A 109,901-nucleotide genomic window follows, 5' to 3' on the forward strand; every position below is an offset into this window, starting at 1 on the left:
AGATAAGAGCTCTTAGGAATTTCCCTGAAGATATTGTGCATGTAAACGACAACAGGATATTGACAACCATTGTTTTGAGTATGCATAACCGCTGCAGTTGAGTATGAGCGTGTGGGGTCCAAAAGGTAAGGCAGTGTTTGAAGGATTGCAAACCCATTTTTTGGTGTAGTGGTTTTCCTCCATTTTTTCCCTGTTTCATAGTTCTACTTGTTCTCTGATGATGATATCGATCACGTACGTGTACGTACCGAACACGGAAAGTACAGTCGAAGCTAAACTACAAAGAAGTTTTATAGCAGATAACCCGAGCGGGGATTAGCGCGCGCGTGTCAGACACACGGCGTGTAGCCGATGTCGTAAATAATCACATAAAACACACTACTTTCATCACTCAATGTGAAGATAGACTCCACCGTGCTGTGTTCCGTTCTGATACAAATTAACTTTACATTAGGCCCACTTGCGCCAAGATTTACGTTAACTTTGATTTAAATTAATGTAAATATCATTTAATTTATCGCAATTTTTTAAATCATGCGACCAATATCAGCTACATCTTCGAGAGAAGATAACACTTTATAAACTAAGACAGCCAAGTCAAATCTCTACAGAGTATAGTTCTGGGATGGTTCTGCTGTGTACAGAATATCTAAACCCCTGTGAAGGTAGATGAGGTGGAATGTATCGGTGATCTGTGGCGAGCGTGGCGGAAAAAATGCCGACTGTGGGTCATCCATCCACATAAAGAGCGTTCTGTAAATATTATATATCCTCCATATTCAACGTATTATCCTTATCCATACTAATATTACAAATGCGAAAGTGTGTCTGTCTGTCTGTCTTTTGCCTCTTCACGCCGCTGAACCGATTTTTCTGAAAGGTATGGTTATTGAAGTCACTTTGAGTCATGAGAAAGGGCATAGGTTAGTTTTTGTTGCGGAAAAATGTACGGTTCCCGCGCAATAAACGAATTTCTGTTACATATTTTTCGGTATGGAATTTCTTGATTCGATCGCCGCGCTCAACTCCTGTGATAAAAGCGGTGAAATAGCTTAAAAAATTACCTCTAAAGTAATGAAAATCTACAAGTATTCAGACCCAATTTAATCTAGGCGTAAGAAAATAGAATAAAAGATTAAGGTGGGATTTCACCAAGCACACTCAAAACTTCGTTTTATAAAACTTAGTTCTCATTGAACGCGTTCACACGGCGACGTAAATTCGCGATTAATAAATCTAAGTTTACGTGACGTCACGCGATTATTTTTAATGTTTTCATCACTTTGGAGCCTTGTCACATTAATTTAACAACAAAATATCAAGAAACGATACATAAACTAACCAAACGCATGTGTCAAAACGGTCATTTTGACATTTCTTTTGTCTATGTTTTTCGTTCCGCCGTGACACTACACTGACAGGCCATGAATGGGTTTTATGACGTTATACTTCGGACATTGGGCGTTCAGAAGATAACACTCAGATTTGCTGACGAACGCGTTCAGTTTATGTTGGTGAAATGCAATTCGATGTTATAATCACGTTTATACATTTTGAACAGGTGTGTATTGAACGCGTTCCATTTTTTCTCCTCTCTTCTTCTTGTTTTTATTTAGATTAGATTTAAGGTTACCTATAATGTATGCCTATTGTGTCTATTTCTTCACATGCCGTAAACAGCCTTTTTTGCGCCCTGTGCGAGCTTCTACAACTGGGTTCTTGTTTATTTTAGATATTATTATAGGTACTCAGAGTAATGTATAGACAGACCTATTTTATTGTTGGAATCGAGCACTATAGGGACGCAGCGAGAACTTATCGGGAGCAAACCGAAAAAATAATAGTCCTAAATCCTGCCTGGTCAGGCCATTCTTGCGCCCCCCCAGAGTCTACGCCCTGTGCCTGGGCACCGGTGGCACCGCCCTATTTACGGCACTGTTTCTTCACTCTATAAAGGGTGAAACATAAATGTAAAATGAGTGATAACTAATAATACTTTAGAGTGTGTGCCCCATATAATATAGAGTCAATTGTAAAACTAGCAGCGCTTAGATAGTGACTTTTGGAGTTGTGAGTTTGTCCATAATTTCTTGCTATGATAGCCAGTCCACTATATTGCCTTTATGTGCCATAGCTAACGGCATGGAGCACAGGTGATGCATAATATAATATTTTTTACCTTTAATTAAACCGATAATAATATTATAATATACTAACATAATTTATTTAAGCTTTTACTAAGAAGTGAGTCTGTGCTACTTATTTAATTATAATAGGTTTGAAACTAAGTAATTTCAGATTTTTTTAGAAAATCAAAGACAATTTTTTGAGGGAACTTATTAACTTTTATTCTGTAATGTATTGACTATTTGGCGTTGTTCGTGGCGGCCGAAAAGGAAGATCTTCCGACCGAGCGAGATAGCATGCTCGGTCAGGCCGAAGCCCACTGACGTCATTTCAGACGTTGTATATAATATCTTGCCGTTCTACGAAACTTTGATAGCGCGATGCAGGAATGTTAGGCGAATTGTGGGTACCGCCACATCACTCCCCCCGAAGACTCGTGGTATTCTTCGATGCGCTTGTGTTGTCAGGTGTGGGCCGAAGCTACGCGTGCAATGACCAGGAGAGGGACCCCGTGCTCTGCTTGTTGACCGGTCGTTGTAGCCTATGGCTGCCCCGTTCAAGCCAGACACGGGTTCGACCGGCGCGGAAGCCTAACGCGGCTTATGGTCGAGGCGACCCGGTTATGCTTGATGTCTGCTGACGTGGTGCGGATGGACGGGGAGTGTTGATGATGATTGATGTCCAGAAGGATGCGTGTTCTTGTCAGTGGTCACCAATTTGGCGTTGTTCGTGGCGGCCGAAAAGGAAGATCTTCCGACCGAGCGAGATAGCATGCTCGGTCAGGCCGAAGCCCACTGACGTCATTTCAGACGTTTTGATCAACGACTTTTTGCCATCTTCCGGGCAGCATGATTATTGATTATCTCACGTTCATAGAACTTCTGGTTTTAATTAGCAAAAACTGAATCAGGTTCGATTTGATATTGACATCAATATCATAATTGAAATATGAGGAAAATGTTCCTTTCGGTATTCCATTTTTTAAAGAAAATTACGCAAGCGATCAAAAAACTTTTTTTACTGAATTACCAACTGTCAAACAACAAAATGTGTACCGAATACATAATTATACGTCTGCAAAACTAAAAATTCCATTTGAAGTCATCTATGAGTGAAATCCGCAATTACTTAGTTGCCAACCCATAAATATATTTTTTATTTCATTTTTAATTTCATAAAAAAAATTTCAGCACTGCTCCTCTAACTTTGAACATACCCTAAAGTGTTATAATTCATGTTACACCCTGTGTAATGTGTATTATCTGAAGCGAGAGTGTAAAGCTAGTAGTTAGTAGTTAGTGGGACGGGCAAGTTGCGAGGCTCGGGGCGACAGTATAGATACAGGCGGTGAATTTATTTATAAACTTCTTGAGTTATGATCCCAATATTAACATTTGACATATACGGTGTTATTGTTAGCAACATTCATAAACTATTTGACATGTTCTTAACGCCTTATTAATCTATACATCTAGACGTATACTTGAAATATTATTCTTTTGTGGAATTGGATGGGATAGAGTGTAGGCACCTACTGGTGTAGTAGTATGTAGACATCTTCTAGTATTGACAGAGTCTAGTAAGGAAATGCAATCCCGTCCTCGCGAGATCTCGGCCTTTTTAGCAAGCGCGATCCAAAAAAGTTAATTATCAGGGCGAGCGAAGCGAGCCCTAGTATAATATCCCACAACCTTTATATTTTGTGGTACACTTTACGGAAAAACTATCACGCCTATTGATTTATGCTCATAGTAATTTTTATATTTTACATGTAGATAATATGTTATCATCAGTCAGTTAAGGTTTTTATGTAGATGTGACTACCAATGTCAGTCAGTCAGGGTGAGACGAAGCGAGCCCTCGCAAAGCTCAGATTTTAGCTAGTTATTATTAACGAGCTTTTGCCCGCGGCTTCGCTCGCGTTAAGAAGTATTATTATATACAAACTTTCATCCCCTATTTGAATTTATCAAAATCCTTTCTTAGCGGATGCCTACGTTACAACATCTACCTGCATGCCAAATTTTAGCCCGATCCGTCCAGTGGTTTGGGCTGTGCGTTGATAGATCACTATGTCAATCAGTCAGTCACCTTTGAGTTTTATATATATAGAAGATAGAAGAAGAAGATAGAAGATTTGTTATTTTTAATGATCTACTATGCTCAGAAGATGTAGTCAAAATATAGTCAACAGTCAACACAAGTTAGATAATAAAAATTTTTCACTTTTTGTCGTTTTGTTTGACATAAATAGAAAACACTGCTTATTTCTTTCATTTATTATTTGGCTGACATTATAATAAGAAACATTTACTTTTTTTACTAATTTAATACTAATTATACTTAATAATATATTATACTTTTAACACTAATTTATGCAAATATTGTTATATTGTTAATAGTGGATAAAAAAACACACAAAATTGTTAAACTTGCCAGATCTCGAAATTGGCGAGATTGATTTTCATAAACTCATGAGATCTCGCTTGAGCCCATCAATCTCGCGAGATTTGCATTCCCTATGAGTCCTATGATAGACAACCACTTTTAGTCTTTTGAATAAGAACCACGACCGAAACTGGCCACAGAAAACGAACAAGTGTTACGGTAGTCGGTATGAGACGCATTCCTAAAACAAGACCGACAGCAATTATATTATTGAGTAAGAGCCTGAGATGGCCAGACCTTCCTTTTCGTAAAGCTGAAAGTTTACCTGTTTGTGGCCTTTACAGAGGCAAGAACGACCAGCAGCTATGGAGTTTCGATCGCGATTACTTAAGAGGTATCCAGTTCATAAGGTCTACCTGACCTTCCAGAGAGAGTAAAACTCAATTTCATAGCTTATATTCTTCGCGTTAAGTGGAGGGATCTCGTCTTCCACTGCCGTAATTTTTTGCAGCTGCCAGACACTGCACCCTTGAACTTGTTGGTGTCTAGCAGTGTGAAGCAACTGTCAAAAATGTCCGGTACTGAAATACGAGATTCCTCCACTTACCGCAATCAATAGAAGTAATGAAATGGAAGGTAGACCTAGAGAACTAGATACCTCCTATTGTAACCGCGACCGAAACTCTATAGTTGCTGGTCGTTCTTACATCTGTAAAGGCCACAAACAGGTAAACTTTCAGCTTTCCAAAATGGAGGAAGGCTGGCCATAACAGGACTCTTGGTCCATTATCTTTGTATTTTTTTTTTTACTCTTGATATTAATAATTGTTCGCTCTCAAAGGGTACAGTAAAATAATTGGTGGGTAGTGTATGAAGTTTGGGCGATCGTTAACAATTGTCGCGGGCGAGTGGACGCACAGAGAGTAACAAGTGTGTATGTGGCTGCGGGCGCATTTCTCCGAACCGCCGGCGCCAGCGGGCTGGAATGGCCTGGCTGTATCGAATGTAATTACTTTTTCACGTGAAACCAAAATATTGGCGTTCGCGAAAATTCGTTAACGAAATATTCCGAAGCTAAAATTCTGCCCCCATATACCTATTGCCTAGGCAGCTTTGTGCAAAAGTTGATTTCGTTCAGTTTACACTGACAATATTTTGTGTCTAAAAGTTTTATGGGTGCGATAGATATTTTAAATTTTAAGAGTTAAATAAATAAAAATTTGTAAAGTTTTATAAGAATTATAAAATTTTAAAAGTCTGTGCTATATTTTAATTTCCTTTTTATTTTCTTCTGCTCATTTACTTTTGACAAATTTCTGTTAAACTTAAGTTTAAAACCGGCAAAAATCTATAATTATTGCGGTGCAAAATTAGGTACCGCAATTACAAAACGAGTTTATATTATTAATTAATTGAATGAACATCCACAATAAGAATCCGATTATTGTACAAAGTGAGAGGGTTCGCAGATACAGCTATAATAGTCGAAAGTAGCGGCGACGACCGACGGAGCCTTCACTTTCTGAACGATATTCTCTCAAATGCGATTCAAATGTATTCCCGTTTGAGAGAGACTCATTTCAAATACATTTCTAACAGTAAATAACATTTCTACATGACTCTATTACATTTATGATTATTGTTTATATGTACAGAGTGAAGACGATAATAAATGGAAATGTTGGCATTCGATTAGTTGTTGTAGTAGACATAAATATAGCAGTAGCCGCATAGCTGAAGATATTCGAAGGCGGGTAAAGGTATAGAAAGAATTACATAATTATTTACAATTTAAAATATTATAACCGGACATTGTAATAGGGTGATTTAAAATTAAACGGACATTGTTATAGGGTGATTTAAAATTAAATCTGGTATTTAAAGAAATTATTTTCCGTTGTAACGTACGAATAAACGCAAACGCGTTCCGCAAAACTGTTCTCGCAAGCACAATTTTAAAATAAGTTTGAACCGTTCAAACTGACATCGAACGACTTAACTTAGCACCATTTATAAAATAGCAAATCGTAAAATAAAATCAAACTGAAAAAATACACAAAAATTCTTATAAAAGTTTTAAATATTTAATAAAAAATATTCAGCAAATTCACGTAAAAATACAAAAACTAAAAAAAAGTATCGAAAAGAATAAATACAAAAGTGCGTAACAAAAGTATGAGACGCGGGAGAGAGTACTCACCATGCGCCTAGGGCGGGCGGATGGAGCTAGAGCGGCGAGTGACTGACGGCCGCGCGCTGCGGGTGTCGCGAGCAAATCGCACCACATCTCGCGCCCGCCGCCCACTGGGACCGAGTGTTGCTATTGTTAGGGAAAATCTCCCAATGTTGGGTAAATATTTCGCCTTGTCTATGTATATTTCATACGAAAAACCGAGGCCAGTTAAAGTAAGTGAAAGGAAGGTATGGTTACAAGTTGAAAGGAATGGATACACACAAAACTCATAATTCCAACTAAAGCCTAGCGAATTACTACTATTTTATTACTAATAACTATTTTAATGAATCTGTTTTAGTATTTACCTTTTACTTCTTTACGCGGTTCACTTCAGCAGACATAATTTTTTATTACATTCAGACAGATCAATACTATTTACCATATCAATAGTATTTAGCGTAGTACCTGCGAATCTCCCCCAGCCCGGGGTGACGTTCACCGCTGGCATCCCCGCCGCCCTGCTCGTAGTGACAAGATGTGCGTTGTTTTGTGGAACTCAATTACCGTCGGCCCTCTCACGGCGGGTCGTCGCCGAATTTTTACCTCCACCGGCCTCCGCGGCTCACTCTCATATTGTATATCGCCAACTTCGCTCATTAAAAACTTCAACAATCCGTTATCAACTTTAATTCGTGTTCCACGTGTCCCGCTGACTCAATGTAAAGGGTTTTCACTTACGAGTATCATGATAATATTATTATTATTGTAAAATTACTCGTATGTAAAACCAGCCGATTGCGAGTATTTTTTTTCAAGATTTTTTATAGCGTCCAAAAGGCGTCTCGATATCATGGCTACGATACGTTTTTTAGAGACTGATGACATAATATGGATGTACGAATTAACACACAGAAAGATAAAGGGTACCCTACACAACTTGAGCACTTTTGTCGTACACTTTACGGAAAACTATCATGCCTCATAGGCGTAGTACGGAACCCTAAAATTGCTATGTTAAATCAATATTTAACATAGTAATTTGTAGGAATCGGTACCTAAAGGGAAAAAATGGGACCCTATTACTAAGACTTCGTTGTCTGTCCGTTTGTCTGTCACTAGGCTGTAACACAAGAACGGTAATAGCTAGAGAGTTGAAATTTTCACAGATTGTGTATTTCTGTTGTCGCTATAACAACGAATACTAAAAACAAAATAAAATTAATATTTAAGGGGGGGCTCCCATACAATAAACGTGATTTTTTTGGCATTTTTGGTCTTTATCAATAATGGCAACAGGTATGTTCTTGAATTTTTCACAAAATCCTTAGTTATATTATGTGTTATTTAATATTTTATAATAATATTAAAATAATATTAATAATTAAAAATTATTGATGTCGAGCATAAAATAGCAAAAAAATTACGTTTGTTATATGGGAGCCCCCCTTAAATATTTAATTTATTTTGTTTTTAGTAGTGACCGACCGAACTTTCGGTTTCGATTTCGGTTTCGGCCTTAGTTTCGGTTTCGGCCAAAATATAGCCGAAACTTTCGGTCCCGCCGAAACTCATACGTCGTTCGGTAAACTTCACAGCTAACTCGACGTGCTTGCTTGCCAGCGAGGCTCCGGCTCAGTTCGCCACCATCTATTTATTTAGTTTTGAGATTATATTGTGTTCCAGATTAGTCCCAAATCAGGAATTAGCACTTCGTTTTATTTTCATTAAATTGTCTAAACTTATTTTATCGAAATTATATTATTGAATTTTATTTCTACGACAAACGCAGGCTTATTTAATATACAAAACTATTGGCAAATTACGTGCTATTACATATAACAATAAACCAATGTTTCCCAAACAAGCGATTTAGTAAATGCTATGATAAATTATTGATTACATTGTGTGTGAACTTTATTTACTTAAGAATTTTGTTTGACTGTCAGGTTATAGGATATATCTTGTGAGATTTATTAGTAAATCAACTCGCCTCACTCTTTTCCTTTTACCACGCGTTTTATTTAAATATTTAAAATTAGCTTTTAACTATGGACAAGCAATCTCTTAGACCGTTCCTACCCTGTTAGAATCTTATCTAGCCCACTTGCCCCTAAGCCCTCAGTATATTTTTCAGGTTTAGTGGCAAAACGCCTTCTGAAGCAAAAAAAAAAAAATCTACTGCTAGTTTGCTCAGTAATTTCGTTTTGAACTTCGACCGTAGTCGTGTCAATGTTTCCCATAAAAATAATATACTGCAATAAGACTGCAATTGATTGTGTTTTCAGTAGTACGTCGTTAATGTCTAAGGGAGGATTTCACTTTATAAAACTTAGTTCTCATTACATGCGCTTCTACGGGGATGTAATTCTCGTTTTTTTTTCAAATGGATTTTATAATCTTCTCATATCTGTTGTAAACGTGTTTAAATACGTTTATAACCGGTTTAGTGTGCGCTAAGTGCGTTCAATTTCTTTGGTGAAATCGCACCTACTTGGAATCGTATAAAAAAACTAATTTTAGTAGATAAAGGAACGGATTATGGTCCAAAAAATTTCTAGGGAACATATTCGAGTCTAAGATTAATAATATTTATTTTAAGAAATGTCGCAAAAAGTAAAAAATTAAATGTGGTACATTTTCTTTAATATAAAAAGTCGTAATTTCGTAATTTCAGTAAATAATCGTAATTTTGAACGTTTTACCCAGTTTCGGTTTCGATTTCGGTTTTGGCCGAAACTGAGAGTAAGGCCGAAAGTTCGGTTTCGGTTTCGGTTTCGGCTGAAAAATCAGTTTCGGTCGGACACTAGTTTTTAGTATTTGTTGTTATTTCGGCAACAGATATACTTAATCTGTGAAAATTTCAGAAATCTAGCTATCGCGGTTCTTGAGATACAGCCTGCTGACAGACAGACGGACAGACAGACAGACGGACAGATAGATGGACAGACAAACATCGAAGTCTTAGTAATAGGGTCCCGTTTTTACCCTTTGGGTACGGAACCCTAAAAATTAACACAAGAAACACAATTTTTGGCCTAATTTTGCTCTGTAATGGTACGGAACCCTTCATGCGCGAGTCTGACCCGCACTTGGCCGATTATTTTTAATTATTTATTATTAAATATTATTATTATTTACTCTAATAATAAATAATTAATAAAAAAATTAAAATAAAGTAAACTTTCGCTCTATAACTTAACGGTTCTGTACGGAACCCTTCGTGCGTGAGTTAGACTCGCACTTGGCCGATTTTTATTTATTATATTATATAGGTGTGTTATTATCATCGGTCAGTCAAGGTTTAATTACTATTAAAATATAAAAAAAAAAAATCTTTAAAGATTATTACCACGCAGAAAAACGACGCGAGCCCTCACAAAGCTCGGCTTTTAACTCATTATTAGAGATACTGAAAACTGCGACATGAGATATTCTTCTACTTTTGTTGTAAAATATGCGTTGACGATTTACAAAAAAATATTATTATTATTAGCAAGTTCTTTAGAATACGCAGAACGGAGACAAGGGAAGCGTCGTTGTGTAATACCATGTACACGTGTACGGCGTAGCGCCCCCGTAGCGGCTGCGTAGCGCCCCGTAGCGCCCCGTAGCAGCTGCGTAGCGCCCCGTAGCGGCGGCGTAGCGGCGGCGTAGCGGCAGCGTAGCGGCGGCGTAGCGCCACGGTATTGTTCCGCTTGTCAGGTGTTTTGGTTTTCTTGATCCACATCATTATGTAATTTCGTATTTCTACTTATAATAAATAATTATTTCGCACAAGTTTTCGCCCGCGACTATGCACGCGTGAAATATTCTCCGTTTTTGTATATAATTGATTTTTATAAATTACTATTATCTAAGTAATAGTAATAAATAAAATAATCATATTATGTGGTAATACTCGTAATGGTCCTTATTTTAGGATTTGTCTTAATATTTTGGTATCTTACGTTTTGTTTTTAAAGCAACTTTTTAGTTCATATAAAATGTACGTACTTAAATTATTATTATATTTTATTGATTCATGATATTGGACTACAAATATAATTTAAAGCATTATTTTTGAACATGTCAATTTATCTTCTAACAGACAATTTTATTGTGTTTTTCGGTTATGATACTTTTGTTACAAAGAGTAATATAATCATTGTGTTTATGATATTAGTTACAAACCTTGGTGGTCAGAGGTGGGGTAGAGTGGTGGTTGGGGGGTTGTTTTGATGTTGTTGTACATACGGTAGGTTGTCTGATGGAGGGGGCTCTGTCTCTTGGTGTTGTTGAAGCGTTGTCACTATGCCACTTTGCCTCCTGTCAGTTATATCTGGCTCTGAGTACTCATCCTCCTAATATTATTATAAATGCGAAAGTATGTGAGATTGTATGTTTGTTACTTCTTCACGCTTAAACGGTTGGAGCGATTTCGACAAAATTTTACAAGGAGTTAGCTGATACCCTGGATTAACACGTAGGCTACATTTTTTAACCGATTTCCTAAATCGAGGAGGTGCTATGTTCGTTTTTTTAAATTTTTTATGTTCAACGATTACTCCGCCGTTTGTGAACTGATTTCGATTAAATCTTACAAAGAGTTAGCTGATATCCAGGATTAATACTTAGGCTATATTGTTAACCGATTTCAGAAATGGAGGAGGAGTTATGTTTGATTTCCGATTGTGAACCGATTTTCAAAATTTTGTGTATACGTTACGGTCAAAGACCGAAAACCCTCAATGAGCGGAAAAATAGCTCACAACGCGTTGTGGTCACAGTCAAACAGCCACGACGCGAAATTCGCGTCACAGCTCTAATGAAAACGGCCACGACGCGTTCTGGCCATCACAAAAAGACCTATATGCTATTTGTTTTTCTTGATTGATTAATCGTCCATAGGTATGGAAGATTATATTATAATTGTTTTGAATTACCACGCATACTACAAAATATTTTTTCTTTTACTAAATCACTGCATAACGTGTCTATCATTATTATTTATAATATAAAATATCCATATTTCCTTTGTTTCAATCTATTCGTACGAATATTATTATTGTCTGTCTGTCTATCTGGCGCAAGGTATACCTGGTATAGATACGAATTTGAAGGTTATTATTATTATAACGAAAATTATATGCATCTATGTAAACCACATTCATCATTATCATCATCTCAGTATAATCCTATTATTGGTACTTTTCATCGTCTATTATTAAATTTCACTTAGAAGCGTGTGACACCGCAGGCACAGCTAGTTTAAAATCTAAACAAGACAATGAATTTAACTGGTTTTACCGTTGTTCCAGAATTATTTGTGTTTGCTTTTGTGTTAAGTATTTATGAAAACGAGGAAAAGCTAAGTGAATTGTTCCATGAATTTACAAGTGTATTAAATTATGTTTTATTTACTGGTTTTTATGGTTTTTATGATATTTTACAGGTACATTACTCCTATTTCGCATGCGTAAATATAATACCTAAGTAGTTAATGTCTATCCCATCGGAATACTGGGATAGCAAGAATCATGTTTATAATCTAAAGCTAATATAACATAATGCAGTTATTGCAAGGGATGACTAATGAGTACTTATATTGATTAAAAATCATATATAGTAATCGTAAAGTTTAAGATTCGATAATGTACTATTTTATAACTTTATAAGTACTCATGGTCACCAAACTATATATTTTTTCATAGTCTGGAAAGGAAATGTAAATAGTAGATGAGATTAGAGGCTCGATATTAGCAATATCCCGTCGTGGTTGTTTTGCTGCGGCCGGAGCCCGGAAACCGCCAAAATAAAACGTCGGCAGCAATCGAGTTACCCTCTGCGGCGCTCCACCGGTAATTCCCTTATTTATTTATGTAAAATTTTTCTTTAAAAAATATTGTAGGAGATAATTTCTGTCTGGTTAAATAAGCACATAATATAATAATGCTAGGAGAGCCCGAGACAGTGTAAAGACGTATGTATTGTTTTCTGTAACGTAATCCGTCGAATGTTCGACGACGCGATGTGACGTTTTTAAAGTGCAAAATGTTCTGAAGAATAGAGTATAGAGTATAAATTACATGGGATGTGTGGGCTTATGCGTGAGGGCCACAAAGGAAGATCTACCGACCGAGCGAGGTGTTATGCTCGGTCAGGCCGAAGCCCACGTGATACATTTCAGATGTCGTATATTATATACCGACGCGCTTAGAAAACTTCGATAGCGCGATGCAGGAATGTTAGGCTAATTGTGGGTACTACCACATCACTCCCCCCCAAAGACCGGAGGTCGAATCTTGAAGTCTCGTCGCTTAGTGCCAGAGAGTTCTAGTGAGTCGGAACTGTTGCAGTGAGTCCCAGTGAGTCGGAATCCAGTTGCTGCAAGGGATCCAGTGAGTCGGACAGCTGCCGTACGGGCCCGATGCTACGTGCTAACCAGAAGAGATGTGGTCTGCTTGCTGACCGGTCGGTGTAGTGAGAAAACCCGTTGATGCCAATGCGGAGAGATGTGCTCTGCTTGCTGACCGGTCGGTGTAGTGAGAAAACCCGTTGATGCCAATGCGGACAGATGTGCTCTGCTTGCTGACCGGTCGGTGTAGTGAGAAAACCCGTTGATGCCAATGCGGACAGATGTGCTCTGCTTGCTGACCGGTCGGTGTAGTGAGAAAACCCGTTGATGCCGTTGCGGAGAGATGTGCTCTGCTTGCTGACCGGTCGGTGTAGTGAGAAAACTCGTTGATGCCAACGCGGAGTTGCCCAGGCCGCGGTAAGTTGCGGCTAGTGGACGAGGTACCCGATGAGGCGATGCTGGCTCGCGTGGTGCGGAGGGGCGGGGAGTGATGATGATGAAGGGAGACGTATTCTCTCGAGGGGGTCACCAATGGTGGAATATGCGTGGCGGCCACAAAGGAAGATCTTCAAATGACAATAGTAAGGAAAGGAAGTGATTGAGAAGATTGTGATGAAATCCTCGTTTGGTTTTAATCTTTTATTACACATTATGTCTCTTTGATAATTTTTAAAGTGAACAATTTCGCGCGTCCTTACTTCAAATTGATAACATAATGGCCACGGAGTGTCAAGTGAGAGGGTCAGGAAGTCGGAGAATTGCAACGAGATCTATTTTAACTGTGGTATACATGGGCGTACTGAGGGGGGGGGGGGGGGGGGAGGGGGGCAGCTGCCCCCACTCTGGATCATATTGACGTCCCTACTAAGTATATTATCTAGTACTTTCATCTATAAAAATAACGAATTTTTGCAATTTGGTTGCAATATAACTAAAAATTATTAATTTTTTATTCTTTATAAACACCTAGCTTATAAAAAATTTGATTTGCCCCCCCTGACCCAGAATCTGCGTAATTTGCCCCTACCCCCCTGGCCCAGAACCTAGGTAATTTGCCCCCCCCTGGCCCAGAACCTGGGTACGCCCATGGTGGTATATACGTATGGCGGCAGCAAAGGAAGATCTTCCGACTGAGCGAGATGTTATGCTTGGTCAGGCCGAAGCCCAGGTGATACATTTCAGTTGTCGTATATATACCGACGCGCTCAGAAAACTTCGATAGCGCCACATAACAAACGTCGACTCCAGCATCCGTCCAGCATCCTTTTGAAACACAAAATGTCACTAAACACAAACTTGTTCACACAACAAACAACAAAATCTGTTCTAGCACTAGCCCATGTATCACGTGGGCTTCGGCCTGACCGAGCGGCCACAATTAAGGAAGATCTTCCGACCGAACTAGGTATAACACCTACCTCGTATATTATTATATAATACCGACGCGCTTAGAAAATTTCGATAGCGCGATGCAGGAATGTTAGGCTAATTGTGGGTACCGCCACAGATGTACCAAAAATTATTCCCGAAAGTTCATGCCATAACTGTATAATCGTTTGTCACAACATGCTGACTACTTGCGACCAGCCCGATAATTAATTAAAGCCGCCGACTCGCTGAGCCGACACAATCATTTAATTAATCAAAACCTCAAATCAATCATTTAAATTAATAGCTCATTACAAATATTACACGACTCGGAGTATTTGTATATTAAGAGTAGGTTGCACCATAGGCGTAGTTAAAGTTAAAGTTATGGTCAAAGTTATGGTTATAGTTAAGGCTAACTTTAACTATAACCTTAACTTTGACCACAGAATTTGACAGATGACAGCTGGTCTGACAAGGCTTGAAATGAACGTGGGTGGGGGAGCGCTGCTGGTAAAGGAGAACTGTCAATAATTGCGTTTTTGTATGATGACAGTGTTAGTTCCTTTTTTCGCCACGTTCATTCAAAGCCTTGTCGAGATCAGGATTATGGTTAAATATGGCGTCCATTTTTGACTTTAACCAGAGCTTGGTGCAACCCGCAGGCTTTTAACCGGCCGATAGTTATTTTGGCTCTTAATCAGTATGAAGCTATATGGAAGTGCGTATAATATTATAACGATACCGAGTCAATTATCGTATAGCCTATCGATTTGATAGGCTACACGATTGCCTTCAAATTTAACCATCGGTAAACTGTCAAGTGTCGGCCATAAAATTAATATAGGTACCTAGGTAATAGGAATATTAACTTTATGGTGTCGGCCGATGCTAAATCAGTACGACGTTCTTCCACGCGCGCACACGTGACACGACGCCAATTGTTTGGTCGGCCGAATTGGCAGAAATCCGTATCGTGTAAGATTTGTCATTCGAAACTCTATCGCTGTGTGCAAGAGTAATCGGCCGACTGTTGTCTAGTCTGCGTTGCGTGTTGAGGTGTATTGTACGCGCTAGCAGCCCAACCCGACCAAACGGGTAGAAAGATAGAAAGTCTGCAGTCTGCGGGGGATCTAAATACGCATTAATTATATTATATTGTTCTAGCAACATTTCGTGTTTAGTGACATTTTGTGTTTCAAAAGGATGCTGGATGAGTCGACGTTTGTTATGTGGCGCTATCGAAGTTTTCTGAGCGCGTCGGTATATATACGACAGCTGAAATGTATCACCTGGGCTTCGGCCTGACCGAGCATAACATCTCGCTCAGTCGGAAGATCTTCCTTTGCGGCCGCCATACGTAGATACCACAGTTAAAATAGATCTCGTTGCAATTCTCCGACTTCCTGACCCTCTCACTTGCCACTCCGTGGCCACTATGTTATCAATTTGAAGTAAGGACGCGCGAAATTGTTCACTTTAAAAATTATCAAAGAGACATAATCCTACTATCCTACTTCCTACTAGTCCTACTTATATAATATTATAAAGGCGAAAGTTTGTTTGGATGTATCATGAATGTATGGATGTAAGGATGTTTGTTACTCTTTCACGCAAAAACTACTAAATGGATTTTATTGAAACTTTACAATAATATAGCTTATACATCAGAATAACACATAGACTACAATTTTAACCGACTTTCAAAATGGGGGAGGTGTTATGTTCGTTTTCTTATATTCAACGATTATTGAAACGATCCTCCGTTTGTTAACCGATTTTCAAAATTTTTCTTTTGGTATATAGGGTATCATCCCAATTTGGTATTATATTCACAAAAGTGGTGATCTGATGAAGGATCCATAAATAATCGAGGGAACTCCTCAAAATTTATAGGGAAATATGTGGTGACTTCGGTTTCGTGAGAAGTATTCTAAGCATATGCTACCAACAAGTAAGATTTTGCACCGAGGTATACCTGGTATACCGTGGTTCGGAAGGTGCTGAGAGAACTCCTGATTCTTTATAGATACAAGTTTGTTAGTTTCGGCGTCGTTTTAAGAACGGAAAGCATATGCTTCTATGCAAATTACATTCATCATCATCATCATCACTACCATATTATACCATTTCATAGTCTTTTAGATCGAGACTCGAGTTTGTCGAGCGATAATTTAAAAAATCTATACCTACCTAATATTATAAACCTGAAGAGTATGTTTGCTTGAACGCGTCAATCTCAGAGGAACTACAGATCCGATTTAAAAACTTATCTCAGAGTTAGATAGATCATTTATCGAGTAAGACTATAGGCTATATTATATTATCACGCTAAGACTAATACGACCGAAGAAACTCAGGAAAATGTGGGGAAAACGGGGGAAATATTAGAAATTACGAATTACTGGAACTAAAATTCCTAAACCGCGCGGGACATCTAGTATTTAATAAAAGATTAAAAACAAACGAGGATTTTATCACAGTAATCTTCGCAATCACTTCCTTTCCTTGCTATTGACATATTTTGATATAATATATTATATCAAATGTCAATAGCAAGGAAAGGTAAGTACCTAAAGTTTTGTGGCTCGTACTTAAATAAGTAAATAAATTAAACCACATTATAGTCACATTATAGTTATATTATGTACCTTTTTTACCTATGTCTGAAAGATAATATTATTATTAAGGACTCTAGGAATAATATTATTACCTGTCTTCCTTCTTTATCCACAAAATTTCTCAATACTTATATATCAATTTCGTCAAAAACGTCAATTTAGTCAAAATGTTTATTATATCATTAAGCTAGCTGGCACGTGTACAGAAAAAACTTTTAACAAGCTACATAATAGTATATTTATTTATTTATTTATTATACTAATATTATAAAGGCGAAAGTTTATGAGTTCGTGAGTTTGTATACTGTGTGTATGTTTGTAAGTAGATACATAACTTCAGCTGGAGCGACGACGACAAAACTTAAAAAAGATTTAACTGACATAATAATAATAATAATATAATTATGTGGTCGCTTCACACCACGTCAGTCTGGCCCCGTGCTAAGTACCTAAAGCACTTGTGTTATAGGTACCAGACAAAGGAAATATATTTAATACTTTTATACTATACATATATTTAAGATTTTTATTATATCATACACATATTTAATACACATCCAGACCCGGTAACATTGAAAACTTTTTGTTGCGTCGGCGGGATTCGAACCCGCGGCCCCCGGCTTGCGCTACCAACGCGCTCACCACTGAGCCACAGAGGTCGTCATCCTGTGGGCTACATATTTTTTTACCGTGTTCCAAATAGGAGAAGGTGATATGTTCGGCTGTGGATATATTTTTTTTTGTTCAACAGTTACTACGCCGTGTGTGAACGATTTAAAAAAAATAGTTGGTACCTATACTTACACCAAAAGAAAAATTTAATAGAAATATATTATGGTGACTGATTGTGTATTCATGACAAGTATTTTAAGCATAATATTCAACCAAAAAATAAGATTCTGCAAGATAGTAATTATGGTTCGGAAGGTGCTGTGACTGTGGCTCACAGAAAACCGGCGTGAAACAGCACTTACGCTGTGTTTCGCCGAGTGAGTGAGTTCACCGGAGGCCCAATCCCCTACCCCTTTTCCCAGCCCTACCCTCTCCTATTTCCTTCCCTACCCTCCCCTATTCCCTTCCCTACCCTCCCCTATAACCCTATTCCCTCTTAGAAGGCCGGCAACGCACCTGCAGCTCTTCTGATGCTGCGAGGGTCCATAGGCGACGGAAGTTGCTTTCCTTCACGTTTTTTGCTCGTTTGTTTATTTAATTAAAAAAAAAATACTTACATTGTAGTTCCGAATTGCAAATAATACAAACTGTATAGTCATTAGCTTGTGGGGCGCGTGTGTTGTCGGATCTTCGTCTTAACAGCCTCCCCTGTACCTTTAGTTTCGTTATGAAATAGACCGTCTTATTTGTTCAATTTAAACAATATTAGTAGAAATTGTGCACAACATAAATATTAAATTACGAGCTTTTGCCCGCGGTTTCGCTCGCGTTAAGAAGTTTTATTATATACAAACTTTCATCCCCTATTTTAACCCCTTGAGGTTAGAATTTATCAAAATCCTTTCTTAGCGGATGCCTACGTCATAACATCTACCTGCATGCAAAATTTCAGCCCGATCCGTCCAGTGGTTCGGGCTGTACGTTGATAGATCACCATGTCAGTCAGTCACCTTTGAGTTTTATATATATAGAAGAAGTACTTATAATAATTTACATTATACAAGGTGTAACAACACTAAGTGATAATACTTTAGGGTTTGTACGTGTTCCTCGTATAGAGCTCACTGTGAAAGAAGCAGCGCTGAAAGAGAATTTTTTTCACTTTTGTATGGGGAAGCTCGTGGCGCTGGGGCGCTTGCCCATACAAAAGTGAAAAAAAATAGGTCTTTCAGCGCTGCTACTTTCACAGTGAACTTTATACAAGGAACACCTACACACCCTAAAGTATTAACGCGTAACTAGTTCCGCGCGGACTATAGTTTGGTTACACCCTGTATAAGTAGTCATTCGGATCTCCGAAGCACTGACGCTCTGAGCTATATCCACTTGAGCCACATAATATTAAGTATAGCAAGATTATAGTTAGTTTGGGTTTGTATTTTAAGTCTAGGTTTACCTGTGCTGCCTACAGATCCATACCCATACTGACTAACATTATAAATGCGTGTCTGTCTGACGTGTCTGTCTGTTATCTATTCACGCCCAAACCGCTAAACCGATTTTACTGAAATTTGGTATGTATGTTTGGTATGTATGTTAAACTTTTTTTAATTATATACTTACTTGGAGTCCCAGGATTAAGGACATAGGATACTTTTTGTCCCAGAAAAATGTACGGTTCCCACGCTATAAACGAGTTTTGGCGCAACGGAGTTTCAGAATTCAGGCGTCATCTAGTTCAGTTATAAATGAGTGGTAGGGATATCGTCCTATCAATATTACCTATAAAGGCCAAAGTTTGGATGTATGGATGCTTGTTACTCTTTCACGCAAAAACTACTGAACGGATTTTAATGAAACTTTACAATAATAATATTATAACGTATACATCTGTACCTCGAAAAATTTTAGTATGGCAAATTTTACAGTGCCTAGCGGTTACTTGCGGAACTAAAATCGCCATAGGTACTAAATATTTACGTAGTCGGTATCGAGTATCGATAAATAGGTACTATAGATTTAAACTCATGGTAGAGCAACAGAACAACACAATATAGGCTTCAATTTTAATCGACCTTCAAAATGGAGATGTTATGTTCGTTTTTTTATCTTAACTCCGCCGTTTGTGAACCGATTTTCAAATTTTTTCTTTTGGTGTATAGGTAATAGGTGTTATCATCCCAATTTGGTACCATATTATTCATAAAAGTGGTGACCTGATAAAGGGATCCATAATAAATCGAGGGAACTTCTCAAAATGTATATGGAAACATAATATTGTGGTGACTTCACTATCGTGAGCAGTATTCTGAGCGTAATAAATGCTACCAACAAATAAGATTTCATACCATGGTTCGGAAGGTGCTGAGAGAACTCCTGACTCTTTATAGATACAAGTTTGGGAGATTCGACGTTGTTTTAGAAACGGAAAGCATAATATGCTACCATGCTAATTACATTCATCATCATCATCACCCCATAAACCATAATAGAACCACGTATTGTCCAGTTTTGACCCAATTTATGGTACTTTTCAGTATTTTATTATATATCACTTAAGCCGCGGGTAACACCACGGAGCACAGCTAGTTCTCTATTAGAAATAGACTTGAATACATCTTATTACTTGAGCAGTGTAATATCATAATACAATTTATCTTCCGAGAGACTCCACTCCGATTGTAATTAATACTCGTACTTACGTCTGACCCCAGGATAGCCGCAGACTCCTCAGAAGGCGTATGTTATTATCTAAGATAATAATATCGTCTATGTATATTTATTATAAGGTTTAACCGGCGTTTAAATATTATGCCCTCTCTGTTAAGTTGAAACGTCGTCGAGGAACATAACTATTAAAGACGTGAGTGGAAAGCCAGATAAGTAACATTTTATAACATAAGGACAGTTATTATTTATTATTACTAATTTTTTCCTTTAAAATTATACCTACATAAACTAACGTACTTTATTATCTAGCTTATATTATATCTATACATAGACCCTACATTTCTTTTTATTTCAAACTAGCTGTTGCCCGCGACTTCGTCCGCGTGGACTTTAGTTTATATTTGTTCCCGTACATTGATTGAGTCGTTTGCGCGCAAATCCAGGACAAATAACATTCCTTGTCCCAGATTGACATTAGTATCTCCAATCTTCATGCCAAATTTCATCAAAATAGATTAAATAATGGGGATTGTCCATTTTTTTTTTAATTTTGCTCATTACAAAAACATTTCGAGGAATAAGGTCAGTGATCGTTTTTCTGTATATAAACGAAAAAAATACCCATTGTTACTTATATTTTTGAACAAATACGTTTAACCTTTGTTTGACCTTCAATTGCGTTAAATTAGTAATAAATTCGACTAACGTTACGTTTCGAACTTTTGGTAAGCTTATCGTATCAGCTTTCACATAATGAGAACCTGCATTTGACGAACCAGCCATTATAAATAAGATTGAAAGGAAATTTAAAACATATGCAGAGGTCAATTGGCGGCCGATGATGACGTCAGAGCGAAACTTTAAAAATTTATTGAGAAAAAACTAGTCAGCAAAATTATTTAATTTATATTCTTAAAATACCCTATTTTAACGAAAAAAAATATAAAAAGTACATGTGATTTTTTTTGGACAATGCCCATTTAGGCGTTAATCATAAAAGTTTATTGTGCGGGAACCGTACATATTCCGGGACAAAATTAGTATTCCTTGTCCTTTCCCGAGACTCAAAGTATCTCCATACCAAATTCCATCAAGATTGAATAATTACGCGCAAATTATAAAAGTATATTGTGTAGTAACCGTACATTTTTCCGGGACAAAATATATCCTATATTCTTTTTCAGGACTCAAAGTATCTTTATTCCAAATTTCACCAAAATGGGTCCAGCCTATTACGCGTGATGTCGTGGCCACGCGAAACATAACGTTCCGCGCAGCTTCGCCCGCGTAAATTAGATATTTCACAGACAAATTAGACTACAAAATTCTATAGCCTATATCCTATGCCTATGATCCTTCACGTGGTCTACTTCTTATCTGTGCCAAATAACATTAAAATTGCTCCAGTAGTTCGTGAGATAAGCCCTTTCAAATAATTTCCTCCGTTTTTTCCACGTTTTCCTCTATTTCTTCACTCCTATTAGTTTTAGCGTAATAAAATATTGCCTATAGCCTTCCTCGATAAATGGACTATCTAACACTGAAAGAGTTTTTCAAATAGGACCAGTAGTTCCTGAGATTAGCGCGTTCAAATAAGCCATTTCAAATAATTTCTCCCGTTTTTTCCACACTCTCCTCTATTTCTTCGCTCCTATTAGTCTTAGCGCAATAAAATATATCCTATAACCTTTCTCGATAAATAGGCTATCTAACACTGAAAGAATTGTTCAAATCGGACCAGTAGTTCCTGAGATTAGCGCGTTCAAATAAGCCCTTTCAAATAATTTCCCCCCGTTTTTTCCACACTTTCCTCTATTTCTTCGTTTCTATTAGTCTAAGCGTGATAAAATATAGCCTATAGCCTTCCTCGATAAATGGGCTATCTAACACTGAAAGAATTTTTCAAATCGGACCGGTAGTTCCTGAGATTAGCGCGTTCAAACAAACAAACAAACTAACAAACTCTGCAAAATTATACTATTAGTATAGACGATTTTCCCGGTCCGACTGTCTCAAAATTGTAAGTTACGTGGTTCATCTACTCATGACTTCAATTATTATTGTGTCTAACCGCCTAAAGCGACGAATAGCTCAACCAGAAGTTCTTTTTTTAATTCCTAGGTTTAAGTAAGCAGATACTCGACAAACTTTGATTTGATCTTTGTTTTTCTAATATAAACTTCGCTCGCATTCCTTTACCTCGATGAAGTAGTTCTAATTTAAAATATGTACCTAAACGTTAATACTGGTGAACTGCATAACTGGTGAAACATGTTCAATACTCGAGGACGTGATATTTGGCTATTATTAGATAAAAAATACTTACGACATAAAAAATAATATTAATTTTAATTTATTTAAAGGGAAATTCGGGTAAAAATTAAATACCTACTTACCTGACTTTATTACATAATTATAATGAGAATTGAGTACCTACAGAGTACTCTCCTTAAGTATTGAACTAGCTATTTGACCGAGCTTTGCTCGGTATTCGATAAAACACGAATAAAATGACATTTTCCAAAAATGATTCCTAGCTAGATCGATTTATCGCCCCCGAAACCCCCTATATACTAAATTTCATGGAAATCGTTGGAGCCGATTCCGAGATTCCCATTTATATATAATATAATTGGAATCTCGGAATTACTCGTTACAAGAATCAAGATTATCAAAATCGAATACAAGAATTGCTCGTTTAAAGATATAAAAGATATGTCTCAGTACCAGTCATGTTGTATATTTCATTGTACCAAGTGTCTATCAACTGTTAATGTGTCAATGTATATTGGGAGTTGGGACCGGTAAAAGCTATCCACGTGTGGATACACGTGGGTGTGTTTTCTAGTCCTTGTAATATGCTATTTTACATCTCGGTCCCGCGACCGATATGTCAAATAGCACGGAAATAAATATGGAAATTCGACTCATGGAAAATTACATAGGATAATTAATTCATCCTGCCGGATACCTGTGCGATTAACGAACAACGCAATTTGCCGGCTACATTTTGTCAATAATAATCTAATATATTCATGCTAGAGGGGCATACGCCAACGAGAAAATTTTGTCTACACGTATTCTCAATGTTTGATGGCTTTTCTCTTCATATCTATTGATCCTAACATGACATACATTTTTCTCGTGTAGATCTGTCGTCAAAATCTAGCGACATAATGTCAAAAAATGATTTTGACATTAAGTCATTATCGACAATATAACTACACACGAGAGTGAGATATCTCGAGATTTTCTCGTTTGCGCATCTTAGTAATATATACTATAAGTTCTCCATCCGGCGATGGAGAACTTATAGTATAATAATGAGAATATTGTATTTACGAGTATATCACTTATTTTATACTTAAGTAACTTCGAAACATACTTTGTGCAGTCCCAAAGGCAATAATATACCTTCTGCTGTATGCGTTCTGTGAACAAGAGCACTCGTTATGACTAATCAAGCGGGCGCGGATTCTACTCGAGCGCGTGCGGTCAAATAATGAAGCTCGGCTTAGTCGGATTGTGGTGGGTGGTGATTCAAAGTACCTACATGGAAATAGACAATAGTACCAACATAATCGTTGTCTATATCGTGGGAGAGCCATGCTTCGGCACGAATGGGCCGGCTCAACCGGATAAATACCACGTTCTCACAGAAAACCGGCGTGAAACAGCGCTAGCGCTGTGTTTCGCCGAGTGAGTGAGTTTACCGGAGGCCCAATCCCCTATCCTATTCCCTTCCCTACCCTCCCCTATTCCCTTCCCATCCCTACCCTCCCCTATTACCCTACTCCCTCTTAAAAGGCCGGCAACGCACCTGCAGCTCTTCTGATGCTGCGAGTGTCCATGGGCGACGGGCGTTGCTTTCCATCAGGCGACCCCAAAATATTGTATTTAGTACTAGACTTACGACTATATTATTATTTATGAGTTTATGGCAATAGATGCATAGTGTATTTTATTTTTTATGTTTAAAATCTATAATCATAAACTCGAGATTTTAGTCAAACTTCACCAAAATCGGTTTAAGCGTGAAGTTTGGATTAATTATAATGTCTAAAATAATTTAATAAGGCAAATAAAAAAACCCGAACATAGATATTCTTTACTTTTATTGGTATGAATTATTCTTTACTTAGATCATATTTCATTTCACAATATAAATAAATAAAACGTGTTGTCGGTGCACTGGCGCCAGTTTGGGTCCTCGTAATTTTCGATTCCTAATTTTTTATAAGTATACCTAAGTACTACATTTTCATGTTTTATCATATTATTTACCGTTTGGTTAACACAACCTATGTAATTGGTTTTCACAAACATTGAACTCATTGAACAATAGTACAATTAATTAACAGAATTCCATTTATAAAAATATAACGAAACATTATTTGATTCAACCTACTTAATATGGTTTTTTCTATCTTTCACTGATAATATTAGGTATATACTTAGATGATTATAATATTGTGAGACGAATGACGACACTTATAAACACTTTAAAATCTAAGCAAGGTTTGCTTTTAATTGATATTACGCTTCTAAGTTATATTTAATACTGAAACAATTTGTGATATAAAAATTATACAAGGTGTAATAATAATAGCTCCCACACCGGTTTCGGTGACGGTGGCCGGTTTCATTGAAACCAGGCCAGCTACGCAGGAGTCATTTTATAGTGCCCAGGTGTGTGCGCAGTACACAAGAGCACTCTCTATTCCTTTACTCTCATAACCCAGTGGGACGGCCGACCGACACGACTGGCGAGAGATCAGGCGCAGGACCGACTTTTTACATGCCCATCCGACGCATGGATCATCTTACTTGTCAGACAATCAGGTGATCAGCCTGCATTATCCTAACCAAACTTGGAAATAACATGTTTCCAACGCGGGAATCGAACCTACGACCTCCGAGTCAAGAGCCGAGCTCTGAACCACTGGACCACGGAGACGTTAATACAAGGTGTAACATAGTAATAACTAGAGATGTGCCGACTAGTCGGTAAAGCCGACTATCCGGCCACTTTTGTAGTCGGCGACTAGTCGGCAAAAAGCGCTGACTATCCGGCTTTTTAGGGTGGGTTGCACCAACTTACTTTAACTATAACTTTAACACCATTACAAAATGTAGAATGAACTGTCAAATCCCTAGTAAAAGTCCATAATGGACGCCATATTTGACGATAACCTTAACTATAACAACGCCACTGGTGCAACCCACCCTTATTATTTTACTATTATGAAATTACATTTAAGAAAATCTTGATTATTTTGAAATTAAATGAAAGTTGTGTCTGAAAATACTTGCTGGTAAAGAAATATTTATGAAATATTTTATTTACATTTTACACCTCCATCGTGGGTATGAGGTATCGCCGACACAATAGATTTTCAATTGTTATGTGTAGCCGGCTTCCGCTTGGGGATTGATGGGTTAAATAAAAAATTGTACGGAAACATTCGGATGGTTTCGGAACCATGATCGGTTTGGCCTAACTAGTCGGCTTCTTTGCAACCGACTAATCTTATATCATAATAATAATAATATATATAAAATATAGTATCATAATAATATATATGGCCGTTCCAAATATTCAATCTATCTCTGGTTTGACATACGACCGATCGCAGCTAACATTGAATTGACATAAACTATATGTCTCTAATGTCTAATGTGAGCTATTCCTATCTCTAGTAGGGCAAAACCAGAGATAGACCAAATATTGGGAACGGCCGTTAGTAGCTTGTTCGACGACGGATAATAAAAACACATTTTGTACCAACAAGCGGCATCTATCGGTATCATATTGAAAAAGATTGAGCGCCATCTATTATTAATCAAATAAAACAATGTTAAGCTGCATTGTAATGTTCTAAAACAACGTGAAGCTCCATCTATCGGTGAACAGCTGCATCAATAGTCGTAAACTCCCAACAGGCGGTTAGCTGCGGTGAATTATGAATGTGACTGTCGCCATGCCGCGTGGAAGCCGGCCGCCGTGTCCGAGTCCGAGTCGCCTTCTACGCCGCCGCCGATCTGTGCCCGAGGCTGAAATGTAGATGGCGTTATTTTTATATCCTTAGGGCGCGAGCCGACGTGCGCGTGTTCTGCGCGGGTTTTACTATATCGTATGAGAAAACACAGCGCGGCACGCGCGCGGGATCTGCGCGGGTTCAGCGCGTGCTGCGCGCGTATTTTCCGATACGCTATAGTAGAACACGCACACACGTCTGATCGCGCCCTTACTCGTACTGAGGGAATATGCGTGCCGGCCGCAAAGGAAGATCTTCCGACCGAGCGAGGTGGTATCGGTCGGGCCGAAACCCACGTGATTGATTTCAGCTGTTATATACAATGTGTCCCGACACCGATGTCCGATCCTTTAATGTCATGATCTATGGCATATTTTACCGACAAATTGGCCCTCAAATTTAATCTCTCTCTCACGGTTGTAAAATGGCAGCCATTTTAATTTTTCTCGGGCTTTCACACTAATCTGTCCAGTACTTCTCATGTAAATATCCTATGAAGATAAAAAAGGTCTCATTTGATAGCTAAACTTGTGGACTACGCTTACACAGGCAATATGTTATAAATTTAATAATAATAATAATAATTTTATTCAAACATAAATACAATACACTGCACACACTAAAGCAAAAAAAAAGCAAACAATAAAACAAAAGAAAAAATAAAACAAACAACAAACTACAAAAAAATATACAGGCTGTAACAAAAACAAGTGATAATACTTTAGGGTGTGTACGTGTTCCCTGTAGAGATTTCACTGTGAAAGTAGCAGCGCTGAAAGACCTAGATTGATTATTAATAGCTTAAGATCTGGACTACTTGACAGCTGTCAAAATAAGCGTAAACAAAGGCTCTGTGAAAATAATGTATTTAAAATATTAAACCTAAATTATAACAAGAAACTGTGCTTTAAATTAACTAAATGTGATCTCAGTGACTCAGTGAATAAATAATCAGTTAAAAAACTCTTTGGTGTAAAGTGTAATCAATGAAACAAAATCAGCTGTTAAAGGATTTTCGAAATTTAAAATAAAAACTGGTATGTGTGCCATTTGGGATTAATGAAATAAAAAACAAAGCAAAACTAATAAGACTTTATTAAATATTCAAAAATCATAACAATACAGTGTAAAACAGAAAATTTTTGAAAAAAGACAATTAGAAGAATTTTAAAATATAAACGAATTTTAATGTGAAGTGCAGTTCACCTAGTGGAATTCATACGAACTAAAAAGTGACATTTGTTTGATTCTTCAAAATACTACCCAAATTATATTTTATTAAACCACATTTTTTTATTAAATCACAAACTTACAATGAATCCCACCGAAAATGAATTTGTTACCGTGAGGAGAAATTTAAGAACAACTTCGATGACCAACATCTGCAATTCATTTATATTAGATACCTCCATGAATAGCCTACCAAACACTTCACTCAATGATTCCAATACCGAATGCATCGAACACACGAATGTAATTCAAAAATTAACAAATGAACTAGACGTGGCCAATAATGAAGTAGAAAATTTAACATTGGAGATTCTGTCCCTAAAAAATGAATTAGAAAAACGTAACAAAATTATAGAAATGTACAAAAAACTTGAAAATACGGACTATATTACACCGAACTCAAGAAGGAAAAGTAGGAATAAAATTTATGACCTAAACCGGTGCCACAGTATGGAAACAAAACCACAAAAAAGGGAAAAAAACTTATTACATAATACACTGTATACCGACAATAACAAACACGATAAAAATCTAGAACACAAAATGACGATGACAGATAAGTCAACACAGACAAACAATAATGAAATAGACAACACAAAAATGGACAGGACAACAAGTATACCACAGACAACGCTATGTGACCCTATCAAGAAAACGTCAGATGCATTAAACAAAAAGAAGGAGAAGATCTGTCAACAACAAAAGAAGATGAATAAATTATGTGTATTAAGTACAAAACCAAATAATAACATGCTAAAAAATACTCTAAATACATTTGGAAATAATTTTAAAGTATGTCACTATAGCTCACCTCATTCCAATACGACACAAATAATTGACACCTTAAATAATAAGCTTGACAAATATACTATGAGTGATTTCTGTATAATTTTTATAAGCGAAAATGATTTTGTTATTACCAAAAATTATTTTAATTTAGTGATCGAAATTAGGAATATGTTAGTCAATATAAAAAATACAAATATAATTTTGTGTCTCCCTACATTTAGACTTGGTTATGATATGTATAATTGGAGAATAGAGCACTTTAACAACTTACTTTACTTGGATGCAATAACACACGAACATGTTTACATATTAGATTCAAATAAGAATATTAAATATCACTTCTCAATGTTCAATAAACGAAATGGGAAACTTAATAATCTAGGATATAATGTAATATTTCAAGACCTACACAATTGTATTAACGACATCTCCAAATACTTTAAAACACACAATGTTATTTCTAATAATAATTATGACAGCGAAATACAAGATAATAATATTGAGCTTTTTAATATAAATGATATAGAACAATCCAAAGACCTTTTTCTTGACTAGCAAGGTACTCATTCTCCACCAAAATATTGCTGGTCTTTTGAACAAAAGCGATACCCTGGTTTCCAGCTTGTTTGAACTATATGATAATAATAGATTAATAGATGTTATTTGCATTACAGAACACTTTATAAAGGCTGGTTACCAAAAATACATAACAGTTCCTAACTATTTATTAGGAGCATGCTACTGTAGGGAAAACCTAAGCAGAGGTGGATCATGTATCCTTATTAGAAAGGGAATATTGTGGAGTGAGCTAAAAAAGATATCAAACATGGCTATTGAGAATACCTTTGAGTGCTGTGCTGTGGAGTTAACAGACCACAAATTAATTATAGTATGTCTGTACAGAGTACCTAGACCTAGCAATCTCAACATATTCTTTGAGAAGCTTGAGCATCTTCTTAACTGCTTGATAAAAAAGAAACAAAGGCAAATAGTAATTGCCGGTGATTTTAACATTGACATTATAAAAAAGAATAATATTACTTTAGATCTACAATGCTTAGTAACAAAATATGGCTTTAAATTAGCACTCAATGAACCTACTAGACTTAGCAGTCAAAGTTGTATTGACAATTTTGCACATAATGTCGATACAAAGGTGAAAACTGAAATCGTGGAATTAGCTCTATCGGACCACACTGCTCAAATCATGCACTGCCCGACTAAGCGCACACCTAGCATAAGATACTGGCGTAAAAAACAAAGGGACTACAGCCAAGAGAATATGATAAAATTTAAAAATTGTTTAAATAGTTTAAGTTTCTCTGATGTATATAGTAATAAAGACACTAATTGTGTATATAATTGTTTTCTGGAAACTTTTCAATTGTTTTATAAGTTATGTTTTCCACACAAAATAATTACCATACGCACATATAGCAAGCCACAGTGGCTGTCTCGTGGAATAAGAATTGGATGCAAAAAAAAAAGAAAACTACTATGGACATTAAGAAAAATTCCGAATGCTGAAAATAAATTAAAATATTTGAAATATTCAAAATTACTAAAAAAAATTATAATAAAAACTAAAAGGGCACAAAATAGTTACAAAATTAAAATGTCAACAAATAAAACTAAGTCAATATGGAACATAATTAAACAGTCTAGAATCAATGTTCCAAGAGAGAACATTTCGGAAATTAAAATTAATGACCGCATCATAACAGACTCTAAAGAAATTGCCAATGAATTTAATGATTATTTTGTAGATAAAATTAATCCTATCCCAGGGTACGGTAAACATGTCACAAAAAATATTATAACCTCACCAAATTCAATGTTTATACCAGCAAGCTCACCTCAAGACGTACACAAAATCATTCAAAATCTGAAAAACTCAAAAAGCGTTGGATTTGATGAAATATCAACCAAAGTTATAAAATCGGTGAGTAATATTATCTCAGGGCCCATTAGCCATATTTTAAACCTAGGTATCATGGATGGAGTATTTCCTGATAAACTAAAAATTTCAATTATAAAGCCTTTATATAAAAAAAAACGATAAAAGATTATTACATAATTATAGACCCATTGCTCTTACATCTGTCATATCTAAAATCTTTGAAAAATATATATATAATTACCTGTACACTTTTTTTGAAAAATTTGACATTTTATGTAAGGAACAAAAAGGTTTTCGCCGAAATGTAGGTATTAATAGAGCTATTTTTGACTTTTTACAAAATGTAATGAAAAATATGGACAATGGAAACCCAGTTTGCTCTATATTCTGTGATATGACTCAAGCTTTTGACTATATTGATCACAGAATCTTACTTAAAAAACTTGAAGCATATGGTGTACGCGGAATTACATTAAAACTTATTGAATCGTATCTCACAAACAGAATACAATACACTGAAATAATACGACTAAATTTTAAAACACTTTATGAAGAGCGTTTTCTATCAAAAATTAGACATTTACTTTATGGAGTTCCACAAGGCAGTGTGTTGGGTCCTCTTTTATTTTTAATCTACATAAATGACTTTCCTAAATGTATTAACAAGCCCTTTACACTGTTTGCCGATGACAGTACCATAACTATTGATTGTGACAATTTAGAAAACTATGAAAATGACATTATTCAAACATTAAAATCAATTATAACTTGGCTTGACAATAACAATTTAAAAATTAACTTAACTAAAACAACTATCATCCAGTTTTTTCAAAGAAAGTTGCCACCTACGATTTGTGTGCATTATAATAACACTCAAATTGACCAAGTTGACAGTGCTAAATTTCTGGGACTAATTATTGATAATAAACTAAACTGGAAACCTCACATTGAACAACTGAGTAAAAAGATTAGCAGTAGTTCTTTTGCGCTTCTCAAGTTAGCATCCATAATGAATATCGATGGACTCTTATCTGCCTACCATGGTATGGTCGCATCGCTTCTACGTTATGGCATAATCTTTTGGGGGAACTCAACAGACAATGACATAATCTTCAAGATGCAAAAACGCTGTATTCGGGCAATGTTTGGCTTGAGAGTAACCGATAGCTGTAAGCCAAGTTTTGTTACATATAAAATTCTCACGCTTCCATCACTATACATACTAGAAATGGCATTGTTTGTACATAAAAATCATGATCTATTCCCTAAAAAGACTAATATTGTAGATAGGAATAGACGTGATAAAACCAAGATTATTACTGCAACATATAAAACTACACTCATGTCTAAAAGCGTAATTGGAATGTCTTCTAAAATATACAACAAACTACCTAAATCATGTAGAGAAAATAAAGTTAGTGTTAATTCCTTCAAAAAAGCTGTTTCCGAATTTCTAATACCAAAATGTTACTATAGTGTCTCAGAATACCTAAATGATAAAATTGGACTGACATAATACTGATTGATGAAAATTTATTTTTATTCTTTAGCTATAGGTTGACATACTTTAATTTTAACTTTTTATTCAGAATGAGATTATTGTGACATATTAGATATATTATAATTATTCTTTGACATGACTCCAATAACACAATCATATTTAATTCTCTTTGACATCTAATCATATTATTTAATTTATACATTTTTGACTAATTAATTGACATTCTAATTTGATCTTACTTAATACTATTATATCTTTATCACAATACTCTCATTATGAACATAATATTATCATGTATCACTAATTATTTATTACTTGAAGCCATGTAATGTAATTTATATCAAAGTCGAACCATATCCTTGTATAATCGCCCTCTAACTTCCAATGTAATATGTGGGGCATGTTTTTTGGGTGCTGAAAATTGAATTATAAACATTTAAATATAAATATTGTGATAGTTATAAGTATATAGGTTACCTGCAAGAAACTTAGATTACCTGTATTGTCTGCACCACATGGAAGGTCATATTAAAGCTTCTTTTGTCAGAAAGATATGAAGAATAACTTATAACATTTATTGGGTGCTGAAAATAAAAAATTAATGCATTAAAATAAAAAATAAGTAAATTATAAAATTGTAATAAGCAATTAGGTACCTATATTTAAGTTACCTGTAATGTCTACACCACGTGTAATGTTACACGAGGAATTTCTTCGATGAAGGTGGCATAGTTCACCTATGGTTTAGACATAGATGCTGAAAATTTATTGTATCACTGTTAAACAAAACAACAGGTAGCAAATAGTATATTTAAAAACAATGTGAATAAATACCTTAACTGTGCGATCTCCATTGAGCAATAAGCTATATAAATTGTTTGTAAAATAGAAATATACGATAATATATAGTCATAGTCAATAATCATAGTAGGAATCTCGTTCTCGTGCACATATTGCTAGTATATATTTGTAGATTTGTTCTCGTGTTTGTTTACACTTTACACCGCGCACCGCAAAAATAAGCTGACATTGACATTCTTTTTCTTTTATTATCTTCTCCTTCGTCTTTTTGTTAGACTTGCATATTTTTAATCAGTGCATATTTAAAAATGTTTATTGCATTGACAAAGACACAGGTTTATTGTAATAATTTGTATGTATTTATTGATTATTGATTTTTTTAATGATTATAATAACCATTTTATTATGTTATGACTAATGACTACTTTCTAATAATGTCTTAAATTTAATTTTACTTATCATTATTTGCATGCCTAAATACTATAGGTAGAAAGAGTGAACCATGTTTAATAATTCGACAACTTCTTGTACTTCTTTCTGCAAATAAATTATTATTATTATTATTACCTAAATTTTTTTTCACTTTTGTATGGGCAAGGGCCCGAGCGTCACGAGTTTCCCCATACAAAAGTGAAAAAAATTTTTGGTCTTTCAGCGCTGCTACTTTCACAGTGAACTCTCTACAGGGAACACGTACGCTCCCTAAATTATTATCACTTGTTTTTGTTACACCCTGTATATGGCATCATTAGGCAGTGCATTGTATAATGCCGAAAAGGATACCCACTCAGGTGTATTACCACGGCGCAGAACACTGCACCGCGGTACCTGATCTTCCGTGGTTCCTATACATATTACGCCTGACGCACGACAGATTCAACATAAATTATAATAATAATATATAATAATACTATACATAATATAATAACTAGCTGTTTGACCGAACTTTGCTCGGTATCCGATGAAAATGACATTTTCTAGAAATGATTCCTAGCTAGATCGATTTATCGCCCCCGAAACCCCCTATATACTAAATTTCATGAAAATCGTTGGAGCCGATTCCGAGATTCTAATTATATATATAGATATATACAAGAATTGCTCGTTTAAAGATATAAGATACAATAAAATAATAAAACATCATTTAGAATACTTAAATAAGAGTACGGTAGCTGCTATTTACGATACGGCACGGCATAACACCCGCATCTGTGACGCAACGACATTCCAGCTTCAGGAGATAAGTGCCTATTTCCCGCGCTTCAGTGCCTGAAACGAAGTTGTACGGGGAGCACGCGCAGGTGTGCGCTCGCGCCGACCTCCTGTGACCTAAATAATTATGTAGGTCAAGTTCATAGCAACTACCGAGTATAGTGCTATCAATAAATAATTAAATATATACATATAAGACGAAGGGACCATTATGAAATTTAATACTTATAGTGCGGATTATACTGTAAAAAGAGTATGGTAAGTGTATTTTACATCAATATATTATATATTATTAGTGACATGAAATATATACTACTTTATTTATTCTGTTTACTGTTTATATAAATAATAGAACTTTAACGTTGTTAGTGGCGGCCGAAAAGGAAGATCTTCTGACCGAGCGAGATAGCATGCTCGGTCAGACCGAAGCCCACTGACGTCATTTCAGACGTTGTATATATCTTGCCGTTCTCCGAAACTTCGAAAGCGCGATGCAGGAATGTTAGGCGAATTGTGAGTACCGCCACAGAACTATTAGTGTACATTCAGTCAACAATTTCGTGGAATTAAACATAGAAAAACCAAAGTTTAAGAAAAAAAATTGTGTATTTTTAATTAAAGGCTTTTTGTGAAAAATCTAGCACATTAAACTGTTTTTTTTTTTTTTAAAGATAGAGGAGGTTTTTATCTTAAATAAATTCTTTACTTCAATGCTCTAAGTCATATAGTTTAGAAGTTATAACGATTTTCTTATGAAGTATAGGTCAGATTAGTATGAAGCCCGAGAATTTTTTTTTTCAAAAGTTAGAAAAAATATATATTTGAAAGCCAATTTGTCACTAAAATATGCCATAAATCATGAGTTACATTTTTTTTTCTCCAACTTTTGAAAAAAAAAACTTTAAAAATACTAGGTAAACTAAATAAAACTCTGACAACATAATAGTGGTTCAGAAGCAATGGACTTCCATCATCATATCATGCCACAAGTCTGCTTATTCATCCTTCTTACTTAAAAAAAAAAGAGGTCGTCACTGACTGACCTGATCAGGTGTAGAGGGTGTGCTGCGGCTGGCTCCGCCGCGCCGCGCGCCACCGCCGCGCCGCCGCACCTTACTACTGGGAGGCGGCATTAGCTTGTCCTCCTTCTGTAATTACAAACTTTACTTCAAATATACTGCTAATGACAATTACACTGATCACAATTACAAATGATGATAATAATATATTGCGAGCAGCTCTGAATTTATGTATAGGCAGTATAGGCCACGGTCTATGGGCGGCAGCGTCCTATAGCGTCCTAGGGGGAGCGGCAGCGTCCTAGGATTGTGGCAGAGTACGTAAATGTAGGAGCGGCAAAAGTAAAGTGACTCATAATAAATATTAATCCAGCCCCGATTGTGAGATCCGTCTTGAGCCCTTACCCAACTCCCTATCGTCGCTGCATGGGTATTATACATTTTTCTGTAAGTCAACCTTTTGCATGTCTTCCTAGGACTAAAAGTAACTCCATACAAAAAGTAAAAAGGAAACAGATCCCCTTTTTGTTGCTTTCATTCCCTTTTCACGCGTGACGTGCATGACTCGCAGCGGAGATGTATAATCAGAGAATATGATTTCTTGGCAGATGTGGGATTTACATAAACTGGTTGCGTTACGTCAAACCTAGCCGTCAGATCACGACAAATATTGAATTGACATAACTCGACCAAATGACGTAGGTCCGTCAACTGAATAGGAATCAATTTCTTCTATAGTACTAACGGTTTTGAATTGAAATGTTCATGTCATGAATCATACCGGTATGTTGTCAGCGGAGCCCCAACTCTTGTGTAGCTGGTCCTCGTCCCTCTGATCCCTGGTCTTGGGCACGTAGGCGGAGGACCGCGTGGCCCCCACTCCGAGGAAGTTGCTGAAAGCCTCGGTAGTCCTCTTAACTCGCACGTTGAGGGAACCGATGCGGAGGAAACCCTCCTTCTCTGAAATTATCGCATAATACATTAAGACCTGCTTGCACAGATCTGGGTTAAAGTTAACCATGAGTTAAATGTGTTATCTCTTTTATGAATACCAAGAACGACAGAGATAATAATATCTTTACATCACGCCGGTCTGATCCCGTTCTAAGTACCCGAAGGACTTGCGTTACGGGCACCAGATAACATATTTAAGTTAGGGTTATCTTTAACCTGATCTGCGCAAGTAGACCGAAGTGTCTTTCACAATAACCACAGTGATAGCTTATCCGGAAGTTTTGTCACTGATATTTATATCGGCAACAGAGACAATACTTGCGAATATAAAGAGTAAGTATACCAAAACCAATATCAATATCATGCAAGTTAATTTCATTATTTTGAATGTATTTTTTTTTATCGTGGCAATGATTATAATTATAGATTACATTAAGTTAAGAAAATATTGAAAATAATAAACAGCGCTTGGTATTTACAATAATTATGTATTTAGGGATTGAGTGGCAAGAAAATCAACTGTGTGAGAGAAAATTGTGTGATAGTTTTTTTTTTTATATCAAAGTTAATAGTTAGGTACAAAACTCAACAACACGAAATTAAGATAAACATAAGACGATTACCTTTTTAAGTAAAACACACAAACAGCATCGACAAAATAAAACACAATCTCTACAAACTGAATACAAAATAATATAATTTCCTTCAAAACACCAGAAAGTAGAAGATGTGACGTCACAATACATTTTGAACCTACAAGATATGATTAGTTACTATTGTCTACAGAACATACATTATAATAATACTGTTCTATATCATAATATATAAAGATAAAAGCTAACTACTGTTTAGTATAAAATAATCACTAATTTTAAAATCCACACTGCGTATAGTGAATAGAGATGTTATATATAAGAAAAGTGTTTGTCTTGCTTGTCAAGCATCTTTTCTATTCAATTAGACACGACAATCTTATCTCTATCTTCTATATACACAGAGTAGGTTATTAAAGGATTTTGTCTACTAATAAACACTATTATTAGTAAAACAAAAAATATTACTTAAGTACAACTGAATACCCAATCGTTATTATAACCGTAAGCACCCAATAAAATATAAATACTAATTTAATATAAATAACAATAATTAAAATATTTTGTAGGTAGTATAAACTAAGTAATAACATTATAGTGTACAAGCAGTAGTAACATAAAATAATCATTGATTGTGATTTGTGAAATATAATTTGCAAGCTAACTAAAATCTACATAAGCTATGATAAAATACATTGTGTTAATACCCATCTATCTACAAAAAAATTATAAGTATTAATATATTATAGTACCTTTACACCTACCTACCTTAATATAATATTATAGTACCTTTACATAATATAATAATTATTATAATGTTTTCGATTCAATTCAATCACTCTAGCAAGAACTAGTACACTCTCAGTTTTTTATAATCAGAGCAAAAAACTTAGAGTTACCTTTACATGTTAAACTAATCACTTCTTTAATTCCTTCAGTTATTTTAACAACTTAACCGCCCTATAACCCAATATTATTGCACATTACTTTTACAAAATAATATTACTTATTTAGTTTCTGATGACATAAAACATAGTGCACGATAGAGACAAAATTATAGTAATACAGTAGTTGACAGTAGGGGACAGTAGGGGGAGACAACGAACACATATTATTACTACCACCATTGTACCATCCTTGTGATACCGGTCTTAGACATGTATTAATAAACCGCTTTTACCGCTAAGATTATTCTCGAGATTTAGTGTGTGCCTCACCTCCCTCCTATATAAGGTAGGTTAAGTAGTTATTAAGTAAGTGAATAAACTTATTTCGCGATGGCAACTCTCTTTTAATATACTCCCGAAGCCTGCACTTTGCAAGATCATTCTTGGGATGCTGTTTTAATTGTTACAACGTTTATACTTCTTACAATACTTGTGTTTAAGGTTTCAACTGAAATTATAAGTAACAATAAACGAAAGTTGGCAGCTGTTAGTTATTATAATTTAGACACTGTTTCCTCAGTGTGGCCAAACCTCTATTTAAGTTCTACACACTCTTGAGGTCAAACTAATATAACTAATGAGTAATGACCATATTGAGAGCGTATCAGCCAAGATTGGTATTGAGTAGGAGTATAAAAGCGGTTTATTAACACGCGCCTTGGAGTGTACAAACACATATAGTGCACACCAGCAGAGACACGGTACAAATCATACCACCGTCTTACTTGAGAACGAGTGAGCCAGTCTAGTGGGGGAGACTGGGGTCTGAACGACCGGGGGAGCGGTTACCGTACGACGGAGGGTTAGGGTCTCTGTTTCTGAAAATTATGTCTTCTGTTATGTTTCGATGGCATCAACTCATAGTTTGGATCATGGGCCATTACATCAATGTAAATGTAAGTGAAATAAATTTTCGTGTAGAAATCTTAAATCTACCTTTACACGAACTGATTTCGAACTCAATATTTTATAAAAATAGCTTAATAAGTTCGGATATAGGGTAAGTCTGGATAATACAAGTAAACGCTTTCAACGAGTACTTTGTGCGTCACATACACCTGCCTGGCTAAAATGGTCGCTTTGGAGAATCATATTATGAATCATAATATGATTCTTTTTTTTTTTAAATCGCAAAATGCAAGTTTGCTTGCAATTCATGTCTAATAATTCGTACTAATTTGACATTTGTCCGTTTTGACAATTCATTTGCTGAATTGACCCCCGGTCACAATAGACATAACTACCAGTAGTTCGACTGCAAAGAGACGGACAGGTTTCAATATCTGTCAAATTCGTCGGGTTTGACTAGGATTATGAACGGAATGTGCCTCGCGCTGGCTGATATAATTTATTTTTAAATATTTAAAACAAAGATTTCAAAATTAGATTCTAACAATTTTAATCGCATGTGCCAAAACACAAACAACAATACGATCAAAGAGGAACACGTCCAGCGAATATGTCATAGTTTTAAATTCGTAGGTAAAAAGTTAACAACCCTAGCGACGATTTTCGTCATAATACGTCAAATTGAAAAATTTCAACATCAGTTCTAAGTCGACATACTCTATAATTCTGTCTACTCTTTGAGAGGAATTCCTAAATGTGACCATTTTAGCCCCGCTGACACCAAGTGCAACAATTATCCGAACTCACACCGTATCATTAGCCTGATAAATCTTACTATACATTTTATAATAATTTTTCACTACTTATTGCATTCCTCTAGACAACTCCATACATGATGTCGGCCATCTTGTGCAGCAGGCTTCGGTACTTACTTCTGTATGAGCCGGGCGAGAGCGAGGTGTCGAGGTGGACGAGGTATTGGCGCGGCTTGCGACCCGACCAGTCGCGGACGTTCTGATCCGCGTCTGAAAATCATACACGAGATTTAAAGGTCATAAACTGTGGAGTAATTGTCACTCGTCCATCGTCGAAAGTCCTACACCAAGTACGCAGAATAACAAGCTCCTTAATTTGGGTTAATATCGAACACTCATCAATTCACGATCATCATATGGTCAAAGTTATAGTTATAGTTAAGGCTAACTTTAACTTTAACCTTAAGTCTTAACTTTGACCACAGAATTTGACAGATGACAGCTGGTCCGACAAGGCTTTAAATGAACGTGGGCGGGGGCGCTGCTGGTAAAGAACTGTCAAAAATGGCGTTTTTGTATGATTACAGCGTCAGTTCCTTTTTTCGCCACGTTCATATAAAGCCTTGTCGAGCTCAAGGTTATAGTTAAATATATTAACTTTAACCAAAGATTTGACATTTTGCATTGTAGTTAAAGTTATAATTAAAATTACAGTTATGGTTAAAGTAAGTTGGTGCAACCCACCCTAAGTAAAATAAATTGTACAGCCCTTCTGTACCCAATACTTTACTTGAGCTAGGCTGAAGTTCGCTTAACAGAGGGCGGATTTAAATTTTTGTTTTGTGCTGCTTACACACCAAGGAATACATGACAGCCGCAAAATGCAAAATGGGCCTGTCAGATCTAAAAGCAAGAATGATAAAGAGTGAAGTTCATTATAGTGTACTATCGAGGAAATTTATTTCTAGGCAGTTGACGGACCTACGTCATTCGGTCGTGTTATGTCTATAAAAATATATATTTCGTCGCGACTAGGTTTGACGTAACGAGACCAGATTACGTAGATCCGCCATCTGCCTATGAATCAACTTCACTAATAGTAAATAAGCACGTACCATACACATCTACTAGTAGCTTGAAGACGTTCTCGTGACGAAATTGCATTGCGATGTGCAGGGGAGTGTAGCCCTGGAAAATATCACAATAGTAGCTTAGTAAAGTACTGGCATCGAGGAAGTTGATTCCTAAGCAGTTGACAGACCAGCGTCATTTGGATCATGTCAATTCAATGTTAATTGTGATCTGTCAGCTGGGTACGTCAAGTAACGCAACCAAACTACTTAGGTCCCCGATTTGCATAGGAATCAACTTCTCAAGTACATAACAATTAAATGTGGACGTTGTATAATAAGACGTAATGTGGTCCAACAAATTAAAAAATATATATTTACTTAATCACTATAGTTATATTCATCTGAGCCACAAAAAATATTTTATTTTTTGATTTTAATTAATATTATTTATCACAAATTCATGAAAAACGCCATCTACATTCCATTCAAAGAAGCAGGGCAGTACAAAGTCCGGCATTAGTTCAACGTTTCGCAGTTAGATGGCATTTGGTATGTCAGTTTCGGTAGTCCAAGACCTCGATTCTACTTAGAGTTACCATATGTCCGGATTAATCCGGACATGTCCGGACTTTTAGGCTCTTGTCCGGACTTCGTCAGGCCTTCTCATTTGTCCGGATTTTTAATTACTTGATGAAATATGAGAAATAAAACTAGTAAAGTTACATCGACGTATGTACATTGTACGTGCGTTAGTTTATCGTTGTATTATACTGGTGGCGGTGGACTGGCTGGCGCCATCAGTGCTGCCAACATGAAGACAGTGTTGCCACCTTGAAAACAGTGTTGCAAATTTTAAAAATATCGTGTCGTGCGTGGGTAAGGTGAAAAATGTTTTTTTTGTTCTTTTAACTAAGTACGACAAAAAGTCAAAAGTCCGGACTTTTATTGAAATGTCCGGCTTTTTGTCAGGACTTTTGTAATACCTAGATAGTAACCCTAATTCTACTAATATAATCGAACATTAATACAGCTTAGATTCAGACCTAATTCTAGCAAACAGCAGAACAGTAATTTAAAAACGTCGTCATCCGAAACCGAACTCTTGCCATTTGTTTGCAATACAATATTTTTACAAATAAAATTATTTATTTTTTATTCTTTATAAACTCCTAGCTTATAAAAAATCTGATTTGCCCTCCTCTGGCCTAGAACATGGGTTATTTGCCCTCCTAGCCCAGAATTTGGGTAATTTGCCACTCCCTGGCCCAGAACCTGGGTACGCCCATGGACTACATTGTGCTACTAGAATTTTATTATGCACTGCTCCAGGAGCTGTCACTGGATTTGGAGACAAAGCAGGCCTTATTAATGGAATAGCTTGTTTAATTCTCGGTGAAGGTAAGCCTGGGGAGCTTTTCATTCTTGGAGACGAAGGGATAGAAGAAATTTTTTATCTTGGTGACGCTGGACCCGGTGATAAAGGATATCCAGAACCGTCCGCTTTCGGGACGTAGATTACTGGAGCGAAAATAATATCTTCAGAATCAACACTGATATAACGTTGTCAGTCCGTTTAGAATTAATTTAACTAGATGATTCTAAGAGAGTCTTTATTGCGTCGGCGTAGAGGTGGCGTCAGAGGCGAAATAACACAACAGCCTGATTATTTTATTATTATAAAAAATAAGTAATTTTAACGTACTTAATATTTGGATCATTTTAAAATTAATTTAAAAAGTTAGCATCAAAATTTAGACATACTTTTTTAATGTTTAAAAAGTCCAAACATCAAAACTTTAATGATGAACCACGAAGTTCCTGTTGACGAAAGTGATCAGCCCTTTGAACGTTAGATCTCGTCTCGTCAGCCGTGACAGTCGGCAGCACACGTCACCCCTTCCTCCCCCATACGTGCACATTCAATACCATCGATATTAAATCCGATATTATCTCGCGACAGCTGTATACAGGAGATAGATTACACATTTTCCCATTTAGTTTTATTTCGAGGAAATCATTTTGCATGTTTCTGAATATCCTGTTTGGTATTCTCGATATAATAGTCAAAAGGCAGGCACTTTGGCCTGTAATGTGAGCTGACCCTTATTCCGTCGATGATTCGTCACTATTGACAAACTTGGGTTCGAAAGCGGCATGTTTTAGAGTTGAACGGAAATTGTTAATTCGCCTATTGTGATTGCGTTGAACGCAGAATGTATTTGTGAGGATTCATACACTCACCCCATTCTGCAAGCCGCACATGAAACAAGAAAAAATAGAGCTATAATTACTATAAATAAAATGTAAATTAAATATTTTAGCTAGCTATAAATTACCACGTATTTTAAAAATATAATACTTATTTAAAATTTAATGGTTTTACTAAAAATGTAAACACCTGTTGAACAGTTGATTAGAGAAAAATTCAGTACAAAATGGTCTCAAAACAATTGTTCAATAGATGTTTAGTTTTTTTGTGGTAAGACCGTAAGTTATTAAATTTGATGTTTTGTCATGGGCAGTGGTAACCGCTCACCATAATTAGTTAGTAATTAACTGCCAGGGCACTGTCAACTAAATTTACTCAGAAGTCAGATATAACAGAGAGTATTTTGTTATTTTGGTTACTATAACTTGGCTCTCCACATACCCTTCTGCTAATAAAGATTTACGCAGCATATAATTTTTTCAAGGTCCTCTGGTTATGGTGTCACAAGTCGCCAGATGCCAGATTCGCTTTGCAATGCTTTTCAATACGCCACACAAAGACAATGCAGACACAGTACTTGTTACTTGTTATTGTAACTTCGATAGCGCGATGCAGGAATGTTAGGCGAATTGTGGGTACCGCCACAACTTGTTACTTGCTGTGTAAATATTTTATTAGCAAGGAGAATTATTTTATTAGTAAGGAGAATATAGTTTACTTTAAATTTAGACTGTAAAAGCAATATATGATTATGTTATTTAATAATCAGGAAAAACAATTTAGTCCCCCGTGCGAGCTTCACATAATAAACCTAGCCTGATATTAATATCTTTTTACATTTCCAAAGTTGTAACCTAGGCTTGACTCTAGAGCTTTCGCTATTGACGCTAGATCTAGCCTTAGAGCCTAGGTCCTAGAGGTAGCTACAATGAATTGTAAATCACTTATAATCAGGTGGCTCACCGATCGTTCGTTGACGACGTGTCTGTGTACTCCAGCTAGCAGCTTCACCAGGTTCTCATCACCGCGCTTGCACGCCCAGTGCATTGCCGTCTGAAAGTGTTACAGACAGATCGTTACATACATTCATCCAACATAATTTCACATTCACGCAACATAAAAAGTTACATCTACAAGGTGTAACAAAACTAAGCGATAATACTTTAAGGTGTGAATGTATTGTCCCTTATATAGAGTTCACTGTGAAATTAGCAGCGCTGAAAAAGCATTTTTTGTGATTTGTATTGGCAAACACTCCAGCGTCATGAATTTTTCCATGCAAAAGTGAAAAAAAAAACTCTTTCAGCGCTGCCACTTTCACATCGAAGTCTATACAGGGGACCAATACGCACCCTAAAGTATTATAATTTAGTTTTGTTACAACCTGTAGGTACATTGTAGTGTTGTAATGATATCTTATTTTTGCAACAAATAGTCATTTGGATGCTAGTCGCTTTTTGCAATAACGCAAGAAAGTATAAAGACCAAATTAATATACCGTCCCGAAAATTAAATCAGTTAACTCTATTTTCATACGAATTGTGTCACAACAGCCCAATTACAAGTGGCATACTTATATTATATCTTATCGATGAGTATGAAATAACGACAAAACATTCTAAGGTTTATTTCTACGAAATGACAACTTCGTTCAAACAGTCAAACGCTGGCTTCGTCTATTGACAATGACTCGAGGAACTCTGTAATGTTGTCCTTGCAAAACCTGTCGAGTGCTGGTGGTAGATTGTATTTGTTTTGTATTGTCGGATCTTCGTTTATCTGTGTCTGCCTACCCCCGAACGCGCGGCGATTACGCGTGCGCTCGCGTTCTCCCAGCCTATAGCCGGGAGATGTTTTCGTCCTTGCGAGCCGGGCCGCACCAGCACGCAACGAATAATTCGCCACTAGGAACACTAATCGTCTAACGTGCTCCGGACCCACGCCGCCGCGTAAACACGGCCCGACAGATTAGAGAACCTTTTATTTTCATATATGTAAAACAGATTGACGGACAATATAATTTCCGAAATAGCTCCGTAATCGGAGCATTAGCATCGACATCCATATTAAGCATTATATTTTGGGTAGGCTATTATTATAATGCTAGCTTAGTACGAGTCGGGCCGACCGCGCATTTACGAAACGCTCTCGGACCTACAATTTCTGCCGGCCGTTCCCGCAACTTATTATATTTAATGCCTTTTTATAATCTTATTATGAATTTACATATTAGCTACCGACTCTTATTACTGCCTATCGTATTAAATCTATTAAAACATAATCGAGGACGAACCCAAAAAAAGTTTATAATAACTTTTTTATGACGATCTTGTGTCATAATAGCGAGTCCCAAACTTCATCATAAATGTTTATAATAACGTTCGCCCAGCTGGAGATGTGGGCTCGCCCGAGCTGTACTTGCATCCTGATCAGGCACACCGGCTCTTCAAAAGTAATTTAGCACTGCTTTGAAACAATCGGTCGCGAATCGCAATGAAATAAGTGTCCCCCGTGCGGGGCGGGCGTCGCGTCGCGTTTCGTGGCGTCGAGCGGGACGTTATTCGAGGCAATCGTGTGTACAAGGTGTAGGCGGGCTCGTGGCTGATTCAGTGTGCTAGCCCGCCCCCGCCCCCGCCCCGCGCCTCCTCCCCGCGCCCCGACGAGAAAATATATTAGCCGATGGAGAAAAGCTGATCATTCGGATGCGCCGCGATTTTCCACGTACGATTGGTAGCAAAATAACTGGTATTTTTAAGAAACTGACTTCCAAAAAGCTGGAGATTACGAACTTGTTACATTCAGCCAAGGATATTCGTTATATTATATTATTTTTGAACGAGTGTGTCCCTTGTGTGCTATTCTAATTGGAAATATTATAGAACATGATTTTCGACTGTAAAATAAAATATTACATTACTATAGCTTTAGTGAGATATAAAAGGTAAAAAATATATTTTCTGCGGCTAACACCCATCTCGCATGTAACGAGTCAGGTCGAAGCTCAATACAGAATTTAAAAGTTTATTATTCCCATAAATGATATTTTCTACATACAGAGTAATTCTCGCTTTTATCTATACTAATATTATAATTGGGAAGAGTTTGTTTGTTTGTTTGAACGCGCTAATCTCAGGAACTACTGGTCCGATTTGAAAAATTCTTTTACTGTTGGATAGCCCATTTATCGAGGAAGGCTATAGGCTATATTTTATCACGCTAAGTATAATAGGAGCGAAGAAATAGAGAAAAATGTGGACAAAACGGGGGGAAATTATTTGAAAGAGCTTATTTGAACGCGCTAATTTCAGGAACTACTGGTCCGATTTGAAAAATTATTTCAGTATTAGATAACCCATTGATTGAGAAAGGTTATAAGCTATATTTGATCACGCTAAAATTAATAGAAGTGAAGAAATAGAGGATAATGTGGAAAAAACGGGGGAAATTATATGAAAGGGCCTATTTGAACGCGCTAATCTCAGGACCTACTTATTCAATGTGAAAAATTCTTTCAATGTTAGATAGCCCATTCATCGAGGTAGGCTATAGGCTATATTTTATCACGCTAAGACTAATAGGAGCGAAGAAGTAGAGGAAAATGTGGTAAAAACGGGGGAAATTATTTGGAATTGCTTATTATCTTATGAACTACTGGAGCAATTTTTATGTTATTTGGCAAACATGAAGAATAGACCACATGAAGGGACATAGGCTATTTTTTGCTGCAAAATGTCCAGTTGCATGAAATTCCTAAATTACGCAAGCGAATCTATATCTATAAAATCGTAGGAAAGTCAATTCTGTATATTGAATATATTTTGTACTTACAATAAATAATACTTGGGATGTGATCTACTATGCTAACGCGGACGAAGTCGCGGGTAACAGCTAGTTAATAATAAAAACACCTTCATGTGTGTCTTATATTATGACTTCATTAAAGTGGAAAAAGGCTGGACATTTATATGATAGTTTATAACACGGTTTCAACTAACTTTGGTGCTGTTATGTTCACAAATTGTTTTGTTTTTATTACTTACGTTATGGTAATTTTATTACATTACATAAAGTTGTGTATGAAATTATAATGTTTGCTTTTTCTCGCTGCTTAAGGTTCTTTAAGGCGTGTATATCCACGGCCATAAAATAGATACATAATATTATGTACAGTATAATATTGTTATATTATAATAAAGACCATTTACTGCAGTTATTATAAGCAGCGCCAATTTACTAGATTTGTTATCTTATTTTTTCTGCCTCAAGAGTCAAGATAGGCTAGCCTAGCGAAAATTCTCGAATTGGAGATTTATCCGTCCGACTGCCCCAAACTAGCATACAGGCACAGAATAGGTACATATTAGTAAAAATACAGGCTTTTCGAAAGGGTCTAAGCTACTGGTCTGGTTAAGACCGTGGTAGTTTAATCGTGGCTATAACTAGTCTGTCCAATATCCATATTGCCGACTCCAATATCCATATTGCCGACTTTAAGTAAAATCTTTGAAAAAATAATTCTAAATCAATTACTTGCTCATTTTAACTCAAATAATTTATTACATAATAATCAATTTGGTTTTACTAAAGGTCGGTCTACAACAGATGCAGGCATTAGTCTTCTGTGTAGTATTTTTGAAGCTTGGGAGGAGTCGCAGGATGCACTTGGTATTTTCTGCGATCTCTCTAAAGCATTTGACTGTGTGGAGTATGATACTCTAATAAGAAAACTACACCATTATGGTGTAAGGGGCCCGGCACTTAAACTTCTTAAATCTTACCTTACAAATAGAACGCAGAGGGTGGAAGTTAACTCCATAAGGTCTAATGGAACCAAAATAAAACTAGGTGTGCCACAAGGGTCCATTTTAGGGCCTTTTCTTTTTCTCATCTATATAAATGATTTACCTTATCTTGTTAAAGATAAGCATGAGATAGTACTTTTTGCTGATGACACTTCACTAATTTTTAATGTGAAGAGGCGACAATTTAATTATGACGAGGTAAATAGTGCTCTCTCAAAAATAGTACATTGGTTTAATGCTAATAATTTACTTTTGAACTCTAATAAAACAAAATGTTTAAAATTTATCTTGCCAAATGTTAGGCAAGTACAAACCAATGTACTATTAAATGATGAGAAAATGAATTTAGTAGACACCACCGTATTCCTAGGCATAACGCTGGATTGTAAGTTACAATGGGGTCCACATATTGCGAAACTGGCAGATAAGCTTAGTTCTGCAGCATATGCTGTTAAAAAAATTCGTGAAATCACTGATGTAGAGACCGCGCGATTAGTTTACTTTAGCTACTTTCATAGCATAATGTCTTACGGCATCCTCTTGTGGGGAAACGCGGCGGACATTAATACAATATTTGTGCTGCAGAAGCGAGCTATTCGTTCTATTTATAAGATGTCGTCTTTGGAATCTCTAAGAGAAAAATTTAAAGAAATAAGAATTCTGACCGTCACATCTCAATACATTTTGGAAAATCTCTTATATGTTAGAAAGAACATAAATATTTTCAAAAAGAAAAGTGATAACCATAATGTAAATACTAGAAATAAGAACAAGTTAGCAATACCAATGTTCAGACTAGCCAAAATAAGCAAATCCTTTAAAGGCCAATGTATACGCCTATACAATAAAATCCCAGAAAATGTTCAAAATCTACCTTTAAACAAATTTAAAAAAGCAGTTAAAGAACGTTTGTGTGCTAAAGCGTATTATAAAGTCAATGATTTCTTCGAGGACAGCACACCTTGGGAATAGGGTGGCTCCATGCAGGTTACTTTTCTTTTAATTTTGTTACATAGCTGTAAGCCATAACATTGTAATTTTCCATTTTTTTTTGCAAAAGATGGCCCCGTGCGAGTTTCTTACGCCGGTTCTTCTCGGCGGGGTAGTTCCCGAACCGGTGGTAGGCAACGTAGTTTCTTCGTTCGACTTTCAAAAAGTGTATCATGATACCCATTTTGAATAAAAAAAAAAAAGATATTTTATTTATATTGTTGCTAGTTGGTTTGGAGAAGGATGCACACTTTATTTACTTACAAACTACCAACGACACCGAAACGGTTTAAATACTTACTTATAATTTTTGATACAGACTAAAACTCGTTTGTAGGCCTTGTAGGTCTTCTATCTATTTGAAGACATAGATGTTTTCTAATAGATAGAAGACATCTCTATCTAGTAGACTGTCCAGCGTACAGATATTTCAAAGAATTTTTTGAGAGAGATGAGACGAATTTCCACGCGTTCGATGTTTTAAAATCAAACACTCTTTAAAAAATCCCTCTCGTAGCACAAAAATAATTAATATTTTGAGTACCGCGTCCATCGCAAATTATAACTGGTTTTCCTCTGCCGTAGGCCGTGTAATATTGACAAAAGTTCCCTCGTCCTCGATCGTTCATAAACCTTAGATTTATAAGTCGGCGTTAACTACTTCACTAATTAGGGGGCACCGGGCCTCGCGGAGGGTCACAATAATTTAATAATATAATTCTGTTAACATCATTAACTATCGCGGGGCTTGTATTATTAGGTGCGTACTAGATCATACTTGTTAATAACGATCGTTTACGTAGGTTTATAATTTACAAATTACGCGCTTTTTACGTACGTCGCTTTTTAAAATTAGGAGCTTTTTATTAGTACAATCGTTATTGTGAGTAAGAGCTCAATTTATACTTGAACTTTGAAGTGGTTATGGGCGCAGATTTGTTTTTGCAATAATTCTCGGCTACTCGCATCCAACTTAAATTACGAAAGGGTCTATACCTATTATGACAAGCCATCTATGGGCTTTTAGTTCTTAATATTGTAGTTCTTTATTATTAAATATATATATAAAATGAATACTCTAGTTAGTACTTAGTAGTATATGAGTATATTATGAAGTTCTATTCCTAGTCTCGAGATTATTAAAACTATGTATTATGCTAAGAACAGAGTATACTTAGCGTGATCTTGATATTCTTGACGTACACCAGTGTTGTTAACTGAGGGGTGAAATAAAAGTTTGTATACTCACGTACTGCTCCGCCGCGACATGCAACAAAACAATAAAACACATATTAACAAAACGAACAACACAAAATAACAGTAACACTAGGGCCGAACGCTTGTTAGCGTTTCCGCCTCCCAAATATGTTCTGAAGAATTACAATTATTGTTCTAGTTCGAGTATGATTGTCGCGAAATACACGACTCTACATTAAGAGCGAGGCCACATTACCCTGGCCCTTGCGTTTTTCAGGCCACATTACCTTGGCCTGGCCGTTGCGTTGCGATGCGTTAACGCAACGTCTACGCTTCGACGCGACGATATACATGCATTAGACATATTTTATACGTTGCGACTTGCGTCGTGTCAGCCGCGGTATTTCGACAGAACGATGGATATAAGTTGAAGTGGGAGCGAATAACATACTGCCCAAATACTCAATTCATCGATAGCATAATTGTCGAGCGTCGACGAAAGGCATTTCTGGCAACAATAATTAAATGCGTTATTCCGTTCCGACGACACAACGATCGCAACGCAACGGACTCAACTAACCCAACGGGCAACGAGCAATGTGGCAAGCGCTTTACGTTAACAATTCAGGTCAATAGCGAAAAAATAACATACCACAACCGTGTCATTTTATACCGCAGTAGAAAACTCGTAAATTAAGCATGCTTATGTGTAAATAGGAATAATTACAAGATTTCAAATAATTTTAGGCTTATTTTTAATATTAAGTTATGTAAGCAGCTCTTTCAAACTGCATTTAAAAATCTACTACTAATCATTTTAAAGTGAAGTCGAGGAAATGTTAAGTTAAGCACCACGACCTAATTGCTCAACATTTATTTTTCGAGACACTTTCTCCTCCAGTACGTTTCCTTTACGATATAAAATGTCAATAGTAATGACGAAAGTTTGTCCTTGATGACAGAATGTATATTAACGGTTCCACCTGTCCGTATAACTTAAATACTCTATATTATTGAACCGGTTACTATTTTTTATGACCCAATTGTATGATTAATATAAAGATGTAAAATCAATTAAAAACTTTCTGATGATATGGTATATTGCTGTTACAGAAGATTGGAAAGAAAAATTATTTTCATAGTCGAAATAAAATCTTATTTACAACTTTTACAAGAGAACTCTATACGTAACAGTCTCGCGGCTTGCCCATGATAATATGACAATCTCTTTTTGGTGTAATCGACAATAATATAAGTGAGCATATTATGAAGAACAACGTGACTTTACTCTGATCTTAATAATATTATTAAAGTCAAGCCTCAGACCGATAAAAGTGAATACAGAGCTTGGTCAAAATAAAATTATTGAAATACTTAACTACATTACAATTTCATAATTATAATAAGCACTTCGTAACATTACTCAAGTTTAAATTATCAAAAGTAGATCACTTAATCACGTCTTATTTAAAATTTAAATACTCCTAACCCTGTCAATAAAGAGTCATTAAATATAATAGAAATTGGGTTGAAATTGTGCCCTTAATAAATATTTATTTTAAATTAATAATCACCTTGCATAATGAATATAAACTAGTCGGATACTTCGGGCACACCTGCAGTAACTCGAGCCGAGCGTTACACATACATAATTATACCGTAATCAAAATCGTCAGGACATACCCCGACTAATGCCGGAGAGACACTCGACACTTTGATGTCGAACACTGATATCACCGTCTGGCGAAGTAACGGGGCACCAGTGCATCTGCCGGGATCTGTTTTGCAACGGCTCGTTTTGATTTGGGAGACTTAGATAGTAGCGTATGTTGTAGCCGGTAGGTTATTATTTTAAAAATTACCCGACGAAATGACTACTGCATTCATAGGTGGTATCAGTGGTAAGCGGTACGGTAATGTCTAAATAAGTTCCTATCGGCTTCGCTGCATTCAGATGAAAAACAACGAAAATCGTGTCGAATCATAAATCTTAAAAAATCCCATTCAACTCAACCGAAACAGTGTCGCCGGGCTGTAAATTTTGCAAAATACTTATCAATTATCTGGAACATCGCGGGATATCTTACAAATTATAAAGCTATGCTCGTGGAGTAATCCAGTGGAAATTTATTAGCTTAGCCCACTATAAATTAACGAATTCGGCGCAGCGCGGCGGCGGGCGGCGGGCGGGTGGCGCCCGACCCGAATACACCGCACCGCAAGATTTCCTTTTTCAGGACTTAGAGGATTTGGAAACAGCAGTCGCCCCTGATGCTCTTTAATTAATTATAAGCGGATATTTTACGGAATCAGCCGAAGTTATCGAAATCGATTCTCTTAGTTAGAATGTCGCTTCGAACGCATATAATGTGCCTCTTGCTTGCGATATTATGTGTTTGCAGCTTAAGGTTTTAGTAGAACTATAATCTACGAATAATATAAACTATTTATTATTCGTAGACTATAATATTACGTTTATGGAAAGCAATCTTGCATTAAAATATAAGAATAGATGAACTGGTTTTGTGATGTTTTGTTGAGGAAGCCCAGCCAATTATTTTCTTACAATACCCTGAAGCATCTTCAACATAGGAAAATCTCTAATTAAAAATTAATGAATAAAAAATCACGAAAGTGTATATAATAATATAATATAATATAATATAATATAATATAATATAATATAATATAATATAATATAATATAATATAATATAATATAATATAATATAATATAATATAATATAATATAATATAATATAATATAATATAATATAATATAATATAATATAATATAATATAATATAATATAATATAATATAATATAATATAATATAATATAATATAATATAATATAATATAATATAATATAATAATATAATATAATAATAATAATAACTTTATTGGTGCAAAAAAGGGAGATTATAACAAGTGTTACTAATAATTAATTACAGGTCTGTTTACAAAAATTACAATCTCGTCACTGGTGGGTGAAGCACTGTTACCCTTGATAGGTTGAGAAACCTGTAGTAAGGGTTAACAGTCCCTTTCATTGCAGATGTTACAAATTAATGATTGTGACGTATATTTCTAATTTTACAGAACATAATTTTAATTATTATACTAGAGCATGCAAAGGTGTGTGTGTGTGTGTGTGTGTGTGTGTGTGTGTGTGTGTGTGTGTGTGTGTGTGTGTGTGTGTGTGTATGTATTGATAGGTCAATGGTTATATAATTAAAAATTACACTGTCCTACAAATAGAACAATCCATATTTTAGGACCATCAATCAAATCAAAGTATGAAATCCTTTCTATCTCTGTTAGCTACCACTTTCGAGATTTTTCGCAAACAAAATTGTTGTCGTCTTATCAAAATTACACACAAAAAAATTAGCTTGATAGCAATAAAAAAAAAATAGGCCAAATGCGAATTGGACTCGCGCTCGAAGGGTTCCGTACCATTATAGAGCAAAAATATACTTATTATATAAAATGTGTTTTTTGTTATATATTTTATTTAAATTTTATTATTACTTTTTAAAGTACAAATACAACTGAGTATTTTGTGAACATTTCAAGTGCCTACCTATTGCCATTATTGATATCGAGCAAAAAATAGCAAAAAAAAATAAGTTTGTTGTATGGGAGCCCCCTTAAATATTTAATTTGTTTTGTTTTTAGTATTTGTTGTTAAAGCGGCAACAGATATACAAAATCTGTGAAATTTTCAGATGTCTAGCTATAGCGATTCTGAAGATACAGCCTGGAGACAGACAGACGGACAGACAGACATCGAAGTCTTAGTAATAGGGTCCCGTTTTTACCCTTTGGGTACGGAACCCTAAAAATTGTTCTAAGGAACCCGGATTATTATGTCTCCCAGTGGCATACGCGAAATTCAATGCCGCCGGAGCCGTAGGTACATTTTCTGGTTTAAATACAACAATTAGGACCTGTTTCACCTCTTGCTGATAAAGTGCCGGATATGCTATTCACACCTTATTTGACAGATTCTCCATACTCTATCTGTCAAGTTAAGTGGTGGATAGCCCATCCGGCACTTATCAGAAAGTGGTGAAACAGGCCCCTTAGTGTTTTAAGCTTATACGTGTTCTACTTTGTGCCCAATTTTCTCAAAAGTTCAGTAGTTTCGGAGCCTTATCGAGCCAATCTATCTTTTATATAAAAATGGATTTTCAAATGTGTTAGTCGCGCTAAAACTCGAAAACGGCTGAACGGATTGGGCTGATTTTAGTCTTAAAATATTCGTGGAAGTCCAGGGAAGGTTTTAAAGGGACGAAGTTCACCGGGACAGCTAGTATTTATATAAATCAGCAATATGATACAAATTTATTAGTGAGGGTGCAAAGACGTAGACGTAAACATTTGAGCTTAACTTGACTGGTCCTAAATCTTGACGGGGTCACTACCTTGCCCCTACTCCCTACCTAGTGATAATAGATAATGGTTTAAAATACTTTGTTTAGCGCTAAATTAGTGTATGATAGTGCTAACACGTAGGCGCGGTGTGAAGTGCGTGGATTGTTTCGAAGAGCAATGCCGTGTCGGACACCGGATGTCAGGACGCGCTAACTACGGATGTCCTTACCGAATTGTATAAACTAGCTGTATAGTTAGTCATTCCCGACACTTGAGCACTTGAGCAGATCTGGGTTAAAGTTAACCCAGGTTTCACTTTTACACTTGTTAAATAGGATAGGGAATAGCGTTGAATTTTATTTTTTTAATGAAAATAAGGGTGCAAACGAGCAAACGGGTCACCTGATGGAAAGCAACTACCGTCGCCCATGGACACTCGCAGCATCAGAAGAGCTGCAGGTGCGTTGCCGGCCTTTTAAGAGGGAAAAGGGCAATAGGGGAGGGCAGGGACGGGAAGGGAATAGGGGAGGGTAGGGAAAGGAATAGGGTAGGGGATTCGGCCTCCGGTAAACTCACTCACTCGGTTTCACGCCGGTTTTCAATTTATTTTTTGAATTAGATTTTCATTTTTTGAATGTTTAAGCTATGGGTTAATTTTAACCCAAATCTGTACGAGACGTGGATAACAGTAGTAAATAATATAATTGAGTCAGCTAATTATAAAGTCGTAATACTTTTTTGCGACTGTAGTGATAGAAGATTAAAAAATGTATTTAAGAACCCAACTTTGAAGATAGAGTCGCGTTGTATAGGCTATATAACTATTATACCTGCTAAACCTTATCAAGACGTTTTAGATATCTAAGGTGAAACATATGAAACATTTACTTGCTAAGTAATAGATATATGTATGTTGTACGATGTAACATGGCATGTACTCAGCGGAACATACATGTACATATATTATGTTATGCGCCCCGGGCCTAGGGATTATATTATATCGTATATTCTTATCCCTTGTATTGCTTTATCATTCAAACTGTTTCTTCGTGGAATAATAACATGATTCTGCAAATTATGAGGATATTATTTTTTCATATTTGTCCGAGGATTTCTATAAGAGTAAAGCCGTATTATAATGACCAGTTCATATTATTCAACGCTTCATATCGACTGACTTTCCTAGAGCCAGCATAATATGAATTTTTTCGTACAAACAGTAAGCTGAGACGGAAGAAAAATACCAAATAAAGAGGCCACACAATATGCATAGTAAGTTATAAATTGTAATTATTCAATGTTTTATCCTTGTCTATTAAGCCAATTTTATATCGTGTCATACCAGGACAGCATACTCAGTGTGGATCGTATAATGATTGATAACAAATATTAAATTATTCTGAATACTGGCGACTTCATAGGCCAAAGACTCTATTGGACACTTGAACTCTACATAACATCACTACATAATTATTTTATTGTACCGAAGGTTGTTGTCTAGCAATAGAATAAAACTTTGATCCTTATTATTGACATTCAGATCATAAATAGGTTGACTATATTGTCGCATTGTCTTTGGATTTTTAAACGCCTTTGCCCTGACAGACAATATACGGCTGTAAGTTTATCAAGTAGAGCGAATTGTCGTTTTTTTTTTTCATGAAACGGTCTCTAAACGTTGGCCCATAAGGGACCAATACAAGATATACATATTATTATAGAGCAGTCTTTTGGGCGATAACGCCCCTTGTGGGCGCTGAAGGTCTAAAGGGTCCCAGAAAAAAAATGGGGGCGTTTGGGGGGGGGGGGGGGGAGTGATTTAAACATAATTTGTTCTTAAAGTGGGCAGTAGACAAAATAAGTTTAGGAACCCCTGTCATAGAGGGAGCATAAGGCAGATAGATTTGTAATCGCGACTATCGTTTAGGTACATGAGGAGGACCCATATTGCATCAATCTCTATCACATTATCGTCGCTTTTTCGCGATACACCCGATTTATGTAATTAACATTAATATGATAAACGGATGTCAAGTCCTTAGCGTGAGCGGAAAACGCTTGCACGGAAAACTCTTGGATTTTGTCTAGGCACCCTGGAATCCATTCGTAAGTAGGCACGGTGTGAGCACCGCCGCTACGGTGTGAGCAGCAGCCACACGTCATATTGATTGCGTTTGCTTGTACGTCAATTAGGATCCGCGAGCCGATGCGTCTCGGCGCGACTAATTATCGTCTTGTCACACGCTGCTTACGACGTGACAGCTAATGGATATGCGGATTTCAGCCGAGATTCAAATAAAGCCTCCTACTTAGCGTGACGTCATATATACATGCGCAAATATTACTGACGTAATCTCGGTATGAACCAACGCAATGAGAGAACTTCAACCTAATGCTCTATTGATACACTTACGGGCTATCCTTATTCAAGTATTCCACTGGAACATTAGTGCGGCTACTTTTCTTGTATAATTAACCAATTTCCTATGTAATAGCAAAATAGTACGCATTTTCGTATACATAAAACAAAATATTATGTCAACTACTTTTGGAGTATTTACCAATCAACACGCGATTGAATTTGGTTTGGCATTTATGAGAATACTACTTATTTTAGATTGATAGAAAGCGCACTGGATCGAACAGGGAAAAAATCTGTATTAATGTTGCATTAAAATGGGAATATCTAAGTACAGAGGGGTGAGCCAAAATCTTTTCTTTTTCGTAAACGAAGTCGACGCGTGTCTTCTGTAACAGCGCTAAACAATCTACGTGTTTTCTTATCATGCCAAGTTAAGATAGTGACAGCCTGTAACTTGAAGTAGCGTTTTAGTAAACGACCGTTACTAAGGTTAAAAATTCATATAAGATACTTACACCCTGCAGCGCACCACAGCAACGGACAGCAGCACGAGACAGCACAGCACGGCGTTGCAGCACAGCGTAGCAGCACAGCGTAGCAGCACAGCGCAGCAGCAGTAAAATACAGGATCAATGTAAAAGAAAACAAAAGGTTGCAATATTATATTCCAAAGGAGTATGTTTTAAAATGTATGGAGTCTGATCCAAATTTCCACCACTAACGAGACCTGTATAGTAAAATTGTCTACTAAACACTGAATCATTATAAATTTATAACTAAACCGCAATCAAAAATTAATATAATTATTAATTTATAACATTAACTACCAACAAAATGCTGAATTTAAAATTATGTCAGTTTGTACGTTGCTCAGAGTGATTTGTACTGGGTATATTTATTTGACCGATTTCTAACAAATCAAAAATGTAGAGAATTTGACAGAATAGAGATCGCAAAATACTCTATTTATCAAATATCAACCCCAAACACCAAACTATCGAATGCAATAGGCTTAGTTTTTAGGGTTCCGTACCCAAAAAGTAAACGCGAGACCCTATTACTGTGACGATGTCTGTCCGTCTGTGGTCTGTGTGTTTCCAGCTGTAACTCAACTGCTATAATAGCTAGAATTCTGAAATTATCACTGATTGTGTATATATTATGTTGCCGCTATAAAAACAAATACTAAAAACAAAATAAATTAAATATTTAAGGGGGGCTCCCATACAACAAACATGATTTTTTGCTTTTTTGGTCAATATCAATAACGGCGATACAAAGGCCCTTGAAGTATTCACGAAATACTTAGTTTTATTTCTACTTTAATAATTTATAATAAAATTTAAATAGATGAAATAATAAAGGGGGACTACCATACAAAAAACCACAATTTTCAGCATATTTTTGCTCTATTGTGATACGGAACCCTTCGTGCGCGAGTCCAACTCGCACTTGGCCGATTTTTATATTATATTGCTGTTGCTTCAGTAATTAGTATTATGTTGTGCACTTACGACAAAAAGCAGAGTTTAGTTTACCATCAACCAGCGTTTTCCTTACCGTGAAAGGATCCTGAAACAAAAATACAATAAATTTAAACATTATTACAATTACGAGTAACAATGTTTGATTTATAGAAAACAAAATAAATATATTTGAATATCATAGTCGGTATTAATAGTCAGAACTTAAAATGCGACCCGGTCTCAAGACGCGGTTCGGCTCTGTGATTGGTCCAAATTTTGACAGCCAGCTAATCACAGAGCCTGAACCGTGTCTTGAGACCGAGACGCGTCTTGAGTACTGACTTTTTTACCAGCCCAAAGTCTTAAGTGTGAAACTTTAAAAGATTTGTACCTGTTAAAATTTAACAAATGATGATAAAGTTGGAATCAAATGAGCTACGAGCAATGACAGCTCCTGCGCTATTGGTTAATAACGATAATGTCACAAGACGACACCGTGATACGTCACACGACATAAGTGATGATGATCATAACCGGCGGCGACGCGCCGGGGCCGCCCGCACCCCGCTGCGGCCGTCCAACCCCGCAGCGCCAGCAATCCCAACTATGCCATATCCAGCATACTCAGAATTTATTAAACGCTTTAATACGCAGATGTAACCGTCCGGTTATACAACAAGTAGACTTTAATGTGTATTTTTAATATTAAATAATAAACGTTACGACTAGGGATCAATTCAGACCGCAACGCGACACGTAGATGCAATTCTAAATATCACGTATACATATTATACCGTTCTGCATTAGGTATTTAATCAATAATCATAAATCATTATAGTTAATAGTTAATACGTTGTTCAGTTAACGAAATAATCACCGCAATGAGCTCTATAAAGCTGGCAAAGAGTGATAAGGCTTTTCCGCCGCGGACGATTATACGTAGTTAGTTATTATACGGCTAACGGCCGCGACATTGCTATGAACCATCGCCAGTATTTCTAGAGTTTGGATAGTAGGACCATCCACCAGAAAACAAGAAGGTAAGCGACTGCCTGACCACTCCTGAGTCGTGGGTAGTAAGTTGGGTCGCAACGCCACTAACGTAACAATAGTAACTGGTATTTGTTTTCCTGGTTCCTAAATGGGGATTGTCCATTTTTTTTTAAATTTTGCTCATTACAAAAACATTTCGAGGAATAAGGTCAGGGATCGTTTTTCTGTACATAAACGAAAAAAAATACCCATTAGTTACTTATATTTTTGAACAAATACGTTTAACCTTTGTTTGACCTTCAATGGCGTTAAATTAGCAATAAATTCGACCAACATTACGTTTCCAACTTTTGGTAAGCTTCTCGTATCAGCCCTCACATAATGATAACTTGCATTTGACGAACCAGCCATTATAAATAAGATTGAAAGGAAATTTAAAACATATGCAGAGGTCGATTGGTGGCCGATGATGACGTCAGAGCGAAACTTTAAAAATTTATTGAGAAAAAACTAGCCAATGAATTTCAAAATTATTTAATTTATATTCTTAAAATACTCTATTTTAACGAAAAAAAATATAAAAAGTACATGTGATTTTTTTTGGACAATGCCCATTCCTCAACCATTATAGCGCCTCCTCACCTCCTGCTATCTTACATTTTAAAACAAAAAGAAATCATAATTCCCCACTGAGTTTCTGGTAGAGAGATAATTACTCATTCATGCAATTCCTATGAAAGCATCATCCACGTACTTGCTACTTATGGTCGATTTACACGGGTGACTAACGGGTCGATTTTAGTCACCCGGCAAGTCACCAGTCGACAGTAGTATTCGCAACAAGCGATCGCTTGCGACTGAGCGTTTGCACGGTCGATTTTAGTCACCAGCCGCATGCGGCCATTGGCCGCACGACTTTGGGGCTTGCGACTTTAGCCGCATGCGGCGTAGTCGAATTGCCATTTACACGGTCGATTTTCGCCGTGCAGCGTAAATCGTGCGGCTTTAGTCACCCGTGTAAATCGGCCATTAGAAGGATTCCATGGAATCAGTCACCAATAGTGCCTTTTCCTTCTATCTGTACATCGCAAAGCAAGCCTTACAAACAAAAGCACAGTTCCTACCACGGTGGTCGCACAACATCACACTACATCGCCTACAAGTCTACAACTTGTATTCATTATAAACCTTCCTACTGTGCGCCACCTAGCTAATAAATTATACATTTTAATTAACAGAATAACTAATTTAAATTAAAAACAACAAAAATATTAATAACATCGCTTAGTAAACTAATTGATTTAATATCTTACAAATATTAATTTTTGTTTGGTAGCTGTATTTTTCGATATTAATTAATTACGGCGAATTAGAATATTGATTGCCACAGTTGCAAATTGTTGCTAATAGAAATATTACGAACTACGCGTATTGTAACTTTCTTTAGTCGGTCAGTCGAATTAGTGGATTTACTATCGAAAGGAGTAAGTCCACTCCACGTTTTTCTCTACATAACATTTAAAACTTAATTTCATTTTCATTATTTTATAGGACTTTAACACTTAAAACCAAAATCTGTTATCATTTCCCTATCCAAGCTTTATGAGCAAAGAGCGAGCCTCAAAGTGCAAAACATCGAACGTTTTCAGACATACTGTTTCTCAGTCCCAGAATCCTAAATCCTTTGATATTTGCAGGCTCACGCCGAATTCCACCGCTTTTTTAGCCCTCGTCCTTATAACTAACATCGTTACGTCCGAAACACAAGGGTAAGAAATTAATAATCCTAAAGCAAAAGCGACCATCTAAAATACTGGCAAAATAATGTCTACGTGATATTGTCTGTTTGTTTTGTAATCTCTTTGTCGTTGTTTCTCAACTTCAGAAATGTTTGTTGTCGAGGCGGAATCGTCATAGCAGTGGTTTACGACGGGTTTTATAGTCTGTGTGAACTGTGAGCAGCAGCTCCGTCGAGCAGCAAGAGTGACGGTTATGCGACGGCTCACTCCGCTTGTAAACTGTCGCTAATTTATTGCCTCTCCGACTATTTTAATATCGCTTATCTCGAGCTCGGTTTTTAAAATCCGTCGTATCGCCATATTGGATCGTTACGCTATCGGTTTTTATATCGCGACACGACGTACGACATACAAAACATCTGCTAATTGAACGCTTACATTATAAATTATGTTTTATTGCGGCGTATTTATGCGTAATTATCGGTTTCGTTCATCCCTCGACGGCGGGCGCGGCGGGCGCGGCGCGCGCCTAGCCGGGCGGTCGGCGGTCTAGCGGTTAATTAGAAAGTAAATGAGTTGCAGCGTTGATAAAACAAGCGTATTCCGCGGGCGAGCGGTGAGGAATGGGCCGTCGCGAGCGCAGAGGCGGTTAGCCGCTGACACCTGTCATCGAACAATTTATTAGCCGCCCCGAAATAACCGCGACAAAATGAAGACGCGCCACCGTCGACCGCGCTGACACCGCACACCGCAACTGACTCTCAGTCGTTGACATTGACTGAATAGCTGTTGCGGTTTGATCTCGCATAGGAGATGCCTCGATATTTCCAGCATAATATAGACCGTGTCGATTTCACGTTATTGATCACCAATAACTCACCATAGACTACAAGTTACTAGAACTGCGGCATAGCCGGAGCGCGAAAAATGTCTCTCACGCATTAATTCCCGTCATATTGTTCGTGAGTGGTGCGAGTCGAGGGTCAGCCTCCTTCATCACAGCCCGTCCATCCATCAACCCCGCAAATGCCGAGTATCGCGGGTGATGCACCGCTCTAGCGCTTAATATCTGTCCGCGCGCGTTTGCGTCAGCGGCTAATATATTGCCACTTATTTTAGTAACCCTCATTCACCGCACGAGTATCATTTACATCGACGACTCGCATTCGTTCTAATGACGTTCGATGACTAATTATTTACTTACCGTGCCACTTCTGGCACTCGTCGCGCAGATTGAGATTAATCGTCAGCCATCTTTGTTTGCGTTTGTTTTGTCAAAATAAATATCATTTCAGGGCCCGTGTAAATTCATGTTCGACGAGGGGTTACATTTTTCCGCTCTGCGGTATGTAAATGTTATGTTTGGTCTATTATTTTACACAGATTTCCGGACAATTTCACAAGTTTTAAGTCCTCAATGACAGTATCGATTCTCTCCGAATCTCCGTTGTTTTCGAAGTTCCCAAGCAAATTTATCCCTCGGCGGGCCGAGTAAATAAAAGGCTGCAACCTGACGCAACAGCCTGCCATGTGAACCGCTAAACATATTACCAGTGTTCGACGCAGATTCAATAAAGTTATGGGGCGGGGACGGGACGGGCCGCGAGTGGGGCCCAGGTGGGCTATTAGGTCCTATGGCCCAGCTATTAGGCCCATTACTGACGAAATTGGCCCGGCGACCGCTGAGGAAGCTACGACGTTTACTTCAATTTCATATCGAAGATTACGCTACATTATAGCATGGGAACCTCGGCGGAACCTTATGGGAAAATAATGCAACATAATGAACGCTGCACTTTGTAATAAATTGCGAATCAAATTGGACTGTCCGGATATAGTCGTCGGGTGCACATGTTTGGTAATGAGAGTGGGGCCGCCGCCCGCTTCGTCTGTTCAACTGTTCACCTTTATTCAGCGAAAATTTCAACTCTCAGGGTAGTGCTTTTGCAAATACAAGACAAGCCCTGATAAATTTCCCGTCTAGCCATATTGCTTACTTGACAAGAAATAATTTGATCATCCGTCGTCATCGGGACGAATGCGTACTTAACAAAACCTTTTGCCGAAACATTTGCTTTTGCCGAAAGCAGGAGCAACTTTTTACTCGGTTGCACAACTACTAAAAATCCCACAAAAATTTGTCACTTTACACACCAAACTCGAACACTTTCAAAAGTAATCTAATCATGTATCTACGGTTATCGAGCATTATAAATGAGTGATATATGTTTAGTGTAGTTAATTACATGGGAGCATAAATAAAGTCGGTCGGAGTCGACCGCCGCGGTGCAGCAACAAGCAAAAGCACTTATTGTACCGCCGTGAAAAACCGCTCCGGCGCGCGACGCGGACGCATCCAGCCTCGCTGCCTTCACCCGACAAAAAACACTAATTTATCGGAGGAAACAATATGTATCTAATTCTCTCACTTCTCGTCCACGCGATTTATGTATTACTTCCGACTGGACATTTTAATGTGAACGTCGGTTTGAAGATCGGACCTGGTTGAAATTCAATAGGTGATTAGTTTTTATCGAAGCAGTTCGATGATGTATACCCGCCTAATAAATTTTGCTTTTGATTTTTAAAGTTGCGGCAAAATTTATGAATACAAAGAAATGAAACGACGTAGATTACAACAAAAAATAATTATAAATTAAATTAAGAGATGAAATCAAAAGTATTCAAACGGACTAAGCTTTAGGCTCTTTAGAAAATTCTGTCACAATCACAAAGCTAATTAATCCTCTAAAACGGTCAGATAAACTGAAAAACAAATCACCTCATTGACTGGAGGGCAAAACAAAGAAAGCAAAACCGATTTCAATTAATACAAAGGGCGAGATCGGAGCGAAACAGAAGTCTCTGGATAATAATTACCAGAACAAATGAACGAACAGAAGTATAGTAATAAATTTAGGATGTGAAACATATCATCGATTGTAAACAGCCCGGGGCCACGCGAAACGTCTCATTTGGGCCCAACAGCGGCGACGGCGGGCGGCGCGCGGCGGTAGCGAGGCGCTTCCATTAAAAACATATTACACCCTCAGGCGACCATCGCCACTAAAATATATCCACACTGAATCTCCCGCTCACTGGTGTGTGCATTACACGTTTATGTGTACATTCGGAGCGGATTACATATCAATTGTCTATGTAACACGAGGATTGTTGTGTCGTTCAAAGTGTGCAGCACTTTAATTGGAAACACGTCCGTGTAACGCTTTCGAAGCAGCGGCGTCTTGGAGCTAGTTAATATGTACAGAACGTACCGAAGGAGGTGGAGCATCAAAAAACAAACAATTAGTTCGGAGCACCTAGCGCCGGCGACTCGCTAACTCAGCTCAAACTTGGTAATTTACATAACTCCCGAACTTCGCTCGACGAAGGCCTCATTAAAATCTCGGAAGAACTTTGATTCGAGACGGCAGCTCACCATTAATCTTACTTCGGCGCGACCCTCTATCACAACAGGAGGACGTCCGAACGGTCCGGGTTAACCTGGCGAGCGCCGATCCCCGCCCGATCCTATAATCGTTAGATCTTAAACAAACATCATACGAGAGGGGTACGGTATTCATTATCAATTTAATAGCAATAAAACACGGAGTACGATCGTTATTAAGATAATCTGCGGCTATAACTGCGGGGGCGTATCGGGAGGATTCGTAAATAAAACTTTAATCGTGCGCGCCGATCGCGGGTGCGCCCGCGCACAACAAATAGTGGCGCTCCACTCCGCGGTAATTAAAAACTATATCGAGCTCCACGACACTCCTACATCAGACTAACGACTACTCACAGCCACATTCACAGGTTCAATTAGAAATAAAACTAGGCTCTGACACACTCCCGCAGTCTATACAATATAATATAATACCTAAGTTTAGTACTAAAGATCAGAAGCAAAAATTCGCAAATATCCTGAATCATGACAATTTGTTGTAAGAAAGATATAAGTTTTTGTTTTATTCTGCTATGTTAAATGGACTATACTATTATCGAAAGTACATAATATACACACAACTATATTGGATATTAAAATAAGCTTCCTTTTGAAAGCTCGTAGACCATTATAAAATGTGTTCATTAATCATAATTACTGTTTCACTACAAAAAGCTAAACATAACAGAAACGGGGCAATAAAACAATTTGTAAACAAATTCGTAATTACGGAGGAGAAAAAACTTGTTAGCGCAAATCGTACAAGTCATCGAACACTATTCAACGAAGGCACCTATTGAATAATTAAAAACAAGAACAATTCATATTCGGAAGCTCATTAAAGGAAATAAATAACACGAAACAATCAACGGATCGAATCGAATACGAATTTGTAATTAGAACGAGGAGAGGAATGAATGAGATGCGGCGAGAACCGGCCAGCCTACTCGTGCGACCTGCGTCGGCCCGCAGCTCCGATCTTATCTGTCACTGTTGAGATTGAATAGGTTTCCGCGGCACTTCCTGCCTGGCTGCCCGACTCCCGAAACACTCCCGCGTGGTAGGCATCGTGTAGACGTTCAGAGAACTTTTGCAAAAATTTATTCTGAATAAAAAAGTTTGAGTTTGAGTTTTTGAGACTCGGACCCCGTACCGTATTTTGAAACTGAGATCCGCAATTCTCGACTATACGAGAACGAGCGTTGAACTAATGACGTATGCAAATGAAATACCCCTTTTGACCAGCCGGGCTAGCACGGCCATCAGTAGAAATGCGAAAGTATAGACAAACTGTGGAGATAAACTTAAGGTGAAGTTCCGATCCTTTTTTCGTTCCGAAAAATTCAATTAAACTGCCACTTTATGACAGAACTAGATGACGCCCGCAACTCTGTTGCGCCAAAATCGTTTATCGCGCTGGAGCCGTACATTTTTTCCGGGATAAAAGTATCCTATGTCCTTTCCCGGGACTCGAAGTATCTCTATGCCAAAGGGGTATAAATATTTTGGCCGCCATACTTTCGCTAAATGTGTTTTTTCGCGTTCACGAATATTTTTTTCAAAAATGGATAGCTAACATCAATACAACTAAAAATTATCTTAGACAAAACCACTTAAAGAGTCACATTTCGAAGATATGTGCTACTAAAGTTTTACCAATTTAAGATATTGCAACTTTTGGCAGCTCAAATCTTCGAAATGTGACACCTTACGCGGTTTTATCCAAGATTATTTTTTGTTTGTATTGATGTTAGCTATCCATTTTTGAAAAAAATATTCGTGAACGCAAAGAAACACATTTAGCAGACAGTAGGTCGGCCAGGCTCCATACAAAAATCTTCATACCCCTTTCAGCAAAATCGGTTCATCAGTCTGAGCGTGAAGAGGTAACAGACAGACAGACAGACACACTTTCGCATTTATAATATTAGTATGGATATAGTCCTAAAAATTCAAACAATATCCTACTTTATAACATACTAGCTGTTGCCCGCGACTTCGTCCGCGTGGACTTCAGTTTATAGCGCGCGATGTCAACAAAATTGGTGTCAAAAGCTTTTATAAAAAAACCCTGGTACCCCTTAAATCAATACAGTGTGCAAACAATAAGTACTTCATTTTTGTATGTTAAACTTTATATATTATGCCAAATTTTAAAGCTTATTTAGCCCCCCAATTACACAACTTTACCCATAAACTATTTATCATTGATAGGTTTAGCCCCAATTTCACCAACGTCTGTTAGTGTTAACAGCTTGTTAAAATATCCTGTCTTCTCTTTCATTCATATGAAAAACGAAACAGCTAACGTGATACTAATTCGAGCATTAACTTTAACAGTCGTTGGTGAAATTTGGTCTTAAGGTTACGTCACTGCCTGCACAGATAAAGTACTGAGTTATTTAATACCGTAGAATAGATATAACAATCGAAAAAAATCGAGACTTAAATGTAAGATGATACCACCTCTTATAGAAAGACTTTTGAGCAAGCGTCAGCGCCATGTAGAAGACGCACGGCGCCATATGAACGCCATTATGAATTTTTTGAACAAATTTACGACCCTTACAACCCTTTTTTCCAGTAAAAAAGTAGCCTGTGTCCTTTCTCAGGCTTTAGACTATCAGTATACAAAATTTCATTACAATCGGTTCGGTAGTTTTGGCGTTTGGCGTGAAAGCGAGACTGACAGACAGACAGACAGACAGAGATACTTTCGCATTCATAATATTAGTACAGATTATGTGCACACTGCACAGCTGTTTTTGGGTATTTTGATTAATTAAGGGCCGCGCTACACCGGAATGGCAGCGGCGAGGCGAGCACTTTCAGCGCTGCCATTCCGGTGTAGCGCGCTGCGCGGCCCTAAGAGGGGTACCACTTACCAGGGTTTTAAAAAGTTTTTAAATTTGACACAAATTTTGTTGACACCGCGCACTATAAACTAAAGTCCACGCGGACGAAGTCGCGGGCAACAGCTAGTTATGAATAAAAACAATAATATATAATAAAGTAGGTATGATTAGTTCTGTTATAATAATGAAGTAAAAAATAAAGCGCCATCTGTTTTCATATATTAGAATTAAAATGTAAAAATATTTTCTGGATGGAATATAGGCCAACACAACGCACTCGAACTCCTTAGAAATGCAGTAGGAGTTCTATAAGATCAGATAGATTGATTATTATTATAGCAAGTGATAATATTATTAAACATATATATTCTAACGTATTAAAAACTATAAACAAAAACATAATAACTAATAAGTATGATTAGTTCTATGTTACAACGAAGTAAAAAAAAAAGCGCCATCTGTTGAATCGTATTAGAACTAAAATGTTCATTGCATCGCGTCGATATATTTCTGGATTTTTTATAATATTATACATAAAATATATTTAAGATTTTTGAAATATTATTTTAATACACATCCAAGACCCAGGAACATTGAAAACTTTTTGTTCCGCCTGCGGGACTCGAACCCAGGACCCCCGGGATGAGCGCTGGCCACGCGCAATGCGAAGTAATTTTCATCGATATTTTCATGGAAATAAGATATTTTCCCACATCAAAATGTAGCCTATGTCCTTTCTCAGACTCTAGAATAACTGTGTACAAAATTTCATTGCAATCGGTTCAGTAGTTTTGGCGTGAAAGCGAGACAGACAGACAGACAGACAGACAGACAGACAGAGATACTTTCGCATTTATAATATTAGTATAGATAAGCACAATAGACATAACGACCAGTAGTTCGACTGCAAAGAAACGGACAGGTTTCAATATCTGTCAAATTCGTCGGGTTTCACTAGGATTATGAATGGAATGTGCCTCGCGCTGGCTGATATAATTTATTTTTAAATATTTAAAAAAAAGATTTCAAAATTGGATTCTGACAATTTTAATCGCATGTGCCAAAACACAAACAACAATACGACCAAAGAGGAACACGTCCATCGAATATGTCATATTTTTAAATTCGTAGGTAACAAGTTAACAACCCCTAGCAACGATTTTCGTCATAATACGTCAAATTTAAAAATTTCAACATCAGTTCTAAGTCGGCATACTCTATCATTCTGTCTACTCTGATATAAGTATTATAAGTCTGTCATAATTCATAAAGTGGCATTTTAATTGAATTTTTGTCGGTTACGATCATAAAGTAACTCCGCTACCGACAAGTTAGCCCGAGTGGAGTATAGCGGAATAGAGAAACAAAGGCCTGAGCAAGAGAGATGTCACTATCAGTAACACTGCGTGGTAAAATGAGACGTGTGATACATGACAGCAGCACTTTTTTTGACGTCTAGTCGGCACGTGCCGCACGTTGACAATTTAGTCTCATAGAAATCATGTTCTATCATGCTTGTGTAAGTGTATACATACACATATTTTTCACACAGATGAAAACCAATTTCGGTTTCGTTTGACATCTCGAGATTGTTGCTTTATTCCGCTAGGTATATTAACTTTATGGTTGCCATTAACCGCGGTAAAGATCGGAACGGACCATAACTTTATGTCCACAGTTTGTCCATACTTTCGCATTTCTACTGGTGGCCGTGCTAGCCCGGCTGGTAGTCAGTTTCGAGTTCCGGAATTACACGTTTCAAACTTATGTCACTATATTATTGTAAGCAGGACATTTGTAGATAATCGTTCTGTTTGGGTAATTTATCGAAGCTACTAAAATCGTAAATAATAATTATAGCACCGCCAAAAAACTCCAAAAAAGTTTAAGCTTACCTCTAGGGTATTGCGTCTTAAATATCGTCGTCGGGCAGACCCCAGACTAACACTTCGAGATAAAAAACTTTCGGTTTAGACCAAAAACTGGGAGTAAAAACATCTTCGTCGCTTCGAATTTGATTAATTAAAAGTTTGACGAATAATCTTAACGCAAGGGTTGTACCGACTGAAGTTCTTTTGTATTTTATCCTATAAAGAGAAGTTTTTCAGTAAAACAACGCTCAATTTGAAACAAAATATAAAAGTTTTACAATAACGTACACGCCGCGGGCGAGTCGCCCCCTCTCGCCGCCCGCCCTGTGCCCCCGCCCTGCGCCGGCCGCCGACAAAGCCTCGATGTAATGAAAAACAGTTATTATAATAAATACCTTCCATCTCTTATGTATTTTTAACCGACTTTCAAAAAGGAGGAGGTTGTGGATGTTCGGCTGTGATTTTTTGTGATTTTTTTTGTTTTATTGACCCCTGAATATTTTGCTTCCTAAACGATAGTAGGAAAAGACGAAGGTATCAAAAATGAGTGCTACAAACATTATTAGGATAACTACTCATTGTCCTATTGTAGTGAAACTTTGTATTGTTATTATAAAATCCTCAAGTGGCATTTATCTAATTGGAGGTCGGCAAAGGGGCTCACCCCGCGGGTTGGAGTGTGCCTCTTACAGGGGTTAATTATGTCTCGTGACTACGCCACTGAGAACAGATTATGTGGTACGGCCACAATAAAATCTATATATATAAAAATCAATTGCTGTTCGTTAGTCTCGCTAAAACTCGAGAACGGCTGAACGGATTTATCTTATCTTGGTCTTGAATTATTCGTGGAGGTCTAGGGAAGGTTTAAAAGGTGAGAAAAATTCGAATAATTGCCGGGAAAATCCTCAAAACAGCATTTTTCTATTTCCCATACAAACGTTTTCTAAATAAAATGGAGAGTCAATTTGTAATTTATTACCGCTGCATAAAGTTCAAATTCGCGTGCGCGTTGGAGGACCTAATATCGCGTTCTGAAACTCAACAAAAGTGAAAGTGAATCGCGAACGCGACAAAATTGCATAGTCTCAAAATACATAGTACATAAATAAACACAATTTTAGCTAACTTCAGTTGTTACTCTGTCCGATTATTTTTTTATTTTAGCTAACTTAAGTTGTTACTCTGTCCGATTATTTTTTTAATAAGACTATATAGAAATCGAAAGATAAATCTATATATATAAAAATCAATTGCTGTTCGTTAGTCTCGCTAAAACTCGAGAACGGCTGAACGGATTTATCTTATCTTGGCCAATTTTGATGAAATTTTTTGTGTGTGTTCGTGGCGATTCGAGAATGGTTTAGATTTACAGTTTGGTCTACTGGAAAATGTTTTTTCAATTAATTTCTTATTTATAAGGAGTTGTTGATTTTGGAATGTTTTACATTAGATCCGGCGGACGGCGTTATCATCGCATTCAATATTATTCTATTTCAATTTTAGTTTGTCCTGACAGATGGTGCTACGATTAATTTGAAAAAAATTTTGTTATTCAATTCATGTGCTGATTAAAATATTAAATAAATAACACATAGGCTACAATTTTAACCGACTTTCAAAATGGGGGAGGTGTTATGTTCGTTTTCTTATATTCAACGATTACTCCGCCGTTGGTTAACCGATTTTCAAAATTTTTCTTTTGGTATATAGGGTATCATCCCAATTTGGTATTATATTCAGAAAAGTGATGATCTGATGAAGGATCCATAAGTAATCGAGGGAACTCCTCAAAACTTATAGGGAAACATATGGTGACTTCGGTTTCGTGAGAAGTATTCTAAGCATATGCTACCAACAAGTAAGATTTTGCACCGAGATATACCTGGTATACTGTGGTTCGGAAGGTGCTGAGAGAATTCCTGATTCTTTATAGATACAAGTTTGGGAGTTTCGGCGTTGTTTTAAGAACAGAAAGCATATGCTACTATGCAAATTACATTCTTCATCATCATCATCATCATCACTACCATATCATAGTCTTTTAGATCGAGACTCGAGTTTGTCAAGCGATAATTAAAAAAAATCTATATCTACCTAATATTATAAATATTATAAAAGTATGTTTGCTTGAACGCGTCAATCTCAGAAACTACAGGTCCGATTTAAAAACTTATCTCAGTGTTAGATAGATCATTTATCGAGTAAGACTCATCATTTATCGAGAAGGTTATATTATATTATTACTCTAAGACTAATACGACAGAAGAAACTCAGGAAAATGTGGGAAAAACGGGGGAAATATTTTTTATGGGAAAATGTACCTACGGATTCTGTAAAATTTCTAATTTACGCGGGCGAAGCCGCGCGGGACATCTAGTATATTATAAAAATCGATTAAATACGTAGATATAGTTTTTAGAATTTTTGTCTTTTTGTCTGTTTGAATGTCCGAGCTAAACTCAAATACTGCATGGATTTACTTCAAAATTTGCATAAATATTAATAAGAGGTCAGGTAAACATATTATATGGTACATAATATAATCACGTTATCACCTACCTTTGGTACTGTAGACTCTACATTAACAAAAGTCGTATGTGTGAGGACTCTACAGTCTACACTCTACAGTGTAGCGACTTTACACAGACGACGTCGCTGGCAGCAGTTAGTATACAAAATAAAACTCTAAGCTGCTTTCAAAATATGTTTATATACGGACTACAAAATATTTTTTTTGAATTTAACTATAAATCTGAAAAATAAACTATGTAACTATTTATGTTAACGAGCCACAAGATCTACGGTCTACGCTGTAGGACTCTAATGCTCACATACGGTTTTGCTCGATCGAGCAATAACGTCGAGCAGAATTCGATTTGGAGTAAAACTATTGAGCAAAACCTACCTTACCTACGGACTATGAAAAATAATTTTCTTTATATTGGTATTTTATCGAAATTACTTTTCTTTGAAATAGGCTGAGAGCTCATGCAAATCGTCTAAACTCTAATGGCAAACCGTACCTTGTTGACTTGGCGAAGCAAACAGCACACCGCAATGCTGAATCGCGATATCGAAGTTTTTTAAGAGCCTGCTGCCAAAAATATCAAAGCACGCTAGTCCCGTCTACACATCCCGCTATCCTCCAATCGTGATATGATTCCATGAATCGTGCCGGCGAGGATTGTACTTTGCGCTGTAGCTAATAGTAAACAATATCGCGTAACCACGGTTCCCGCATTATAGCACGAAAGTAAAGGTCGTAAGTCCCAAACATGTTTTTGATGATTACTTAGAAATACCTACAATACTAATATTCCCTTTAGTCATTATTTTATAAAGTGTGTGATAATAGTAATGCAAGTTATTTAATGATAGTAACTCAATAGTGTAACAGATATTTGTCGAAAATCCCAGAAAGATTCATAATTTCGAAAAATAAAACTATCGAGTCAAAGTAAGTCAATCGTGTTTTCTGTTAGGCAAATATCAGGTAAATATACAATGATTAAATAAATCTCTATTTCATTTAGGTCAATCGTCTTCCGGGACCGTAAAACACAAACAAAACAACATTTGGCAGCCCGCTCATAATGAGCGAGTTTTTTTTTAACACACAGAAGTTTATCCATTCACTGATACTTTTGATTGGTGCACCTTTTTTTTAATGTATCTGACATCCGTCTATGAATTCATCGACACCTCCTCAATCACCAATCAACGTACTGAAGATACGAGTTCTTAATTTACATTTTTATAGACAAAATTATGAGATTATTAAGAAAAAAATAATTAATTAGCTAAGCTATTACAGCTGTTATTTAAAGGGGAATTTTGATGATCTTAAAAAACCTGCATTAAGTACATAATATTACACATCTTTATTACGACAGTATTCGGAATTCTTAACGGAAACAAACTTAATGGGAAAATACGATAGAATACAGCTGATTGCATATTAAAGCATAAGATGCAAATAAAGACTATCAAATTATACAAAAACTTTTATTTGTATTACAATGTTGATGAAAAAAAGTTTCCTAAATAAAATCGTAAAATACACTAATGATAGGTCTCGACGTTCCTGGATGGACCATAAAGTTAATATACCTAGCAAAATAGAGCAACAATCTCGAGCTGTCAAACGTAACCAAAATTGGTTTTCATCTGTGTGAAAAATATGTGTACGTATACACTTACGCAAGCATGATTGAACATGAATTCTATGAGATTAAATTGTCAACGTGCGGCACATGCCGACTGGACGTCAAAAAAAGAGTGCTGCTGTCATGTATCACACGTCTCTTTTTACCACGCAGTGTGTATGACATCTCTCTTGCTCAGGCCTTTGTTTCTCTATTCCGCTAGGTATATTAACTTTATGGGATGGACAAGAAGAATGTTCGTCAATGACTGTCAGATAGACAGCTTCAGTTATCCATCATGATTCATGGCTCAAGGTAGAGATGCCTCTCATATTATGACATAAGTATCATTACAGTATCATTTATCGTGGTATCAGATGGCAAATCGCATATTGTTTGGTGTTAACCAGGGCAATTACTTTTCAAAAGATCCGTTTCATTAAGTCTGTTGTGACTTGTGTTATCTATACGTGAGAGAAAAACTTTGTAACCTTTTTTACGAAAAATGGGGAAACGTAGGTGCATGAAATTTCGCACAGTTATAGTTTATATGGTGAAGGAGTGCATCGAGCTAATATTATTTTAAAATTTGCTTTTATCATATATATTTTTAACAAATAAAACGTTACACATACTACGACACTACTACTAGGAAAAATGACAGATTTTTGAGTGACAAGCCTATACATACGAATTATACTCTTTTATTTATGGTTGAAGTCTGTTGACAACAAGTTGACAAATTGAAAATGGATTATTGTTTTTTTTATTTAATTTTAGATACTATTAGACAATGCTTAAACGGCCAGTCTGAGATCAGCTGAGTCCCAGAGACAAGAATTGAAAAAAACTATGATGAAGTCAATATTTTTTACAAAATATAGGTAGTAGCATAAACGACAGTATATATTATAAGTCTATGGGTAGTAGTCCTAATGTCGTTGCTAGTAAGGTCGAATTTCGACCATTGGGCGATCTCTAGTTATATTTTATTATGTATTCTATCTCACGCGATCATCTCAGCCGCCATCCTGATTCGTATTGCCACTTGCCAGCAATTACACTGTTTACGCTTGATTCATTATATTATCATTCTCAATGACGTCCGACATCTCAAATCTCATGGATGGCAAATTAGAATCTACCTAATGACAGTCTAAAAGCTCTATGGTCGAAACTATTAAGCACTAATTTGAACTTTAGTTCAACCAACATGATTGACAAACTCCAAATTGATTAGTAGGTTATCTTAGACACAATTCCATAAGATAATTTTCTTCGTCTAATCTCAAAAGATAATATCCGGTATCGAACCTGCGCTAGAGTGACGGTAGTGTACTCGAGGTTAATACACAATTTGTTGGTGTAATGAGGCCGTGGAGTCGGGAACGGCCGGGGGCGAGGGCGCGGGGTGCGGAGCGCGGGGTGCGGGCGCGGCACCTACGAACTCCGCCAATTAGCCTCAAAATAATGAACATGTTTTATATTTCCCCACCCCACGTCGCCCGGAGGTCGTGCGGCCCTATCGTCGTTCGACACGAGCGTCTTCGGGGCCGCACAAAGGGCCGCGGCCGGCCGGGGCCGCGCGGGGCCGCCGCGCCGGGACTCCCGCGTCTCGCTCCGCGGCCCACATTGTTGCCCACGTAATTAATAACGTCGATAGCCCCCGCCTCCGCCGAATATTATATTTAATTCCCGAATACTCCGCACACTCGTTAAATCAGCGATGATGTTAATTAATAGTCGAGCATTTCGAGAGAACTCCGCGCAATCTATCGGTGTGCGTTTCGGCGCGTCTACAATTTTTACTGGGGGATTTCCTCCCCGCTTAGCGGTTTACAAATAACGCGAGCCGCGGAAGATTCAACTGAGCTCGAATAAACAATCAATTTGACGTGGCGGGCGCGTTCTGATCAATTGTCGTCGCGCAGGCGGCGCGGGACGGGGGCGACGGATGATATAGGCGGCTGCCGAGCCGATAAATATCCCGAGACAAATGCCCCGAGCGTCTCCGGGGAGCCGCGGTGACACTAAATTTAAAAGCTTCGATTGTACAGAAATAGCCGAAACACGGTTAAGATCTTTCGAAAACAAATCGCATATCGGGCGGCCGACGACAAACTTGATCGACTGCGCAAGTGAACGCGTCTAATATAAACAAATTAATAGGGAGCCCGTCTGTCCTCGGTGGCGGCATAACTCACCCCGGCGCGTGCGCCCGCGCCGCGCGCCTCGCCGCGCTGTAAATCTGTGCTACGTCGTCTTTCGCTTTCATAAAACACACGCTTCCTGTCTGGGGACGTTATGATTGTAATATTAAAGGAAACATAACTCTAGCGATAATTTTTTACGAGTGCAACTCGTATTATACGACGCCGGTCGATCTCACCCGCCCTCGCGTCCCCGAGCTCCGCGCTCCGACTAGATACATATTATGTTAATCAGCTCGGGAGGCATATTATCGAAACGGGGGCAATTTTAAGAGTGGCTGCCGTCTATAAATAAAGTAGATCTTTACATTAATTATGGGTTTAATGATGTTAGAGGCCGTTTGATTTAAACACGCCGCCGGCTCGCCGCGAACGAAGTGCGGCTTAAGTCCCGCGCTCGGTGCCTCCGCTCATTATTTTTGTCCGCGTGTGTTCGTATTTAGATGAAAGTGGATTCAGACTCGTCGACGCCTCTACTATTTGCATGGATTAGCCGTTCGAGTGCCCCAAAACACGTGTTCAGGTGAAGTTATTTCTGGGGGAACCGCCGACACACTGTTAACGAGTTTCTCGTTCGTATGATGAAATACAGAGTTCCTAGCAAACTCGACGCGCTGGTTGTTCGACTATGTTCGAATCAAACAAATTAGAGTAGGCATCGCAGTAACGGCAGCGGTAATCGCAACTTCCGTTATTATTGGAGCACTTACACGTGCTCGCCAGTAAAGTAGTATTTATTTTAACGGGTCGTGCACACCTTATACGCGGACCGCATATTTCGAGTTTTGACCAATATTAACAATAATAATGTATAATTATTGTCAATTGGTAAAATAATGAAAAACAAAGCACACTTAAAATTCATACGCAACCTGAATGTGCGATACGAAACGTAAGCATTGAGTGCATTTGGAAGTTTGAGCGGGTGCACAATACGTTAAGCGTGGTGAATTGAGTTAATGCGGCGAATGTATCCGGGAATCGCGCAGTGCCCCGCAGCCGGGGCCTGTCCGCCCCGGGGCCCGCCGTGTACGCTCGGGGCCCGGTGCCCCGACATACCGCTCATCCACAATGAAATCCATTATACAACGTATTCATCAAATATCAAAAACACTATTGTCGTTTTTAATTATTACGCCTCTAGGTAAACGGAGGCCGCTTTTTGTGCCATCGGTGATCAGGTTTAATTGATAGATATTGTTTGCATGTCAATCCATTCGATTCCTGGATTTTACGTGACATTGCAACAATCTCGTTGGCCATAAGTATGTATTGGCCATAGATTATAGAGCTTATTTTCTATTATCTGTATGTACAAGTAATAGAAAATAAGCTCTACCTCCTAATTAGCGAATCCTACCTAGATCCTAGTACCTACCTACTCACCAGGTAGGTAGGTAATAGAATAGGTACCTAATTATGGAACTGACTGTAACCAAACGATAAATAATTTTAGGCTATAACATGTAAAACATTAACTGGGTTTCCCAGAACAAACACAAAATGTTTTCGAAGAAATAAGAACATTCAATTGAAGAGTATTTCGCTCTACCACCAATGGTTTATTTGAACGGATCTTGGCTATTTTCCTGCCCAACAAGGCTATACATATGAACGATCGTCGGTATCTGTGTGGTTAGACAATAGCTAGGTACAATTAGTTTATCGGATAGACGGCGATCGGTCGTAAATAACCGGGTAGGTCCGGAGTCGGGCCGCGGCCGTATGTAGATCTCTGCCGGTTAATTAATGTGCGCGCCGACCTCCCTCTGTAAATTGTGCGCCCTACCCTGCCCGCACCGATGCCGCCAAATTAAAACACGCCTAGAACAAATTCACGCTACCAGTATTTACTCTAAATAAAACGTGCAAACTAGATTTTAAAGTATACAACCCAGAAAACAAGGTCAGGTCGAAGTTTTGAAGCACCAAAAGGTTCTTTATCTAAAATCCTTTTTGGAACTCGAGTTAAAACATATGTAGTCTTCAAGTAAAAGTATCAGTTTATATTGTATTTTGACTAAATACAACTTTTAAAGAAACCTGGGCGAAAAAGGTTCAAAATTATGCTAATTAATAGCGGTAAAAGTGAAGGTCAAAATTCAGAATTCTAAGACCTCATTCCCAGAAGTGTGATCAGGCTTAACAGTAGGTAATATAGTCGCTAGTGCAGTAGCTCTACCATATACTGTAGCTCTACCACGAGTTTAAACTTTAAAGCTTTTCGATACTCGATACCGACTACTGTAAATTTTTAGTATGGCAAATTTTACAGGGCCTCTGGCGGTTACTTGCGGAACTAAAATCGCCATACTAAATATTTACGTAGTCGGTATTGAGTATCGATAAATACTATCGATTTAAACTCATGGTAGAGCTACAGTATACTGTATACATTATGTACGGCGAATAGTTTGTCAGATGAAGCCGCGTTTGAGCGACGTCCCATCTCATTATCCCTTCCATGGTGAATTTCAATCAGCCTTTCGTGTTTTGCAATAACATAGCCTGCGCGGTGCGCCGCTACGCAAATATTATATCAACGCTATCTCTTCCACGAAGGACAATTTATTGTCTTACAAATGTGCTCACTAAAACCCAACCTGGAAATATTTAATATGTGATAACACACATAAATTAAGTACATGTCGATAGATACATATAAGAAGGGGTTAGTGTCTGAATACTGAAATTTAAATGCTGCAACTGAAGTGAAGACCATCCCTGTCAGTTTTTGAAAAAATGGTAACAGCTAGTAAAATGCTCTTAATTTTAAGTACCGTTTTGCGTCGAGGTAACCAAAACTCCCTGGCATATATAAAGTTCGCATGGATAGAACAGAGGATAGCGACAGCACCGTTTATTTAGTTTAAGCAATTTCCCTGGTGGTGTATTAGAAACTCCATCGCCTGCTGTGCTTCGCGAAATTGATTCCGGCCGGGAGATTTGTGACGTTAATAGCTAGAGCCTCTAATGGCTAGGTTTATTGAAGGGGAGACTACGTCACTATTTAGAATATAGTTTTAGAGCCATCTCCTGCACAATTTATATCCTTTTGATGGGGTTTATATTCATCAGTATGAAGTATCGACAGAGAGTCAAGTCTGTGTGTTCTCATTTCATCGTTTTGCATCTTCATACTGATAAAGAAATAGTTAGGTAATTTAGTAGGTAGGTTAGTAAAAATATAAGGTTTGCCTATAATCCAATTAATCATCATCAATTGAATATTTATCTTCTTATTTAAATTTTTGGATTATTTTGTGAATTACATCTTCAAATTAAGTTTTTAAATCTCGGGACATTTTAGGCACGTCTTGAAATTATCAGGTGTTGCGGTATCCATTGTTTTGCAGTGTATAGAGTTAAGCTGTAGGTACAACTGATTTGTTTAAAGTATTTTTAAGAAACCTAAGAAAAAATCAGCGATAGTCTCCGTTCAGGTTCTGAGGAATCTAGGGCCAAAAAGGCGGTTCGCGGTCGCGGCTGACTATTACAAAATCCCCCACAACATTCCTCGGAGCTTGCGCGCTAGCATGTGCGATTGGCGATTTGTCGATGTAACAAATCCAAAGTGTCGGTGGTTGGGGGCTGCGAGCCGTTCCACCCACACACGGCCGGCACATAAATCGCCGCCGAACAACACTTACGGACAAAAAACACCGCAATGAATTGGCCGGATTAACGTGAAAGAAACAAGAACTGTGACCGCACGGTCTTTACGACTAAAAACTGAATGTCCCCACTTGTTTATGGCCAACTTTGTACTATTGCGCCGGGCTTGTCCGAATCGCTATAATTTTTAAGCATCCATTTCCTGTGTTTGACTAGAAATGAGTGCCAGAAACGTGAGTTAATTTTTTATGGCTTCGTTGAATCTAAAGTAAGGTTATGAAATGAAAATATTTTGTTTTTATCGCGCAGCTCCTAAGCTTCTAGAGCGATTTTGATGAATTTATGCTACCAGATAGAATACATAGAAACTAGCAAGGATGAAGGACCTCTGTTCTCGCTAGTTTCTATGAGGCTAAGGGCCTATTTCAGGAGCACTTTCTGATTAAGTGCCGAATAGGCTATTCATAACTTTTTTGACAGATTCTCCATACTTGATCTGTCAAGTTAATTGGTGGATAGCCTATTCGACACTTATCAGGAAGTGGTGAAACAGGCTTTAAAGCCTGTTTCACCACTATAGCTATAGAGCCATCTAGGCTTACACCTAGATGGCTCTATAGCTATCTAGGCAGTATCGAGTAGTTTATACGATAAATCAAAGCAAAATTTACAAAAAGTTACTAATACCAGTATAATAATATGAAACGTTTGTTCTGTATTCTGAGTAAAAAAAGAGTTGGAAAATGAAGGAAATCTTTTTCTTTTGTTGTACAATTTAGGACAATACTACTTATTTTAAAAGGGTTAATATTAAAAAAAAACTAAAGCTGATTAACCATTTAAACGTTGTTTATAATCTGGAAATAGACCCAGTACATAAGATGGTTATGAAGAAACAACCGTGAAAGTAGGGGTACGTTATATAGGCAATAAAAGCTAGAGCCATGTCCGTGTTCTACATAAGGAGCCTATCAGCCGAGTGATTAACATCCCAATGCTATCAGGCGTCATAAATGTTCCAACTAATTTAGACTCAGGGCCCTCTAAATTCCTCCGATGTAGACTTTCCCCGTGCCGACCGACCGACCGACGACAACTTTTATATACGGATTTATAGACAATGCGACGGGAGTTACACACGATTCGGGCCGCTATTACCATTAAAGGCGACATTTAAGCCTCAAACGACCGATATCACGCAATATCTTATATTGTTAACAACTACCCGGTCTCGACTAGTGCTAGGGTGTCATCTCTAATCCTACGATCGCGATACTTCCAATAAGTTTCGATATGCGTTTTACGACATATTACTAGTCCGTCATGTTGGTATTATTGCATGTCGTACGAGTCGGTCTCACGATCATTAAGACCGTTGTGTTTGACGCCTCATTTAAGCACATGTTAACAGAACGCGATATGAATCATACGTATAATTAGCCTCTAATTAAATACTCTGTAATTTAAATAGCACTCACGTTTATACCGATTGGACTGCTTTTGTTACGTTCACTAATAACACCTGTGCCAAAACAAAGGTTTGCGGTTCCATACGGTAAAGGAGAAAACGTTTTTTCAATAATTATTATTGTAGTAGCTGTTGATTACATATCTGAGATTAAGAACAAATAAAATCATGAGATACCAATGATACTGATATTGTTACTGCGTCATAGGTGTTACTGTTACTTACTTGATTAGTCTTATTTTTGGTAAGATAGTGGAGAAGGCAGTTCTGTGAGAAAAATATTAATTTCTTTTAAAAACTACGAAAGGACAAGTAGTAGGAACAAATTCAAGCAGTATGATGTATGGATCCGCATTCGAATAAAACATAAAAATATTGTTGCCCTACAACATTACCAAGTCATGTTGAAAATTAATATTCCACCAACTAAACACGCACGGGTAAAATATACTCACTAATTGACGGATTACGAAAAGCCATATAAAAATTCAACTTTCTTAAGAATTAATATTTAATAAAACATTTAAAGGGGCTAATTTTCTACAAACTTCACCAAAAGAAGATAAGATAGAATCTGTGAGTAGATCCCATTCAGTCTTATTCACCGATACTTTCGTAATCACAAACACGAGACGAAAACAATTAGTTAAACAAAATGATAGATATCCATCAGCAATAACAATGGAGGCAATCTAAAAACAAGAGCCGATTAGGACGAGATAGCGAGAGGTACAAAACATCGGAGCGTTGCCAACACCTCGCCGATGGCGCCACAACCAAATTACAGAGCGGACCTGTCTCCTTTCAAATTTGATCGTGGCCAACATCACACGCCTATGAACTCTATAATGAAACGTTAGTATAAAAACAAAACTCGGGCATATATGATTAGCTCGATACACGAGTAAGGTAGAGCCACTAAACAAACACCCATTACAATAACGCAACCTCACCGTGACAAAAATCACTTATTGTACGGTGACTTGCAGGCTGCAGCGCCGCGCGGCGTACGCGCCGAGCCCGTGTTTCTTCTGTTTAAACGGATAAATATTGTCCATATTATTTTTATCTTGTTATTTTACGATTTGTTAACTCTTGACGAGATTATTACAAGCTTTTAAATATTTTACACAAATGGCCATGATCCTTGTTTGAGATATTATGCTAATGAAGGTTTAAGGACTATCTTTACATCATGAATCCTAAGGTATAGGTCACATTTCGATGAATCTATTAAATCAAGCATTACCTTATTCCTAGAATTTTTCAGAGCTAAAACTTAACATGTTGAAATCCAAATCAGTTCCATTTTGTCATGGTCGCTCGTTACCCTGCGAAGTGAATCATGACCCCGGCGAACTTTTGTTGTATTGTTCGTTTTTTTCTTTTCTTTTTTTGTTGTGTTGGGCGTGCCAAGTCCTCGTGACGGCGCCAACACTGCAACATGAGCCCGTCTGACCCACGCCGGTGGATATACCCTATTATACTGTTTTACACTTGTCATCCATCATTATTCCCGTACTATTGACATTGTATAATCTGAGCTCGGGGGCGTTTTGGAATGTGATCAAAATTTTTCAGATGCCGTTTGCGGGTGTAGTGTCTGTTTTGTAAATAGAGCTTAGGACAGCAAAGTCTCACTATTTTGCAGAAGTTAATAAGGTAAGTATTATAAATTGTAAAATGTCCTTTGCAACATTTTAATATCCTTGGTCTACTATCGCCTTCTCTTGTAGACCATTCTATATCTGTAATTGTTGGCTTAAGGTTGGATCTTGCCAACTTGATTGCACTCTACATTAAGCGTTTACAAATTTACAGAAGCTCCTCTAAGTTTCGGCTCTCCTTTTCTCCTCTCGGCCATCCTCGCTAAGCTCCTCTTCCATTCCAGATTTTTGACTGTGGGTTCGATAAGTCTTAATGACTGTAGATGTCAACGTATTCGGCCGGTATAAGTCCTCCCCGCCCCCGCCCGCTAATAGCGCGTGCAGCGGAATCCGGCGGTATTTTACCCCGGCCATGACACCCGAGCCGGCGTCTAGCAGCCACGTGTGGAGAACTTTATTCACGCGTCCCCGACACTAATTGGACCAAATCCTACGTGTACGATACCGGTATAATTGCTTCCTAGAAGGATTTAGCACACTTCGACACTTTTTTTATGTTTTCCCGATGATCGATGTAGGTCTCGACTCTCGAGTCTTCTTTCCTCTGGCCGTCGTCATCGAGGAATGAATGATGCTCTAGCGCAGTGACTCACGATGACTACTTTCAAAAAATATTTAGATCGATCATGTTTCCAGGTGGCCGACTGTCGTTATAGTCACTAAATTATAATGTAGCCATTATGTGTATAAAATATAAAAATTGATTACAATATTGAGGTTAATTATACAATATTATGACCTAATAAATAACACAAACGGCACACAAACTTGACAATGTTTTTATGGCTTTTTGTTGTAAGTTGTAACATTAACTATACAGTAATTTATGAATCAGGTACACAATGTGATGGGGTGAGTTTTTATCAAAGGTTACCGTTCATCGTATTATCGTGCTTATTAAGTAATTTTTTATTTATTATAGTATCGAGTTTTGTAAAACACAACCCTTTCCTAGCAGCTGTGTAAAAAGGCGTTAAGTACGTCTTTCTGAAATAGGGATAACAGTTAGCTACGACTATATTACCAGCATTCATCTCTATGTTGTCATATTATACAATAACCATTGTATTAAATTGTCTAAATGTTTAAATCCTACCTAAAATAGAATCAGCTAAACTCAGCGTTTCCCAAAGTGGATAACGCCCCCTTGTGGGCGCTGAAGGTCTAAAGGGGACTATATGTGTGGGACTCAGAAAAAAATGGCGGCGTTTTGTAGAGGCTGGGGGAGATAATATTACCGGCAAATATGTGGCAAAAGCCCCTTAATTTAAATTAGGAAAAGAAAGTAGCTGAAACAATGGGGGCGCTAAAACATATTTTGTTCTCAAAGTAGGCAGTGGACAAAATAAGTTTGGGAACCCCTGAGCTAAAGGATTTAGCGAGGACCGGACGGTGAGCGTCCCGTGGTCGGGCGCGTGTATTGTTAACGAGCTTGTAATTGTTCTTATAAAGTCGGCGAACAGAGCTCCATGATTTACGGCCCAGCCGGTTGATTACGATTGCGGTAATTAAACAAAACAAATATCCCCGATCAAATTATAGTGGAGTGGACAGAGGAAACGGGCCTTATTAGTTATTGCCCACAATCTACCAGCATCATCATCTTGCGACCGATTAGAAGAAACTAGTGATAGACATAGGCACAACAATGTGTTAGATAATAAAGATAACGGCAGGTCCTTTAGTCAATTAAGTAGAGAAAAATCAATACATATAAACAAAACGATTTAGTAAGGTACCTACATTCTGCGGGCCATCTTGTTATCTGTGAAAACGACAGTATGACAATATTTTTTAAAAGCAAGATGGTCTTTGACTCTGACAGCTCAAAGAAAACGTAAAGACAAGAAAGTTTGGGTTTGATGTATGTTTCAATTTGCTAGGTATATCGATAAATTAAAAAAAATCTGGAGGTAAAGTCTTTAAAATCTTTCAACGTCTGAACCGATGGAGGTTATGCAACAATATTACTAAGAAACAAATATTAAAACATGAGAAGTTATTTGTTTTATTTAAAACTAGCGACCCGCCCCGGCTTCGCACGGGTATAAAATAAATTATGGCCTAAGTCACTGAAAAAATTATTAAAATCGATTCAGTAGTTGATTTTAAATAATTTATATTCATTACTACCCGTGGCCTGCATTGGTCGGTACTGCCGCAAAAGCTACTTACGTCCCGCAATTTTTAAATCTGTAATATCTTCGAAAATATTCATTTAAAATTAAAATCGTAATAATTATGCTGTAAGCCCGGCCGCACATTGTCCGAATGCGCTGTGTTTCGCCGAGTGAGTTTACCGGAGGCCCAATACCCTACCCTATTCCCTTCCCTACCCTCCCCTATTCCCTTCCCTTCCCTTCCCATCCCTGCCCTCCCCTATTACCCTATTCCCTCTTAAAAGGCCGGTAACGCACCTGCAGCTCTTCTGATGCTGCGAGTGTCCATGGGCGACGGAAGTTGCTTTCCATCAGGTGACAGGTGAAAAAAATATATATACCATCGCGGAGTTTTCTGTAGACCTTTTCAATGTGTACAATGCGCACCCCTGCATTGGTACTTGTGCTATCTATCTATTCTGTGGCATTGGTAGCGCCCACTTCGAAATGGGCGTAAATCGCAATATTTTAATTTGGCCATAACTTCTAAACCAAACGGCCAATTTTAATCATTAAAGAGTAAATATAATCTACATAAACTGTACTTGGTGATGAAATTATTTATTTTGATAAGAATTATTAGCATGAGTAAAATAAATGCGTTTAAATGTAATGTTTTTGTGCCTCACTTGACATAGACAGGTATATTGTGTCTCAGACATTTTTGTAGATATTTATAAGATCTACATTTACTTAGAACATTGTATAGTTCTATCTTCTATAGTTTAGGCAGCGTACGCAAAATAAGTAAATTTTCTGGTTGTTTCCGAAAAACTGAAATATCTTACGACACCCTATATTCTACAAAATAAAAACTAGCCCATGTTACTCGTAAATAATGTAGCTTTCGAATGGTGAAAGAATTTTTAAAATCAGTCCAGTAGTTTTTGAGCCTATTCATTACAATTAAACAAACAAATAAACAAACAAAGTTTACCTCTTTATAATATTAGTATAGATAAAAACAAATAGCTATTGATGTTGAGGGCACCGGTGCCAGCGGCCTGCAGTGACTCGCACAAATAGAAAAAACACTCAGATTCCTATCTCGAATCATATTATTATCTTATTTGTAACTCGAGAAAGGTATTCTGTACTAAGCTCTTTGGTATTCGGGTAGAAAAAAAGCTGCAAATAATATGTACTTAACTATTTGAAGATAACACAATGGTCATCGATAATGATTTTAACTAAGATGGTGTAAAAGTTTCTAAGCGAATGTGTTTTATTTGGGGAACTTCCAGAAAATTATGCTAAATTAATTATGAATTAACAGCATAATAAAAAGGGAACACGGTGGTTAACAAATATGAGAGCAGCAGTAGAGACGTGAACAATAATATTTATTATTTATACCGGTTGTATACCACCGAAGTGGAATTCCAGAAAGTGTAATTGTCGTTGGACAGTCACGTTGAGCCGGTGCCAACTGGGAGAGCATCAGAGACGCACATATTTCACAGTTCAAACGCATCACATATTAATTTACATAAATTAAATGAAATTGAAAGAATTCGTCGGGCGGAAATTGAGATGAACGCGCGCGCCGGCGGTCCGCGATTAATAAATATCACGTCTCTTTAGGTAGGAAGCCCTGATTACATATATAAGTGAAGCCGCCGAGATCATATGAAAAAAATACACCACACACCGAGATTCCACAAATCAATAATTCTATCAGCGATACAGGCAAATACGAAAATAAGCATCAAAGTGTTTTTTAGTGGTTAGACGACAAATGTCGGCCGGCAGTGGCTAACACGTGTTACATATTGTCTGACAATATTTACTGTGGCTTTATTAGCTCCGCTCAGGGCTGCTACATCATCGAAACTACCAAGCTTTTCTAGAGGAGAAGCCCTACTACGAACACGATTAGTGTCACTCTTTCCTACTACAGACCAAATCCAAAAACCAATTCTAGACTCACCGAGGTTACCCAAATCAGTAGTATTATCGACATCCTATCGGGGCACGAATGAGGGCAATATATTCCGATACATCTGCCAACCCTGGGTGCAAAGAATAAAGCGTCGGCCGAAAGTATCAAAGCAGATGTTACGAGCAATAGACTTACTGACGGACTAATTGGAGACAAATTTTAAATAATACGAATGAATAATTAATGAACGTACTTATATTCGAATTCAACGGACGCGTCCTAAATATATGATAGGATCTACAAGATATCATTTTGTATACTCATAACAACATAAATAATATCAATCTGTTACACGAGATAACGCGATACAATATTTGCAAAATTGTTGTCAAGAACAACAGATTATAGCCACGAAATGGATTCTATGAAACAAGTTTATATTTAGTAATTTATGGATTTAATAAGCAGGTGCAAAAGGTTGAGACGTAAACACTTCTTTTGTAAGACTAGCATGTTAAATAAAACAATATCCCACAATTTTTTATTAAAAATGTCGATATTTTTTAAACGGGCTTTGGCCCACCACACATTCCCACCACTGTATCTCCTGTGTCACCAGGATCGACAGCGGTATCCAACCACGAAAACCCTTTGATATGATCTCAGGGAGCTAGAGCTAGGAGCTAGAGAGCAGAGATATAATATGATAAACTATAATAATATAAGGAAGAACCGCGTATAAAGTTTAGTTAATCGAGTTAAGTGTTCAAGTGTCCACCATTCGGATGCAATAGCCCTAAATAAGTCTCATTAGTTCATCAACAAGTCTTCGCCCGGCCACGAGACGACTATAAAACTCAAAACGCAATTGCACTCCTCATTTACAGGGAATCAATAAAACTGAAGGCTATCATTACGCTTTTTATTGCGTACACAATAAGAATACTCACTCGTAAGTACTGTCCTAACAAAGTCTTCCAGAAATCTCGGCAGTCATTCGTGCAATATATTAGGAAGACATAAAAACCAAAAGCTATGCAAATAGCTTTAAAAAAACATAAAGAAACACAAAGTGCAAATAATTGATAAACTTGTAAAGTAGAAAGAACTGATGTCGCACTCCTTAATTATTGTATTCAACAAAACTCATCAAAGCATTAAAACATCGGAGGGCGGTTAGGAAGCTATTAAAACAAAAGCCTTTAATTTTAAAATCGTAAATTTAAAAGGTAAAACCTTTCAGTGGTATCATAAAGCAAATAATCCCCAAAATAACCCGTTAAACGCCGAAATAATTGTCAATAACATGAAGTCATAAAAGCCGAAGACGGCATCGAATAAATCAGCGCGGAATTAGCGTCCGCAGGGGTTATATGAGTACAATATATCAAGTGCACTCGAAAACGGCATAAACAATAGTTGAATGAAAAAAAAGGGCTCGATGGTTGAGACGGCCCGTAAACTACAGCGAGCCACGTCCGGAGATGTGTCAAGATAGTGCGGGGGTGTGTGCGGGGAGGGTGCGGGAAGGTGCGGGGCGCAGGGCGGATGGCGCCGTCCTCCCGCAAGACCCAATTAGAGGCACACCTTTTCGACATGTGCTATCGCTATCCAAACTCCCAGCTCGGGATGAACCATACTACATCCGTAATCGTTTATCACTTTTTTTGCGTTATCTGTGTCGCTGATCTTCGCCGTTTTTTGTATCGCTTTCACGTCGCATGTTTACATTTTTTTTTTTTTTACTTTTTCCGAGTTATTTGGACCGGGCCCTGATTTAGTCATTTAATCATTTAGAAAAGATATCAATTCTTTTAAATAATACCTTCCTTTATTTCGGGCGCCAATTTATGTCAGCTTAGTTCTTGTTTGATCGGTGTTTTATATTGCTATACTCCACTCGGGCTAACTTGTCGCCAGTGGTCATTGATGTCAAAAACCTGCCACTTTCCATATACACCGCGATTGAAAATGAAGTGTCAGATATTGTCAATCGTGGTTTTATATGGAAAGTGACAAGTTTTTGACAGGGCGTCAATGACCGCTAGCGACAAGTTAGCCCGAGTGGAGTATAGCTGTAAATTCTTCGATCATGTAAATTGCACTAATATTTCTAAAATCATGAGAGCTTACCTTTGTCCTGACTAGTTTGGGATTCTCCTTGCACATTTTGGCCAGGGAATGGTACTCGCCTCTCGCCGCACACAGGATCCACTGCTTCTGCTTCGAGTCCAACGGATCGTTCTCCTTTTGTTCCAGCTACAAATTATAAGTAGTTTAGCTTAACTTTTTTCGATGAATTTCGCAAGGACTAAAGTATTGTTTTCACAGAGCCAGTACTGGCTGCCAATAAGACTGGCAGCCAGTCTGTGAAAACTATACTTAACAATTTTGCTTATGGTAAAGTATTTTGTTGTCGTTTTGTTTCAACCTTACATTCTTACTTTGATATTAGTACATTCGGTCGGTTATCGGACATAATATTATTATGATTGAGGATATAGTACCTACAATCTACATGTAGTAATATTACTTAAAAGTCATGAACAATATAATTGTTAAATAAATAGTACTCACCGATGCTCTGTCTTCTTCGTCAGCATTCTGGAAAAAAAAAATATCACATTTAATCTTGTTGAGGTGCCAACATTAAGAACGATAATAACGTTAGCTTATTAGGGCCAATAATATTATATACTTACTAGGACGAATTATTGGGATGTTTTAATTTGACTGACCGATTAAACGGCCGAGTGGCGACCATGTTAATGCATTTGATACTTTAAACCCTACACAAACATCAAATGATTGAATAATGTGTAGCATTTCAATCGACGTTCAAATACTTAACCAACGTTCCAGAAACTTTCATTAATAATAATCGGTGGATGATATTGAAAACAAATATTAGTATTATAAATAAAGAAGATATTTACATACGTAATAAATATCTTAAAGACACATATAAATTAATCGGAACCTAATATTTCAAAATTAATAAATGAATACTTATATTGTGAAAATAATATTTTGAATTAATGGTCAATAAATTCCTATTCACCCGTCTTCAGGCTTGCGTTGCGATTGAGGGCTGCAGATGAAGGGCCCAAGTGAGGGTCCGGATGATATACGAAAAGGCGTCTTGTGTTGGGAGAGTATAGAGGCCAAGATGTGGTGTGTCTGCGAGCGTCTTATGTCAGCGGGGTTGAGCAAGGCGGCGCGCGTTGCCCAGCGTGAACACTATACCACCTGTCGTTACATATTTATGTCCACACTATTGCCCTCACTGTAAGGGACTTCAATATTGACAAGATAACATCCTTAATGTGATGTGTATGATTTAATAATAAGATTAACTTCGTACTGCGCTTTCCCGAGTTTTTGACAATTATGAATAAGCGTCTTTGAGTACAGTCACTACACTGTATAAATTGACATCTTTGGGTAATTAATGGTAATTATTATTTATCATAGGCATTAAAAGCGAACTTAGGTATAAGTATTTGTATTTATATTCTGGTACCTTTAATAATCACGCATGGTGTGTTTAAAAAACCTTATGTATATTAGCAAGTGCTTTTACCATTAGGTACTTTCGTTTACGTAATAAACACTGTAAGAGTGAGAGTCGACAAGAAAGTTTAGCTTCGGCTGTAAAGATGTTATCAATTGCTGTCAGAATTTAACGTCAACCTAATTTGTAAATTGTAGGCGTTCCTACTTTCGACCACAAAATCAATCATACATACTTTTCCGACGCACTCCCACAGAAACGACTTAACTTGTAAAAAATGCCAACATAATAAAAAAGAGAAGCAGATATCGTTGGCAGTTCCAATAACAAAATCATGATGCTATTGGAAATGGTTCAGAAATAAATGGGACATTCAGATTAGATAATGTTGAAGCTCGGGCCTTGAACAAATGTTGTATTCCGTGAATCACTAGGTTAACTGCGAGCTTGTGGTTTCCTAATAAACTCTTACTGGAAATGCTAAAAATCTGTCTATCAGTTCCCGCAAATTATGTTAAATTAGTATAAAAAAAGAATGCATTATTTTACGAGGGCCGCAAAAAGATACACATCAGAATATTCTAGCCTAATTGACTTTTTTATTTATATATTGAATATTTTAAACAATTTCAATGATGTTCGTAAAGTTAATTTAGGTCCTACAGTATAAACAAGCATGGAAACAAAAGCAAAGAGGATCTATTTAAATAAAGTAACGCATGCATATTCCGTACTGTGCGTAGGCGATTCCTCGGCCGGTTGAGGTATTAAATTAGTAGCGAGCATTTATTAATCACGAGTAATTTGTAAAGTGGTCATCGGTGACTGGCGATCGCCAGGTGGCCAGAGCCAGCCTCTCACATAAAAAACGTAACGAAAAGACAGTGTGACATAAAATTTACGAGAAAAAGAAAGTCGACTGTATCGGAGCGAAGACGCCAATGCGTCGCCGTAGGGTCCCCAGCGCGGGATGGCGCGGGCGCGCTGCAGGGCGTCGGGTGTGCGAAGCCACATTACGCTGGCGACGCCACCTCGCCATGCCGCCGATCGATACGCATCACGCCGTCCACTCCTGCTCATTATAATAGCTGACGGCGCTGCTGGCCCGCTGCTTCGAAATTTATTGCCAATACGTCATCCCACCTTAATCTAATTATTATACCGACTTTCTAATTAGTCGGCTCAGGCGTTATCCGGTATCCCGGTGGCGATCACCCGGTACATCATATGTATAATCTATTCGAGGCGTTCCAACTTTATAAACAGTATCTCGCTCTTAAATCAGACGGTGCGTTGTGATTGTTTTTTCTCGGGCGAGATTCCACTCGACGGGGTATGATCGATGCTAAAATTCAATTGTTTTGCTCTGCGAGGTGAACGCGTGTACTATCTTTGAATACCTAATTCGATGTTATTTTCCATCACATCGACAAGCCTCGTTAATTGCGCCGTTGATGGCCGCAAGTGATTCTCGGAGCGGACCGCGGCCGGAACAATGAAATCGGTCATATTTTCCTGGCAGCTCTCAGCGGACCGTGATCGCTTATCTCCCTCATCGTGCATATCAACTACCGCATTTGTTCAACATTACTCGAAACAATGCTAATTTTCGCCAACTTTTTATTGTTGTTTTTATGACAGGAACATTTCATATTGGCCGGGGATTAATAGCAGGTACTTAGAAATTTAAATGCAGCATTTATTCGAAGGCGGCGCATATTTTTGACCGAGATTTTTGTTGAGGTGTAGACAAAATAAGATGTCGAACATCTCCTTCCGCGTGCTACCAATATAGCGCGTCATTTTTTTCAGTCACCCTTTTAACCGCTGAAATTCTGAAAGCTTTACACCGATACGGCAAATTAGTCAAACAGTCAACGGAGTTCCAGTAAATTAAACAGCTGTAAAATGGATGATTTGGATGTTGAAAAATGTTTATAAACACCATACATCACCGGGAGCAGATAAATGGAGCAATAAAACATATTTGTCAGCGAACTCGTTTGAAGAAGACAGACCTTTAGCGCTTCAATGACACGCGAGATTAACGTAATCGTAAACGCTGCTCTTAATAGGACCGAGTAAAAAGAAATTGTCCGAGTTTAGTAGTCAGAAGAACCTTTAAAGAATACGAGTCCCATTTAATAGGCTATCAAACCTCTCAATTAGAAGTGCTATAAGCTCCAGCAGCCGGAGATTTACACATCCTTGCAATGACGATATAAATCGTTAATTGTTGAGTTTTCAATCATGTTTTTAATGAATCGCAAAATCAATCCGAATAATAGGATATTAATTGGGAATGTAATTGGTATTCGTTAGGGCATTGATATCGTTTCAGAATTTATAGATAGGCAATTTTTGGCACGTTTGGAAAAATGCTCCTTCGCGTAATGAAATTAAAACTTCATTGGCCGATGCCCGATACATAAAAATGCTTACTCCAGCGTGTCTGGAGTCGCACGAATGACCTTTTTCGAGTCGGTAATGGTTCACGTGCGCCGCGACATCACACGACATAATTGTGAGGACAATCGAATGTAAGTCACGACCATAAACACCATCCTCTGAATACTGATCACCTCAGCCAGGCGTACGATCATCCACGGACGATATTGATAGTCACCAGTTTATAGCAATTATTATACAATTACCGATACACTAATAATTATCTAATACAATAATAATAATTTTAATTCAGAGTTTTTGATATTAAAAGGAGATGTGCATGTATCATCAGAGAAAGTGATTTATAGGCAGATGGCGGACTGGTCTTTTTTCGGGTTATGTCAAGTTAATGTTACTCGTGGTGGGCTGGTCTGACATACTCCGACAAAATAACGTAGATTCGCCATCTTCTTTTTCAATCAATTTCTCTGTTAGGACATTACATTTATTGCTCCGCTTTATTGAAATGTTTTATGTTCCCTAAGGCCTCGTTGCTCATGAAACATCACTCGACCGATCGCGGGTAAAAGATCTAAATTGAGACAATATAATAACCGCATCCAAAGGAAACGGGATAATAAAAGTCCTTTACATGCACTTTAATAAAAAACGTTTATAGATTAATATTCGAATTGACGAGAGGAAGCGGGTGTCGACAGTCTATTTCAGTTTTGATTTACGCCGGGATCCCGACTGAGGCCGATGTCGGCCTGTGTCGGCCACATCTCGGGTGGCGTATTACTTGTCTCGTAATTTATTGACTTCCGCGTGTCGACTGCCGACTGTCGACTCAATCCGACCTCTAAGTGGATGTTCGTGTACACGTGTTATTATAAATGTATTGTTGTCGCACATACCTGACAGCAATGTTACCCGCTTGATTAGCGATACTGGTAGCCGCTGGAGGTATCGGATTTTGACAACTATTGATTGTAATCCGTATTAATGTTATCCCACCAAAAATATTTCATGTTAAATGTTGCCGAGACGACCACATAAGGTTTTACCCTGTAAAAAGATATCAGATCTCATGTAGATCCAAGCTTCTGAATCTACAAGACCTAACTCTACCGAGTACCAACCCTAACTTAAACAAATTCTACTTAAATCAGTAAATAGGCTTCGCCGTTTCGCTACTGTCGTGGGGGTGATGCGAATATTTAGTTTCTGATCTGAAGTTAGTATCGAAACAGCTGAGCCATACATATTTACCTACTAATAATTAGAGATCGCCCAATGGTCTTCGAAAAAAAAAAATTCGACCTTAGTTTCAACTACATTAAGAATACTACGGTCTATATTTTGTAAAAAAGATTGACTTTATCATATTTTATTTCAACTCTTGTCTCTGGGACTCGGCTGATCTCAGACTGGCCGAGTAAGCATTGTCTAATAGTATCTAAGATTCAATAAAAAAAGCTATAATCAATTTTCAATTTGTCAACTTATTGTCAACAGACTTCAACCATAAATAAAAGAGTTTAATTCGTATGTATAGGCTTGTCACTCAAAAATCTGTCATCTCCTTGGTGTGTGTGTTGTAGTGTGTGTAATGTTTTATTTGCTAAAAAAATGTATGATATATTATACGTGGGAGAGCCATGCTTCGGCACGAATGGGCCGGCTCGACCGGATAAATACCACGTTCTCACAGAAAACCGGCGTGAAACAGCGCTTGCGCTGTGTTTCGCCGAGTGAGTGAGTTTACCGGAGGCCCAATCCCCTACCCTATAACCTTTCTTACCCTCCCCTATTCCCTTCCCTTCCCTACCCTCCCCTATTACCCTATTCCCTCTTAAAAGGTCGGTAACGCACTTGCAGCTCTTCTGATGCTGCGAGTGTCCATGGGCGACGGAAGTTGCTTTCCATCAGGTGACCCGTTTGCTCGTTTGCCCCCTTATTTCATAAAAAAATAAAAATAAAATGATAATATTAGCTCGATGCACTCCTTCACCATATAAACTATAACTGTGCAAAATTTCATGAAGCTACGTTTCTCCATTTTTCGTAAAAAGGGTTACAAAGTCTTTCGTTCGCGTGTTAATATTATGATATTTAAAATTTGTTTAAGTTAGGGTCGGTAGAGTTACCTACATCTTGTAGATTCAGAAGCTTAGATCTACATGAGATCTGATATCTTTTTCACAGGGTTAACGGCAACATTTAACATGAAATGTTTTTGGTGGGATTTCAGTTCTTGTTGTAGGTCGGTTCTTGTAAGTACTTATTAATAGGTTTTTTAGTTACTATTTACATTCCCGTGTAAACTCTTATGTCCTAATTCATAAAATAGTTGAAAGTCTCATATAAACCTCCACCCCCCATTTAATAGGGGATGGGGGCGAAGGTTATAAGTTTATGATTTTTTTTGTTGGTTGTGTACTAAACTTAGATTACATACCAAATTTCAGCTTTTTAGCACTTCTGGAAGTAGCCACACATTTTGATGATCATCAGTGGACAGTGTGTCACTAGGTCAGTGACGAAATCGGTGCATTTTAGACTAGATGACGCCCGCAACTCCGTTGCGCCAAAATTCGTTTATCGCGCGGGAACCGTAAATTTTCCGGGACAAAAAGTATCCTATGTCCTTTCTCGGGACTCAAAGTATCTCCATGCCAAATTTCAGCAAAATCGGTTCAGCGGTTTGAGCGTGAAGAGGTAACAGACAGACAGACAGACACACTTTCGCATTTATAATATTAGTACGGATACCTATCAATAAAATCTAAAGTAGAAGAGCTATTCAATTAAGACTTTGTAATTTGTATGTTTAATTAGTATATTATTGACATCATATCCTTAGAATCTGAACTGTCTGGTAAATCGGAAAACAACTGTATGAGGATTCAAAAACACGATAAAACACCACACTCAAATACGTTTGACCAATTTTGATGGGTACAGGTACCTGTACCCATTTTAGTCCAGGTCGTTTTAGTCCAGGGAAAAGAATAATATGTAGTTCTTATTTGGATAAAACTCCCCCCGCTATAAACATACCTACTTCGATGCGAAGAAGTTGCGAGGAACAAAATTTTTTTTTTTTATCACGGACTTATGACTTGTATCACGGAGTTATTTTTTTTTTCTACGAACGTAGGTGATTTTTTACAAGGACTCCTGACGTTAAATGTTTTCTAAAAGCTAGTAACTAAAGACAAATAGACAAGTATTAAAGAGCTTAACCCATATTATGCTAAATACTCACATACGGTTTTGCTCGATAGTTTTACTCCGAATCGAAGGAAATGGCATATTTGACATTTAATTCCATCGAGTCGGCTCGAAGCGAGCCTTCGAGCAGTCAGTTTTGCGGTCCACACGGTGGTTATTGCTCGATTTGGAGTAAAACTATCGAGCAAAACCGTATGTCAGTACTTGGCATTACAAAAACATAGCAAACCCATATTATATTTTTTTTACATCACGTCATACATCAGCATTCAGCAGACACGTCATTGTGGTAATACGGCAACAATCGTACAGTCCATTAGAGGCGCGAGAGTTAGCCTTCGTCCGTTTCGCCCTCGGTGGGGGTGAATCATAAAAATATTTATAGTAGGTATACATTTTTGTTTTGGCGTACATCCCTCTGTACAGTTAATGTGCCCGCTGGGTGCAGTGCCGCTAGTCCCGTCTGCATAATGTTTATCATCGTGTTACGCCGACTATCTGTCATCTTTTTAATATGTTGGCTGTTTTGCATTCCCAAATTATCAAAAAGTACCGGAATTTCAGTGTGGGGATCAAACGGCTTACACGATTAGGTTAAAATTTATGCCGCCAGAGTTTCGGGGGTAAAACAAAACAACATAATTATTTGGGGCGACACAAACAAAACTGTATTGTATAAAATGCGCTTTGTTATGTTGAATAAGTTTTTACTATTATTACGTATTATTGATTGATTCTTAAAATGAAAATATTAATATTCATAATGGCTATCCTACATCCTCATCGTTTTGAATATTGCCAAAAGACAAGAGATCTTTCCGTATAATTATAACCGCAAAGACAGCATTAAACCGAAGAAATGAATAAATATATGCACGTCAAAAGGTGTTGTGCGTAGCTTGATGCATTTGGTTCGAGTCGCAGTCAACACACGTAAAGTGTTAAGAGGATACACCAGGGGCGAGAGAAATTGAAAATAGATATTTGAAAATGTATTGCTGTCTCACCAATCTCAAGTCTCCCACCGCAGAGCGCGATAGAGACAACACGAATAAAGTTCTTATAAAAGAACAGAAAATCTTCGATTCGTTGTCCGCTGATTCCTTCTCGAGAACTTAACCGATGTAAGTTCTTTTTTCATTAAGAATTAAAGCAAGTGTTTGAACACAGAGGAAAATCTTGCCATTTTTTTGGGTTTTTGGACGTTCTTATCTTTTTTAATAATAAAATTATGAAAAAAAAGAAAACATGCTACACATGGGACATGCTAATAGTGACCATAGATTCAGGAAAAAAATCGTAACTCTACCGGCATTATCCAGGGAGGAAACAGGGGACAGCGTTTGTATGAAAAAACTGCGGTGTGGACTCCTCTTAAACGGACGGATCAGGCAAGGTGTACGGTTACTCGATGTGCGCGATATAAGGCTCTATCGATAAAGATCAGACTCAAACCGCCTCTATCGAGGAGGGTTTTACAATTCAATTAGGTTACCCAGGTGTCGACATATTAATATTCGGAAATTTTATTTTGTAGAGAGCATTAATCCTGTTTATACTACTTGATAATGAATTTTGATTGTTAAAATATTTTTAAAATGGATACTTACCCTATTATCAATGCAATACTCGTGTCTTTGAAACTTTTTGCTTCGTACTATTTTCAATGCAATTTAATTTTAATATTATAGCAAGTTTGTTTTATGATTATGTTGAATAGTTTGGTTACGCCACTTTATGATATACTAGCTGTTGCCCGCGACTTCGTCCGCGTTGGCATAGTAGATCACATCCCAAGTATATATATATATATATATATATATACTTGGGATGTGATCTACCTATATATATATATATATATATATATATCTTAATATATATATTTCTTGTGTGCGTGTGTATGTGACTGAACTCCTCCTAAACGACTGGACCAATTTTGATGAAATTTTTTGTGTGTGTTCGTGGAGATTCGAGAATGGTTTAGATTTACAGTTTGGTCTACTGGAAAATGTTTTTTCAATTAATTTCTTATTTATAAGGAGTTGTTGATTTTGGAATGTTTTACATTAGATCCGGCGGACGGCGCTATCATCGCATTCAATATTATTCTATTTCAATTTTAGTTTGTCCTGACAGATGGTGCTACGATTAATTTGAAAAAATTTTGTTATTCAATTCATGTGCTGATTAAAATATTAAATAAATAACACGTGGGCTACAATTTTAACCGACTTTCAAAATGGGGGAGGTGTTATGTTCGTTTTCTTATATTCAACGATTACTCCGCCGTTTGTTAACCGATTTTCAAAATTTTTCTTTTGGTATATAGGGTATCATCCCAATTTGGTATTATATTCAGAAAAGTGGTGATCTGATGAAGGATCCATAAGTAATCGAGGGAACTCCTCAAAACTTATAGGGAAACATATGGTGACTTCGGTTTCGTGAGAAGTATTCTAAGCATATGCTACCAACAAGTAAGATTTTGCACCGAGATATACCTGGTATACCGTGGTTCGGAAGGTGCTGAGAGAATTCCTGATTCTTTATAGATACAAGTTTGGGAGTTTCGGCGTTGTTTTAAGAACAGAAAGCATATGCTACTATGCAAATTACATTCTTCATCATCATCATCATCACTACCATATTATACCATTTCATAGTCTTTTAGATCGAGACTCGAGTTTGTCAAGCGATAATTAAAAAAAATCTATATCTACCTAATATTATAAACCTGAAGAGTATGTTTGCTTGAACGCGTCAATCTCAGAAACTACAGGTCCGATTTAAAAACTTATCTCAGTGTTAGATAGATCATTTATCGAGTAAGACTCATCATTTATCGAGAAGGTTATATTATATTATTACTCTAAGACTAATACGACAGAAGAAACTCAGGAAAATGTGGGAAAAACGGGGGAAATATTTTTTATGGGAAAATGTACCTACGGATTCTGTAAAATTTCTAATTTACGCGGGCGAAGCCGCGCGGGACATCTAGTATATATATATATATATATATATATATATATATATATATATATATATATATATATATATATATATATATATATATATATATATATATATATATATATATATATATATATATATATATATATATATACTTACTTCCGTAATGTAGGAATTTCACGCAACCGTTCATTTTGCAGCAAAAAATAGCCTATGTCCCTCCAGGTGGTCTACTCTTCATGTTTGCCAAATAACATAAAAATTGCTCCAGTAGTTCATAAGATAATAAGCAATTCCATATAATTTCTCCCGTTTTTTCCACATTTTCATTAATTTTTTGCTCTTATTAGTCTTAGCGTGGCAAAATATAGCTTATAGCCTACCTCGATAAATGGGCTAACATTGAAAGAATTTTTCAAATCGAATAAGTAGTTCCTGAGATAAGCGCGTTCAAATAAGCCCTTTCATATAATTTCCCCCGTTTTTTCCACATTTTCCTCTATTTCTTCGCTCCAATTAATCTAAGCGTTATAAAATATAGCCTATAGCCTATCTTGATGAATGGCCTATCTAACATTGAAAAAATCTTTCAAATCGGATAAGTAGTTCCTGAGATAAGCGCCTTCAAATATGCCCTTTTATTAATTTCCCCCGTTTTGTCCATATTTTCCTCTATTTCTTGGCTCCTATTAGTCTTAGCGTGATAAAATATAGCTTATAACCTTCCTCGATCAATGGGATATTTAACACTGAAAGAATTTTTCAAATCGGACCAGTAGTTACTGAGATTAGCGCGTTCAAATAAGCCCTTTTAAATAATTTCCCCCCGTTTTTTCCACATTTTCCTCTATTTCTTAGCTCCTATTATACTTAGCGTGATAAAATATAGCCTTTAGCCTTCCTCGATAAATGGGCTATCCAACAGTAAAAGAATCATTCAAATCGGACCAGTAGTTCCTGAGATTAGCGCGTTCAAACAAACAAACTCTTCCCAATTATAATATTAGTATAGATAGACACTATTCATTTATAATTTATTAGTATAGGACTACATAAAATAAGTCTTAAGAAAAATTATAAAATATTCAACACGATTTTACATTCAAATAAAATATTTTAATAAAGTTTGAAACTGATAATAAAGGCAAGTTTAGTGGCGTATATCGTGCCAAAGGGTGAGCATCCCCCGCCCTTTGTGAATGCTAAACGTTGCAGCACATTAAAAGGCCACCTAATGAGCCGTTTATATGCCGGAGGCTGCCTGTCCGGATACTATTACTGAGGACATTTGATGCACTCTACTAGTGCCGTTTTACTGCCCACTACATCTATATTTCTGTCTTTATTATAACGTACATGCCGAAGCTGATTGACTGATATGATATCAACGCACTGGGCTTTAGAGCTATAAACTGCATATTTCGTACACGCGTTATCTTATACCTTTTTTTTATGAAATAAGGGGGCAAACGAGCAAACGGGTCACCTGATGAAAAGCAACTTCCGTCGCCCATGGACACTCGCAGCATCAGAAGAGCTGCAGGTGCGTTGCCGGCCTTTTAAGAGGGAATAGGGTAATAGGGGAGGGTAGGGATGGGAATAGGGGAGGGTAGGGAAGGGAAAAGGGTAGGGGATTGGGCCTCTGGTAAACTCACTCACTCGGCGAAACACAGCGCAAGCGCTGTTTCACGCCGGTTTTCTGTGAGAACGTGATATTTATCCGGTCAAGCCGGCCGACTCGTGCCGAAGCATGGCTCTCCCACGTATGCTCTACCTCTGATATAGACGTTCACTAGAGTCTGGAACGCATTGAATTGCATATTCAGTGCATTTCCAGTAACCGCTTACATTATTGCAGTACAATCCAGCGCTGGATTTTTTTAGAATTGGATTACTGGATTGGAATAATGTAAACCGGTCATAAGAAAGGTTTTTTCAAAATTCAACCGGGCCTAGCCTTTCAAAATTGTATAATAATCTTAATAATAATTAAGTCTTCATAATATTATGTTACACGAGTACCGTCACATACAACTATCTATACTAATATTATAAAGGGGAAGAGTTTGTTAGTTTGTTTGTTTGTTTGAACGCGCCAATCTCAGGAACTACTGGTCCAATTTGAAAAATTATTTCAGTGTTAGATAGCCCATTTATTGAGGAAGGCTATAGGCTATATTTTATCACACTAATACTAATAGGAGCGAAGAAATAGAGGAAAGTGTGGAAAAACCGGGGGGAAATTATTTGCAAGGGCTTATTTGAACGCGCTAATCTCAGGAACTACTGGTCCGATTTGAAAAATTATTTCAGTGATAGATAGCCTATTTATCGAGAAAGGCTATAGGATATATTTTATTGCGCTAAGACTAATAGGAGCGAAGAAATAGAGCAAAGTGTGGAAAAAACGGGAGAAATTATTTGAAACGGCTTATTTGAACGCGCTAATCTCAGGAACTACTGGTCCTATTTGAAAAAAATTTTCAGTGTTAGATAGTCCATGTATCGAAAAACGCTGTAAGCTATATTTTATTACGCTAAGACTAATGGGAGCGAAGACATAGAGGAAAATGTAGAAAAAATTGGGGAAATTATTTGAAATCCTTTGAACGCGCTAATCTCAGGAACCACTGGTCCGATTAAAAAAAAATCTTTCAATGTTAGATAGCCCGTTTATCAAGAAAGGCTATAGGCTATATTTTATCACGCTAAAACTAATAAGAGCGAAAAAATAGAGGAAAATGTGGTTAAAAGCAGGAGAAATTATTTGAAAGGGCTTATCTCACGAACCACTGGAGCAATTCTTCTGTTATTTGGCACAGATAAGAAGTAGACCACGTGAAGGATCATAGGCTATTCTTTGTGGACTAATTTGTCTGTAAAATATCTCAATTACGCAGGCGAAGCTGCGCGGAACGTTATATTTCGCGTGGTCACGAGTCATGACATCACGCGTAAACGGCTGGACCCATTTTGCTGTTTAGTATAAAGATACTTTAAGTCCCGAAAAAGAACAAAGGATACATTTTGTCCCGGAAAAATGTACGGTTACTGCACAATATACTTTTATAATTTATGCGTAAACTATTCAATCTATTTTGATGGAATTTGGTATGGAGATACTTTGAGTCTCGGCCCTCGGGAAAGGACAAGGAATATTATTTTTCCGTCCCGGAAAATGTACGGTTCCCGCACAATAAACTTTTATGATTATCGCTTAGCTATTTAATCTATTTTGATGAAATTTGGCATGGAGATTGGAGATACTAATTTGAATCTGGGACAAGGAATGTTTTTTGTCCCGGAAAAATGTGCGGTTCCCACACAATATACTTTTCGGATTTGTGCGTAAACGACTCAATCGATGTACGGGAACAACTATAAACTAAAGTCCACGCGGACGATGTCGCGGGCAACAGCTAGTAATAATATATAAGCCGATTATGATAAGAAATAAGAAAATAAAGTTATACAGTTTAATTATATCTTTGGTAAAATATATAGCATCTAAATGGTCCCGAAACTTAAAAATAATATATTTCCGTCGGAGGACAACCGAAATTGAATCGCGTATTTTCGGCTGTCGCGAGCCAATATCTTAAGCCTTTGCGTGAATAATTCACGCAAGAACAGATGTGTTCCACGACAAAAAATTAATCATGACAAATGTCAACGGATACCACTTAACAGAGTCATTATTAGGTGGGTAATGTATAAGTAGCGTTATCGGACAGTCCGGAGCGAAATATTTATAAACAGCCGGCCGAAAACAGGTGCTGGGCGGGTCCAAAAACAAAATTACACTCAACAATTACATATTAACAAAACATCTAACAAGCCACATAATTAAAAGACGATAAGTGAGCCGCTAACGTCTTCAAGACGGGGGTTAGCTCGCGCGATCGGGAAGATACGGAAATGACACGACTATTTTGATAAACTTCATAAACGTGGGGGCGCAAACTATCTCGTCAATGGAATAGTCATGTATATTGTTATTTGTTACCGATTAACTAGGTTTAGTGAAAATGAAACATATAGGCCCATAGGGTTTAATAAAATAAAATTAGGAATTAAAAAAAAAAAAAAACGCCGCCAAACAACTTTAAAAAGTAATGAAATAATATATTTTACTGACTTTATGTTTAAATAATGTCACTGAAGACACTGATTGTCTCGATTCGGTTCGCTGTTACTAACGCTTAAACTATAATGTTTATTGAGAAATCAAACATCTACATTAGCGGTCCCCCGACACACCTTGACAACAATTATGGACTAAAATATCACTTTACACTTAGGAATTATTTATACTTAAAATCAGTAAATTATATTTTTTTACTAGATGTCCCGCGCGGCTTCGCCCCCGTAAATTAGGAATTTTACGGAAACCGTAAAATAATTTTCCCATAAAAAATAGCTTATGTCCCTACTCCCTTCACTTGGTCTACTCTATATATCTGTGCCAAATATTGCCATAAAAATTGCTCCAGTAGTTCGTAATTTCTAATATTTCCCCCGTTTTTCCCACATTTTCCTGAGTTTCTTCGGTCGTATTAGTCTTAGCGTGATAATATCTGTCTTACTCGATAAATGAGCTATCTAACACTGAAAATATAAGTTTTTAAATCGGACCTGTAGTTCCTGAGATTAACGCGTTCTAGCAATCCTCCAAAGTCCATGAATCGTGCTTCCGGGCAATGTGCTTTATACTGCAGCTAATAGTGAACAATATCGCGTAACAACGGTTCCCGCATTATAGCACGAAAATAAAGGTCATAAGTCCTAAAAATGTTTTTGATGATTACTTAAAAATTAAATACAATACTATTTCCTTTAGCTATTAGTTTTATAAGTGTGTGATTGTAATAGTGCAGGTTATTTAATGATAGTAACTCAATAAATGTAATAAATATTTGTTGAAAAGCCCAGAAAGATTCATAATGTCGAAAAATATAACTAGAGAGTCAAAATAAGTGAATTATATTTTCCAAATTAGTGAAATATCAGATAAATATACAATGATTAATTAAATCTCAATTTCATATTATTAGTCAATTGTCTTCCGGGATAGTAAGTAATACTTATTAGAAAAGACAGCAAAATTTGACAGCCCGCTCTTAAGTGTCCTTCATATTAAGTATGTTCATCAGTTTATGCTTAAATATAATTTTGGCTTTGGAGTAGGGGTAAACAAAATGTATAAGCATTGCCTGTCAGTGGCGGATTTACAAATTTGCCGCCTGTAGGCTATTCAATGTTAGCCTCCCCTATAACTGACCATTAAAATTTAATTATATGTTAGCGTAGTTCACAATCATATCCCACCGAAAACATTTATGAAAATTTATGCTGAGACGACCACACAAGGTTTCACCTTGTGCGGTAGCGAAACGGTGAAGATTTACATATCGACGCCTCCACCGAATAATCAGACACTGTGCTATTGTGGGGTTTTTGCTGTTATGCAATGCAATGTATTTTTGGCATCTAGAAGTCAAAATACATCATGTGAATTTTTTTCAGAATTTTTCTATGGATATTTACAAAGATATAAAAAATTATGTGTTTATTCCATAACAATACTTGAAATTGTATTTTACACCAAAAACTGGGCAATAGGCTATTGCGAAAAAATATGTCAAAACGAATTGACGATAAACGACTATTGCTTGACTATTCGGGTAAATAAATTGCTGCCTATTGCACACTTCCACTCCTGCGCATCTCACTTTCACACTCCTTCCACTCAGTTAGCCGCTGATCACCCGCCTTAGGTTCCCCAGACACCTAACTTCAGCTAACCGAACCTTTACAGCTGGCCACCAAGCATTGTCGAAGGCCCCCTCTGTGTCCAGCGATACCACAACAGAAATTTTCTCCTTCTCTCTCTTCTTTCTGATGTGGTTCAATAACCTATAGAGGGCATCTTCGGTGCATATTTGGGGCATAAAGGTGTGGGATATGCGTGGCCGCCACAAAGGAAGATCTTCCGACCGAGCGAGGTGTTATGCTCGGTCAGGCCGGAGCCCACGTGATACATTTCAGATGTTGTATATATACTGACGCGCTCAGAAAACTTCGATAGCGCGATGCAGGAATGTTAGGCGAATTGTGGGTACCGCCACATCACTCCCCCCCGAAGACCGGAGGTCGAATCTTGAAGTCTTGTCGCTTGAGTCGCCAGTGCCAGTGCGTTCCAGTGAGTCGGAACTGTTGCAGTGAGTCCCAGTGAGTCGGAACTATAAGCTGCTGCACGGGATCCAGTGAGTCGGATAAGCTGCCGTGCGGGGCCGATGCTACGTGCTGACCTAGGAGAGATGTGCTCTGCTTGCTGACCGGTCGGTGTAGTGAGAAAGCCCGATGATGCCGATGCGGAGTCGCCCAGGCCGCGGTACATTGCGGCTAGTGGACGATGTACCCGATGAGGCGATGCTGGCTGGCGCGGTGCGGAGGGGCGGGGAGTGATGATGATGAATGAGGCATGTTCTGTCTAGGGTCACCAATGTGGGATATGCGTGGCCGCCACAAAGGAAGATCTTCCGACCGAGCGAGGTGTTATGCTCGGTCAGGCCGGAGCCCACGTGATACATTTCAGATGTCGTATATATACTGACGCGCTCAGAAAACTTCGATAGCGCGATGCAGGAATGTTAGGCGAATTGTGGGTACCGCCACAAAGGCATATTGGTTGGGTTTTATTTTGGACAACGTGTAGAATCTGACTCAGACGACCATCATATCACGGTGATCATCTCAGTCCACTCACCTCCAGCCTCCAGTCTCAGACAAGCATCAGATCAGTCATCGCAGAAGACAGGACCGAAGAGTCAGGAATTGTCAGACTTTCTTCATTAAAAAAATAAGAATGTCTGACTGTCCCTGGCTAGCTTTTTTGGATGTCTTAAGTCGTCATAGATGTAAGAACGTCGTCGCTTTGGAAGACATCAAGTGGTAAGGTCCTTCCTAATATTCGTTAAATTAGGTATATTGCTCATATTTTTAAGACGGATTCCTTTAATAGCCGTAAAGTATAAAAATACTTTACGGCTATTAAAGGAATCCGTTTTCTTCAGTTTTCAGGAGATATAATCAAAATCTATTTCGATTTTTGAAATCCACATGCGGGTTTTCTTACAAACAAGGATGTATGGGCAATACTTGATACAAAATAAACTAATCGTGGCTGATAAGCAGCGATAACGAGAACGTATTTAGATATCTTCTTATTTCGCAAAGACTCCTAAGAAGTGCTTAAAACTGTCACGACAGCACTTGTTACAGTTTTACGCCTGCAAACAGCAGCTGTCAGACAGTCAAACATTATTCGTGGAAGTTGTCCTGCAGATCCTAATGGGACCCAATTCAGTATTTAATTAGGAATGCGATTGGTAGCTACTACAAGATGTGCTGTTATAGCGTGTTTTGTGAATATTGTATTGTAACTTGAAAAGTTTTTAACATAGTTTTGATCCTGATTACATTGAACTGTATTACGATGAAGACAGAAGTCGACGATTAAAGCACCGTCATATAAGAAAGGCCTATGATGCTCTCGGAAGACTGTCTAAAGCAATTTCCTTCTATTATCATTCATTTTATTAGAACATAATATGATATTGATTATTGTGACACCAACTCTGATACTCCGGTGGCGATGATGGTTATGATTAACATTTTAATTAACTGCAATGATTATAAGTACTACTAAAATGATAGAGCCAGTCTCCAGAGTGTTTTTTTTTTAACCAAGAGCTGTTTCGATTGCAAGAATGTCATTTATGTCATCAAATAATGAATGTATTAAAATAAAAATACATATTATATTTATTTTGCCTATAGTAGAAAATTATTGGAATAAACGACAATGACTATAATAATAAAGTGTACAATATTTTTTAATCACCGAATAGTAAAGTAATAGGTGTTTACCAATATTCTTATCCCAAACAATTTCCCTGAAGAATATTGCAATGAGATGTTATATGTGCATTTTATTGAAGTCGAAACGCAAAATTGCCCGAATAATCATGCAATAGACAATAATGTTCAGAGCTTGACCTACTCCAGAATGATAAGTTGTGTTTTGCTTTATTAAATAAAAACCTTCGGTGGTAATTATATATTGTTAACATAGCAAGATAGGCAAAAAATTAGCTTTCATATGAGATATAAAAATTCTTTGATGCTTTTTTTTGACGGAGTTACTAACAAAAATCAGTTTTTCGGCTCTCCTGAACATTTTCATTTTTACGATTGTCCGATTATTCGGTGGGGGCGTCGATATATTTACTGGTAAGTATGTAGAAGTTGTTTAAGTTAGGGTCAGTAGAGTTAGGCCGTGTAGATTCAGAAGCATGACTCTACATGAGATCTCATATCTTTTTCACAGGGTAAACCATAAACCTAATATGTGGTCGTCTCACCAATATTTTACAAGATTTTTTTTTTGGTGGAATTTTTTATTTCCATAAGATAAAAAAATGTGACTAAATTTGCCACCCCTCTAAATCTGCCGCCCTAGGCGTACTTAGCCTATTGGTAAATCCGCCACTGTTGCCCGTAACTAAAAAGTTATGTATGTCAAAAATGTCATACATTTGGTGGGACAAAAAATATCCTATTTTTGTTTATAATACTCAAGACTCAAATTAATATCATCATACCAAATTTCTCTATCAGCTACCTAAATCAATTTAGTATTTAGATTCGTAATATAAGATAGGATAAGATAGAATAAAAATTCTAAAAATTAACTTACCGAATTATTAAAACTGAGTTTGTTTGATTTGATCACATCACTTTCCGAGGCCATTCTGTTGAACATCTGCTTTCTCTCCTTGACGGATATCTTCTGTTCGTTGTCCACCAGCATGCCCTCGCTTTTGGAGGTTGTGAGTGGTGGAGGAGTGTCATTGGGCTTGTCATCATCATTGATGATCGGACTTATCTGTGGTATACTCGAACGCTTCTCTGGTTGGAACTTGTCCAAAGATTTTCTCCGGGAAGGTATCTTAGGGGGCTCGTCGCCAACAATCAAACTCTCTTTAGACACATTATAATTTATGTCTGTAGGTGTACTGACTACTGGCGAAGATGGCTTTGTGTCCTGTATAATGTTGTTTAGAATATTGAAATCCTGGTTCAGCTGCAAGGGTGGAGGAGGCTTGTAGGGCTCCGGTTCTCGTACTTCACTCGCTTGAGGCTCCGGTTTCTTTTCCTCTTCCTCATTTTCTTTCCCACCGGCTGGCATATATTTCCTTTTTAATATTAACCACTTCTCATTGTTTTGATTTTTAATAATAGCCAATGTATTGACGTGCTTCTTGAAAGTATTTCTTGCCTCATCTTGAAAACAAATTGTGAGTCATGAGCGTTATGAAAGATAAATGTAGTTTTAGAGGTTATGTTGTTTATCCTACAGCTAAGCGAACTAATAAATTAGTGAGTTATGAAACCACATAGTCTTTGTAAGAACTAAAAAGCTACGTCATGTTTGGTTACTTACCTCGCATTTCTGGATTCATCAAGAATACTTTAAAATGTTTAACCAACTCATGATTTGTAACTTTTCCATTGTGAGCCAACATAAACTTCAGTATTTCCTCAAAATTCAATTCTGCCGGAGCCGACATACCGTCTGATTAACTACATAAATCAGTATGTATACAAATAATAATTGATAAAATTAGTTCGTAATAAAAATAAAAGTGAACAAGTTTGTTGTGAAACTGTGAACTGTCAAGTGTCAAAATAGCGTCGACGTCAGCGCAAAATTGCGATATTGCGTTCCGTTTTTCCGAGTAGGTACAATTAAAGTTTAATTTTGAAATGCCGTATTAAAATAAAATTGTATGTAATAAGTATTATAATATTATTAATATGTTTCTATTGTGTAAGTAACAATTTTCCTTTTTTTAGGGTTCCGTACCCATAGGGTAAAAACGAGACCCTATTAATAAGACTTAGTTGTCTGTTCGTCTGTCACTATCTCAAATATCTCAAAAACCACTACAGCTAGATTTCTGTCACAGATTGTGTATGATATTTAAGGGGGGGCTCCCATACAACAAACTTATTTTTTTGCAATTTTTGCTCGATATCAATAATGGCAATAGGCAGACCCTTGAAATGTTCACAAAATACTCAGTTGTATGAATTATAATTATTATCTTAAAGCTTTTTTTTTTATGAAATAAGGGGGCAAACGAGCAAACGGGTCACATGATGGAAAGCAACTTCCGTCGCCCATGGACACTCGCAGCATCAGAAGAGCTGCAGGTGCGTTGCCGGCCTTTTAAGAGGGAATAGGGTAATAGGGGAGGTTAGGGATGGGAAGAGAAGGGAATAGGGAAAGTAGGGAAGGGAATAGAGCAGGGGATTGGGCCTCCGGTAAACTCACTTACTTAGCAAAACACAGCGCAAGCGCTGTTTAACGCCGGTTTTCTGTGAGAACGTGGTATTTCTCCGGTCGAGCCGGCCCATTCGTGCCGAAGCTTGGCTCTCCCACGTATGAACGCTTTAAAGGAGTGAGCCCATTGAGACGGGCCGTGCCGGGGCTCAGCGTGCCGACTGCCAGAGCTCATCGCAAAAATCCACCTCCATACAATTTGTGTGGAAGCGGATGCGCGTATCGCACACTGTGTCGGGCGCAGCGGATTTCCGTCAATGCGACAAGGCCCGTCAAGGCCCGACAAACCCGCTGCGCCCCGGCAACGGTGTGACCACACTTCACATAGATTTCCACTTTTTGGTAGATTTGAGTTCAAATGAATGACGATTTTGTAGTCCAAATATTTTTGTAAATTTTAATAGAAGATCGATAATATTATATACTTATCAAATAATATAAAAAATTGAAATGCATAATGAAGACAGTCCATAATATAAACATTTTAGTTTTAATTTAGTTTCAACCACGTAGAATACATTGATTAATAAAGGTAGATTATCGATAGAAGCTAAAACACGGTCTAGTAGATTTTAGTAGAATATAGTAACGTTTTTGATATATCGAGTCACGAATGATTTAAGAGTGGTCACACTGGAGCTATCCAAAGTACTCAAAGTGTGCTATAGCGCGCCCCGATCCGCCCCGGCACGCGCCGACAAACTGTGCGCGTACCTTAAACGAGCAATTCTTGTATAAGTATATAATATATATAAATATATAATTGGAATCTCGGAATCAGCTCCAACGATTTTCACGAAATTTTAATTGTTTATGTATAAGGGGTTTCGGGGACGATAAATCGATATAGCTCTAGGAATCATTTTTAGAAAATGTAATTTTATTCATGTTTTATCGAATACCGAGCAAATCTCGGTCAAATAGCCAGTTTTAATAATTGATAATAAAATTTAAGTAAATTAAATAAGTAAGTAATTAAGGGAGGCTCCCATACAAAAAAAAAACATTTTTTTGTAAATTTTTACTCTATACTGGTACGCCGATTATTTTCTAATAATCAAGGTAACTTATTATTGGTAGATACAGCTTTTTAATTAATAATAAAAACCCGCCAAGTGCGTGTCAGGTGACGCGCAATATAGGATTCCATGATAGTAGGTACCGCTAATTTTTAATATTTTTTTAATGCCCAATGATCGTACATAATATATTTTTATAACGTGTTTAAGGGAGATGGCCGCGCCATGCCGACTGTATGAGCGCCGCAGACTCGATCACAGAAAAAGTGTGCCGTCTCGCAGACTCCCTTACACTACTAACATTTAACAATAATATTAGGTATCTCAGTTACGTATAAAGGAATTTAAACGAAAAGTTCCTTTAGGTATACTTCTCCGAATAACTATAATTCTTTTTATAGGTCTACCACAATGGTCTACCAGGATATTATGTTGGCAAAAAATGAGAAAAAAAATTGAATCTAGCAATACCGGGGTCATTGGAATAAAATATTTTGATTCTTTTTAGGGTTCCGTAGTCAACAAGGAACCCTTATAGTTTCGGTCTGTCCGTCCGTCTGTCTGTCTGTCTTTCTGTCTGTCTGTCTGTCTGTCTGTCCGTCTGTCCGTCTGTCCGTCTGTCCGTCCGTCCGTCCGTCCGTCCGTCCGTCCGTTCGTCCGTTCGTCCGTCCGTCCATCCGTCCGTCCGTCCGTCCGTCCATCCATCCGTCCGTCTGTCTGTCTGTCTGTCCGTCCGTGGTTTTGCTCTGAGACTATAGGCTACAAAGCTGTAATTTGGCATGAATACACTTTTTTTTTCAACGTGCGGCCTGTGGGGTGTCGTTGGATAGGTTTTTTAAAAATATTATGAGTATTCATAGATTATTTTCCGATAGGAAATATGTTGAATTTAAAAGGAAAATTATCACAGCTAAGAAGATTTCATAAGTAATTATTGAGTAA

General features: G+C 37.3%; 1 protein-coding gene and 1 long non-coding RNA gene across 4 annotated transcripts; both read right to left on the bottom strand.

Moving 5' to 3' along the window:
- Positions 1 to 26,054: 26,054 nt before the first annotated feature.
- Positions 26,055 to 107,257, bottom strand: LOC121738959 (ankyrin repeat domain-containing protein SOWAHB). Of its 3 annotated transcripts, none has more exons than XM_042131248.1 (14): positions 107,038 to 107,257; positions 106,291 to 106,877; positions 87,995 to 88,021; positions 87,551 to 87,676; positions 57,457 to 57,468; positions 56,412 to 56,414; positions 43,130 to 43,219; positions 42,199 to 42,204; positions 40,000 to 40,072; positions 39,062 to 39,154; positions 38,006 to 38,098; positions 35,568 to 35,746; positions 34,811 to 34,915; positions 26,055 to 26,350 (listed from the first exon to the last, which is right to left on the bottom strand). In XM_042131248.1, the coding sequence occupies exons 1-14, from the start codon at positions 107,162 to 107,164 to the stop codon at positions 26,258 to 26,260; spliced, it is 1,614 nt and encodes a 537-aa protein (XP_041987182.1). In that variant the 5' UTR covers positions 107,165 to 107,257; the 3' UTR covers positions 26,055 to 26,257. The 3 variants fall into 3 exon arrangements, with proteins under 3 accessions (XP_041987182.1, XP_041987181.1, XP_041987183.1); XM_042131247.1 differs by lacking the exon at positions 56,412 to 56,414 and adding an exon at positions 57,318 to 57,323; XM_042131249.1 differs by lacking the exons at positions 38,006 to 38,098; positions 56,412 to 56,414 and adding an exon at positions 57,318 to 57,323.
- On the bottom strand, positions 31,985 to 32,500 carry LOC121738960. The gene is made up of 3 exons (XR_006037373.1): positions 32,426 to 32,500; positions 32,252 to 32,338; positions 31,985 to 32,168 (listed from the first exon to the last, which is right to left on the bottom strand). It is a non-coding gene; the product is annotated as an uncharacterized LOC121738960 (long non-coding RNA).
- Positions 107,258 to 109,901: the final 2,644 nt, after the last annotated feature.

This window comes from Aricia agestis, chromosome Z (assembly GCF_905147365.1).
Source record: "Aricia agestis chromosome Z, ilAriAges1.1, whole genome shotgun sequence".
NCBI lineage: Eukaryota > Metazoa > Arthropoda > Insecta > Lepidoptera > Lycaenidae > Aricia > Aricia agestis.

Coding starts and splice junctions, on each gene's coding strand:
- LOC121738959 (XM_042131247.1), bottom strand. CDS start 107,164: ATGTCGGCTCCGGCAGAATTGAATTTTGAGGAAATACTGAAGTTTATG. Junction 39,155..39,999: donor GCTACTAGTAGATGTGTATG/GTACGTGCTTAT, acceptor TATGATTTTCAG/ACGCGGATCAGAACGTCCGC. Junction 38,099..39,061: donor CTCGCCCGGCTCATACAGAA/GTAAGTACCGAA, acceptor CATAATTTTCAG/AAACAGAGACCCTAACCCTC.